Source organism: Neoarius graeffei, chromosome 5 (genome assembly GCF_027579695.1).
Source record: "Neoarius graeffei isolate fNeoGra1 chromosome 5, fNeoGra1.pri, whole genome shotgun sequence".
Lineage (NCBI taxonomy): Eukaryota > Metazoa > Chordata > Actinopteri > Siluriformes > Ariidae > Neoarius > Neoarius graeffei.
Genome location: NC_083573.1, coordinates 100,583,985 through 100,728,163, shown reverse-complemented (window position 1 = coordinate 100,728,163; position 144,179 = coordinate 100,583,985). Strand labels below are relative to the sequence as shown.

The 144,179-nt window shown below is 42.0% G+C and overlaps 2 protein-coding genes across 6 annotated transcripts in view; both read right to left on the bottom strand.

The window, feature by feature from the left end:
• Positions 1–20,356, bottom strand: part of LOC132887193 (NACHT, LRR and PYD domains-containing protein 12-like) — an 81,372-nt gene extending 61,016 nt beyond the window's left edge. The window contains exons 1-5 of the mRNA XM_060922664.1: positions 20,023–20,356; positions 13,465–13,537; positions 1,458–1,574; positions 642–696; positions 283–487 (exon numbers count right to left, since the gene is read on the bottom strand). Coding sequence (XP_060778647.1) covers positions 283–487; positions 642–696; positions 1,458–1,573 — 376 coding nt within the window. The 5' untranslated portion in view covers position 1,574; positions 13,465–13,537; positions 20,023–20,356. The remainder of the gene's footprint in view (positions 1–282; positions 488–641; positions 697–1,457; positions 1,575–13,464; positions 13,538–20,022) is intronic.
• An 8,707-nt stretch (positions 20,357–29,063) lies between these two features.
• LOC132887155 (NACHT, LRR and PYD domains-containing protein 12-like) lies at positions 29,064–101,454 on the bottom strand. 5 transcript variants are annotated; one of them, XM_060922612.1, is made up of 13 exons: positions 91,392–92,370; positions 90,869–90,985; positions 90,051–90,105; positions 89,692–89,896; positions 87,685–89,449; positions 79,616–79,789; positions 78,862–79,035; positions 71,571–71,744; positions 71,250–71,426; positions 65,726–65,899; positions 44,500–44,676; positions 29,375–29,548; positions 29,064–29,244 (listed from the first exon to the last, which is right to left on the bottom strand). In XM_060922612.1, exons 1-13 carry the CDS (start codon positions 91,424–91,426, stop codon positions 29,064–29,066), a joined length of 3,582 nt encoding a protein of 1,193 aa, XP_060778595.1. In that variant the 5' UTR covers positions 91,427–92,370. The 5 variants fall into 5 exon arrangements, with proteins under 5 accessions (XP_060778595.1, XP_060778592.1, XP_060778593.1 ...); XM_060922609.1 differs by lacking the exons at positions 29,064–29,244; positions 29,375–29,548; positions 91,392–92,370 and adding exons at positions 43,087–44,073; positions 101,373–101,454; XM_060922610.1 differs by lacking the exons at positions 29,064–29,244; positions 29,375–29,548; positions 91,392–92,370 and adding exons at positions 43,087–44,073; positions 94,299–94,420.
• Positions 101,455–144,179: the final 42,725 nt, after the last annotated feature.

The window sequence follows — 144,179 nt, the reverse complement described above, 5'->3', positions numbered from 1 at the left end:
TTAACGACATCACGTGACGTCCACCCACTTTCGCTAACTCCACCCAATGTGTCCACCCACTTCCAGCCAGCACGGTTCAGCGCGGTTGTAGTCGAAATGCAACTTCAATAGCCCCGCTCAGCCCGACTCAGCTCGACTCGGCACGGCACGGCTCAGCCGCGTTTGTAGTGGAAAAGCGGCATAATATCACTGACTTATTCAGCTTGATAAATTTAATATGACGTATTTAAATATGAACCAAACTGAAGGAGATAAAATAAAGTGATGACTCAGAGCTCTTACTGTAGTGCAGTGTGTGAGCGAGATCTGTGTGGTTCATGTTCTTCAGGAAGTGCAGTGTGATCTTCAGCACTCCCTCTCTGACACTGCTCTGATCCTCCTCATCCTCCACCTCCCTCTCAGAGCATGCTGGGGAATCTGGACTCAGGAGCTTCTTAAACCTCTTCAGCTCCTTCTGGATCACACTGATGACTTTGTGTTCCAGCTCCTGGTGAGAAACACACAGGAACAGATCCCAATATTATAATGTTACACAGTGAGAGAGGATTTATTTCAGGAAAAGAAGAAAAGTCAGTTACAACTGAAATTGTGTCTGATTACCCATAATGCTGCTGTATGTGGATAAAACTGTACACACACACCTTGAATATGGACTCCAGCTGCTTTCTGCTGATGTTTGATTTCTTCTTTTGTGGTCTGTGAACAAACAAAACACATGCTGGAATATGGACTATATGTATCATAGCTGTACAACACACACTCATAAATACAGAGACAGATATTTAACACTCTCCTCTTAACACAATACACTGAGTTCAGGATTTCCTCACTGACACACACACATTTAGAAACAAATGTTTGAATGAATGCAGACATCCCAAGTCTCCCGGAAGTTCCGGGAGTCTCCCGCAGACTGATAGTGGCTCCCTGATGCCTGCAAATTGGATAATATCTCCCAGAATCTAGAGCAAGGGAGCAAGAGCGTGCACGCGAAACATTAATGTCTGCATCGCGCATATGACGGAGTGTGCAAGGGAGAGCGAGAGAGACTGCATGTGTGCCTGTTCATGCAGCGCATGCTAGACAAAGAGCATCCTGATTGGTTTACAGACATCCCAACCTGCAGAACCCCCCGATGGGAAAAAAGTCATGCGGCATCTCCCTGAAATGAGTTTCTGCAGGTTGGGATGTCTGTGAATGAATGAAATAGTGATATAGTGATTAATGTCCCAGGTGTAAATGTTCTCGTGTAGCACCACAGACCCTCCAGCTCAGGGACTGCAGGCTGAACTGAACTCTTCCAGCAGTTTTCCTCACTGCCAGTCTGAGAGTTGCAGCACTGCACAGTTTAGTGTTTTACTGCTTCAACACCTGATAAAGCTCATGAAGGGCTTCACAATGACACCAGTGAGTTTGATCAGGTGGAACAGTGCTGTAAAACACCTCACTATACTGACCTCAGATCAGCAGGACTGTCTCTGTCTCTGAAGTTAGCTGGATGGTCCATTGACCAGTCACTCTTCATGGACACACAGCTGGGTTCTGGTGAGTCTGATCTCTTTCCCTCCATCATTCTACAACACAGATATTATTACAGATACAAATTAAGGGAAATGTACATGCTAATATAATATGGAGTGGATATGGATGACTGTATATCCAGTTTGAATTAACACAGAACCTCTTCAACAATCTTAGTCTAATAAGCAGAAAGTAACACAAGGCTTCTGTATAAAAATAAAACAAAGCCTTATAAAAGCCAGCAATTCAAAGCTGAGGAACATTTATGAAAAGTGACATTAAATGCCTTATTTGGTTTCAGATGATCCATCTGTCTCCACTGTGATTAGTTTTAATCTCATGTCCTCATGTCTCACGTATTTATACAGACCCCTCTGAAAGCGCTGGAACAGCAAGGGCACTTCTTCTGTTTTTCTCATTTACTTTAAGACTATATGTCCCAAAACTTTTGCTCACATAACCATTGGGTGGTCTGCCTCCAAAGGTGTCATGTTCTGTTGCTGAACACATCGAGATGTAAAGATCAGGAAATGAAGCTGAAATTCTGATCTATTGGCTCATATTCATCTTTTTGATCTCAAACCCAAATGTGTTCGGTGTAAAGCAGAAACAAAATAATTGTTCTTGCTGTTCCAATCGACCCCTTGGGCATGACATCACGCATCATGTGATAATTCCACCTGGGGGACAAACAGACAGCACCTTTCGTGTAAGCAAGGTTTAATCTGTTTTAAGAGAGAATGCACAGAAAAATCGAGCAAACGGCGGCCACAAGCCACAACATTCTCAATTTTGTGAAAAAAATCAAGAATTTTGATTTCATCATCACACGGGCTGAAAATAAGGTAAAATCCCAAAACTTGGCTCACAGAGTAAAATTCTGGCTTCCGATTCCTCACTCGACACCATATTTGTTTAAACCAGATATTAAACACTTCATCTCTTTAGATTTCCGGATTAAGAGGATGTTTGTGACAGCAATCAAGGACATTCTTTCAGGACCACTTGACAACAAGGCAATTTCCTGGCAAATGAAAAATCGAATTTTCTTCTCGAGCTCACTTTTCAAATGAGTTCAAATTAAGGTTATACCTTCTGGAGATGTCCTATTTTAGCAATATGCAAAAATTATGCTGGCTTTTTGACCGAGAGGTTAAAAAAGTTATACCTGAATCTGATGGAATTCAACGTAAATGAACGAGAACATGACCATTTGGTGACCCTGCTGTGTGATGCTGTCAACTCAAACTGACTTATTTCTAAAAAAAAAAAAACAGCTACAACTCAGAACGAATATCTCGCTTTTTAACATGTTTGAGGTCTGAATAAAAGCTTCCCGGTACTATTGAAATTCTGTGCAATCCAGTGGTTCTACAAACATATAAGTAGACGGTAGTTTAGTGAAGACTTTCTGCTCGTACCGAAATGTCAAAACACCCGCTTGAATACTTGTTGATATCAAACACTCATCAGAAACTGTCTTCAAAGCCGTAGATGAGAAATCTGCACTGGCATTCCTTAAATAATAAGTGGACAATAGTGTAAAACTCCATTCTTTGATTATGATTTGAGTCTTTGCTTGCAATCTGTGCAATCGGTGATTCTACAGGAGCTGTCAAGAATTCAGTGAACTGTAGCTGATAAAGGTAATAACACAGGTGGTGACTGCGTGACATTTGCCAACATTTGAGCCTTTAGATTTCATTGATAAAACTGAATATGTGTCACTCAGCTGAGATTTTTAGAGGGTCAATGATGTGACAACTTTTTTTGTGTTCCTATGGTTTAGTTACATTTAAAAAGGTTAAAATTTGAAAATAAACTCACAAATTACTTGAATACATTCTCTTTTTGAAGACCTAGTCTAAAATTTCTGGATTTGATCAATTTTTAGAGAATATTCAGGGGATAATGGTAAAAATGTCAATGTGGTGTAACCATAAAAACTTTGTACCAAATACTTAAACATGTTCAAAAAAGGTGAAATTATCAATAAAACGCATTATCAACTAGTTTGGCATAATCCTACATTTGTGTTGTTTAACAATGAATAAAATAAATGGAACACCATTGTACTGAATATTATAACTAATTTGGGGAATTGTGTCTGTCAAGTCAACTTCCTAAATTGTCAAGGCAGTGTAACCAACATTTGAGGAGCCATTTTGTTCATTTGTGTAAGAAGACCATGTGGCAGGAAATTATATCACAAAGAAGGACCCCTGATTAGCCTAACTGCTGCATGCCAAGGTTAGTAGCTCTCTTTGAAATCTTGATAATTTGACATTTTTAGGGTATGGTCAGGTGTACTCAGAGTTACATGTCAAATGGTATGACCTTAGGAAGCATTTATAATTCACAATAACTGTAAAAATAAGTATTCATTTAAAAAAAATGAGTTTACTGCAAGCAGGTTACAATCCACACAAGTGTGGTGTATACGACCTCATCATCCTTTTCCTATGCCACTTTCTCTGCTTCTCTCCACCATGATGAACATGCTGTATGGGCTCACATGGAGCCTGTACTGAAGGATGCCATAGGCAAATCTGACAAACCCACCACTTTACATATCATAAGTGATGGACCAGTGACCCAATACAGGAACAAGAAAAACTTTTTTCTTCTCAGCACAGTGCCTTTTCTGAGTGGGTTTCAAAGGGTCACTTGGAATTTCAGTGAGAAGTCGCATGGGAAAGGAGCTCCTGATGGAGTGGGAGGGGCTCTCAAGCGTACTGCAGACACAGCAGTCCAAAGAGGTACCGACTTACAGACAGCCGAGGAACTTTACAACTTCCTGAAGGATCAGCCCTCAAGCATCAAGTACTTTTGGATATCCGAGGAAGCCATTGTCAAGTACGATGAATCAGTCCCAACAAATGTCCCAGCCGTAAAAGGTACACTGAAAATCAATCAAATGACCTCTGAAGAGCCAGCTGTGATTCAGTGGAGGGAAATCTCATGTTTCTGTGCAAGACCGGATATCTGCAAGTGCTATGATCCGATCCCAGCAGATTTCCGCAACCTATCAGAAGATCTCCCTTCAACATCTACCAACTGTCAGCAGGATCTGAAAGGCAAGTTCATTCTGGTCAGATATGAAAGTAAGCCTTTCGTGGGACAGGTCATCCAGGTGGTGGGTGAAGAAGTGGAAGTGAGCTGCATTCAACAGTTGGGTGAGAAGAATGTCTTCACCTGGCCTCATCCACCTGACATCCTATTCTATTATGAGTCTGATGGGCTGCACAAAATCTCTGAGCCAGAACCTTTGAACTCACGTCATTCAAAACTCATGACAGATGACTGGAAACAACTCCAAGCACACACAGCCTGAAAATTCAGGTGTTCTGTCACACTGACACAGGCTGGACAGGAATAGGATATAACAAAACATTTCAAACCACACACACGGCCATAAACACCCGATTCTCCCTCTCTCTCTAGCCCATCCAGCCCCCCCTCATGACAACTTTGAACATGTTTTGACACAAATTCATTGCAGTCAGATGTTCTTCTTTTCACAATAGAAAACATGAGTTCACATGATTTTTGTATGTTTGTTTTTTAAATGATTTCATAAAAGAACAGAAGTTCACATGATTGTTGTTGCCATGTTTGTTTCCTAAACTAATTCTTAAATTAACTAACAACAGAAAACACCCAATTCTTGCTGTAGATGTTTTTTCTTCATTGAAAAGAATAAAAAACACAAGTTCAATGGACCTTGTTGACTGTGATGCTTGATTTTTAGTGCCAGTTTCTTCTGTAAAAGCAACATTGTCCGATGAAAAATACTGGTTACACCAATTGACACAAATCAGTTACAGGTTTGTGTCAATTGGTGTAACCAGTATTTTTCATAAAAATATTATAATTTACAGGAAAATTCATGGGGAATAAGATGTAATCCTCTACTGCAATGTACTAACATATTTTTTAACAGTTTATACATAATTTGTCAAATATTATTGAGAAAACGCCAAGGGTTTTTAGCATTTGTCCTGCTCTAAATTGCAAAAACGCATAAAATTATATTTTAGAATAATCCTAATAAAATCTATTTTCAAGTGATATATTAAAATTAAGTAACTGTTTTTATAAGTACACTTGCATACACTCTAGGTGGAAATAAATACTTAATATTTCTCCTTTTGTTGTGGTTACACCACTTGACATTTTCAGGGGCAATCAGTCTTTCCTTTTGTAAAAAATGGTTCAAAAGCTATTTGAAATTACATGAAACCAACAGAAATACAAAATATACATTTTTGCAAACCTGATGCAAGCTTTTAAAACAATTTATTAAAACATTTTTGAATTGCTCATAATGCAAACTCTTATTTGTCACTGACCCTAGAATGCAAAGAGTATGCTCCGAGCAGAAATATTCTTATTGATCTTTTTATTTATGAGTTATTTAGTTTTATATAAGCCCTCCTCCCCCACACACACCCAACCCCGAGGAAAAAAAGAAAAGTTAACGCTGTTCTCATCCCTAATGTCTCCCGCGCCTTGGGCCTGTTCGCTTATATTTTGTCGACTTCAAAGATTATAATCAAAAGACAGAATTAAATGTTATTAGTTCTTAAGTTAATCCAGGAGCCCAACAGATGGGGTCCTGGTTAATAGGTGTACAAAACAAACCCAGCAGATATTGCGTGGTTCATGATCTCAGCTAAGGATTCCAGTGGGCAACGCTTGTTCTCAAGTGACGAGTTTCTTACTGCGCAGCAGATTTCGAGCTTTTTCTCCTGTGTGGCTTCCAAGCGCACATTATCCATAACCAGTGGCGGAGAGGTGGAGAGCGACGAGGAAGCTGGTACAGACGCTGCCACTAAGGAATCAGCCTTCGAAGACATGCGTGAGGAAGTTATGTGCAGCTTGAGTTTGCAGCACCCTGTCTAGCACGATCGCTACAATCTGTGTGAGATGAGGGCAAGGTCAAAGCTGTCAACCTTTGTTGTGAGCATGCTTCGCGATATCTGCGAGAGGTTCGATATCGACACCTCTGATGTAAAGTCAAAAACGAAAGCGCCAGACCTTAGCAAGTTGGAGGAATTTCTGAGGCAGTGTAATTGTTATAAATAAATATTGTGTCTTGAACTGTTCTCTTGTGCTCAACTGATAAAACAAATTCGGGTTAATCCTCTCTAAAACCGGCAGACAGTAAAGGTGACTGTAGTAGTGTCCCAAGAAAAGGCTAGTGTTCACTTTGGCTTGACAGATTTTCACAAAACAATTTTTTTAATTTTTCTATCAATAATGTTTTAGCTGTGTGTGGTCCAGTTTGTGCGCGCCCGTCTAGTTAATCATAACACAATCAGCCAGAAGTCAAAATGTATATGATTTATTTCATTTCTTTCTTTTCAACGAAATTTAGTGACAGTTAATCACATGTGTTGATCGAATACTTGTTGCCTTTTCATAGTGTATACGCTGACACTTGTGTTCAGGTGTAATATAAAAAACATACAATAAAAACTGAGCCGTTTAACAAGTATAATTAATTTTATTCTGAATGATGGTGGGGGGTGTGAAAAAGGGTCAAACGAATGCTCATGCCGAGCCCATGATTTTGCGAATTTGCTCGATTTTTGTGTGCATCCTCTCTTAAATATGATTCATTTTTGTGCTGTATTTGGTTGTTCAAACAAATAAATATATAAAATGTATTACCGTCTCCCCGCTATCAAGAAAAATGTTAATAAAGAAGCAAATACATCAAGAACAATATGACGAGAGGAGGCAAGTCCGAGAACTCCAGAGAAATTCGTGATTGTATTTAAAATGTATTTTTTTAAAATAGAAAGTCGGATATGAGTATGGAAGCATTTGCTTAAAAATCTCGTTTCATTTCTGCTCACATTCGAGTGAGCTTCTTCATGAAAGTGTTCAAACAAAATCAAATGATTTTCTTACAGATGAACCAACTTCCTTATTCGACACGGAAAACTCAGACTGGACACCAGACAAACAACTCGGACAAAATTCAGTAAAAAACCCAACAAGGAGCGACATGTGCGATACAGTGGTGCTTGAAAGTTTGTGAACCCTTTAGAATTTTCTGTATTTCTGCATAAATATGACCTAAAACATCATCAGATTTTCACACAAGTCCTAAAAGTAGATAAAGAGAACCCAGTTAAACAAATGAGACAAAAATATTATACTTGGTCATTTATTTATTGAGGAAAATGATCCAATATTACATATCTGTGAGTGGCAAAAGTATGTGAACCTCTAGGATTAGCAGTTAATTTGAAGGTGAAATTAGAGTCAGGTGTTTTCAATCAATGGGATGACAATCAGATGTGAGTGGGCACCCTGTTTTATTTAAAGAACAGGGATCTATCAAAGTCTGATCTTCACAACACATGTTTGTGGAAGTGTATCATGGCACAAACAAAGGAGATTTCTGAGGACCTCAGATAGAGCATTGTTGATGCTCATCAGGCTGGAAAAGGTTACAAAACCATCTCTAAAGAGTTTGGACTCCACCAATCCACAGTCAGACAGATTGTGTACAAATGGGGAAAATTCAAGACCATTGTTACCCTCCCCAGGAGTGGTCAACCAACAAAGATCACTCCGACAGCAAGGTGTGTAATAGTCGGCGAGGTCACAAAGGACCCCAGGGGAACCTCTAAGCAACTGAAGGCCTCTCTCACACTGGCTAATGTTAATGTTCATGAGTCCACCATCAGGAGAACACTGAACAACAATGGTGTGCATGGCAGGGCTGCAAGGAGAAAGCCACTGCTCTCCAAAAAGAACACTGCTGCTCGTCTGCAGTTTGCTAAAGATCACGTGGACAAGCCAGAAGGCTATTGGAAAAATGTTTTGTGGACGGATGAGACCAAAATAGAACTTTTTGGTTTAAATGAGAAGCATTATGTTTGGAGAAAAGAAAACACTGCATTCCAGCATAAGAACCTTATCCCATCTGTGAAACATGGTGGTGGTAGTATCATGGTTTGGGCCTGTTTTGCTGCATCTGGGCCAGGACGGCTTGCCATCGGTGATGGAACAATGAATTCTGAATTATACCAGCGAATTCTAAAGGAAAATGTCAGGACATCTGTCCATGAACTGAATCTCAAGAGAAGGTGGGTCATGCAGCAAGACAACGACCCTAAGCACACAAGTTGTTCTACCATAGAATGGTTAAAGGAGAATAAAGTTAATGTTTTGGAATGGCCAAGTCAAAGTCCTGACCTTAATCCAATTGAAATGTTGTGGAAGGACTTGAAGCAAGCAGTTCATGTGAGGAAACCCACCAACATCCCAGAGTTGAAGCTGTTCTGTACGGAGGAATGGGCTAAAATTCCTCCAAGCCGGTGTCCAGGACTGATCAACAGTTACCGCAAACATTTAGTTGCAGTTATTGCTGCACAAGGGGGTGACACCAGATACTGAAAGCAAAGGTTCACATACTTTTTCCACTCACAGATATGTAATATTGGGTCATTTTCCTCAATAAATAAATGACCAAGTATAATATTTTTTGTCTCATTTGTTTAACTGGGTTCTCTTTATCTACTTTTAGGACTTGTGTGAAAATCTGATGATGTTTTAGGTCATATTTATGCAGAAATATAGAAAATTCTAAAGGGTTCACAAACTTTCAAGCACCACTGTATATCCTGAAAGAACAGAACAGATTAAGAGCAGAGAGCGCTGGAGCTTTGTTTCTGTAATCAGAGGAACCCAGTCCTGTGCAAAATGTCCCCATGGAGCCAGAGTGTAGTAATGAACCTACAGTTCGAGAGAGTTCTACACACACACACACTGAACTTTACACCAGCTGCATGCATGTGAAATGGAAATAAATCGACTAAGTCAGGAAAAACTCATCTCATCATCTCTAGCTGCTTTATCCTGTTCTACAGGGTCGCAGGCAAGCTGGAGTCTATCCCAGCTGACTACGGGCGAAAGGTGGGGTACACCCTGGACAAGTCGCCAGGTCATCACAGGGCTGACACATAGACACAGACAACCATTCACACTCACATTCACACCTACGGTCAATTTAGAGTCACCAGTTAACCTAACCTGCATGTCTTTGGACTGTGGGGGAAAACCGGAGCACCCGGAGGAAACCCACGTGGACACGAGGAGAACATGCAAACTCCGCACAGAAAGGCCCTCGCCGGCCACGGGGCTCGAACCCAGACCTTCTTGCAGTGAGGTGACAGCGCTAACCACTACACCACCGTGCCGCCCCTCAGGGAAAACTGTTTTGGATAAAATTGTTATTGTCCGTTACACACTGATCAACCTGTGTGACTCAATTGTGCCTTTTGAATCAAGAATAAATGAAGAGGGAACTGAACATTAACCGATTATTGAAATTATTATCACAAGGGTGATTATAGTTATTGTATGACTACAGCTACAGCTGGAATGTGCTGATTCTGTTAGTGTTTGTAATTATTGTTCCATCCACTATTAGATAAAATTAAAATAAAATCTTAAAATATTGTTTGAAAGTCTAAACCAAGATATTTTGTTAGTTTACAAATAATAACACTTCAGATATTGTTTTAACAATAATTAGTATCACTGTAGAAATGATTGAGTGTAAATATCTCTGTCCTTGAGGTTGTTGAGACATGGAGGGGTGGGGATAAGCTGACAAAATGACTTTGGATAAGAGCTGACATTAAAAGTTTCTTGATTGCCTTATCGAGGTTCCTGGCCTGCCTGTATAGAAACCTGAGTTTGGTGTTGGCCTTACATATAATATTGTCAGCTACATGGCTCCCACTAAGAGACTGGTCTAATCCCATGCCTAATTATTTCACAGAGGGTTTACTGGTAATTTTTTTTACCATAACATGTGACATCCGGAGACTTGTTACTATTAAGTCTAGGTTTGGAGCCAAAAAGTATGGGTTTTGTCTTGCCAAGGTGCAGAGACAACTTGTTTTCTACAAGCCACTCTTGGACTGATTGAAGCTCACAAGACAGATGCTGCTGAATATCCACAGTGTTTTTGCCCGACACCAGAAGGGCAGAATCGTCAACATACAGCAGTAGTTTACATTACACTGCTGAGAGCATATCATTAACATAAACCAAAAAGATGAAAAGACCTAATATTGATCCCTGGGGGACCCTACAGACCACATTTGCAGGTGAGGAGGTGACGCCACCAGCCTCAACACACTGCTGCCTATCAGAAGGGTCGGCTTTAAACCAGTTAATAGCAGGTTTCTGCAGAACAAAAGATTACAATTTAATTCACAAAATACTATGTTCCACAGAGTCAGAGGCCTTTTGCAAGTCCAATAAAACCATTCCTGTGAAACTGCCTTTGTTCTGTTCTGACTTCATATAGTCACAACAGTCTTTACTTTCCCCACAAGTATGGACTTGTCTGCAAAAAGTCTTTACACAAAGAAGGTTTTGTGGCTTTTGTAGTCTGTAAGTGTGACTGAGTGTCTAATGAGGTAGTAGAGGGATCCGCTGCGATTTCCGGTTTTGAGTGAACGCTGGCGCATTTGGCTGCCGCTACTCCTCGGTCCCACATTTGTTTGATTATTATTATTTTTAGCATTTTACTTTCACGCTATCTGTGTGTTTTTATTTTTCCCTAACCTTCTCTGGGAGATGGGTTTCTTCTCGCTCTTCCTTGAATGTCATCTGCAAATACTTGCTTAAACAGTAACATTACCTGTTGAGCAGATTCCAGGACCACCTGTGTCAGATATTTCCAATGCCCTCGGAAACCTGTTTGCTCTTGACATCCTAAGATAAGCCATCTGCTACTGCTGAAATCAGGATATAGACTGTGTACTGACTGGGGATTCATCTTATCTACCTGTCTGGACTTTAAAACAGGAGTTTACTGAACTGTTAGACAAACTGATGGACTAGGCTACTATGAACGCTGACTACCCTGTATTACCTTGCGTGAGCCCTCTTAGGTGTGTCCGCCTTAACTGTTCTTTTGGGTAAGTCTCTTACTTGCTATGTGGGTAAGTTTTTTGTTAGAATGAACTACTGCTCTCCCTAGGGCTGGCTATTTCTGTTGCCTGCCCTCTGGAGTGTCAAATGGAGTATCCTGTTGGCTAATGTGTTAAGGGCACAGGTGTCTGGCTAGCTGCTCTGTGTGTAGACTACGTTTGCTTGCTTGGATGGCGCGTGCAACAGTGATTCTACTCTGGCTCCTTGTTTTTGATCTAAGCCACCTACACTGGCTTTACAGTGAGCCAAAACTTTCGCATCGGCTTTCCTGGGACTTCTCCATGGCGCTTAAATATTCGTCTGCCTATCTCCACTATTTGGGGAATAAAACATATAAATTCCCTGACACTCTGCTTGCGCACAAACATCTTGGATTCCTGCGTCGGCCTAAATATACCGGTATACATAGGGGCTCTGGACGGACGTTTGCTCACCACCAACATCTAAACGACATTGATTCGTTTTGGAGCTGGAATCGTAACATCAAGCGGACTGTCGCTGAGAGGCGCTCTGTTGACTTTACGAACTTGTGTCCCATAAATTTCGTTAAAACTTCACAGAATTGCCCTTCCTCAAGAAATGCGCAGTTTGCTTTATTAAATATGCGATCTCTTAATAAAAAAGCACCCTACATTAATGACTTGATCACTGATGTTGGCATAGATATATTATGTTTAACTGAAACTTGGCAAATACCAAATGATTTTCTGGCCTTAAATAAAGCTACTCCTGTAGGATATGCGCATATGGAGAAGCCACATTTAACTGGGCGGGGGGGTGTCTTGCTGTGATCTATCGCTCTAGTTATAGGATTGTATCTATGCCCTTGCAGGATTTTTCATCATTTGAATGTCTTGCTCTGAAATTTACTGGTGGTCTACCTCTACTGCTTTTGCTCATTTACCGGCCTCCCAGAGTTTCCTCTGTTTTTATTCATGAATTGTCTGAGCTGCTTTCATCTGTCAGTGCTCTGTGTCCATCTATACTAGTGCTTGGTGATTTGAACATTCATGTTGACTCAGATAACTGTGATTTTGCTAAAAACTTTGTGGCTGTCCTTGATTGTTTTGATTTCACCCAACATGTAGATTTTCCCACCCACTCAAAGGGTCATATCTTAGATCTTGTTTGTACCTCTGGCATCACACCATCAAATTTATATTCCAGAGATTTCTGTGTTTCTGATCACATGGCTATTTTTTTAATATTGCTGTCCCTGAGCCTCTCCATCGCAGGTGTGCATTTCGCACCATCACATACAGGAACAGAAAAAACATAGTTACAGCTGATTTATTTGACACACTACATCCTATTCTGACCACTAAATCATTAAACTCATCCCCTGAGGAGTTAGTCATGCTCTACAACTCTCACCTTGCTGACTCTCTCAATTACCTTGCCCCCCTGAAGACGCATACTGTCTCTTTCTCTCACTCTGCTCTATGGTTTACACCTGAGCTTCGTAAAATGAAGGCTGCTGGTCGGCAGCTGGAGAGACTTAGTCGTAAAACTGGCCTGACAGTTCATGAGCTGGCATACAGTGACCATGTCTCTGACTACAAAGAGTCTCCAATTGATGCCAAGACCAGCTATTACACCACCATCATTACCAGAGGCCAAGGAAACCCTAGAGCCCTTTTTTCTATTGTAAACAAACTTCTTTTGCCTGCTAAAAACTTTCCTCTTACTTCTTCCACTGATCTTTGTTGTGAATTTCTTGATTTTTTCAAAATAAAATTAACTCTATATACAAGCAGATCAAATCCACTCCCATCACTCCCTCTAATGTCCCCTTTCCCTGTCCACCACCAGCTGGATCTTTCTCTGCTTTCTCATTAGTTGATGAGCAGTATGTCCTCAGCTTAGTATCTAAATCCAGGCCTACCACCTGTCTCCTCGACCCTATGCCCACCTGTTTGGTCAAGATTTGCCTGCCAGTTCTCTGTCCCCTGCTAGTTAAGATAATAAACTCACCCCTTTCAACTGGATTAGTCCCTCAGGCTCTCAAAACAGCAGTGTGGCAGCGGGGGCGTGGTCAAGCACCGGTCTGTGACAGGAGGGCAGAGTTGGTTGAAGGTAAGTGGCAGAATCGCTTCACCTGAGTGTAATTAACCTGTGTTTTGTGTGTGTTCTCCCCAGTAAACCACGCCCTATTTAAGGAGGGAGAGTGAGAGTGGAGGGGAGCTGGCCGAGAGGAGATTCACGAGTGTGCGTGTGTGTGAATCTCGGAGTGTTGCTTGGTGTGTGCCCGACTGAAAAGTGCGGCAATAAAGCTCGATATTTAATCCTGATCTCTCTCCTGCCGTCTTCTGTGCTCCACCCACACGTTAAACCCGCTACAGTGGTGCCGAAACCCGGGACGGTGGAGCACCTGTCCTGCAGCCCCATGGAATCCTCCCCATTCGCGGACTTGGTCCACGCCCTCACCACGGCTCAGCAGAGCCAGCACCAGGCACTCGTCACGCTCCGGAAGGAGCAGGAGCGCCACTTTGAAGCCCTGGTGCTGGCTCAACAGGAAGACCGAGAGGCGTTCCGGCGCCTCCTCGCGTCGGCGGGGTCCACCAGTGCCCCGGCCGCGGGCCCATCTCCCCTCACCTTGACCAAGATGGGCCCGCAGGACGACCCCGAGGCTTTCATCGCGTTGTTCGAGCAGGTCGCCGAAGCCTCGGGGTGGCCGATGGAGCAGCGTGCGGCACGCCTCCTCCCCCTCCTGACGGAAGAGGCGCCGTTAGCCGCACTACAGCTCCCCGCCGACCGCCGGCTGGCCTACGCCGACCTTCACCGGGCTGTCCTCCAGCGCGTGGGGCGAACGCCGGAGCAGCAGCGCCAGCGCTTCCGCGCGCTGCGAATGGAGGAAGTCGGCAACCCGTTCGCGTTCGGCCAGCAGCTCCGGGATGCCTGCTGGCGGTGGCTGAGGGCCGAAGATCGCGACGCCGAGGGAATCATCGACCAGGTGGTGCTGGAACAGTTCATCGCCCGCCTACCCGCCGGAACCGCGGAGTGGGTCCAGTGCCACCGCCCGGCGTCGCTGGATCAGGCCGTGGGACTGGCGGAGGATCATCTGGTGGCTGTCCCGGCGGCAGGACAACGGATGACGTCGTCTTCTCTCTCCTCTTCTCTCTCTTCCCCCTCCTCCCGTGTCCCGTCCTCGCCCCATTCCCCCACCACGGAGGCGGGGGCTGGCTCCACCCCAGCCGGCCCGCCGCACCCGTGGTGCCCTCCCGTTTCTCCCTTCTGTGTCTGTCTCTCCCCCCCCTCAGGTGAGTGACCCTCAAACCACAGCTGCAGAGGGGAGGCCCGGGCCGGTTTGCTGGCGCTGCGGGGAACCGGGCCACCTGCAGCATCAGTGTGCAGCAATGGAGGTGGGGGCGGTGGTGCGGATCCCCGACGCGCCAGAGGCTGCCCTCGATCAGGCCGGAGCGTATCGCATACCGGTAAGTGTACAAGGGGCGACATATCAGGCGTTGGTGGATTCGGGTTGCAATCAGACCTCAATCCGCCAAAGCCTGGTGCAAGACGAGGCATTGGGGGGAGCACAAGGGGTGAAGGTGTTGTGTGTGCACGGGGATATTCACAGCTACCCGTTGGCGTCGGTCCACATACATTTCAGAGGGGAAAAATCGATAGTGAAAGTGGCGGTTAATCCTCGCCTTACCCACTCTTTGATCTTGGGGACTGATTGGCCGGGATTTCGGGGGTTGATGGCACGCCTAGTAAAGAGTGGGTCCTGCCGGTTATCAGGGGAGGGTCCCGGTGTCGCTTTGGCTGGAGCTGCGGTCGCAGAGCCGTCTACGTCATCTCCGCGACAGAGTGAGGAGCCCCCGGCCCCTCCTCTTTCTATTGGGGAATCCCTCGCGGATTTCCCACTGGAACAATCGCGAGACGAGACTCTGCGACATGCGTTTGACCAAGTGAGAGTAATCGATGGTCAAACGCTCCAGCCGAACGCCACCCCGTCCTTCCCCTCTTTTTCCATTTTGAAGGATAGGTTATACCGAGTGACGCAGGACACTCAGACGAAGGAGCGAGTCACCCAGTTGTTAATTCCAAAGAGCCGCCGGGAATTGGTATTCCAGGCGGCTCACTTTAATCCCATGGCGGGACACCTCTGGCAGGATAAGACACTCGCCCAGATAATGGCCCGATTCTACTGGCCGGGGATTCGTGGCGACATCCGTAAGTGGTGTACGGCGTGCCGCAAATGCCAATTAGTAAATCCAGCGGCCATTCCAAAAGTGCCCTTGCGCCCCCTACCATTAATCAAGACCCCGTTTGAAAGAATTGGGATGGATCTCGTCGGGCCATTAGATCGGTCAACATGAGGGTACCGCTTTATATTGGTTCTGGTGGACTATGCAACGCGATACCCGGAAGCGGTGCCTCTCCGCAATATCTCCGCACATAGTATTGCAGAGGCCCTCTTCCACGTCATCTCCCGGGTTGGAATCCCGAAAGAGATTCTGACTGACCAAGGCACCTCATATTGATGAGCTGCTCGATCGACTAGGCACGGCTCGCTTTTACTCGACACTGGATTTGACGAAGGGATATTGGCAGATCCCCTTGACTCCATTATCCTGGGAAAAAACGGCCTTCTCCACACTGTTCGGCTTACACCAGTTCGTCACACTTCCGTTTGGGCTGTTTGGGGCGCTCGCTACGTTTCAGCGGCTGATGGACCAGGTCCTCTGGCCCCACGCCACCTATGCGGCCGCTTACTTAGATGACATCATCATTTATAGTAATGACTGGCAGAGGCACCTGCAACACCTGACGGCCGTCCTTAGGTCGCTGAGGCGGGCGGGGCTCACTGCCAACCCAAAGAAGTGTGCGATTGGAAGTACGGTATCTGGGCTTCCACTTGGGTAACGGGCAGGTGCGTCCCCAAATTAATAAGACAGCAGCGATTGCGGCCTGCCCGAGGCCCAAGACCAAAAAGGGGGTGAGACAGTTCCTGGGGCTGGCTGGCTATTATCGTAGGTTTATACCTAATTATTCGGACGTCACCAGCCCGCTGACTGACCTCACTAAAAAGGGGGCACCAGATCCGGTCCAGTGGACGGAGCAGTGCCAGCGGGCTTTCTCTGAGGTAAAGGCTGCACTGTGTGGGGGGCCACTTTTGCACTCCCCTGACTTCTCTCTTCCTTTTTTGTTACAGACGGATGCGTCGGACAGAGGGCTGGGGGCCGTTTTGTCCCAGCAGGTGGGGGGAGAGGACCGCCCAGTGTTATATATCAGCCGAAAGCTGTCAGTGCATGAAGGGCGCTACAGCACCATCGAGAAAGAGTGCCTGGTGATCAAGTAGGCGGTCCTCGCCCTCCGTTACTACCTGCTGGGGCGCTCTTTCACCCTCTGTTTGGACCACGCGCCCCTCCAGTGGCTCCACCGCATGAAGGATGCCAACGCGCAGATCACCCGTTGGTATCTGGTGCTCCAACCTTTCAACTTCAAGGTGGTCCACAGGCCGGGGGCGCAGATGGTCGTAGCGGACTTCCTCTCCCATCAAGGGGGGGGGGGGGGGGGAGTCGGCTGCGGGCCGGACGGGCGCCTGGCCTGAGTCGGGCGGTGGGGGTATGTGGCAGCGGGGGCGTGGTCAAGCGCCGGTCTGTGACAAGAGGGAGGAGTTGGGGAAGGTAAGTGGCAGAATCGCTTCACCTGAGTGTAATTAACCTGTGTTTTGTGTGTGTTCTCCCCAGTAAACCGTGCCCTATTTAAGGAGGGAGAGTGAGAGCGGAGGGGAGCTGGCCGAGAGGAGATTCACGAGTGTGCGTGTGTGTGAATCTCGGAGTGTTGCTTGGTGTGTGCCCGACTGAAAAGTGCGGCAATAAAGCACGATATTTAATCCTGATCTCTGTCCTGCCGTCTTCTGTGCTCCACCCACACGTTAAACCCGCTACAAGCAGCTATCACTCCTGTCTTGAAAAAACCTGGAGCAGCTATTGATGATTTAAAAATTATCGCCCCATTTTCAATCTTCCCTTCATTGCAAAAGTCCTAGAGCGTATTGTTGCCAATCAGCTCCAAGAGCATTTAACCCAATATAATCTTTGGGAGAAGTTTCAGTCTGGGTTTAGGGCCATGCACAGCACCAAGACTGCCCTGGTCAAGGTTATCAACGATTTGCTGTTAGCTGCTGACACTGGCCATGTCAGTATACTTGTTCTCCTTGACCTTACAGCAGCTTTTGACACTGTATGTCACAATCTTTTATTGAGCCGCTTAGAAACTCTGCTTGGCATCACTAGTTCTTCTTTAGCCTGGTTCAAATCTTATCTTACCATGAGAGAACATTTTGTGTCAATTGGAGACTTTAGATCCCCTAAATCACCCTTCCTTCATGGTGTCCCTCAGGGCTCTGTCCTGGGACCCTTATTATTTGTAATATACATCCTCCCTCTTGGCCACATAATACAGCATTATGGGCTCAACTTTCACTGTTATGCAGATGACACCCAAATTTACATTCAAACCAAACCCTCTTACCCACTCCCTCCATCCAATCTTGTCAACTGTCTAAATGCAGTTAACAATTGGATGGTGCAGAACTTTCTTAAATTAAATCAAGACAAAACAGAAGCCATCCTCATTTCCACCCCTTCTATCTTGAAAAAACTGGAGCACTCACAGCTATCTATTCCTGGTTATTTCACCTTCACTACTGTTGAAGTAAGAAATCTGGGTGTTATTCTGGACTCTACTCTCTCTTTTGACTCACACATTAAAAGTATTACTAAAACAGCTTTTTTCACCTGAAAAGTCTCTCCAAACTCCGTCCCTCTTTAACTTCATCTGCAGCTGAAATGCTTATACATGCTTTTGTCACCTCAAGACTGGACTACTGCAATGCCCTGCTCGATGGCATCCCAGCCAAGCGACTAAATAGGCTGCAATATGTCCAAAACTCAGCTGCTAGGGTACTCACTCACACCAGGCCCTGGGATCATGTCACTCCTATTCTATACAACCTGCACTGGGTCCCAGTTAAATACCGCATCCAGTACAAAATTATCTTACTTGTCTACAAATCCCTACATAACCTGGCCCCTCCCTATTTATCAAATCTCCTAACTCCATATCAGCTACCTCTAAATATTCGCTCCACAAATGTCCACCTGTTAGCAGTCCCTTACTCTCAGCTCTGCTCTATGGGTGACGGGGCTTTCAGTGTAAGGCTACGTTTACATTACGTCGAATCAGCGGATCATCAGATTAATGTTCTTTAAACGATTCGCGTTTACACTAAAACCGTTAACCGTGCACACAGCAACACCAATACGCGGATACGCTCAGCTCCGCAGGCATCCTGCGCTCCAAATCACTCCGCCCTGAACAGTGAGTGCCCTCTGGAGGGTGCGCACTCCGGCCCTGCGCAGCTCACACAGCGCGCGAGTGAAGTGAACAAGCAGTGATTCGGGACTGAGCCGCTGTGTGTGTGATCCCAGCGCACATCACTTACTACTTGCAAGTGGAAGGATGGCAAGCCTAAAGACAATCATAACTACACAATGGGCAGTATTTGCATCAGTATTTGCAGTATTTTCATACTTTTATACTCTTTAATGAAAGGTGATACAAGGCGGAAGTCCGCGCCGTTTTTCAGCAGTCGCGTCACATGACCAACGCCAGTGAATCAGGAAGGTGGATGTCACAGTGACGTTGTCCAATGAGACGCCAGCTAGAGCTCAGCACAGCGTATTCGCGTATTCTGAATGTTTACACAGCACCGGAGCTGACACGATCTGGATTGAATACGTGGATGCTGGCGGATTCCCGTTTCCTGGCTTTTCCATGGGGTTTAATGTAAACGGACAGTGCGTCCGCGAAGAAAACGAGACAGATACGGTCTAATGTAAACGTAGCCTAAATGGCCCTAAGCTGTGGAATGCCCGGCCACTAGCGTTGAGCACCAATGCTCAACACTGTCCTCTTTCAAAAAACAGCTAAAAACACATCTTTTTAGCTTGGCCTTTTCTCTTTGATTTTTAATAACGTTATTAATATTATTTATTTCTTATTTTATTATTGTTGTTATTCTATTGTTTTGCTTTTTATTGTTTGGTTTTTACTGTTCAGTGTCCTTGGGTACCTTGAAAGGCGCTTATAAAGAAAATGTATTATTATTATTATTATTATTATTGTAAGTGTTCTTCCGTGTGTTTCCTCTTCAGGAAAAAGAAGGTCTGTTCCAGCATGGCGCTAACGCTACCGCTCGCCCACAAATCTGCACCGCCACTCCAGTCGCTTCGAGGGATTTTGTTGGGATCATAACCGCTAATAAACTCTCATTTCCGCCGATATCTATCCTTCGCTTCTTTCTGACTAAGATTATCCAAGTAATCCAGTAGCAGAGCTTTTTTAGCTGCAGTTTTCTTCGGACAACAGCAACAGACGCCGGACATCTTCACTTGGCTTCAGTCTGGGAACAAAGTTCGCTTGTTCCCCAGGCGACGGGGGAGAACGGAAATGCGACGTCACGGCAAGGGGCCAATACTTTCAGAGGGTTCTATTAAAGCTTTAGATGGAGAAACTCACCGTGTTTTAGTCCTGAAAAGGTTCGTTTTCTCCTCGGCACTAAATGGAGCTGCTGACTTTCACTTTCACTTCCTGCTCTGGGCGGAGGGAGGGACACACACACTATGGATACACACTGGAGACAGACAGACGCAGACACACACTGGAGACAGACAGACGCGGACACACACACACACTGGAGACAGACAGACAGACGCGGACACACACACAGAGCCGGCCCGTGGCATAGGCAATATAGGCGAATGCTAAGCAGTGGTGTAGTCTACGTGATACGCAGGTATACGCCGTATGCCCACTGGAAAAGCTCAGCGATTTCCGTATACTCACTGAAGAGCTCAGTGATTTGCGCATGCGCGTACCGAAAAATATATTTGTTATTTGAACTGGCCAAACCAACGTCAACATTGTCAGATGAATGTTCCACAGTTCCATTCCTAAATGCCTGTGTCCACCAAACGCGCTTTAGCGCTACAAGCGCCTATTCAATTCAAATCCTATGGGCTTCATTGATTAGACGCTGACAGAGCCCGACTCAGCACTCAAGGCGTTGCGAGTTGATCCAAGAGCAGAGAATTGACCCTTCCGGGAGCTCCGCCCCCCTTAGCAACTGTTGCTACGTATGTCAGTCAAGCCAGCCGTCCCCCTTCGCAGTAAACGTCATTCATACGTAAGAGGAAATTGCGCGCGCAGCCTGGACCCAAAAAAGACTCAGCGACGGTAGAGACGAGAAGAAAGATTTGGAAGAAATGCCGAGTTGTTGTGTTGTCGGGTGTCAGAATCGTAGCAGTGATGGGGTTAAAATGTTCAGAATTCCAGCAGGATCTCACCCATTCCGAAAAAATCACCGACGTCTTTGGCTACAAGCCATCAAACGTGTAGACTGGGATGAAAGCACCATCAAAAATGCGCGGGTTGGCAGCGCCACTTCATCACAGGTAAGATCAGGCTATTTATTAAATCTTTCTTTTTTATTCTTTCTAGTCTTCGTTTATTGATGTAGCAAAATACTTTGGTAGCGTTTGTCTGATTAGCTGGTCATAGTTACACAATGTAATGAATATTGTTAGCATGTTAACTTAGCTTTGCATGCAATTGTGTTTGTAGGAGAGGTCTCGCTTGACTCAAGCAGACCAGATTTTGTGCCGTCATTATTTGTGTCTGCCGAAAATCACAATTTTAAAGCAAGGATGGAAAGGTAAAATCGTGTGCCCTCGCTCTAAATGCCAACTTACGTTGACTGCTCTAACCTAGCTCCCACCCCGTTCAGTTTCATTTCTGCTCTCTGCCTCTCGCTTTTTACGCAGCTCTGATTTCTCTTAGCTGCACTCTTTACACTATCATTGTGGATATGTTGGATGATGTAGGCACGAAGTTTTTCGTGGGTGTACACTGAAGTCTGGTCAATAAGGTACGAGTATATATCTGGCCATTGTATACCAGGGAACTTACTAACATCGTCCGTCCACTCTTTAATTAAATGCGGATCCGGTAGGCGATGTCCACTTGTTAGAGTTAACTTATTTATGTAGCATTCTCGATCTTGTCACGACAATTGTTTGGCATAATCTGACAGCTCATAATGCCGGTCTATGGGCAGCGCCATTGTTTCTGAGTCCAGGCTGCGCGCGCATCCTAGCAACAGTCAGTTTGTTTACAAACATGCGAAGGGGTCTGCCTTTGACTTGTTGCTAAGCAACAGTGCTTATTCAGTCATGACAGACCATGCGGCATTATCTAGCATTCAATCAAGCTTGCGAAATCATGAAATGAAAACAAACGACACTATTTCAGTGTTTTCAGAAGTGTCCTCAGCCATCACTCTGCAACACAACCAAGGAGCAATGCAGACCTCAAATGCCAGAATATAAAAACACCTGGAAAGTCCTGTAGACCTTTTTTGCAGGGCTTGTGGACTAACACACTGAAGGGCATTGCGTATTTGTTAATTAAATTAATTTTTTCTTCTCTGAAGCAAACATTTGTTTTAGCACATCTAGGATGTTTTCTTGTTCATTTAAGCTGATGTGCTGAATAGATAAGAAATAAGAAATGCATTTAATATGTTAAAAATATATTATTGTGTGATGTGTTTAATTTACATGTCAATATGTCAAATTTTCTTGATACATGAAAAATAAAAAAACAATGATGGAAAAGCCCACTTATCTTAAGTTGAACGGTGAATCAAAATTTTATAAATTTTGTACATTTAAACCACATTTGTTTTGCATACAGTAGATCTGTACACAAAACCAGTTTCAAGATGCATATTACTATGCATTAGGCAGTGATGGTGCTCATGAGGTGTTGCTTTCAGGTTATCGGACAGTTACAAGATGGATGAGTACAAGTATAACAGTATAGCCACAACACACGTGTGTGTGTGTGTGTGTGTGTGTATATATATATATATATATATATATATATATATATAATGTGTGTGTGTGTGTGAGTATAAATTTTTTACCGGGGGGGGGCGTTGCATGGCAAGCACTGAGTATACCCACTGCAAAAAAGTAGACTACACCACTGATGCTAAGGACGCTGCGTCCATCCAGGGGCGCAGAAACGGGGGGAGAAAAATTATGACTTCCACTATTCTGAAAATGAGTCAGCATTATAATGTCTTAGCCTAATTTAATTGTACAGCAAAGCATGTAGTCAGGGTGCGATTTGTCAAAAAAAGCGGGGTGGGGTGTGGTGGTGGTTGTTAATCATGAAACAATAAGCGCTCCACAGTGGTTCGCCCTGTCTATAGTGTGTCTTCGGGCGCGCAAGTGCGCATCCGCGGCTATTCTCTGTTTTGGCCATGTAATAGCCTAAGTGTTGTTGGCTAAAGAGTGTTTTTGCATAACGTAGATAACTGACATAGATCTGTTGCTTGTTTTGAATATGGCTGCACTTGGAGCAGTCTGTCGGTGTCGTTGAGCAGTCTGGGCTGAAGTAAAGGTCTTTTATGCACCGAACACGTTTCGCAGCAAGATATTCCAATGGTGCCTGGCACGTTTTTTTTTTTAATAAAACAAAGTTGCTTTGCTGATCTGTGTTCTCATTAAAATGACAGTTTAGCAGCTCATTCAAGCAACCATGTTGCGAAGAGCTTCCTGGAGGAAAATATAATAAACGCGTTGAAAACAAGAAGCAATCTCAGTGCGTCAAGACTGCAGGGAAACGAAACAAGCACTCAGATGTGTTCTCTTTACAAATAGCATAAATGGCACACTTTCTCTCCTGTAAAGGAAGAAGACACAAAAGCAACTCACCGAGCGGGTGGTGAGGAATTCAGTAAATAATAATTATTATTATTATTATTATTATTATCATTATTAATAGACCTGTTACTTTCCCAAGGCACCCCCTCTCGTCCGACCAGGCTTTACATATGCTAGACTACTACTTGGGGAGGATGGTCGTGCTTTAATGCAAGCTAAAAAATGTCAAAACGTCCAAAATTAATACACACATATATATATATATATAATACACATATAGTTACATATCAACAGTTTTTTTCCCCCGTTCTACATTTAGTTTTTCAATAGTTGAAGTTGAAGGCAGTACCAAAAAACACCACTAGAGGTCTTTTTAATATCACAATTTTATATTTTTTTATTTTTATTTAAATCCTTGTATTTTTCATGCACACTGGTTTCTTTAATATCTTATTTTGTGCAATGCCTTATTTATATTGCATTTACGAATTACAACACTTGTTTACATTTTTTATTTTGGGAGTACTGTAAATGTAATACTTTATGTAAGCCATTTATATTATGTTTCATATATTCAGTTCATATTTTGTATTTGTTTCTTTAATTCAGTATTAAATATTTTGAATGTGCAATTTCTTTATTTAATGCCTTTAATTAAGTATTTTGAACGTGCAATTTTTTTGTTTAAATAAAAGAATGTTTTAAGACAAAGCTATTCCATTTCTTGTTAGTATAGATACACTATCAGTGGCTTTAACTGGTGTTGGGGAGGGGGCGCCACCTAAAATCTTGCCTAGGGTGTCAAATTGGTAAGGGCCGGGCCTGCGCACACACACACACACACTGCAGACAGACAGACACACACACACACACACACACACACAGTTCTCTCTCTCTCTCTCTAAAAAGAGAAAAGGTTCGTTTTCTCCTCGGCACTAAATGGAGCTGCTGACTTTCACTTTCTGCTCTGGGGACGGAAGGAGGGACACACACACACTATGGACACACACTGGAGACAGACACACACACACTCACTCTCTCTCTCTCTCTCTCTCTCTCTCTATGGAGACACAGGACCTACTGATCTTGTCATAACAGATTTTACAATTTTTGCCCATTGCTTGAACACGTTTTGCAAAACTTGGCTCATTGTGTCAAAACTCTACACACAAGCAAATAAGACACAACACTGGGAAATAAACCATTCACATCTATGTCAAACTGAAACTCTGCTATCAAAACCTAACAATCCTTTGTCAAAATGTCACTCTGATAACAAAATAATACCCACTTGCATCATATGAATACACTTTCAGATCAGCAGCAACACACTAGTCTACTTTAGATAAAACACTGCAGTCTTTCGTTTTCACTGTTTTTATTCAGTTCCACAGAAGGCACGTTTTCACAACAACCCAAAAATGAAATACTCAATACTGTACATTACAGGAGTGTACTTTACAGTACAGTAAATTCAGTTAAAGCAAAAATAAAACAAAAATAAAACAAACAATACACTACTGTAAACACAGAAAAACACAATTGTGCGTAAGTGGGCTTATGGAGCCTGCCGTCTGTTGGGGTCTGGCCACAGGATCTCATCAACATCACAAGCAATGTCTTCTTTCGCTAAGCATCGGGGAAAATATCCCCTTGTGTGCCGAATCCATCCTTGGATTGACCTTACCTCAATGTCTCCGCAGGCCTGTTCCGTTGCCTGCAGAAGAAGCATGCGGGCATGTGGTTGGCGGTCATATACGTGCCATCTCCAAGCGGAAAAAATTCTTCTATAGGGTTTAGAAATGGTGAGTAAAGGGGCAAGTACACAACTTCAAATTGATCATGGTTGGTGAACCAATTCTGGACCAGAGCAGCCCGATGGAAACTAACATTATCCCAGACAACAACAAACCTGGGCTGCTCTGGTCTGTCCTGTACAACTGCATCATGAAGTGCATCTAGAAATGCGATTATGTGTTGCGCTTTATAGGAACCCAGTTTGGCATGATGGTGCAGTAGCTCTCGAAGGCTTATGGTGGCACACAATGTGATATTTCCCCCGCGCTGCCCCGGGATGTGCACGTTTGCCCTTTGGCCAATTATATTACATCCACATTGTCTATTTTTGCTAAGGTTGAATCCAGCTTCGTCAACGTAAATAAATTCATGAGGCTGTGCAGCTCCATCCATGTCCAAGATTCTTTGTAACAAAAAATACATATTGTGGATGGCATTACTCAAAGCACACAACTACAGTATTACACATACAGAACCGCCCCACCCCACCACACAGGTACTGTTAGATTTAAAGCTATGATTTAAGTTAGTTTTATAGCTACACGTGATTTAGGATTGTTAAGACTTTATGATTTAATATTTTAGAGCTTTTTAAGATCCTTTATTATAACAGTGATTTTAAACTATCCCTGTGTAACCTGACCTTCCTCCAGTGGAGAAGACACACACTTCTTTGCTAAGACTAAACATAGTAGAATTGTCGTAAAAATATCTCGCACGCTTTGACGTGCATAAATGCTGAAATTGCTGAATCGCTGATATGAATATTATTTTGCTTATGTTTGAAGGTTTCATTCACACACACATATTGTAAGGTTTTATTCCTTTGTAATGATAATTGTAAATATTTATTCTTGACCAAGAAGGCAGTAATACTTAATACTTATTCTTAATATTGTAGTTAGAATGCCAGCTAGAAGGCATTGAATTCTGTGTAACTTGTAAGTTACTGTGTGACCTTCTGTCTAAGCTAGACACATTGCTCGAGACGTGTTTTGGAACATTCTATCAGAACATGAGGTAAATGTTGATCTGTTAGAACATCTCAAATGTATACAGGATATATTTTCACTTACACACATACATATTAAGGAATTGGAATTAAGATGTGATTTGCTAACTTAGCACAAGATATCCACACACACACACACACACACACACACACACCTCTCTGAGGTCACACACAAACACACACACATTCGACAGACACAATAGCCGTTTAGAGAGATTATAATTTGTTATAAAAGGTGTTTGTAATATTTCATCTTTGGCGAGAAAACTGTGAATAAACAGCAGTGAAACCGATCTCTGGTTCTCTGTTTTTTTTTGCGGTGTTTTTTCGCCCCAGAATTCTGCAGGTGGCACGAGGGCATTGGTCTCGAGAAGTTGACCGTTCCAGCTGGGGGAACCCTAACAGGTACCTATGTGGTACTGATCCAATGGTCCATATTCAGCTGTTACTGGACTGCACCCATTCTGTATTGTAAATGTAAGGGACTGTAACACTTACCTGTACATATTCATGTCAAAGTCCTTTGACCCTGACACTGTTCCTCTGAAATGGGACCCTGTACAATTGCTTCATGGTCATGTTGTGCTTTACCAAGATGCGTCTGAAAGTGGTAATGCTTACTCGATTTATGTAGTTGAATACTTGCCTATCTGCAAGTATTTTTGCCATAGCTGGTGGATACGGATTGCATTGTTTGCTCTGACTAGGTCCACAATGGCAAGTTCCTGCTGTTGGGTGAACAGGCGTTAGCGTCCACCCCCAGTAGGTCTTCTAGCCATTCTGTAGAAAAATGCAACCACAAATTGTTATTGGTTTGCTTCTTTTTAACAGTACTGTATTTACTGTACTTTACTGTATATACCATACACAGTACTGAAACATCTCAACACGTTATCACGGTATGTTTCACAAAACTACCACTTTTGTCTGAAAAGGAGCATTAGCCACCCTGCAATACAGTACATGTGATACGGTAATGTGATATGGTACAGTACTGTAAATACTCTAGATACAGTCTGAGTAGAGTAGAGAGTTGAAGACGTACCTATTTTCCAGTCGGAATGTCCTTATTATGGATGAAACTGTGAAACGGCTTAGATTAGGGTGGACTCTCTGCCCAGCTTCCCTCAGTCAGGCCATGGTTTATGGCATAGTCCACCAAAGCTGCTCTTATGTCATCAGAAATAATGGTCCTTGCATGGACTCTTCGACCACATCCTCCTCCTCCTCCTCTCTCTCTCTCTGTCTTCCTCTGCCTCGAGCTCTCCCTGCCTCCATGCTTGCAAAGTTCTCAAAATGGCTTCACTGAGGCCTTTTTGTAGCTGGCTGATTGGTGTTCAGTTTTGTAAGGAAGTATTTTCAGGTGTGTGTCTAAGTATTTTCAATTACCCAATGTGTTTTGGGGCAGCACGGTGGTGTAGTGGTTAGCACTGTCGCCTCACAGTAAGAAGGTCCGGGTTCCGTGGCCGGCGAGGGCCTTTCTGTGTGGAGTTTGCATGTTCTCCCCGTGTCCGCATGGGTTTCCTCCGGGTGCTCCGGTTTCCCCCACAGTCCAAAGACATGCAGGTTAGGTTAACTGGTGACTCTAAATTGAGCGTAGGTGTGAATGTGAGTGTGAATGGTTGTCTGTGTCTATGTGTCAGCCCTGTGATGACCTGGCGACTTGTCCAGGGTGTACCCCGCCTTTCGCCCATAGTCAGCTGGGATAGGCTCCAGCTTGCCTGCGACCCTGTAGAACAGGATAAAGCGGCGAGAGATAATCAGATGAGATGAGATGAGGGTTGATGAAGAACAGTTCCATCTCCAGGATCTGTTCTGTTCCCCTCCTGTTGTCACCCAAAGCTATTATGCTTATAACGCAATATTAAATGCTAGTATAATAGTCGACAATGTGAAACAGCGATTTACAGCAAATTATTCATTTCAATGTAATTTTAAACCATCAGTGTCTCAAAGATGCTTCGAGAAAATAACATGCTGATCAATAATCAGGATATCGATGTGTATTGACACACACACACAGTACATATACACAGTGAAGTGTCTCCACACAAATATATCTAACATTCAATACAGAATTGATAATCATCTTCATTTTTATAAACACAGCATTTAAAAATCGATTAAAACATTAGTTATGTACAGAGTTAACCAAATTAAACCTCTCTCATCTGAATTGTATAATTTCAGGAGGAAAATAATTTACTTTACGCAGTTAAAACAGTGTGTAACTTTGTGCAATGACCAAATGACTGCAGTGAACTGATACTATAAGATATTTATGATGTTTTAAACATAAATGTGACCTTCTGCTGCATGTAAATGGAAAAACAGAAGCATACTGTACATACAAAACTATTAAATGATGTTCGATGTGCATTAACAGTTTCTGTTTTGCTGTAAAAGATATTAATAAGAAAATATTTATGAGTGTTGAGTTCATTAAAGTTTATTTATCTCAGCTGGTGTATTTTTACAAACAACTAGAGAAGTGGAAGTGCTGACATGTTGTACACATCTGATCATCACTAAATGATGATGATTTTCAAATCACTTTGTACTGTAAGGGTTTATCCTCATCATCCTCTGTGTGTGAGACTCAGATCAGATCAGGACGAAAACTACAATCTGTAAAGAAGGAGAAAAGGGCAGAACGATCAGATTTGAACACGTTTTTATCAGAATCAGTCATCAGGTTCATGACAAGAAAAATGTGTCGCAGAACACACAAAGCACAGATTCAAGTTTACAAAATACAAAACCATAAATTATCTCAAAATGTGTGTAAATGAAAGGGGAGGGGATCCATTCTTTCTCAGTGAAACACTGTTGCCTGATACAGCCACCAGGGGCAGGCTCTCTTCCACTCTTTTCAGAGAGAGAACACCAACCACACAACAGTGTTTTTATTTATTACTGTACCAACACATTCAGATACAGAATCTCCTCTGGAGTGGAGAAAGAGACATCAAACCACCAAATCACTCTTACTGTGTGTGTGTGTGTGTGTAGACAGTAACTCACTCTAGTTTCTTCAGTGTACAGTGTGGATCCTTCAGTAGATCAGAGAGCAGCTTCACTCCTGATTCTCCTGGATTATTCCAGTTCAGATTCAGTTCTCTCAGGTGTGATGAGGGATTTGACCTCAGAGCTGAAACCAGAGCAGCACAACCTTCACCTGTAATACTGCAGCCAGACAACCTGTAGAGAGAAACATCTCACAGTTACAGCATAAATCACTCAGCTTTACTACACAACACACAATTATTACATACAGTACACTTACTCTGTGTGTGTGTGTGTGTGTGTGTGTGTGTGTGTGTGTGTGTACCTCAGTGTCTCCAGTGTACAGTGTGGATTCTCCAGTCCAGCAGAGAGCAGCTTCACTCCTGAATCCTGCAGGTTATTGTTACTCAGGTCCAGTTCTCTCAGTCTGGAGGAGTTTGAGCTGAGAACTGAGGACAGAACTCTACAGCTTTCCTCTGTCAGATTACACCGACACAGACTGGAAGAGAAATGATGAAATCTGTGAATATCTGATGGATAAATGCAGTGTGTTCCATCAGTTGTGAAATAATGTGTCTCCCTGAACACAAGGTTCTGATGTCAGAATAAAAATATAAAATAAAGAGACTGTGTGTTTTTACTTGGACAGATCTACGTGTCTCAGCTCATATGAGACGATGGATTTAACTACAAGAAAGGGAAAGGGACGGATCGAGGTGGAGACACAAGATCTAAACAGCTAGAATTACAATTCACAAGTTCAATTTTTATTGATTGATGACATGGAATTAATGTAGAAAGTAAACTTGATTCTCATGGACACATTTCAGTTTCTTATAGAATAATACATTACACTTTAAACAACACACATCAGTTTAGTTCAGTGTTTCTCAAACTTTTTCAGAACAAGGACCACTTTATTCAGAAAAAAATTTTGCGGACCACCGAACCCCCTAATTATCCCGAACAAAAAACAATGAGCCGACTTCAACAGGATATTACAAATTACACACTAATGAAATGACAGTTTTACAAATAGTATCGTCATCTCACTCACTGTTGTCCTTATCTTAATGGGAAGAATGGTGCTGCTTATTCTGATCCATCAGTGAAGCAATGTCTGGCTCCAAAATGGACAGTTTTAATCTCATATTGGGGGCCACATTGATCCGGTTGCGCTGCTTTGTTTTCAGTCCAACCAGAGTGGAAAATCCAACTTCCCAGTTGTATGTGGTTGAAAATGGCATTAACAGTTTCAGAGCAGAGTCAGCCAGCTCAGGATGTTCAGGTTGGATGTGGAACCAAAAGTCTGTCAAGCATTTCTCTTTAAACGTCATCTTCAGTGTCCCATCTGATGCGACGTCCACAAGACCGTCAACCTCTCTTGGTGATAGCTTGGAACTGATGTGCTCAATGTGTTTTCTGTCTCCAAATGGATTTCTGATCCACTCAAAGCCCACATCTAATTCTGGGAAAGATCTCCACAATTCAGAGGTGGACAAAGTACCCAAGTTCATTACTCAAGTCAAAGTACAGATCCCACTGTTCAAATGTTACTCCAATCCAAGTGAAAGTTGAACAGTCTAAGCGTTATTGCCATAACACTTATCAAACCTAATGCCTCAGAAACAACCGACTGGATTTACTGACCAACTTGTAGAACCTGTAGAATAAACACCTGGGAGAATGTTACAAAATGAAACACAACTGAACTGAAAAAGAGCCATTGTCATTTATTTATTTATTTATTTTTAATCATAACGCTCCTCCCCACCCCACAGAGCAGCATGGTCGTGTTCTGACCCAGCTCTGGCAGTGTGTGCACACACGTATGTGTACGTTAATCAGGAAGACAGTGGAATAGCTGTAAACGCAGCTTCCTCAGAAAATAAAAATGACGATCCAACCTGATTAAAACCCAGATCCACACCTCGAGCTTAATAACTGTCTAACAGCAACACTGCTTTAAGCAAGACAAAAAAATGCAAGACCATCATCTGACATCAAAACAAAAAATTCCAACAATTTGTTGTGACTGACAAGTAAAATACTGTCCATCTCACATGTCGTGTGTGTGTGTGTGTGTGTGTGTGTACATGAGTAAGTGTATGTATTCATGCACATATGAATCTGCTTGTGGAATCATGGTGATTTAACAATAAGCTAGCTAGTCAGTGAAGCTCCACCTGACGCTAGCAAACTCTTTTCAAACTCAAAATCATATTGGGTCGCTAACATTACTAGAAAAGACAGATTTGTACATTCTGTTCATTGGCAAGATTATGCTAAAACATATTTCTGAAAGGACTTCAGATAAGTTAACGTTATTCATGTTAGCGTAACTCCTTTTTTTACATGCTGACTAACAGTGTCCAAGTTAACTAGCTACGTGTTAATGTTAGCTGTGGGCAAGACTATGGCAACTTGGCGGGAAAATCTATAGAAAGTCATTTGAATAAGCAGACTGCAGAGATATTGGAACGTTATCGCTAGCTCTAAAAGCACAGACAACTTTCTGATAAGCTTTTTCTTGGAATAAAACGTTTACATACTTTAATATCCTTCCGCAGGTCGGACAGCAAGTTTTTGTCGGCTATGATGTGCTTCAAACGGAGCAAACATTTAAAACAAAACCAATCATTATTCCTTTCAGAAAAGTGAAACATGGGTGTGTGTATTCCCCAGAAGAACTGCCTCCTTCCATTCTGCCATCAACTGGCACCAGGGGTCAATGGTAATATGGATAAGCAGGCCGAGAGGTAGCACGGAACGGGCCGCATAACAACAAACAACGCAATGCCCCCAAAGAGAGCTCCTACGGTCGAGGAAATTGACGACATTAAAAAATCCCTCGACTTTCTGGGTGAAGAAATCTCTGCTGTCAGGATGCAGCAGAAGACCATTCTGGACCTGGTGGAAGAGGTCAAAGCTCTGCGGCTGCAGAACACGGAGAAGGCAAAGAGGATCGCCTTTCTCGAGAACCGAGTGGAGGAGCTGGAGCAATACACCAGGATAAATGACATAATCGTGACCGGAATGCAGATTAAACCCCGGACATATGCTGGAGCAGTGGCGAGAGGAGACGGAGAGGAGCAGAATGAGGAGGATGCTAACTCTGTGGAGAAACAGGTGTTAGCATTCCTGCACTCCAAGGGTATAGAGGTAAAAAATACTAACATCAAAGCATTTCACCCTCTCCCACGGAGAAGCAACACAGGCAAACCGGCTGTAATAATAAGATTTGCCAACAGAAAGTATAAGATGCAACTATTAAAGCAAGGGAGGAAACTGAAAGGCTCAGACATTTTTTTTAAATGAGCACTTAACAAAAAAAAATGCAGACATTGCAAGAAAGGCGAGACTCCTGAGAAAACGGGAAAATCCAAAACACTTAGACACAAAACTGCAAGATATTTATAAAGCTGAAGGGATCTCCAGAAGAGGCCAAGATCCTGGTCATCCGAGATATTGGGGAACTGGACAAATTCTGAGGGAGCCAATCAAAGCAGCTTACAATCATGACACAAGGATTGGACACTGGACACAAGAACTGGACACTTTCCTGTATACTGAGCATAAAACACAAGATATGGAAAATAATATTGATCCGGAAAATAATCTTTTCAGCAACATCAGTATCAGCTGCCGGTATTACACTGAAAATCAATACAATGCAACAATTAGAGAAGTAAATAAGATATCAATTATTCATTTCAATACCAGAAGTCTGTATGCCAATTTCCATAAAATGAAGGAATATCTCAGTCAATTCAATACTCCATTCAATATAATAGCCATATCAGAAACTTGGATCAATGATGAGATGGGAGTAGATTTTGAGCTGAACGGGTATGAATTTAATTATATCAACAGAAAGAACAAAAGAGGAGGGGGAGTGGCAATATATGTTGATGATAGTTTGGAATATAAAATTAATAATAAATGACGGTAGCTGTTGATAATTGGATGGAGTGTATTACAGTAGAAATATGTTGTGAAAAAATGAAAAATATAACAGTGAGCTGTATATACAGATCTGGATCAAGCATAGAAGTTTTTATAGATTGGATGGAAAGTATGTTTATAAAATCAACAGAGAAGGTCATGTACATCTGTGGTGATTTTAACATCGACCTCTTAAATCATAAGAAACATAAAATGACAGAAGAGTTCATTAACTCAATGTTCGGTATGGGACTGCATCCAACTATTACCAGACCAAGCAGGATCACTTCTCACAGCACCACTTTAATAGATAATATATTTATTAATATCCTGGAAAATAATATAGAGAGTGGACTACTATTAACAGACATCAGTGACCACCTACCTATTTTTAATATATATTACTGTAATTATAGCAAGAAAAAGGATACTAAAAATTATAAATATATAAGAGTGAAAACTGAAGAAACCATGATTGCACTAAAAAATGACTTAATGATACAGGACTGGAATGTAGTTTATAAAGAAAAAGATGTTGATAAAGCATATGAGGAATTTTTAATAATATTCAATGAACTATATAATAAAAATTGTCCTATAAAGAAATACAGTAATATACATAAATATACAAATAGTCCGTGGGTCACCAAGGGGCTACAAAATGCCTGCAAAAAGAAAAATATATTATACAAACAATTCTTAAAGCATCGAACTATAGAGGCAGAGGAAAAATATAAAAAATATAAAAATAAATTAACTAATATTATGAGGATATGTAAGAAAGACTATTATAATAAATTAGTGGATAAAAATAAAAACAATATTAAAGGTATATGGACTGTACTAAATGGTATTGTGAGAAATGGATCCAAAACTACAAATTACCCGGAGTACTACACTGAAAATGATAAGATCATAAATAATATGGAGGATGTGGTGAATGGTTTTAACCAATTCTTTGTAAATGTGGGACCAGATTTAGCGGCAAAAATAAAGGAACCTGAGACAACACAATGTGGGGACATAGAAGATATGGGGGACAGAAATCCAAGTACAATTTTTCTAACTGCAACTGATGAGGAAGAAATTATCCAAATTGTAAGAAAATGTAAAAACAAAACCTCTGCAGACTGGAATGATATAGACATGTTAACAGTAAAGACAGTTATTGAGGGAATTGTGAAACCACTCACCCACATATGCAATTTATCTTTTCAATCAGGTACATTTCCAGACAAAATGAAAATTGCAAAAGTGATACCATTGTTTAAAACCGGAGATAGACACCATTTCACAAACTACAGGCCTGTTTCTTTACTCCCCCAATTCTCCAAAATACTCGAAAAACATTTTTCAGATAGACTGGACAAATTCATTGAAAAACACAACCTCCTTACAGACAGTCAATATGGATTCAGAACGGACAGATCAACATCGATGGCACTAATGGAACTCATCTCATCTCATTATCTCTAGCCGCTTTATCCTTCTACAGGGTCGCAGGCAAGCTGGAGCCTATCCCAGCTGACTACGGGCGAAAGGCGGGGTACACCCTGGACAAGTCGCCAGGTCATCACAGGGCTGGCACATAGACACACAACCATTCACACTCACATTCACACCTATGGTCAATTTAGAGTCACCAGTTAACCTAACCTGCATGTCTTTGGACTGTGGGGGAAACCGGAGCACCCGGAGGAAACCCACGCGGACACGGGGAGAACATGCAAACTCCACACAGAAAGGCCCTTGCCGGCCACGGGGCTCGAACCCGGACCTTCTTGCTGTGAGGCGACAGCGCTAACCACTACACCACCGTGCCGCCCCACTAATGGAACTAATAGAGGAAATCACAAACTGTATAGACAATAAAAAAATAGCAATTGGAGTATTTGTGGACCTAAAAAAGCATTTGATACCATTGATCACAGTATATTATTAAGTAAACTAGAAAAGTGTGGTGTTAGGGAAGTTGGGTGGAGCTGGCTGTCGAGCTATCTAAGAAACAGGCAACAGTTTGTGCAGATAGGTAACCATAAATCTGATTTCATGAACATTACATGTGGGGTACCACAGGGGTCAATATTAGGTCTGAAATTATTCATATTATATATCAATGACATTATGTAGAATTTCGCAAGTACTGAAATTTGTTTTGTTTGCAGACGACACCAATATTTTTTGTTCCGGTGAGAATTTGCAGCGGACTTTGGAGACAATCACAACTGAAATAAATAAACTAAAACTATGGTTTGACAAAAATAGATTATCATTAAATCTAAGTAAAACAAAGATCATGTTGTTTGGGAGACACAAAATAGATTGTAATGTAGAATTGATAATAGACAATACTAAGATAGAAATGGTACAGGAAATTAAATTTCTTGGTGTGATTTTGGATCATAAAGTCTGCTGGAAACCTCATGTAGGACACATACGAGCAAAACTGGCAAAGTGCTCGGCAATTCTGTGGAAAACAAAACATATTCTTGATTGCAAATCTTTGCGTACTCTATATTACTCGTTATTTTTGCCATATCTGACTTACTGTGTCGAAGTCTGGGGAAACACCTACAAAACCACTCTGCAGCCGATATGTACAATACAGAAAAGAGCAATAAGGACAATAAACAAAACAGGATACAGAGATCACACCAACTCACTATTCATAAAATCACACGTTGAAATTTATGGATCTGGTCAAATTCAGAACAGCACAAATAATGTACAAAGCAAGAAATAATCTATTGCCAAAAAATATACAAGGAATGTTTAGTGAGAGAGAGGGGGGATATAATCTAAGGGGAGACCTAAATTTTAAAAAACCAAAGGTTCGAACAAATATGAAAAGCATGTGCGTATCGAGCTGTGGGGTGACTTTATGGAACAGACTGGAGACAGAAATAAAACAAAGTGCAAATATTAATCTGTTTAAAAAAAGGTACAAAAAATATTTTTAAACAAGTATATAGAAGAGGAAGTATGTTAATGGAGGATGATGAGGGATAAATAGAATAGGGTTGATTGTTATATTAGAACTAACTTAGTATATGGTATATATGGTATATATTTATTTATGGGGATAGTTTATATATTCATATTTACAAGGATAGGTATGTAGTGTATATTTATTTTTGTAATTATATATTTATATAGATATTTATGAAGTGTATATATATGGTATGTAGTATATATTTATTTTTGTAATTATATATTTATATAGATATTCATGAAGTGTATATATGGTATATATTTTTATAGGTGTATTAATGTAGTTTGGATTTCGGGGTAGTTAAAAAGGGGTGGGAATTAAAAAAGTATTGTACTTCTTCCCACTCCTTTTTCGAACAATGTGCGGTGTTTTGTAATGTCTTAGCTCTTTGTTATTTTATTTATTTTTTTTAATTTCTCATTTTCTTTCTTTTGTATGTACAAATAGTTACATACATTTTTTATACATGTTCGAAATAAAAAATAAAAATAAATTATTATTATTATTATTATTATTATTATTATTGTTTACAATTCTACATAGATTTTAAATAAATTACAGATCTCTAGTTTTAATTTATTTTTTATTGAGTCAGTGTAATGTGCTATGATGTAATCTCCCTTTTAAAAGAAATAAAACATGACATAATACCTAAATATTTACATTTATTAATATGAAATATATCCATTATTGCTATAAGAGTCATCATTTACTCGTGTGGATATCTGTATCTGGTTTTAGGAGATAAAATATCTAAAATGTTCAATGTTTTCAGTAATAAAGGTTTATGATGACGCTTTTCTGATGTATTTAATTAAATAAATGTTAGCTGGGTGGATTATATTTTGTTCTTAGTCCAGTTTAGTCATTTTCAGTTTCAGACTGCCTCCCCCTCCACCTCTCCTCTCCCATCCCTGTCCCTTTCCCTCCGCTCTCTGCTTTTTCCCCTCTGAACAACTGACAGGAGTCTATAACCGTGGACTACCTCCCTGTAAACTGTCCTTGACTGTTTACATCTGTTTACATTTATTTGCACATTACTGCCCTTTTTGCTGCCGTTCCTTGACTGTTTACATCTGGTTAAATTGTTTGCACATATTTGCACATTACTGCCATTTTGCTGCTGTTTCCTTGACCGGTTACATTGCACATTCACACATTACTGCCCTTCTGTTGCTATACACTGTAAGCCCGGACTTTGTATTTAATTAAATGTTTTAATTACAATGTACGTAAAAATGGAAGTTTGATTGCATTACTAAAAAATATTAAGTATATTCTACTAATTTGTACACATAGTCAAAAGTGTTAAGTTTAAGTTGAATGGCCTTAAAATTCTAAGTTTTAGTCATGACCACGCCTCTTTTTTAATCTGCGCAGAGTTGTGAAGCCGCCATTTTAACTTTCACAGATCAGCAGCAGTTACGGGAGGTTTGGTAAAATTCAGAGTGAGCTTCAGCCAACGTTTGTTCTCTGAACTTAGTATTTTGGATCCTGACTGTCGGTGGGAATGTTTGTTTTAACTTTAAGAGCAGTGGAAATCGCGTGTTTTACAGTTACAGGTGGTATTTTACCAATTTCACGTCATTTTCATCTGTTGGCTAAGTTGCTTTTGTCACTGTGGAGAGCTCTCTGGATTTGGAATGGGACACTTTTTTTTTTAACTTTTCGGATAATGTAAGTACACAGCACAACCATATCATAGGTTTAATCATTATATATTGTACGATTAAGTAGCTAACGTTAGAATTGACGTTCTTCCTCTATTAGCTAAGTGCTCACTAGCTGTTAGCTGCATTGAACACCCGACCGACAGCACAGAAAACGCGCTCTTCCACGCTGCGCAGCACAAGGCAGAAGGAGAGAGAAAGGAAGGCGGCGGTCCGTTGGTGTATCACTGTTTGGATTTATTTGGACATGTTATTTGGTTAAGTAGGTTTTTGGTGTGTCAGTTCATCACTATTGCTTACCTTTTCCATCCTCTCTCTCTCTGCCCTCCTGTCTCTCTCTCTCTCCCTCTCTCTCTGAAAGTAAATATTTCTGCCAGTGAAAATCTTATATAGTATATGCATATTTTCTCAGTCCTGCCATTAACACACATGCAAACTCCTCACCTTTCGGCGAAATTCGCCGTTTTGGTCCCAAAATAGGTCACTTGTGTGAATCGTGTAGATCCGAAGAGATTTTTTTTGGGGGGGGTAGGCAGGCTACAACGTTATTGTTGCCAAACATTTCACTTACAAAGTTACAGCCAATCAAGATAAACAGTTACTAACACGCTTCTTTTCCATTGGAGTTCTGATCAGCTGGTGCACAACCCACTGCTGGTTGCCAGTCCTCGCTTACGAATATTCCACAGATTCAGACCGCAAAGTCACCTTTTTATAGAGAGATCTGGCAACCTCATCTCGCGACTGAATCTGAATACCAATGGAACAGTTTCCAGCGCGCTCGGGGGTGAATAACCATGGGTGTATCTACCGGGGTGGCATATGCCACTCTAAAAGAAAGCCTTGCCACCCCTGCTGCTACCCCAGTTGGCAGCGACGAATTCAAAGAAAAATTACGGCCAATTTGACATTTACGTGCGCGAATTTCCAATGTCCGACTGCGGCGAATGCAGCACGAGATACCGCCAGAGATCGGTTGTTTTGGAAAATTGAGAGGCGCGAAGCGAGGGAGCCAGGAGTCGCGAGGAAAGGAGACACGGGAGGAAAGGGGTAAAAGCTGATTAACTATCTATCAAAAAATGAAATTATAATGAATGAACAGTGCTAGTATAGTTGCGATGCTGATTTTGAGAGGATAAAAATCAGGTTGGAGAAGGTTATTTAGCTAACTATACATGTAAGGCAAAAAAAAAGTGTGTTTCCGGTAACCCGACCGATCGAGAATTTCCGCGTCGAAATTGCCGACCGTAAAGTTTTTATTACAAATTTCCCTCGATATTTTAGTGTAAGCAGCGTTAGTTTGTCATAATTTTTTTGTTTCAACGCATTCAAGTTGTGAAAGAAACGATAAAAAGTAAAATGTTTTGCCACTTCTATCAGCCCTCCTGGCTGTAATGCAAATTGCTTCCTCTTCAGTATACAAGTGCACTTCCATGGCAGGGAAAAACACTACATTTTGCCGCCTATGTAGTCCCCTATTTATACAAATAGGAGTCATTCAGGATTCAGCCATGTTTTTGCTCCGTGTTTTTGCTCGACCCAAGTTCTGCAGTAGGCTCGGCGAGGCCGTCTGCTTTTAATGGAAGTAGTCTAGCCTAGGACGTTAAACCATATTTTCACGTTATTTCTTGATAAGGTGTTTTCACATTATCACATGAAAATATCATGAAATTACGTGTTATGTTATTACATGATAAATATATTGTAAAAACGTGATAACTCTGTTAACAATATCTTTTCACGTAATTACTTGAGTCTAAGCCAATTTTTTTTTGAGTGTGGCAGCAATACGCTTCCGCAGATCATAACTCGAACTCTTGCGATATTTTTTTTATTCGTTTAAAGATTTAAAACACTTATTTTATTATGATGTGTGGTATAAAGGATTCTGTGCCAAAATACTATTTTGTAAGATGTTTACTTGTGTTAATTTTTTCGAACAAAATAAAACAAATTAAGAAAAAAAAATTTCCTACCTACCGACCTTATTTTAGTATTTCATGTTACCTGAAACACACTTTTTTTTTTTGGCCTAATGTTAGCTAGGTCTGACATTAGTTTTGTGTAAAGTCGGCCACAAAAGTTAATATTGATTCACCGTCTGTCAAGGAAAACATTGCTATTGGCTGAAGCTTATGATTCAAATATTGAGGATCTTAAACATGAGTTACATCAGACGAGGAGAGTACTAGACAGAAAAAAGGGGGAACAGGAGAGTCCTACCACTCTCATGGAGTTGTCTCATGGAGTTGTCTCATGGACATCATGTTGTTTTTTTTTTTTTGAGTTGTTCAGGTTGTGTAAAATAGCGGTTGTCTTGCCTGTGAGCAGTGCATCCTGTGAACGAAGTTTTTCATCTCTCAGGCTCATAAAGACTTATTTGCGGTTGACTATGACAGAAAAGAGACTATCAAGTTTGGCTGTACTCAGCATTGAATCAAAGCGCACAAAAGCATTAGATCTTGATAAATTTGTGAAGCGTTTTGCTGAGCAACATGGAAATCGCCGCATTCAGCTGTTGTAGGCATGACAAGTTCATGTTATGCTCACTGGTGAGCCTTTACAAAGCGTGAGGAAAAAAACTATAAAATGTGACACTGGTGTAAATGGTTTAAATCATGCTGAACTTGAAGCAGTGTTGTTATTGTTGTTTTTTAGTGTCTGTTCTTTTGCATATACAGTATAAAACTGTCCAGAAATGGTATAGACCTCATCTGAGAATGTGTGTTCTTCGTGAACAATAAAGGCATGAGATTAAGTTTATCTGTATGAGTTTGTAAATGGCAGTCTGTGCCCTTTTGTAGTGTGTACATACTATTTGTCGTCAAACTGTGATTAAATTCAGTATATATACATGTCTGTAATACGTTGCCACCCCTCAAAAATTCCTGCCCCCCTCTTGCCACCCCATAAATATTTTTCTAGATCCGCCCCTGATTTCACATAGGTGATGTCTTTAAGAAAATTGACAGACAGGGATTGGCCAGGTGTGTCCTCTGGGGTAGGTCTGTTAGATAGCACAGGCAGTAATATATACCTTTTTGTAAATAGCCCACTGTGTTGTACACAGGGGTGAAAATTAACTTCACAAAATATCAAACTTTACCGGCCACTGACAAATAAATGGTACAATTTACCGGCCACTCAACAGTAACTTATTAAGACATGTTTATGGAAAGTTATTTTGTACTGTATTAAATTCAAGATGTCACTGGTTGCAATTTTTTTTGTAACGTAGACTACGAAATGTACTTTTGCGCGCGTGCCATGTCCCCGTGCATCCTTCTCACCTTTTTCACCCCTGACCAGTTTGCATGCCTGCATTAAGAAAGATGAACACCATGCTGTCAGTCTTGTGAATCCAGGATTTGATTGTTTTTTTTTCTGCTCCTTTTTTTTTTTTGTAAATGTGCTATCTACAATAAAATAAGAGAATGTACATTTGTTTTCTTCTTTTGTTCATTAAAGTTAATATTGCTATTTATATTGCATTAAACCAACTTGGCATTTAGTGTAATGAACTTAATGTTACATTTAATGATTATACAAAGCAGTTGGTTTAGCAAAAAATTAAGTTAAATCAACTTGGTATTTAGTGTGTTGTACTTAAAATAGCAATTCCATTCCCATCAAGCATTTAAGTTTAATTCACTCAAGTTTTGATTATACATTACTTAATTTTTTTAAGGCAACCGGTTTCCTCAAATTTTTTAAGTAAACTCAACTTATCCGGGCTTTTTGTCCCAAGAGGATATTAAGATTTTAAATATTAAAGCAGTTAAGTGAATTAGACTTATCGTATTAAGTTCTGAGCATTCTAGTCTTAAGTAGACTGCACAGTTTTTGTTTAGTTCATTAATTAAGTCGTTCAAGTTGATTGTACTTGACAAATTCATTTTCTCTACTCTTCATAACTTAAACCACTTAAGGCAATCACTTTACTAAAGTCGTTCAAGTGTACTCAACTTATCCGGGTTTACAGTGTACGTCTGATCATTGCCTTATTTTTGTTTTACCCTACCTATTTTGCACTACATTTATCTTTATTTTTTTCTATACTGGGTGTTTTGTTTTTGTTGCTTTTTGCTTTCTTTGCTTTTATTTTTGCATTATATTGCCTTTTTCTTCTTCCACCTATTTATTTATTTGTATCTGGCATTCATGGTGGACAGCAGACTATCACTCCTTACATTCTCCCATTTATCAACTCCTCCTTGTCCTCCGGATAGTTTCCCTCCAGCTTCAAACAAACCCACATCACCCAACTGCTGAAAAACCCACCCTAGACCCCTCTGCCATCCAGAACTACCCCTCGGTTTCTCTTCTCCCTTCCTATCAATGACACTTGAGCATGCTGTTGTGAACCACCTCTCCCTGGGTGATGATGGCTAAGGCACCATACCATAAAATCCAGGGACCCAGGTTCGGTTCCGACCCGAGGTCATTTCCCGATCCCTCCCCATCTCTTTCTCCCACTCATTTCCTGTCTCTCTACACTGTCCTATCCAAAAAAAAAAAGTAAGAGCATGTCTGATTACATCGATCCAACAGACCTTCAAGCTGCTCTGTGTTTTAATGCAGTAGATGTGTTTTCCTGCTCACTCGCCCAGCTGGAGCTCCTCAGTTTGGTGTCGCCAAGTTACACGCGTGTGCGTGCACGCGCGCGCCGCCTATTCAAGCCGCTCGTGAAACCATAAACCCGAGACTGAAAACAAAACTAGCAGCCGAACGGGTTTATTTTGCTGAGATGGACACTGCCTTTTCTCTTCTTCACCGAAACAAGAGTGAGTGTTACTTAATAAAGGCAGATTAAAAGAGTTTCGGTTTGCTCCTGCTCCTCCCTTGAGCACTACAGTACCTCAGCCGGACCGGTGTTCTGTAAAGTTATCCTAGCTAGTTCTCATACAGACCGTTTTATTATTCAAAATAAGTCATTACAAATTATTTGACTCGGCCAAAGACTCGACCAATACGCACAAAACAAAAATCGGCAAATGCGTGAAATTCTCACCGATTTTCTATCAGCCCAGCTGATCGGTGGGACAAAACTACTGTTGAATTTTCCTACCCTCCTGGATTTCGCGCATGCGTAGTAGGCTTGGTAGGATAACTTGACAGAACAGCGGCGCAGATGTGCAGATCAGACAAGACAGAAGATGTTGCGCATGCGTGCAGACATAGCGGAGACATTTATGCATCACCGTATAGACGCAGATTTCCTCCTTGAAAACGGTCGTGTAGACGCGGAAAAAAGTGAGAACAAAAACGGACTTTTGCGTTTTTGTTTTATACCGTCCCCGTGTAAAGTGGGCCTGAGTTCTGATTGGTGACTCCAGTGTTTAGGAAAACTGAGACAATGAGAAGTACATAGTGGGTTGAGAAGTGTGTATAGAAGTTTGCAAAATGAATGCAGTATAACTGCAAACTGTGTTGAACAATAAGAATGTGTTTATTGTTGTGGTTCAGAGATTTGAGCAGAAGGAATCAGTTATTTGGTGAATTCATTCCGTTACAGTGTGTATCCGAATGAGAGAAACTGGAAGCCACTAGATGGAGCTGTATTATGTGTCACAGGGTTGATGGGGATCAGTTCCATCTCCAGGATCTGTTCTGTTCCCCTCCTGTGGTCACCCAAAGCTATTATGCTTATAACGCAATATTAAATGGTAGTATAATAGTCTACAATATGAAACAGCAATTTACAGCAAATTATTCATTTCAATATAATTTTAAACCATCAGTGTCTCAAAGATGCTTCGAGAAAATAACATGCTGATCAATAATCAGGATATCGATGTGTATTGACACACAGTACAAATACACAATGAAGTGTCTTCACACAAATATTTCTAACATTCAATACAGAATTGATAATCATCTTCATTTTTATAAACACAGCATTTAAAAATTGATTAAAACAGTTATGTACAGAGTCAACCAAATTAAACCTCTCTCATCTGAATTGTATAATTTCAGGAGGAAAATAATTTACTTTACGCAGTTATAAACAGTGTGTAACTTTGTGCAATGATCAAATGACTGCAGTGAACTGATACGATAAGATATTTATGATGTGTTTTAAACATAAATGTGACCTTCTGCTGCATGTAAATGGAAAAACAGAAGCATACTGTACATACAAAACTATTAAATGATGTTCGATGTGCATTAACAGTTTCTGTTTTGCTGTAAAAGATATTAATAAGAAAATATTTATGAGCGTTGAGTTCATTAAAGTTTATTTATCTCAGCTGGTGTATTTTTACAAACAACTAGAGAAGTGGAAGTGCTGACATGTTGTACACATCTGATTATCACTAAATGATGATGATTTTCAAATCACTTTGTACTGTAAGGGTTTATCCTCATCATCCTCTGTGTGTGAGACTCAGATCAGATCAGGATGAAAACTCCAACCTGTAAAGAAGGAGAAAAGGGCAGAACGATCAGATTTGAACACGTTTTTATCAGAATCAGTCATCAGGTTCATGACAAGAAAAATGTGTCGCAGAACACACAAAGCACAGATTCAAGTTTACAAAATACAAAACCATAAATTATCTCAAAATGTGTGTAAATGAAAGGGGAGGGGATCCATTCTTTCGCAGTGAAACACTGTTGCCTGATACAGCCACCAGGGGCAGGCTCTCTTCCACTCTTTTCAGAGAGAGAACACCAACCACACAACAGTGTTTTTATTTATTACTGTACCAACACATTCAGATACAGAATCTCCTCTGGAGTGGAGAAAGAGACATCAAACCACCAAATCACTCTTACTGTGTGTGTGTGTGTGTGTGTGTGTGTGTGTGTGTAGACAGTCAGTAACTGTCAGTAACTCACTCTAGTGTCTCCAGTGTACAGTGTGGATCCTTCAGTAGATCAGAGAGCAGCTTCACTCCTGATTCTCCTGGATTATTCCAGTCCAGATTCAGTTCTCTCAGGTGTGATGAGGGATTTGACCTCAGAGCTGAAACCAGAGCAGCACAACCTTCACCTGTAATACTGCAGCCAGACAACCTGTAGAGAGAAACATCTCACAGTTACAGCATCAATCACTCAGCTTTACTACACAACACGCACAATCTTTATATACAGTACACTTACTGTGTGTGTGTGTGTGTGTGTGTGTGTGTGTGTGTGTGTGTGTGTGTGTACCTCAGTATCTCCAGGGAACAGTGTGGATTCTCCAGTCCAGCTTTAAACTTTTAAACTTTAAACTTTAGCATGGAACAGAAATGTGAGTGTGTTTCTCTCTCACACAGAAATCAGAGGACAGGACGCCATATCAGCACATTTACAGGAGCAGCGACGTCTTTCTGCACTCCACAATCTCTCAGCTACAATTTATCATCACACCATTAGCTCATGGACAGAACACACACGTGTGAGAGCGAGCAGCCGACAAACACTCCACTCTGACCTGTGTTCAAGTTTCTACAAACTAAACACACAGTACTCTCTCTCTCTCTCTCTCTCTCTCACACACACACACACAGTACTCTCTCTCACAAACACACACACACTGTGTTACTGTCATTTGGTTTGGTTAATTTCACATTGAACTGACTTTCCAGAGCACCAAACTGTTTGGACAGTGTCTTGCAAAAGTATTCATCCCCCTTAATGTTTGTCCTGTTTTGTCGCATTACAAGCTGGAATTAAAATGGATTTTTGGAGGGTTAGCACCATTTGATTTACACAACATGCCAAACACTTTAAAGGTGCATTTTTTTTATCTGACACAAACAAGAATTAAAATGAAAAAAATAGAAATCTGGAATGTGCATAAGTATTCACCCCCTTTCATATGAAACCCCTAAATAAGAGCTGCTCCAACCAATTCACTTCATAAGTCACATAATTAGTTGATTAAGATCCACCTGTGTGCAATCAAAGTGTCACATGATCTGTCACATGATGTCTGTATAAATCAACCTGTTCTGGAAGGACCCTGACTCTGCAACACTACTAAGCAAGCTGTGGGTGGTAAAAGAGAGCAACTGGACTTGCTTGAAGATTCTTGAAGACGTTTCACCTCTCATCCGAAAGGCTTCTTCAGTTCTGTCTGACTAATAGGGAGTATCAGGTATTTATCCTCTCATGGATGAAAAGCTCATCTAAGGTGTCGTTGAGTCATCCTGTTGGTGTGGGTCACGGGGGCTGGGTGTGGACGGCCTCGAGAGTCGTTAGGGTGATCAATGGATTGCCCGTTAGGGTGATCAATGGAATGCTGATTCTCTCTGTCCTCCTGTGAGTCACTGAAAACAGCTGGGTTTTGGTGTGCATTCAGTTGTCTGGGAAGTGTGCCAAGGACTGCATTGTAGGTAGCTGATAAATGATGTCTTAGACCCCCACCTCTGTTCAGTGATGGCCGTTCCAGGTTGACAAAAATGGCTTCTTTAACTCCACGCTCATACCAACGATCCTCTCTGGCTAAAATGCATGCATTACAATCCTGAAATGAGTGTCCTTTGTTGTTAAGATGAAGGTAGACAGCAGAGTCCTGGCCTGAGGAACTGGCTTTCCTGTGTTGAGCCATGCGCCTGTGAAGCAGTTGTTTTGTTTCCCCAATATATGAGTCCGTGCATTCCTCACTGCACTGAATGGTATACACTATGTTGCCCTGTTTGTGTCTGGCTATTCTGTCCTGAGGGTGGACCAGTTTCTGCTTCAGGGTGTTACTGGGTCTGGACTGTTATGTTTGTAGAAGATCCTCCTGAGTTTCTCAGATAGACCAGAAATGTAGGGAATGACAATGTTCTTGCATTTGTTCCTGTTATCCTCCTTGTCCATTATGTTCCTTTTTCTGCTCTTGAAGAAAGACCAGTTGGGATACCCGCAGTCCTGAAGTGCTTTCTTGATGTGATTCTGCTCCTTCTCTTTTCCCTCTACCGTTGTAGGGATGTTCTGAGCCCTGTGTTGCAAGGTTCTAATGACCCCTAATTTGTGTTCCAGTGGGTGGTATGACCTGGATGACTGAGAATCTTCACAGACTACTAAGCAAGCAACATGAAAACCAAGGAGCCTCCAAACAGGTCAGAGACAAAGCTGTGGAGAAGTATAGATCAGTGTTGGGTTATAAAAAATATCCCAAACTTTGAATATCCCATGGAGCTACATTAAATCCATTATAGCAAAATGGAAAGAATATGGCACCACTACAACCCTGACAAGAGAAGGACCTGCCCACCAAAACTCACAGACTGGGCAAGGAGGGCATTAATCAGAGATGCAATAAAGACACCAAAGATAAGACTGAAGGAGCTGCAAAGATCCACAGTGGAGATGGGAGTATCTGTCCATTGGACCACTTTAAACTGTACACCCCACAGAGTGGGCAGGGCTTTATGGAAGAGTGGCCAGAAAAAAGCCACTGCTGAAGAAAAAACACGTTTGGAGTTTTCCCAACAGCATGTGGCAGACTCCCCAAACACATGGAAGATTCTCTAGTCAAATGAGACTAAAACAGAACTTTGTGGCCATCATGGGAAATGCCATGTGTGACGCAGACCCATCACCCTGAGAACAACATTCCGACAGTGAAGCATGGTGGTGGCAGCATCGTGCTGTGGGAATGTTTTTCATCCGCAGGGACAGGAAAGCTGGTCAGGACTGAAGGAAAGATGGATGGCACTAAATGAAGGGCAATTCTGGAGGAAAACCTGTTTGAGTCGGCCAGAGGTTTGAGACTGGGACGAAGGGTCACATTCCAGCAGGACAATGATCCTAAAGATACTGCTAAAGCTACACTGGAATAGTTTAAAGGGAAACATTTAAATGCCTTGGAATGATCTAATCAAAGCCCAGACCTCAATCCAATTGAGAATCTGTGGCATAACTTGATTGCTGTACACCAACACTCTATAAGTCACAACACTATATCCTCCATTCCAAATAAAAATCTAAAATTAGTTGAGCATGATCTAAAGCAGGTACAATGGAATGAAATTATTGGAAGTAAATCATGTGAACATTCATGCAACGACTTGGTAACAGCCTATAAAGATATATTACTAAAACACACTAAAACACTGACACAGAAACCAAAATCAAAACAAAATCTCCCCTGGTTTAACAATGACCTCTGGGACCTAATGAAGAAAAGAGATGCCACCATAAAAAAGTTTTTAAAATCAAGGTTGGTTACCAATAATTTAATTTTTAAAAGTTTAAGAAATAAAGTTGTAACACAGCTCAGAAAGGCAAAAGCAAATTTTTTCCTTGACATTATAAGAGATGCAAAAGGAAATAGCAAAAAACTATGGAAACACATTGACAAACTTCTTGGAAAGGAAAATCTCAAGTGTGGTAAATTAGAACTCAAAATAAACAGTAGTATTGTAGATGATAGCTTGGCTGTTGCAACTCATTTTAACGATTATTTTATAAACTCTGTGCAACAGCTAGGTCAGATATTTGGAAAAATAAGCACCTCACAAATACCCATTAGCGCTACAACCTCATTAACCTTGGCACCCACAAATGAGTCAACGGTTGCAAAGATTTTATCTACACTTACAAATAGTAAAGCAAAAGATATCTATGGAATGGACACTGCCTTGATAAAAAAAACAAAGAATGCATAATTACCCCTTTGACTAAATTGGTAAATCAATCTACTGATGAATGCATCTTCCCTAGTGTATTTAAAAATGCCATAGTGACACCTGTGTTTAAAGCAGGTAATGCACAAGAAGTATGCAACTATCGACCTATCAGTATTCTCCCAGCCCTTTCAAAAATATTTGAAAGGGTAGTTGTTGAACAATTAACAGACCATCTTGATTATAATAGCCTTTTACATCCAATGCAATTTGGCTTCAGGAAAAAGCACTCCACAGAAACTGCCTGTACTACCCCTCCTAGAACTGCCACCTTATTGTGGTGGAGGGGTTTGTGTGCTTGAATGATCCTAGGAGCTATGTTGTCGGGGGCATTATGCCCCTGTTAGGGTTTCCCAAGGCAGACAGGTCCTAGGTGACAGGCCAGACCAAGAGCAGTTCACTAAAAACCCCTATGGAGAAAAAATCCAGGACCGTGACGTCGCCCGGTATGACGCAGCCGGGGCCCCACCCTGGAGCCAGGCCCGGGGTTGGGGCTCGTAAGCGAGCATTTGGTGGCCGGGCCTTTGCCCATGGGGCCCGGCCCGGCTCAGCCCGAAGAGGTGACGTGGGCCTGACCTCCTGTGGGTTCACCACCCACAGAGGTAGCAGTAGGGGTTTGGTGCAGTGTGGATTGGGTGGCAGTCGAAGGCAGGGGCCTCGACGACCTGATCCCCGGACACAGCAGCTGGCTGTTGGGACATGGAATGTCACTTCGCTGGGGGGGAAAGAGCCTGAGCTTGTGCGGGAGGTTGAGAGGTACCGGCTAGAGATAGTCGGGCTCACCTCCACGCACAGCTTGGGCTCTGGAACCCAGCTCCTCGAGAGGGGCTGGACTTTCCACTTCTCTGGAGTCGCCCGTGGTGAGCGGCGGCGGGCTGGTGTGGGCTTGCTTATAGCTCCCCAGCTCAGCCGCCATGTGTTGAAGTTTACCCCAGTGAATGAGAGGGTCGCCTCTCTGCGCCTTCGGATTGGGGAGAGGGCTCTTGCTGTTGTTTGTGCCTATGGGCCAAATGGCAGTATAGAGTATCCGGCCTTCTTGGAGTCCCTGGGAGAGGTACTGAGGGGTGCTCAGACTGGGGAATCCATTGTGCTACTGGGGGACTTCAATGCTCACGTGGGCGACGACAGTGACACCTGGAGGGGCGTGGTTGGGAGGAACGGCCTCCCCGATCTTAACCTGAGTGGTGTTTTGTTATTGGACTTCTGTGCTAGTCACGGTTTGTCCATAATGAACACCATGTTCGAGCATAGGGGTGTCCATAAGTGCACGTGGCACCAGGACACCTTAGGTCGGAGGTCGATGATCGACTTTGTAGTCGTTTCATCTGATCTCCGGCCCTATGTCTTGGACACTCGGGTGAAGAGAGGGGCTGAGCTGTCAACTGATCACCACCTGGTGGTGAGTTGGATCCGCTGGCGGAGGAGGAAGCTGGACAGACCTGGCAGGCCCAAACGTATGGTGAGGGTCTGCTGGGAACGTCTGGCCAAGCACTCTGTTGGGGAGGTCTTTAACTCCCACCTCCGGGAGAGCTTTTCCCAGCTTCCGAGGGAGGTGGGGGACATTGAGTCTGAGTGGACCATGTTCTCTACCTCCATTGTGGATGCAGCTGTACGGAGCTGTGGCCGCAAGGTCTCCGGTGCCTGTCATGGCGGCAATGCCCAAACCCGGTGGTGGACACTGGAAGTAAGGGATGCCGTCAAGCTGAAGAAGGAGTCCTATCAGGCCATGTTGACCTCCGGGACTCCTGAGGCAGCCGACGGGTATCGGCAGGCCAGGCGTGCTGCAGATCGGGCAGTTGCGGAGGCAAAAACTCGGAACTGGGAGGAGTTCGGGGAGGCCATGGAGAAGGACTATCGGTCGGCCTCGAAGAAATTCTGGCAAACCGTCCGGCGCTTCAGGAGGGGGAAGCAGTACTCTGCCAACACTGTTTACAGTGCGGGTGGGGAGCTGTTGACCTCGACTGGGGACATTGTCGGGCGGTGGAAGGAATACTTTGAGGATCTCCTCAATCCCACCGTCATGTCTTCCACTGAGGAGACTGAGGCTGATGACTCAGAAGTGGACTCGTCCATTACCCAAGTCGAAGTCACTGAGGTGGTTTGCAAGCTCCTCGGTGGCAAAGCACCAGGGGTGGATGAGATCCGCCCTGAGTATCTCAAGTCTCTGGATGTTGTGGGGCTGTCTTGGTTGACACGCCTCTGCAACATCGCGTGGCGGTCGGGGACAGTGCCTCTGGAGTGGCAGACTGGGGTGGTAGTCCCTCTTTTTAAGAAAGGGGACCAGAGAGTGTGCTCCAATTATAGGGGAATCACACTTCTCAGCCTCCCAGGGAAAGTTTACTCCAGGGTACTGGAGAGGAGAATTCGACCAATAGTCGAACCTCGGATCCAGGAGGAACAATGCGGTTTTCGTCCTGGTCGCGGAACACTGGACCAGCTCTATACCCTTCATAGGGTGCTCGAGGGTTCATGCAGGGTCTCCGCGGATCCTTAAAAAGTCTTAAAAAGTCTTATTTTTAATATGTGTTTTTTAAGGTCTTAAAAAGCATTATATTTCGCTATTTTTTGAGCTATGGTATTAAATTTCACATGGGAGGTATTAAATTTCATCCGGGTAGCCTACGGTAAATGAAAAAAAAAACATATGTCTGGATTTTTTTTCCGCGCTAACGTTATTTATTCAACCAGCGTCGTTTGTTATCAAGATGCTGAACAAGTAGCACAAGAGCCGTTGTGTGTCTAGCACTAGTTCTAATAGCGCAGGAACCACGCCACTGGGGGCAGTGTGTTCTTTTATCCATGTAGTAGACAGTGATGGGAATAACGGCGTTAGAAATAAACGGCGTTACTTTTTTTTAGTAACGAGTAATCTAACTAATTACTTTTTACATCGTTATAACGCCGTTCCCGTTACTTACAATAAAATGCTATGCATTACTTTATTAAAGCTGTTCTCATCTGGCACGCTGCTCGTTCAGCCTTTCTTTACTCTGCTTTCGTGTGGGGCGGGGAGATGCGAGACAACGGCACAGTAAGCCAATCAGAGTAGATTTGGACAACATACGTAGGTAGGCCACGCCTACTGCACTACCGCGCGCTCTTTCAATCGGAAGAGCCAGCGATGGCGAGCGGTCAGCCCAGCACTGCGCTTTCACACTGGAAATACAGACAGGACTTTTCATTACTTGAAATAAAAGGCAAGAGTGTTTACGTGCAATGCACATTATGTCGAGGAACAAAGCGTTTGTCCTTGTCAGTGGCCAGTAATTAGTAACAATTTTAATAACTTCAGAAATATATTACATTTGATAGATGTCTTATCTCACATTGTCCCACAAAAATATTAATATAGTGTAGATAACGTTACTAATTGGTTCTGTTAAGTGTCCATTTCAGTCATTAAACACATTTAGCATTCACTTTTATTATGATTACACTAATTGAATTTGATTTTTTTTTTGAGGGGGAACAAAATGTAACGGAATAATTACTTTCCCTGGTAATTAGTTACTTTTATGACAAAGTAACTCCGTTACTAACTCAGTTACTTTTTGGGAAAAGTAACTAGTAACTATAACTAATTACTTTTTGAAAGTAACGTGCCCAACACTGGTAGTAGAACCATTGAGAGTAGAGCAGACGAGGAAGAAGTGGTTGAACTTGAACATGAACGGAGATGGGGAAGTGTAAGTTTAGTAACAAGTGGCTTGAGGAGCCAAAATACAAAAGTTGGCTAACAACAGCAACTTCAGAATATGAAGCGAGATGTAAGGTATGTCGGAAAGACATCAAGTTAACAACAATGGGCTGTAAAGCCCTTGACGCTCACTCGAAAGGGGAAAAGCATATGCGCTATGCTGCTAGTCGGGCAACAACAGTCCCCAGAGGCAGTTCGATCAGTAGTCAAACTTCCTTGCTTCCTCACTGTTTGTTCATGGCAGTACCCTACTATTAAAATATTGAGAAAGCAGTTAATGTTCTGTTTTGTTAACTGAAGATCAATTTGTTTCCTCACTGTTTGTTTACAGCAGTACCCTACTATTAAAATATCGAGAAGGCAGCTAATGTTCTGTTTTGTAAACTGAAGATGCACATTTTTTATAAAAAAAAAAATGCTTTGAACTTAACCTAGAGTGTGCTTTTTTTTTTTACTGTACGTATTTGTTCCGCGGTAGTGGTCTTATTTTTTTATACTCAGTGGTCTTAAAATGGTCTTAAAAAGTATTATTTTTGCTGGTCAGAAATGTGCAGAGACCCTGTCATGGGAGTTTGCCCAACCAGTCCACATGTGCTTTGTGGATCGGGAGAAGGCATTCGACTGTGTCCCCCGTGGTATTCTGTGGGGGGTGCTTCGGGAGTATGGGGTTCGGGGCTCTTTGCTAAGGGCTGTCCGGTCCCTGTACGAACGGAGCAGGAGTCTGGTTCGCATTGCCGGCAGTAAGTCAGACCTGTTCCCAGTGCATGTTGGACTCCAGCAGGGCTGTCCTTTGTCACCAGGTCTGTTCATAATTTTAATGGACAGAATTTCTAGGCGCAGCCAGGGGCCGGAAGGAATCCTGTTTGGGAACCACAGGATTTCATCTCTGCTTTTTGCGGATGATGTTGTCCTGTTGGCTTCTTCAAACCAGGACCTTCAGCATGCACTGGGGCAGTTTGCAGTCGAGTGTGAAGCGGCTGGGATGAGAATCAGCACCTCCAAGTCCGAGGCCATGGTTCTCGACCGGAAAAGGGTGGCTTGCCCTCTCCAGGTTGGTGGAGAAGTCCTGCCTCAAGTGGAGGAGTTTAAGTATCTCGGGATCTTGTTCACGAGTGCGGGAAGGATGGAGCGTGAGATCGACAGGCGGATCGGTGCAGCCTCCGCAGTGATGCGGTCGCTTTACCGGTCCGTCGTGGTGAAGAAGGAGCTGAGCCAAAAGGCGAAGCTCTCAATTTACCGGTCAATCTACGTTCCGACTCTCACCTATGGTCATGAGCTTTGGGTAATGACAGAAAGAACAAGATCGCGGATACAAGCGGCTGAAATGAGTTTCCTTCGCAGGGTGGCTGGGCGCTCCCTTAGAGATAGGTTGAGAAGCACAGTCACTCGGGAGGAGCTCGGAGTAGAGCCGCTTCTCCTCCACATCGAGAGGAACCAGCTGAGGTGGCTCGGGCATCTTTTTCGGATGCCTCCTGGACGCCTCCCTGGGGAGGTGTTCCAGGCATGTCCCCCCGGGAGGAGGCCCCGGGGAAGACCCAGGACACGCTGGAGGGACTATGTCTCTCGGCTGGCCTGGGAACGCCTCGGTGCTCTTCCCGAGGAGCTGGCCAAGGTGTCTGGGGAAAGGGAAGTTTGGGCTTCCATGCTTAGACTGCTGCCTCCGCGACCCAGTTCCGGATAAGCGGAAGAAGACGAGATGAGACGAGACGAGACGAGACGAGAAACTGCCTGTTGCTATTTCATTGAGAAAATAAAAAAATATCTTGATCAAGGAGGGGTGGTGGGAGCAGTCTTCCTTGATCTTCGCAAGGCTTTCGATACAGTCAACCACGAGAAACTAATAAATAAACAAGTTAATTACGATCTGTCTGTTGACACACAAAAATGGATTAAATCTTATCTTAGTGATCGTTACCAGTGTCTGCGGGTTAATAGTGCACTTTCCTCATCCAAGGCATGTGAAATGGGGGTGCCACAGGGGTCTATTTTGGGGCCATTGCTGTTTAGTATTTACATTACCGACCTCCCACTTGTATGTGACCGAGTTAATATTGTAATGTATGCAGATGATACTGTATTGTATGTGCACGGTAATAATGCATCTGAGGTTGCAACTATACTTTCAAATGAAATGAAAAGGGTTGTAGAATGGCTGCATAGCTCCTGTCTTGTCTTAAACACTGATAAAACGGTATCCATGTTCTTTACAAGCAAAACCAAAATCAGAAACTATCCTGAAATCACAATCAACGGGCAAGCCATAAAGAATGTAACTGAGTTTAAATACCTAGGCATCACTCTTGACCCAACTCTTAGTTTTAAATCTCATGTAAAAAAACTCAGTAACACACTGAAGTTCAATCTATCAAATTTCAGATACATACGCAACTCTCTCAAGTCTGATGCATCTAGTTTATACTTAAATGCAATGATTATGTCTCATTTTCTATACTGCATCACAAGTTGGTCACAAGCCTGCAAAACGGTATTAAGACCCCTCAGCTCAATTTACAAAAGTGCCATAAAGATCCATGCCAGGAGAAAACGTTCTTACCACCACTGCCTTGTTCTTCGTAAATATAACATATTGAGCCTTGAAAATCTAATTAGGCATGCAGATCTCTGCCTGCTTTTTAAAATTATACATAATGATGCACCACCACCTTTGAAACAATTTATTTCTTTATGCTCAGAGGTATCAACACGTACCACTAGATCAGTGTCGAGGGGGGAATGTAGTGTCCCACTACGAAAGACTGCATTTGGTAAATCATCTTTTTCTTCTGTAGCCACAAATCAGTGGAATAGCCTCCCAACAGAATTAATATCCTGTACAAATTTTAAGTCTTTTTCACATTTGATAAAGAAATGGATATTATCAACTCAATTATGCACACATGGATAGAAAAGGATAGGGCATTTTATTGAATGGTGTGTGTGTGGTGGGGGTGGGGGTATTGGGGGGGGTATATGTGTGTGGGGGGGGTATGCAGATCTTGCACTTTTTAGTGTGTTTGTGGGTGTGTGGGGATTGTGAGGGATGGGAGAGTCCTGTGTGTGTGTGGGGGGGATTTTTTTTATTTTATTTCTTTATTTTTTAAATTCTTATTTTATCTTATTATGCTTGCGTATGACTATTAGGTGTGGGAGGGTAAAACCTACTGAAATGTGAAGTTTTGGTGATTTGGAGAGCATGTCTTGCTCTCTCTCTCTCTCTCTCTCTCTCGAGGTTGGAGTGGTAAAACTTATACTCTATGTAAAAAGGGGGTAGTGGGATGGGATAATGCATATTTGCACTGGCTTGCACATTCCTTTGCACATTTCGTTTAACTTATGGTGTGTGTGTTTGTGAGTGCTTGCGTGTGTGATTGTGAAAAATGACACTGCTATGTATGCTTTATGAGGCTATCCACTTCTATTTTACTGGTCTAAATCACTACAAATTGCTCTAATGCCAGATTTGGTGACATTTCCTGTACATTTTATTTATCTTTTTTATTACATCCACCTGCCAAGGGACTACAGGTGGAAATTAGCATGTACTGCTATAACCTGGTACAGACATCTGTCCTTACCACAAGGATAATGTTTAATTTGTACACTGTCCCTTTTAAAAATAAAATAAACTCTGAAACTCTGAAAACACAACCCATCTAACTTGAAGGAGTTGGAGCAGTTTTGCCTTGAGGAATGGGCAAAAATCCCAGTGGCTAGATGTGCTAAGCCAGTGTTTCTCAACCACTGGGCTGCAGCCCATGAGTGGACCGTGAAGCGCCAGGTAGTGGGCTGCGAATTTTTTCCCCAAGTTTAAAGCCAAATACTAAATAGTTCAGGATGTCGTAGTGTCCCAAGTTCAGTAACTGGTTTGCCGTACACCTTTCAAGTAGAATAAATACATTTGTGGGTAAATTAAGAAGCCTTTATTTTTGTCACATTACTACTTTACATTTAACTTGCATGCGCACAGAGAGAGAGAGAGAGCAGAATAAATAAATATTATAAAAAGCGATTAGAAAGCGATTATACTGTCGCTTTCATTTTTGTACTTTTCACTTTCGCTTTCCTTTTTCCGGTTTTTTTTTCCGGTTTTTTCTCTTTCTTTTATCGGAAGAACGCCGAGACCGGAAGCTTTCTTTTTCTCTCCTCCTGTGTAAAGTCCACAAGCGGAGGCCATCTGATCTGCTTTAATATCAACAGATCTTCATTTAAGGTACGTGAATCTTTTCATCATGGCACACCTTCAGCCTGTTCAGTGTGCTGAGTGCAGGATGTTTAGTCATTCTTCCTCCGTCACTAGCGATAGCTCTATTAGCTTTACTTGTGATAAGTGCAGATTAGTTAGCTCTCTGACGGAGAAGATTTCAGTGCTAGAAGCGCGTGTCCAGGCTTTAGAGCAGGTTAGTGAGCGTGAGAACAGTGTAGTTTCTGTTAGGGAAAGTCTGGACGCCCTAGGTGGAGTTAGCAATCCCCCAACTCCGGCATTAGAGCCCTTACAGCGGGGCGAATGGGTGACGGCTCGGCGGCATAAGCGTAGAGCCAAAGCTACCGCTGAGGCTCACCCACGGGAGCACCACTCCTCTCCGCGTCACGTGTCGAACAGGTTTGCTCTCCTTAGTGATGCACCCACTGAGAAACCTGAAAGAGCTCTGGTTATAGGGGACTCTATCATACGGCACGTGAAATTAGCTCAGCCTTTAGGGGCACCAGCAGCTTTAGTCAGGTGTATACCGGGAGCCAGGGCGCCGGACATAGCAGGTAATCTTAGGGTCCTAGGCAAGCACAGGTTCTCAAAGATAGTTATCCATGCAGGAGCTAATGATATACGCCTTCGTCAGTCTGAGGTTACTAAGAGTAACTTTGTAGAGGTGTTTAAATTAGCGAAGGCGATGTCCGATGCTGTAGTATGCTCTGGCCCCATCCCAATGCGGCGTGGCGATGTAGCTTACAGCAGGTTATGGTCGCTGAACTGCTGGCTGTCCAGGTGGTGCTCTGAAAACAGTGTGGGTTTTATAGATAATTGGGCTAATTTTGAGGGCACTGCTGGCCTGTTAGGGCGGGACGGTATCCATCCCACTCGGGAAGGTGCTGCTCTCATTTCCTGCAGCATAGGTCATAGTCTCAGAACAGGCCTAGTTAATTTCTGACAATCCAGAGCCAAGGCCAGGGAGCAGACGAACAGGCTAAACCGACTGTCTGCTAGCTGCACAGAGTCGTCACTCAGGGCCCACTACATCAAGACTGTGTCTGTTCCCCGAGCTCAACAAAAAGGTAGAAATTTTCAGAGAGTTTGTTCCAGTAACCTAATCAATATAAAATTAGATCAGACTGACTGTACAGCTGCTGCCAGCACCTTTGATCTAAAGGTGGGGCTATTAAATATTAGATCTCTTACATCTAAAGCGCTAATGGTTAATGAACTCATTACTGATCAGGAGTTTAATGTACTGTGTTTAACAGAAACATGGATTAAGCCAAATGAATATATAGCATTAAATGAAGCGAGTCCTCCTGGATACAGTTATATACACCAGCCTCGTCTAACTGGCAGAGGAGGAGGTGTCGCGGTTATTTATAACGATTATCTAGGTGTAACACACAAACCTGGTTATAAATTTAATACATTTGAAGTTCTTCATACTCATATAATGTATGTAGCCTCGAAAAATAAGTCTACCCAATTAATTCCATTGCTTATTATTTACAGGCCCCCGGGGCCATATTCTGAGTTTCTTTCTGAATTTGCAGATTTTATCTCAGATTTGGTTATTTCCTTAGACAAAGCTTTAGTTGTCGGAGATTTTAATATTCACTTTGATAACCCAGAAGACCCTTTAAAAACAGCGTTTGTGTCCATCTTAGATTCAGTCGGGATTAAGCAGAATGTCATAGGACCGACCCATAATGGTGGTCACACCCTTGATCTAATACTAACATTCAGATTAAACGTAGACAATATAGTCATACTTCCACAGTCTGAAGTTATCTCAGATCATTGTCTCATCTCATTCAAAATATGTCTGAGTAATAATATATGCACCTCACCACGCTACTGTATTAAACGTACTTTCACGTCAACTACTGCACAGAGCTTTATAAATGATCTCCCAGAGCTGTCAACTTTGATTGGGTCACTGTCAGCCCCTGCAGAACTCGATCAGGCAACTGAATGCTTAGAGTCAACATTCCGCCATACTTTAGATAATGTAGCTCCTCTAAAAAGGAAAATGGTCAGAGACAAAAAATTAGCACCCTGGTATAATGATGACACTCGCACATTCAAACAGACCACTCGAAAATTGGAACGTAAATGGCGTCAAACAAAATTGGTAGTGTTCAAATTGGCGTGGAAGGAGAGCTTCCTGAAGTATAAAAAAGCTCTTAGTGCTGCGAGATCAACATATCTCTCCTCCCTAATAGAAGATAACAAAAATAATCCTAGATTCCTATTTAATACTGTCGCAAAATTAACCAGGAATAAGTCCACTATCAACACATGCACACCTGCAGTATGTAGTAGCAACGACTTCATGAATTTTTTTAATGACAAAATTGAGAATATCCGACAAAAAATTCAAACTACTAATTTAAGGTTAGACAATGAAAGTGACCTTGTAGTTAACAATATAACTGTATCAGATCATCAGTTAGAATGTTTTACTCCCCTAAAAGAAACTGAATTACTTTCATTAATCTCTACATCAAAAGCCTCAACTTGCGTACTAGATCCCTTACCGACACATCTATTCAAACAGATAATGCCTGGAGTAATTGAACCGCTTCTAAAAATAATAAATTCTTCTCTTATGATTGGCTATGTACCCAAATCCTTTAAACTAGCAGTTATCAAACCCCTGATTAAAAAACCTGACCTTGATCCCTGTCAGCTGTCCAATTATTGGCCAATATCAAACCTCCCCTTTATCTCCAAGATCCTTGAAAAAGCTGTGGCACAGCAGTTATGCTCATATTTACATAGGAATAACATCCATGAAATGTATCAGTCAGGATTTAGACCTCATCATAGCACAGAGACAGCACTGGTTAAAGTAGTAAACGACCTACTGTTGGCGTCTGATCAGGGCTGTGTCTCGCTACTTGTGTTGCTTGACCTTAGTGCAGCATTTGATACCATTGATCATTCCATTCTTCTGGATAGACTAGAAAATGTTGTGGGAGTTAAGGGAATGGCCCTCTCCTGGCTCAGGTCTTATCTAACTGATCGTTATCAGTATGTCGATATAAATGGTGATATTTCTAGACGTACCGAGGTAAAGTTTGGTGTTCCACAAGGTTCTATCTTGGGTCCACTGCTTTTTTCTCTATATATGTTACCTCTGGGCGATATTATTCGTAAACATTGTATTAGTTTCCACTGTTATGCTGATGACACACAGTTGTATGTCTCTGCAAAACCTGATGAGAGACACCAGCTTAATAAAATTGAGGAATGTGTTAAGGACATTAGACACTGGATGCTTATAAATTTCCTTCTGCTTAACTCTGACAAGACTGAAGTACTTGTGCTAGGACCACATACAGCTAGAAGTAAGTTTTCTGATTACACAGTAACTCTGGATGGCCTTTCTGTTTCTTCACGTGCAGCAGTAAAAGACCTCGGAGTGATTATTGACCCCAGTCTTTCATTCGAAACTCACATTGATAACATCACCCGGATAGCTTTCTTTCATCTCAGAAATATTGCAAAGATAAGAAATTTAATGTCATTGCATGATGCAGAAAAACTAGTCCATGCTTTCGTTACCTCCAGGTTGGATTATTGTAATACCTTACTGTCTGGATGTTACAATAAGTGCATAAACAAGCTCCAGTTAGTTCAAAATGCCGCAGCAAGAGTCCTTACTAGAACTAGAAAATATGACCACATCACGCCTGTCTTATCCACACTGCATTGGCTCCCAATCAAATTTCGTATTGATTATAAAATACTACTATTGACCTTTAAAGCACTAAATGGTCTCGCACCACAGTACCTGAGTGAACTTCTGCTCCTCTATGACCCGCCACGCCTACTTAGATCAAAAGGTGCAGGCTATCTGCTGGTACCTCGTATAGTGAAGGCTACATCAGGGGGCAGAGCCTTTTCTTACAAAGCCCCACTGTTATGGAACAGCCTTCCAAGTAATGTTCGGGAATCAGACACAGTCTCAGCATTTAAGTCTAGGCTGAAAACATATCTGTTTAGTCAAGCCTTTTGTTAATGGTGTTTATGAGGTAAAGGAGTAGATCTGGAGGGTCCTCAGACATAGAGTGTTTTGGTAAACTGGGATGTATGGATGCTGTCAGTCCCCACTCGCTTGCTCACTCGAGTTTGTTGATGGTGCAGTGGCTGGCTGCTTTATGTCCCGGGGCTCCCTCATGCCTGTGTTACCTTCTGGCTCTCTCCTTTTAGTTATGCTGTCATAGTTAGTTGCCGGAGTCCCTGCTTGTACTCGGTGCAATATGTATACTGTTCCTACTTATTCAGGTGACATTGGGCATACCTAACCACCTGTGTTTTCTTTCTCTCCCCCCCCCACCCCAAATCTGTCCCTCTGAGTTACATGGAGTCAACAGGAAATCTTTTGGTGGAGACGGTGGGGACCTCGACTGGCTATCGTAGCCTGCAGGGAATCAGCCGTCAGACTTTCTGTCGCATGTCCCAGACCCGGTGAAATGTAACTGAATTGTCTTGGCCAGGCCTAAGGGTCCCATCTGCATCTCATCATTGCTGAGGAGTGTGCTCCCATCACCCAATCAAGCATCCAGCCAGAGCAGGTCATGATATATTTTTTACCATATTAACATGCCATTGTGCGTCATGCCTGATGTAAAGACTCTCATCTCTGCGAGCCTACCACACAGATTTAATACTTGTCATTTTTAGGGCATACCTAACAACGTGTTTTCTTTCTCTCTCCCCCCCCCATCTGTCCCTCTGAGTTACATGTTGATCCTGGGATTGAGATGCTGGCCTCTTCTGCCCCTCGGACCTGCTTGATCCATCCTGGTGCCCTGTGTCTGGTCGGAGTTTTATCGCCCCACTCCTGTGAAGGACGGCCCCATGAGGACAGTTGAGGGTTATACCTGTTAAAACTGTTAATATTATAGTCAGGCTGTCTGTTGTTGCCCAAATGAGGATGGGTTCCCTTTTGAGTCTGGGTCCTCTCGAGGTTTCTTCCTCATGTCGTCTGAGGGAGTTTTTCCTTGCCACCGTCGCCACAGGCTTGCTCATTGGGGATAGATTAGGGATAAAATTAGCTCATGTTTTAAGTCGTTCAAATTCTGTAAAGCTGCTTTGCGACAATGTTTATTGTTAAAAGCGCTGTACAAATAAACTTGATTTGAAAAATAAATATGTTTGTGGGTAAATTATATGGATCTGTGATGCCTGCTGGAAGAGAAGAGCAGGGAGGTTTGAGAATCGAGCGGCTGTCATTTGTTTACACTCGATACTAAAACTTGTAGTGTCCTAGCAACCATCGCAAAGACGCCGACAAAAAGCCCAGAAATTTCTCCTTACCCGGGCAAAAACGAGACAGGATTTATCTTGTAGTGTCCTGATCCCCAGATCTTTAACTCAGCCACATATAAAAAGTTGTTGTCCTCCATCCTCTTCCAGGTTTTCATCTGTGTGTCTGTGTAGAACAGGGGTCCCCAACCTTTTCAGCCCCAAGGACCGGTTTGGTTCTCATTTTTTCCCCAGCGGACCGGGGGGGCACATACTGTATGTTCGCGTGCACATACTTTTACAAATGAGGATAGTCAGCAGGATACAATATGTGGGGGTGGGGGTATTTATTCACAAGTGACTTTAAGGTTGGTATGTTCCAACCATTGGGGGTCTTTGGGGGGGGGATACATGATCATTTATTATTAGGGGACAATTTTGGTGATATTCCATATGGTGTTGTGCATGCATATTAAGAAATAACCATTTCAGCCATGAACAGTAGGTAACAAACTCTTGAAAAAGAATGTGAACTTGAACAAGTGAAAATTGAACTATGAACAGGAAGTAAACGCGAAACAACATGCACAACACAATATGTACTGTACAAATTAATACAACGAATTAATAAATTTAGCGCGCGTTGAGGCCAAAATGCAATTTATTTTAATGGTTGCCCTGTGCTTGTTTCCCTGCAACAAGAAGATTCCATCTGGGGGTGATGGAAGACAGTGACACCATTAATGTGTTTGAAATGTCCAATCAATTGCACAGTTTTGTTTTGGTCACGGTCACTGCAGAAAACCCGGCCTCGCATAGGTATGTGGTTGGAAAAGGAAGCAATGTTTTGAGCGCTTTTGCGGCTATTTCCAGGTATTCCGCTTTGGCTTTGATCCAAAATGCAGGTAAAGCGGTTTGCTCGAACATAGTCTTAAGACCACCGTCATTTGCTAGTTCGAGAAGCTGTGCTTCCTCCTGAATGGGCAGGTGATTGGGGATGCTGGCAAACGGGTTGCGTATCCACTCATTCTTTTGACGCGGATCCGTGGAGGCTGGGAAGTGCCGTTCGAATTCTTTCGACAGCGCAAAAAGGTGACCACGAACCAGCTCCGACAGAGCTGGCGCTGCCTCAGTCTCTCCCAATATCCCCACTAATGTATGAAACATATCAAACACACCCCTGCCTACTCGACGTCCCCACTGAGCCAGCTTTGCTTTAAATGCAGCAACTTTATCTGCCACTTTAAAGACCGTTGTCATCCTCCCCTGGAGTGTCAGGTTGAGCTCATTAAGCAAGCTGAAAATGTCACAGAGGTACGCGAGTTTTGACACCCAATGGTCATCACTAAAATGCACGGCCAACTCAGATTTTTTTTCTGCCAGAAATTTCTGCAGAGGCTCTCGCAACTCAAACACTCTGGCCAGTGATCTCGCCCTCGACAGCCATCTGACCTCTGCATGTAAGAGAAGGCATTTGTGCTCTGCATCCATTTCTTCACAGAGCTGTTCAAGTAACCGGGTGTTGAGTGCGTGTGCTTTGATGTGGTTGACAATTTTAACTACATTATTTAGTACAGCATTCAACTCAGGTGACAATTTACGGCTGGCCAGCATTTCTCTGTGAATGACACAGTGTGTGTGTTCGCAGTCAGGTGCAACCTCTCTGAGCCTCGCAGTGAAACCGGACAGCCGCCCAGTCATCGCTGCAGCCCCATCAGTACAAACGCCGATGCAGAAGGACCAGTCTAACTTCCCGGACACATAACCATCCAAAGCTCGAAATAATTCTGCACCTGTGGTGTTTGTTGGGAGTGACAGTACACACAACAAATCCTCCTACACATCCTCCTCAAAAATGTACCGCACAAAAACAAGCAGAATTGCCCGGTTTTCCACATCAGTGGACTCATCAACCTGAATCGCAAACCATGGTGACCCTCTTACCCTCTCCATCAACTGTGTCTCAATATCCTCCGCTATGTCATCAATCCGCCTATGGACAGTACTGGCCGAAAGAGGTACCGCGCCTATCTTTTTTACTGCTGCCTCCCCAAAGACTTCATTGCACATGTCTTTTGCACATGGCAGAATTAGCTCTTCCCCAATAGTGAAAGGTTTCTTGCATTTAGCAATTCGATTAGCCACTAAGTATGAGGCTTTTAGCGCAGCCACATTCACAGATGCAGTTGTCTTGAGCACGAGTTTTTGTGAATCTTGTTCACGTTTTTTACACTCAAAGAATTCAAGGGGTTTGTGTTTAAGTGTCGGATGTTTGGATTCTAGGTGTCGAATGAGCATGGATGGCTTCATAGCCTCATTCGACAACTTATCGCCACATACCACACACAAGGGATTTGGTGCATGCGAGTCACTGGTCTGTGCAAACCCATATTTAAGATATGACTCGTCAGATTTGCGATTGAAAGATCCCTTCTTTTTCTTCGACGTTTCTGGTTCACCTGTATCATCAGTGGGCCTTTTTTCGCCCCTACCCACACCAAAGAAATTCGCTAATGACGTCTGCTTTTTGTTCATTTTAGTTAACGTGTAGCACTGACTGTACAGTACCGCTGACCATGAACTGAGCTGAACTGAGACTGCGCTGCGGGTTAAGTAGCCTACGTGTTGAGGGGCAGGACAGACAGACAGTCATCATGATTGAAAAAAAAAAAGCTGTTTAATATGCTGCTATGGGCCACCTATGCAATCTGTGCAGTCTCCACGTAGACGTTTGACATCTAAACGGGTGTGATGAGCACATTTCTGTTTTGTTTTTTTTTTTCCCCCTTGCATTTTTTTCGTGTCAAGGCCCGGTTTGGAATGTCCGCGAACCGGTGTTTGGGGACTGCCGGTGTAGAACGATGTCTGTCTGCAGCACCAGGGAGTCTGAAATGTCGGGGAACTCAATGGATGGATAATTTTCCAACTCATAATGAATGAATGAATGACTTTATTTAAAGACGATAAGTTGATCAGCGGAGCTGGCGGGGTCGTGTACAGATACAAATCATTCCAAATACAAAAGATTAAAAATATACACAATCTTTTAAAAAATCCTTAAAATCTGTTGATTATCTTCACATTAAGTTCATTAATATTATGCTTAACTATTGTCCTTGTATTTAGTTACGGCTACAAGAGGATCAAAATTTATTCTCCTAATATCAAATTTAGCGAGTAAACTTTTGTTTCACAAGAAAAATCCTTCTTTGTTAGTGAGTAAGGATCGAATCCCATTGTGGTTTCTATATCCACTTCTTGGGTTTAATAACTTGCTCATTTGCTGAACGCAAACATGGCAATAAGTTCCTGTGTTAATGGACCAGACTCCACTTTTGGATCATTAATCCCTTTTGGCTGAGAATGTCCTGCATGCATGGTTTGGCTTCTGGCACATCCATACAGTTTTAAATACAACACCTACAATTAAAAACAGTTTTTATCGGATTTATTTAATTCCTGGGCTCCCATCTGTAACAGGGAGTGATGTTGCACCCCATGAATACAATTTACAATAGATTATTAGATTCTAATAGAATAGATGAGCCAAAATAATTGGGGATCTTTTTTAATGGGCCCCGACTGGGTACAAGTATGAATAGGTGGGCCTCGAAGCAGAAAAGGTTGAGAACCCCTGTGCTAAGCTAATCGAGACATTCCCTAAGAGACTTGCAGCTGGAATTGCAGCAGAAGGTGGCTCTACAAGGTACTGGTTTTGGGGGTTGAATACCTATGCCCACTCCAGATTGCTGTTTTTTTCTTTTTCGGGGGGGAGGATCATCATATTTTTTGTTTGTGTCACAATAAAACTATTTTCAGCTTTAAAGTGGTCGGCATGTTGTGCAAATCAAATAGTGTTAACCCTCCAAACATCCATTTTAATTCCAGCTTGTAATGTGACAAAACAGGACAAACTCCAAGGGGGTGAATACTTTTGCAAGACACTGTCCATGAGGGAGCTCTCTGATTGGTCAGGAGTTTGTCAGGGTGGGGTTTGATGGACACTTCTTATTGGGGTTGTTTTACTGCTGGAGGTCAAGATTTTGGGGAAAATATGATGTAATTATTTGAACTGAACACAAAGTTGTGTGTTGAGTTTCAAACAGACAGTAAAACAGTTGGTGTGTATCATTCTCTGCTCACACACACACCTCTGATTTCTGGGGGTTTGGAGTGGACCTGAGTACAGGTGGTGTGTTCACGTGTGTCAAAAGGTTGGTTTAATAACCTGGTAGTGTAAAAAGTGAAACCATCTCCTGGAAAAGTGCCAGAGGTTTGTTTCTGTGTGTGTGTGTGTGTGTGTGTGTGTGTGTATACCTCAGAATCTCCAGTGTACAGTGTGGATTCTCCAGTCCAGCAGAGAGCAGCTTCACTCCTGAATCCCGCAGTTTATTGAGACTCAGGTCCAGTTCTCTCAGTCTGGAGGAGTTTGAGCTGAGAACTGAGGACAGAACTCTACAGCTTTCCTCTGTCAGATTACACCGATACAGACTGGAAGAGAAATGATGAAATCTGTGAATATCTGATGGATAAATGCAGTGTGTTCCATCAGTTGTGAAATAAAGTGTCTCCCTGAACACAAGGTTCTGATGTCAGAATAAAAATATAAAATAAAGAGACTGTGTGTTTGTACTTGGACAGATCCACGTGTCTCAGCTCATATGAGACGATGGATTTAACTACAAGAAAGGGAAAGGGACGGATAGAGGTGGAGACACAAGATCTAAACAGCTAGAATTACAATTCACAAGTTTAATTTTTATTGATTGATGATATGGAATTAATGTAGAAAGTAAATCTGATTCTCATAGACATGTTTCAGTTTCTTAGAGAATAATACATTAAACTTTAAACAACACACATCAGTTTTCAGTTTAGTTCAGTGTTTCTCAAACTTTTTCAGACCAAGGACCACTTTATTAATAAAAATATCTCGCGGACCACCAAACCCCCTAATTATCCCGAACAAAAAACAATGAGCCGACTTCAACAGGATATTACAAATTACACACTAATGAAATGACAGTTTTACAAATAGTACAGTCATCTCACTCATTGTTGTCCTTATCTTAATGGGAAGAATGGTGCTGCTTATTCTGATCCATCAGTGAAGCAATGTCTGGCTCCAAACTGGACAGTTTTAATCTCATATTGGAGGCCACATTGATCCAGTTGCGCTGCTTTGTTTTCAGTCCAACCAGAGTGGAAAATCCAACTTCCCAGTTGTACGTGGTTGAAAATGGCATTAAAGGTGTCATTGCATCGTTTTTTTCATTAATTGTGCGGTGGTCTCTAGTATGAATGAATGCCCTGTGAGCCAGTTTTGGTGAAAAAAATGCTGTGGTGCTCCTGTTTCACGCTGTTCTACTTTGGTGGAGGAGTGGGTGGGGAGAGAACGACAGGATTTCAGCTCTTACTCATGAATATTCATGCCATGTAAACATATCGCTTCTGATTGGCTAACAGCACTGTGACGCTCCCTCCAGTGGGTTATGGGCGAGACCATGACTACTAATTTTTGAAGTGACGTAAGTTCGTAGGGCTTTTTCTGATTCGCTCGTTTTTCCATTTATTTTCTTTCATAGGCTAATACAGGGAATGGGGTGAGAAGAATATTTTCACATGCAGCATGCATATGCAACTTGGAGTGACCTCTGGTATTTCAAAAAGAGCAAGTATTAAACGGTTTGTCGTGGAATGACACCTTTAACAGTTTCAGAGCAGAGTCAGCCAGCTCAGGAGGTTCAGGTTGGATGTGGACCCAAAAGTCTGTCAAGCATTTCTCTTTAAACGTCATCTTCAGTGTCCCATCTGATGCGACGTCCACAAGACCGTCAACCTCTCTTGGTGATAGCTTGGAACTGACGTGCTCAATTTGTTTTCTGTCTCCAAATGGATTTCTGATCCACTCAAAGCCCACATCTAATTCTGGGAAAGATCTCCACAATTCAGAGGTGGACAAAGAACCCAAGTTCATTACTCAAGTCAAAATACAGATCCCACTGATCAAATGTTACTCCAATGCAAGTGAAAGTTGAACAGTCAAATTTTTACTTAAGTTAAAGTACTGAAGTACTTGATTTTATAAATACTTAAGTATTTAAAATACATTTTCTGTCAACATATTGTTGTATTATTGCCACAACGCTTACAAAACCTAATGCCTCTGAAACAACCGACTGGATTTACTGACTAACTTGTAGAACCTGTAAAATAAACACCTGGTAGAATGTTACAAAATGAAACACAACTGAACTGAAAAAGAGCCGTTGCCATTTATTTATTTATTGTAACGCTCCTCCCCACCCCACTGACATGGTCATGTTCTGACCCAGCTCTGGCAGTGTGTGCACACATGTATGTGTACGTTAATCAGGAAGACAGTAGAATAGCTGTAAATGCAGCTTCCTCAGAAAATAAAAATGACGATCGAACCTGATTAAAACCCAGATCCACACCTCGAGCTTAATAACTGCCCAACAGCAACACTGCTTTAAGCAAGAAAAATAAATGCAAGACCATCATCTGACATCAAAACAAAACATTCTGAAAATTTGTTGTGACTGACGAGTAAAATACTGTCCATCTCACATGTCATGTGCGCGCGCGTGTGTGTGTGTATACATGAGTAAGTGTATGTATTCATGCACATATGAATCTGCCTGTGGAATCATGGTGATTTAACAATAAGCTAGCTAGTCAGTGAAGCGCCACCTGACGCTAGCAAACTCTTTTCAAACTCAAAATCATATTGGGTCGCTAACATTACTAGAAAAGAAAGATTTGTACATTCTGTTTACTTGTACAAGATTATGCTAAAACATATTTCTGAAAGGACTTCAGATAAGTTAACGTTATTCATGTTAGCGTAACTCCATTTTTACATGCTAGCTAACAGTGTCCAAGTTAACTCGCTATGTGTAAATGTTAGCTGTGGACAAGACTATGGCAACTTGGCAGGAAAATCCATAGAAAGTCGTTTGAATAAGCAGACTGCAGAGATATTGCAACGTTATCGCTAGCTCTAAAGCACAGTCAACTTTATGAAAAGCTTTTTCTTGGAATAAAACGTTTACATACCTTAATATCCTTCCGCAGGTCAGACAGCAAGTTTTTGTCGGCTATGACGTGCTTTGTTTTAGGCAAACGGAGCAAACATTTAAAACGAAATCAATTGTTATTCCTTTCAGAAAACTGAAACATGGGTGACTTTGGGTAAGCTTTCTCTTGGAATAAAACTTTTACAAACCTCAATATGCTTCCGCAGATCGGACAACGAGTTTTTGTAGGCTGTGATTTACTCCATTTTAGGCAAAAAAAAAAAAAAATCAAATGAAACGACTCGTTATTCCTTTCAGAAAACTGAAACATGGGTGTGTGCATTCCCCAGAAGGACCGCCTCCTTCCATTCTGCCATCAACTGATCGTGTTAAATAATTCTGCGGAGAAATCACTGAACTTGATTTTATAGTCTGTGGACGTGACGTGACCCGAGTGATTACTGATCAGCTGTCTCAGGGTCACTTGCGAAAAAAACACGTTTTAGAAAAGAAAAAACATCCACTTTCAAAGCTGCTTCAGAGTAACGAGTAACGAGGACCTTGATAGAAATGTAGTGGAGTAAAAAGTACGATATTTGTCTTTCAAATGGAGTGAAGTTAAAGTCATAAGTTGCCAAAAAAAATACTCAAGTAAAGTACGGATACTCAAAAAGTGTACTTAAGTACAGAACTCAAGTAAATGTACTTAATTTTTTGAATTTCCCTCCGGGGATTAATAAAGTAATTCCGATTCTGATTACTGTCCACCTCTGCCCAATTGTGAGTGAAGGCCTTGCAGATGTTCCTTAAAGGCTGCAACTGTGCCGCCATCCCGGACCTCCTCGGCAGTGAGAAGAAAATCTGCCAGCGTAGGGAAACTATCGAATTCTTGGCGATCGAGACGGGCACACCACAATTCCATCTTGAGGTGTGCGGCTTTAATTTTGTCCTGGACAGTAAAGACTGTGATGGCTTTTCCTTGCAGCGCTAAATTCAAGGTATTGAGAGTGCTGAACAGATCAGCAAGATAAACCAATTTTGCGAGCCATCGGAAATCATGCATTCTGTCATACAGTTCATCACTTTGATGCAGGAATAACTTGACCTCATCACGCAGTTCAAATAGACGGGTGAGAACTTTCCGACGCGATAACCAGCGAACTTCAGTCTGAAAAAGAAGTTTCGTGTGCTCGCTTCCCATTTCTTCACACTGAGCTTTAAAAAGACCTGTGCTCAGTGCTTTGCTTTTACTCAGATTAACTATTTTCACAGACTCGTCCAGGACTGGTTTAAGACACTGGGGCATTTTTTCACTGCCAGTTGCTCTCTGTGAATGCAGCAGTGTGTTGCTGTGGCAGATGGTGCTACTGTGCAGACACGCGCAGCGAGGCCCTTGTATTCTGCCGTCATCGCAGTCGCACTGTCTGTGCAAATGCCAACGCATCTTGTCCAGTCAGTGTTATTCTGCACAATGAAATCATTAAGTGAGTTAAAAAAAATCACTTCTCCTGTGGTGTTGGTCAGCAGGGAGTGACAAAAAAAGAAAATCATTATGCATAGCACCGTCATATATACACCTTACAAAACCACAGGAGATTTGCCTCGTTCTCAATATCAGTGGATTCGTTCATTTGCAGAGAGAAAAACTGACTTTGACGTAAACGTGTCACCAGCTGCTCTTGGACATTTTCAGCCATGGATGTTCTGCGCTGCTGAACAGTGTCATTGGACAGAGGTACCCTGTTCATTTCATCACTTGCTTTCCCCCCAAGCATTATGTTAGCCATAACCTTTGCAGCTGGCTGAACTAAAGTCTCGCCTATTGAATGAGGTTGGCCTGCTTTCGCGATCAGCAGGGAGACCCTGTATGAAGCTGCTGGAGCGTTCGCATTTTCCACAGGCACAAAAAACTGTGAGGCTCCCTTTCTCGTGTGATCCTGAAGCTCTTCACATTTTCTCTCAAAAATGCAGTCGGTTTGTTGACGTAATCCCTGTGTTTAGTTTCGAAGTGCCGCTTGAGCTTAGCAGGTTTCATTGCCTCGTTGGCCAATGTTTCGTAGCACAGAACACAATGTGGTTTCGGATCCTCCGCATTCCCAGTCCAAAAAAATCCAAATTTGATGTAGTCGCTGTGGTATTTTCCTTTCGCTTTAGCACTCGATTTTCCATGGTCATGTTGAGCTTCACTACTACTCTGAGGGAGCTCCTGCAGCAAACTATCCTGGGACTCCATATCAGTGCTCACTGAATCATCATATCTTTGCACTTTGTCCTTGCTCGTGTCAGACAGTTCTTGTGCGTTTCTTTTGACTGACCCGCTCTTCAGCCACCGATCCGTTATCTTTTTGACAGTTTGATGCTGAGTCTAACTTGGTTACTCGTAGTTTCTCCGCATTCCACATTCCCTCCACATTCAGAGGTGACGTTGATTATGAAAGTGTAACCTAAACTGACGGAGCTATAGGCAGTGTCACAAAACTGTTGCCTTGCTTAATGTCAGACAAATTCAAATAATAGGCGACTATTTGAATTTACAGAGGACTTTATTCAATATAGAAAACGACTCATCTGTGAGACTCAGAACTTTGCTTTTGGTCACATCGGCGATTTGAGAAACACTGATAAAACGTGATATTTTACATCATCTCGTGGAGCAGCAGGGGGGTCGCTCATGGAGCACATTTTGAGAAACAGTGATTGAGTTCACTGTGGAGAAGATGGAACATGAAACGTGTGTGTGTGTGTGTGTGTGTGTGTGTGTGTGTGTGTGTGTGTGTGTGTAGAGACGGTCAGTAACTCACTCTAGTTTCTCCAGTGTACAGTGTGGAATCTTCAGTAGATCAGAGAGCAGCTTCACTCCTGATTCTCCTGGATTATTCCAGTTCAGATTGAGTTCTCTCAGGTGTGATGAGGGATTTGACCTCAGAGCTGAAACCAGAGCAGCACAACCTTCACCTGTAATCCTGCAATCAGACAACCTGTAGAGAGAAACATCTCACAGTTACAGCATAAATCACTCAGCTTTACTACACAACACACACAATTATTATATACAGGACACTTACTGTGTGTCTCTGTGTGTGTGTGTGTGTGTGTGTGTGTGTGTGTGTGTGTGTGTGTACCTCAGTATCTCCAGTGTACAGTGTGGATTCTCCAGTCCAGCAGAGAGCAGCTTCACTCCTGAATCCTGCAGGTTATTGAGACTCAGGTTCAGTTCTCTCAGTCTGGAGGAGTTTGAGCTGAGAACTGAGGACAGAACTCTACAGCTTTCCTCTGTCAGATTACACCCACACAGACTGGAAGAGAAATGATGAAATATCAGAACACTGATCTCAAACACACAAACACAGCCATAATCCAGCTAAACTTTAGCATGGAACAGAAATGTGTGTTTCTCTCATACACAGAAATCAGAGGACAGGACGCCACATCAGCACAGTTACAGGAGCAGCGATGTCTTTCTGCACTCCACAATCTCTCAGCTACAATTTATTATCACACCATTAGCTCATGGACAGAACACACACGTGTGAGAGCGAGCAGCCGACAAACACTCCACTCTGACCTGTGTTCAAGTTTCTACAAACTAAACACACACACACTATTCTCTCTCCCTCTCTCTCACACACACACACACACACTCTCTGTTACTGTCATTTGGTTTGGTTAATTTCACATTGAACTGATTTTCCAGAGCACCAAACTGTTTGTGCAGTGTCTTGCAAAAGTATTCACCCCCCTGGGTGTTTGTCCTGTTTTGTCGCATTACAAGCTGTAATTAAAATGGATTTTTGGAGGGTTAGCACCATTTGATTTATACAACATGCCAAACACTTTAAAGGTGCAAATTGTTGGTTAATTAAGATGTAAAAACAGAAATCTGGAGTGTGCATAGGTATTCACCCCCTTTCATATGAAACCCCTAAATAAGAGCTGCTCCAACCAATTCACTTCATAAGTCACATAATTAGTTGATTAAGATCCACCTGTGTGCAAACTAAGTGTCACATGATCTGTCACATGATGTCTGTATAAGTCAACCTGTTCTGGAAGGACCCTGACTCTGCAACACTACTAAGCAAGCAACATGACAAGAGAAGGCCCCGCCCACCAGAAGGCCCCACCCACCAAAACTCACAGACCAGGCAAGGAGGGCATTAATCAGAGATGCAATAAAGACACCAAAGATAACACTGAAGGAGCTGCAAAGATCCACAGTGGAGATGGGAGTATCTGTCCATAGGACCACTTTAAGCTGTACACTCCACAGAGTGGGGCTTTATGGAAGAGTGGTCAGAAGAAAATACTAATACAAATACTAAATAGTTCAGGTAAATAGTAGTGTCCCAATTTCAGTAGCTGGTTTGCCGTACACTGTTCAAGTAGAATAAATACATTTGTGGGTAAATTAAGAAGCCTTTATTTTTGTCACATTACTACTCTACATTTAACTCGCGTGCATATATAGTGAGAACAGAATAAATAAATATGTTTGTGAGTAAATTATATGGATCTGTGATGCCTGCTGAAAGAGAAGAGCAGGGAGGTTTGAGAATCGAGCGGCTGTCATTTGTTTACACTCGATACTAAAACTTGTAGCGTCCTAGCAACCATCGCAAAGACTAGGCCTGTTGCGATATTTGATATACCGACTTATCGTACAGTAAATGAAAATGAATTCGGTAATTTTTTTTTTACTGGGATTTTGGCATTTACGCACTATACATCTACATAGGGAAGTCGCCAGAGTATTAGCTTGAACCACTGACTGAATAAAACACTGCGCTGTTTTCTGTTGTCTCGCGCGGCTCTCTGTCAGAGACAGGGCCTCCCAGCATGCAACAGTTATCCAGCCAGGGGATCCACTGAACGGGGAAAAGACAACACCACGGTGCTCCGTTGTACAGACCATAGGTGTAGAATTGGGTATGGATGGTATGGGCGTGTCCCTACCAATATTTCTGATTGAAGAAAAATAAAAATCCCGCTCCGTGAGCGGTACACAAAGGGTTACTGTAGGTTTCCACTGGGCGAAATGCCACGCCCAATTCACTCATGAATATTCGCTCTGGGGGCGTGGTCGTGAAAACAGCAAGCAGGTTCAGCTACCATGTCAATTAGCAAGTGCGGTTGCAGTGCAGTGACTGGCTGCTAGCAAGCAAACTGTCCTTGAGGAACGTAACATTAGATTACCTTGGAAAATGAATCAGTTAACAACAGTTCGTATTCAGTGTGTAAAAACGACAACATACGAATATGACTGTTTTCTAAGTTTGTGTGGCATGTAAATAACAATCCGACTTGATGCAGACAATAGCTGGTGTTCATTAAGGTCACAAAGACATTATTAAATCATATCAGATTGTGCTAATGTTGGCTAATATTGCACCGAGTCTTGCTTGTGAAGTGCCTGTAAACTTTAGCAGCCCGCTAACCCTGAATCTGAAGCGCTTCAGTTAAGACCTGCAGAGCCCTGACCGAGTTCGGGCAACATGACCCATGTAAACAACAACAACAACAACCCGATGGTGATGTGGACATTGTTCGAGGCCCAGACACCTTTTAATCAAATCAAACATTTTCACGTAATAAGCAGAACAGCCTCCGCCTTCTGGATCAGAAATTTTTGGTTACTCCGCCTCTCTTTTGAAAACGTCACATACCAAGTACTATTCCGCTGAACTGATTGGTTTTCGAGGCGGTTCATTTGAAAGTGGAGGCTAAAAACTTCTCTGTAGAACCCTGTCACTCCCTCCCTCCTCCCCTCTCTGCTCTGGGCTCAAGAAGACAACAAAAGGGCAATAATATAACAACAACCAATCAGAATTCAGATACAACAACCAATCAGAATTCAGATACATTCTGTTGCCAAGTAAAACTGTAACCTTTCAACGTGTCGAAAAAGTTCTCGAGCCCTTGTGCTGTTTTACCGTTAGATCAATCACATATCAGCTTAAACTAGCATTCTAAAACTCGTTACAGATCTCACAGAAGAGAGCCGACTCCCCCTGCCAGCCTCATGGAACGCAGTGTTTAAGGCTCCAGATGGGTTTTACTTCCATTTATGAGGGAAAGGAGCATACACCCTCCCGACAGTCAAGACGTTATTCGCTTGTAAAACGCATTTGCAAATTGGTAGAATGAGTTAATCATCACATGCAAGATTTGCAATTAATCAAATAAATGCATATTATTATTATTATTATTATTATTATTATTATTAATGAATTACTACAGTTCTGAACTTCAAATGTTAAAAGTCTGGCCTTTGGAGAGATGATGGAGACTCTTTTGGTGGAACACAACGGAGCAAAATATTGTGACCCTCTAATGTTGACCTGAAGTTGGCGCCACTGGGGGTTGGCACTGGGTTTATGTCCCCACCAATGTTAATACCAAACCTACACCCTTGCCTACATGTTATCTCATTCTAATTGCTGTTACTTTTATACAAATGACAGCTGGCAATACGTTGTTACTTTGCACTTTTTGTTTATCTGGGTACTAATCTTTGAGAAACTGGATTGGCAGAATGTTGCCTGTGAAGAAAAGAATGTCTTTTTATTACCCTGTGCCAAGTTAATATTCACTTAAGTGCAATTTGTAAGAGCCATAGATTGTATTTTATTTATTGTTTTTGTTGTGAGTGGTTTTGTTTGATTGTTGTTTTATTTCTTTAGGTTATTGATTTATATTTATATATTTTTAACATTCCACTGTTGAATTGAATAAGTTGACTTAATTAAAGTTTACTGTTCTTTGGAAGGGTGCATTTGCATGATCATTATTATTTTACTAGTGGCATAAAATTGTCTTGACAAAACGTCAACAATAATATCGTTTATCACAATAATTTCTGAGACAATATATCGTCCAACAAAATTTGTTATCGTGACAGGCTTAAAAAAGACACGGACAAAAAGCCCAGAAATTCCTCCTTACTCGGGCAAAAACGATACAGGATTTATCTTGTAGTGTCCTGATCCCCAAATCTTTAACCCAGCCACATATAAAAAGTTGTTCTCCTCCATGATCTTCCAGGTTTTCATCTGTGTGTCCATGTAGAACGATGTCTGCAGCACCAGGGAGTCTGAGATACTGGGGAACTCAACGGATGGATAATTTTCCAACTCATAATGAATGAATGACTTTATATAAAGATGATAAGTTGATTATTCTACGAATGTCAAATTTAGCAAGTAAACTTTTCTTTCAAAGTAAAATTCCTTCTTTGTTAGTGTGTAAGGATCTAATCCCACTGAGTGGTTTCTATGTCCAATTCTTGGGTTTAATAACTTGCTTGTCTGCTGAACACAAACATGGCAATAAGTTCCTGTGTTAATGGACCAGACTCCACTTTTGGATCATTAATCCCTTTTGGCTGAGAATGAACTGCATGCATGATTTGGCTTCTGGCACATCCATACAGTTTTAAATACAACAGCTACAATTAAAAACAGCTTTTATTGGACTGATTTAATTCCTGAGCTCCCATCTGTAACAGGGAGTGATGTTGCATCCCATGAATACACTTTACAGGAGATTATTAGATTCTAATAGAATAGATGAGCCCAAATAATTGGGGATCTTTTTGAATGGGCCCCGACTGGGTACAAGTATGAATAGGTGGGCCTCGAAGCAGAAAAGGTTGAGAACCACTGTGCTAAGCTAATCGAGACATCCCATAAGAGACTTGCAGCTGGAATTGCAGCAAAAGGTGGCTCTACAAGGTATTGATTTTTGTGTGTCTGTTTTTTTTTTCTTTCACCGTAATGTTTGTTTGTGTCACAATAAAACAACAATTTTCACCTTTAAAGTGGTCGGCATGTTGTGTAAATCAAATGGTGCTAACCCTCCAAAAAAAACATTTTAATTCCAGCTTTTAATGCGACAAAACAGGACAAACACCAAGGGCACTGGCGGCTCGTTAATAGGGGCGATTTGGGCGACGCACTCCCAAACAGGGAGGGATTTTTTTTTTTTTTATCTACTCCTACTACCAACAGTAATGTCATTGTCCAATCAGGCTAAGGTCGCGCCTGGTGTAGCCACGCCCTTTTGGGGCGATTTCTGTCAGGCTCAGATTTGCCCCAAAATCTCCCATTGACACTAATGGTACGTACGTTTTTTTCGAAAATCCTGCTCCCAGTGCATTTTCTATTAGGTTTTATGTGCTCGCACAAGCAGCGTGCTTATGTCATACGCCTGTTGCGCCGCGCAAGTGTTGCCAGATTGGTTTTAAGTGCATTTTGGCGGGTTTTGAACATAATTTCAGGCTGGAAAACGCAACTTGCGCGGGAAATGTGTGAACATTCTATGAAGATGGTGGCGAGTGTTGAGTGCAACAATACGATAGCGTCTCTGAAAGAAGTTCCCTTTAGTCGTCGTACCAATGAGGAGAAAACGGCAGTCAAACAGCTAGGACCTCCTAGACCGAATTTAAACATCAAGCAAGTGTCTACGAAGGGGGAGAAGACCTACTCAAGAGGTTTTAACAAGAACTGGTACCACCGCAAAACTTGGCTAGCTGGCTGTGATGTAGTCAGTGCTCTTTTTTGCTACCCTTGCGTTCTCTTCCACCCTGGAAGTAGCACAGCAGACGGTACAGTGATATCTGATATTTGAATTTACTAGGCAAAAGTTGTTTTTGTGTGTGTGTGTTACCAATGGCAGTTTAACATTGCCATGTTTTTGTTTTACCAATGGCAGTTTAACATTGCCATGCTTGGAATATTTCAGTAGCCTCAAGTTCTCTCTGACTTGGTGTAAATTAAGCATATTTTCAGTTTTTATATATTGTACAGTATGTGTTCATTGGAGCCAGCAGCACCTTACCTTTTTTCCAACTTGTTAAGCCAAGTTGCACTGACTACAAAACCTCGTGTAACCTTGTGTGTATATATCTAAATAACTAAAGCCTTTTGTGTTCATTGACATGCTTGTAATACTTTAAATTTCCTTTTAAGGCATGGCTTTCTGGAGGAATTCTTGTGAAAAAAAACTGCAGAATTTATTTAGAATTATTTGTTGTTAAAATGGTGCAATTCCATATAAAAAAAACACATAATTAAGCTGCACATGTTTGTTTGATGGTTATGCTTTTCTTCATCTTTTTCAAAACTTTAAATAAACACTTTTGGATTTATATCCTGCCGCTTTAATTGCATTCTTTAGAATTGAAGAAATTAGAATATGTTTATAATTAAGAATTTGTGTCTACTTATTATAGAATACTGGAATAATATGAGAAAATAAATGAGTAATGTAATATTAATTGATTGTGATGCCAAATGTTTTGCTTTGAAGGCTTCACAATGAATCTTCCTTAGTTTTAGCCTGGCAAGCCAGACTAAATGTGAATATTTGCCACTCGTAGGCAAAAATATTTTTGGCCGCTAGGCGGGTGGGTCTAGTTTACTAGGCTACCTTAGTTTGCCACCTTTAACTTGTTTAGTGTTGCCACCTAGTGGAGAGAAGAGATATTGTCTATATTGATATCTGAATTTACCAGGCAAAAACAAGTTCGGCCAATTGATTTGCTACCTAGGTCAATTTACTTCAGTCCTGTGGACATTTACGGTCCGTGTAGACATCTCATCTCATCTCATTATCTCTAGCCGCTTTATCCTTCTACAGGGTCGCAGGCAAGCTGGAGCCTATCCCAGCTGACTATGGGCGAAAGGCGGGGTACACCCTGGACAAGTCGCCAGGTCATCACAGGGCTGACACAGACAACCATTCACACTCACATTCATACCTACGGTCAATTTAGAGTCACCAGTTAACCTAACCTGCATGTCTTTGGACTGTGGGGGAAACCGGAGCACCCGGAGGAAACCCACGCGGACACGGGGAGAACATGCAAACTCCACACAGAAAGGCCCTCGCCGGCCCTGGGGCTCGAACCCAGGACCTTCTTGCTGTGAGGCGACAGCGCTAACCACTACACCACCGTGCCGCCCCGTGTAGACATAATGGGGGAAAATTGCCCCCCCTGAAAAAAAATTCAGGAGCCGCCACTGACCAAGGGGGATGAATACTTTTGCAAGACACTGTCCATGAGGGAGTTCTCTGATTGGTCAGGAGTTTGTCAGGGTGGGGTTTGATGGACACTTCTTATTGGGGTTGTTTTACTGCTGGAGGTCAAGATTTTGGGAAAAATATGATGTAATTATTTGAACTGAACACAAAGTTGTGTGTTGAGTTTCAAACAGACAGTAAAACAGTTGGTGTGTATCATTCTCTGCTCACACACACACCTCTGATTTCTGGGGGTTTGGAGTGGACCTGAGTACAGGTGGTGTGTTCACGTGTGTCAAAAGGTTGGTTTAATAACCTGTTAGTGTAAAAAGTGAAACCATCTCCTGTAAAAGTACCAGAGGTTTGTTTCGGGGTGTGTGTGTGTGTGTGTACCTCAGTGTCTCCAGTGTACAGTGTGGATTCTCCAGTCCAGCAGAGAGCAGCTTCACTCCTGAATCCTGCAGGTGATTGTTACTCAGGTTCAGTTCTCTCAGTCTGGAGGAGTTTGAGCTGAGAACTGAGGACAGAACTCTACAGCTTTCCTCTGTCAGATTACACACACACAGACTGGAAGAGAAATGATGAAATATCAGAACACTGATCTCAAACACACAAACACAGCCATAATCCAGCTAAACTTTACCATGGAACAGAAATGTGAGTGTGTTTCTCTCACACACAGAAATCAGAGGACAGGACACCACATCAGCACATTTACAGGAGCAGCGACGTCTTTCTGCACTCCACAATCTCTCAGCTACAATTTATTATCACACCATTAGCTCATGGACAGAACACACACGTGTGAGAGCGAGCAGCCGACAAACACTCCACTCTGATCTGTGTTCAAGTTTCTACAAACTAAACACACACAGTACTCTCTCTCTCTCTCTCTCTCTCACACACACACACACACACACACACACACACACACACAGTACTCTCACACACACACACAGTACTCTCACACATACACGCAGTACTCTCACACATACACACAGTACTCTCTCTCTCACACACACACACACACACACACACACACACACACACACACACACACACACACACAATCTTTATATACAGTACACTTACTCTGTGTGTGTGTGTGTGTGTGTGTGTGTGTGTGTGTGTGTGTGTGTGTGTGTACCTCAGTATCTCCAGTGTACAGTGTGGATTCTCCAGTCCAGCAGAGAGCAGCTTCACTCCTGAATCCTGCAGGTTATTGAGACTCAGGTTCAGTTCTCTCAGACTGGAGGAGTTTGAGCTGAGAACTGAGGACAGAACTCTACAGCTTTCCTCTGTCAGATTACACTCACACAGACTGGAAGAGAAATGATGAAATATCAGAACACTGATCTCAAACACACAAACACAGCCATAATCCAGCTAAACTTTACCATGGAACAGAAATGTGAGTGTGTTTCTCTCACACACAGAAATCAGAGGACAGGACGCCACATCAGCACATTTACAGGAGCAGCGACGTCTTTCTGCACTCCACAATCTCTCAGCCACAATTTATTATCACACCATTAGCTCATGGACAGAACACACACGTGTGAGAGCGAGCAGCCGACAAACACTCCACTCTGACCTGTGTTCAAGTTTCTACAAACTAAACACACACACAGAACTCTCTCTCTCTCACACACACACACACACACACACACAGTACTCTCTCTCTCTCTCTCTCTCTCTCTCTCACACACACACACACACACACTACTCTCTCACCCACACTCTCTCTCTCTCTCTCACTCACACACACTGAAAAAAGGGAAATATCGGGTCTTTAAATTTCCAAAAATGAAGTTAGTAAATGCAACACAATTTATATTCTGCTTGTGAACATGGATTAATCAAGTAGACTTCAGTTGTTTATAGAGAATGCTGAATGTAATAATTTCTTTCTTGTTGATTGAAATTTATTGAATTAAAAAAACTAACTCGGAATATGTTCAAATGTCGCCAGAAAGTGTCATTAACCACTCCGGAGCAGAAGGTGGCGCTAATGCGCTGATAAGTTGGAGGCCAAATAAGTCAAGAAGACCTGCAAGCCCGCGAAAATTATGGACAAGTCTCCATTTTCTTCAGCAACAAGTCACCGTGGAGAGAAACCCAATCACTGAAAAAGTAAGTTCTTCAAATTTATATATGTTTGTGTTCATGTAAGTTGGGCGATAGTCCACTCGAGTGCTGTTTTCAAACAGTAATGTTACGGAACAATTACAACAGCCTGTTAACTTTTTCTGGTGTGTGTACACACACACACACACATACATACAGTTGTGCTCATAAGTTTACATACCCTGGCAGAATTTTTGCTTTCTTGGCCTTTTTTCAGAGAATATGAATGATAACACAAAAACTTTTTTCCCCACTCATGGTTAGGTGAAGCCATTTATTGATAAACAACTGTGTTTTCTATTTTTAAATCATAATGACAACAAAAAACATCCAAATGACCCTGATCAAAAGTTTACATACCCCAGTTCTTAATACCGTGTATTGCCCCCTCTAACATCAATGACAGCCTGAAGTCTTTTGTGGTAGTTGTGGATGAGGCTCTTTATTTTCTCAGATGGTAAAGCTGCCCATTCTTCTTGGCAAAAAGCCTCCAGTTCCTGTAAATTCCTGGGCTGTCTTGCATGAACTGCGCGTTTGAGATCTCCCCAGAGTGGCTCAATGATATTGAGGTCAGGGGACTGAGATGGCCACTCCAGAACCTTCACTTTGTTCTGCTGTAGCCAATGACAGGTTGACTTTGCCTTGTGTTTTGGATTGCTGTCATGTTGGAATGTCCAAGTACGTCCCATGCGCAGCTTCCGGGCTGATGAGTGCAAATTTGCCTCCGGTATTTGCTGATAACGTGCTGCATTCATCTTTCCTTCAACTGTGACCAAGTTTCCTGTGCCTTTGTAGCTCACACATCCCCAAAACATCAGCGATCCACCTCCGTGCTTTACAGTAGGAATGGTGTTCCTTTCATCATAGGCCTTGTTGACACCTCTCCAAATGTAACGTTTATGGTTGTGGCCAAAAAGTTCAATTTTGGTCTCATCACTCCAAATTACCTTGTTCCAGAAGTTTTGAGGCTTGTCTCTGTGCTGTTTGGCATAAATGTTTGTTGGTCTACCTGACCGTGGTTTGGTTTTAACAGAGCCCCTGATTTTCCATTTGTTAATCACAGTTTGAACACTGCTGACTGGCATTATCAATTCCGTGGATATCTTTTGGTATCCCTTTCCTGTTTTATACAGTTCAACTACCTTTTCCCGTAGATCCGCTGACAATTTTTTGCTTTCCCCATGACTCAGAATCCAGAAACATCAGTGGTTGGATGAAAGATGCAAGAGTCTGTCTGGATCCCAGAAACTCACTCAGCTTTTATGCGCACACACTGATTACAAGCAAACAGATCACAGGTGAGGATGCTACCTTTAGTAGCCATTCAAACCCATTTGTGTCAACTTCTGTGCATGTTATCAGGCCAAAATCACCAGGGTATGTGAACTTTTGATCAGGGTCATTTGGGTAGTTTCTGTTGTCATTATGATTTAAAAAGAGAAAACACAGTCGTTTGACAATAAATGGTTTCACCCAACCACTAAGCATGAGTGGAAAAGATGTTTTTGTGTTATCATTCATATTCTCTGAAAAATGGTCAAAGAATCATAGATTCTGCCAGGGTATGTAAACTTATGAGCACAACTGTATATATATGCATTGCATGTTTGTGAACGTTAGCTAACACCTGCTAGTTAATTTACAGTTGATAGTTAACGTCAATAATCGTGTTTCTCCGCTGAGCCCCAGCTCCCGGTCCTGCTTCTGACGACGGTGCTTCGTTAAACTCGCAGCCGGTGTTGTTGTTCTTGGTTATCCTGTGCGAGGGCGGGATGACACCGTGGTCATACTTGGGTGCCCAGGCAATCTGTATAATCAGTCAACTAATCAAATTATTCCTATTCGTATCCTATTCTTATTTCTCTTATTATTATCCTACATAAAGATAATAATACTAATTTCTTTTGGAACCCTCCTTCTTTGCGATGTAGCCTCCATCTCCCCGGTCTAACAGTAAGTCAGTACTACTCCATATATATATATATATATATATATATATATACACACACACACGGACGGACGGACATCTCCATATACACATTATTCCTCACTGTTGATTTTGGTTTTTCACTCAATTTTAAATTCGCTGTTGTGTTTGATTTTTGTTTTTTTTTGTGTAGTTGTATTGTGATTGTTTGTTTTGTATAATAGTACGGTATACGAATAAATAAATTAAAAAAAGTCGCAGCTGGTGGAGAGCAGCCATTTATTTAGTAATGACATGTTTAGGACAGTGTGTGTGTGTGTGTGTGTGTGTGTGTGTGTGTGTGTGTGTGTGTGTGTGTGTGTGTGTGAATAAACATGTCAAATAAATGCTGGTGTGGCTATGAATATGTTGGTGCAAGTGTCAGTAAAATGCGGGCTCATGTCAATGTTAAAGGAGAACTGAAGTCATTTTTAAACTTGCTTTATTTCTTAATTAACGTGTTATTCAATTACGTTTTCAGTTTTAGTAACCTTATATTGTGACTCGTATTGTCAACTAATTGCAATTAAATATTATACTTATTTTTAGCCATGTTGAGTTTAGTTCGTTTGGTCCACGGCAGGCGTTGCTTATCCGCGCGATCTTCACGAGACTTGTGCGAGACTTCGAAACGTGAAGCGTCAGCCAGGTGTCAGTGCCGCCATTTTGAAAACTGTTTTCCAAACGAAATATCGCACAAAAACGAGTTTGAATGACGATTACTGCCTACTTTTTTCAAACTTTCCTGATTGCTATCAAAACAAACAAATCTTCCGGCTTGATTACATCAGCGTTCGAAAGAGGGCGCGCGCGTCTTTTTTTGCGGTCGCACTGAAAGAAATCAAATTAAAAGTCTGCAAAGAAGAAAGATTTAAAAGAACTGAAAGCTGCAGGCACTCTGTATTGATTAATGTGGGAAATGCGCTCAGTATAATATGGATTTATCACAAACACACGCATGTATTTATTATTTTGAAACCCACCAGCCGACTGGTGAGCTTTGGGTCGATGGTTGCCACTCTTAATGATGTTCGCGTAGTAAGAGGATCAGGCAGCATTAAGAGCATCCTTATACTTTGCGATGCGTTCAGAGAAGAGTGAAAGATGAATAGTAAGGCCGGTTTTCTTATAAAGGCGCTCTAGCCACCTTCCCTTGGCCTTCATGGCCCTAAGTTCAGAGGTGAACCAAGGAGAGGCGCAATTTTAATGTTATACTTCCGTCCTACGATGTCTTGCACAGGTCTCAGCGAATCTCGTTTACGGACATTGCTTTGACATATGGACTGATATATTACAGAGCATATTTCAAACACTCATAACTTGCTATAGCAGCGACAAAATAGCGATCAAAAATGCATTCCTATATTTAATAAAATGACATAAATAGTATTTTGATGATTAAAAAAATTTTGCCTTCAGTTCTCCTTTAAAGCTACAGCGCGCAACTTCTGTTGACCCCTAGAGGAATTCTACATAATTACAAAAACCCTACCGGCGCTTCCACGTCGTGTCTGGCAGTATAGGCTGCGGTCACACACACACGTAGACGAATTAACTTAAAGGTAGAATAAATGGTTCTCAAGAACAATTGTGCAACACACTTTTTGTCAAACTCAGTAAATATCTCCTCATGGTCCGCCAGCTGTCTAATCTGTGTGTGCACTGAAAAAGAATCCAGTGTTCATACACAACCATGGTTCTGTAACTGGGCAACAAAGTGGCTCGGACCGAGCCTCAGAACATTATTTCAGCCAATCAGCAGGTGCGTTCACAGTGTGTTCTCATGGAACAGATAATGCTTCCATTTTATTAAACGTTTATATAATGTTCTGCTGTAGTTACTTGTTCTTGTCTTTAAATTTACCTTCATTCTAACTTTCACCTTACCTAGATCTATAGTGTCACTATTTTATGTTTATCCTTTTCTTGATAGGGCTTGGTGAAAAGGTTTGATTTGCCTAACTTTGGTTTACCAACCTTTTGTCTGTTTTGTACAGAGCATGGATCAAAACACCATCAGTGAGGCCATTGAAGACACCACCATTGGGATTTATGTTCTTAAAGAACATGCTTCAAGTGATGAAGCAGAGGACATTGGCATTGTTCTGGAAGGCATCAAGGTGTAACAAGATCTTGATAATGTAGCATTAGCTGTTGCTATGCTGTTTGGACTGATGTATGCACTGAACCTCAGCTACCCTGATGACCTTCGCTACACTTCTGAGGTCATCCAAAAGATTAGGATGGAACTGGATGGAGGTAAACTTTCCAACAAAGCACTTGCTCTGAAAAACAGGCTCTCAGTCAACGGGTCAGACTGATTTCTGTTGTTTATCCACTTGTGTGTGCGTGTGTGTGTTTATTTCTCAGTGATGAGTTTATGCACAGTTGATTACTTTTTGTTTGTAAATCCACTTTGATTTGTCAAAATTGTCAGCTGTGTAAAATGGTGTTCACAGGGTTAACCCTCATGGTAAAGTGTTTATTTTTTATGAAGCACTAGAGCTTATTTTCCTTTTTCAGTTTGTGGCATGTTTGGCTTATGTCAATAAAATACTGTTATTGTTTTGTATTCACTCTTGAGGATGCACTGTTGCGCTGTACTAACAGTTCACAGTATTTTTTAATGTACTATGATAAGTTTATACTGTATCTGCTGTGTGTTTTTATGCTGAATTTACTGTATGGCAACTGCACTGAGTCCTTCTGTTCAGGTAAAATGTGTGATCTGTAAAGTTTATGGATCAATACAGTTAACGTTTAATCCAGAACCCTGAATCTTTGTTTTTTGTCAATGCAATTTTTTTTTTTTTTAAATATATTTGATTTTTGTATTTGCACAAACTTTAAATACAAAACAATTTGGCTGGCTTTAACAAATAAAGTTAAATTTAGAGACCTAACTTGGGTTGTAAGGACATTATAAAATTGCTTTTAAGTTACATAATACCTTTAAATAATATTAGCATTTACAAATCAAGTTAGTTACATTTAAAAATCTGGTATCCTGAACATTATGTTATCACCTTAACATTACTCCATGAATTGGCATTGCAATAGTTAAAAAAAAAAGTTAAATCAACTTGATTCTTTTAAATAGTCGAACATGACTGAAATATTTTGGTTTAACAAGTAATAATTACATCCATCCATCCATCCATTATCTGTAGCCGCTTATCCTGTCCTACAGGGTCACAGGCGAGCTGGTGCCTATCCCAGTTAACTATGAGTGACAGGCGGGGTACACCCTGGACAAGTCGCCAGGTCATCGCAGGGCTGACACACATGGACACTGACAACCATTCACACTCACATTCACACCTACGGTCAATTTAGAGCCACCAATTAACCTAACCAGCATGTCTTTGGACTGTGGGGGAAACCGGAGCACCCGGAGGAAACCCACACAGACACGGGTAGAACATGCAAACTCCACACAGAAAGGCCCTTGTCAGCTGCTGGGCTCGAACCCAGGACCTTCTTGCTGTGAGGTGACAGTGCTAACCACTACACCACCGTGCCGCCCCAAAAGTAATAATTCATTGAGAAAAAGAAGGAAATTATGTCAGTCATGCACATTCTGATCATGTGGGACCGATGTACACATTAAAATCAAGTAAGTCACATCACATCACATCACATTATCTCTAGCCGCTTTATCCTTCTACAGGGTCGCAGGCAAGCTGGAGCCTATCCCAGCTGACTACGGGCGAAAGGCGGGGTACACCCTGGACAAGTCGCCAGGTCATCACAGGGCTGACACATAGACACAGACAACCATTCACACTCACATTCACACCTACGGTCAATTTAGAGTCACCAGTTAACCTAACCTGCATGTCTTTGGACTGTGGGGGAAACCGGAGCACCCGGAGGAAACCCACGCGGACACGGGGAGAACATGCAAACTCCGCACAGAAAGGCCCTCGCCGGCCCCGGGGCTCGAACCCAGGACCTTCTTGCTGTGAGGTGACAGTGCTAACCACTACACCACCGTGCCGCCCCAAAAGTAATAATTCATTGAGAAAAAGAAGGAAATTATGTCAGTCATGCACATTCTGATCATGTGGGACCGATGTACACATTAAAATCAAGTAAGTCACATCACATCACATCACATTATCTCTAGCCGCTTTATCCTTCTACAGGGTCGCAGGCAAGCTGGAGCCTATCCCAGCTGACTACGGGCGAAAGGCGGGGTACACCCTGGACAAGTCGCCAGGTCATCACAGGGCTGACACATAGACACAGACAACCATTCACACTCACATTCACACCTACGGTCAATTTAGAGTCACCAGTTAACCTAACCTGCATGTCTTTGGACTGTGGGGGAAACCGGAGCACCCGGAGGAAACCCACGCGGACACGGGGAGAACATGCAAACTCCGCACAGAAAGGCCCTCGCCGGCCCCGGGGCTCGAACCCAGGACCTTCTTGCTGTGAGGTGACAGTGCTAACCACTACACCACCGTGCCGCCCCAAAAGTAATAATTCATTGAGAAAAAGAAGGAAATTATGTCAGTCATGCACATTCTGATCATGTGGGACCGATGTACACATTAAAATCAAGTAAGTGCAAAGGATTTTTTTTTTTCAGTGCACAGTGTGTTACTGTCATTTGGTTTGGTTAGTTTCACACTGCACTGATTTTCCAGAGCACCAAACTGTTTGTCCATGAGGGAGTTCTCTGATTGGTCAGGAGTTTGTCAGGGTGGGGTTTGATGGACACTTCTTATCGGGGTTGTTTTACTGCTGGAGGTCAAGATTTTGGGGAAAATATGATGTAATTATTTGAACTGAACACAAAGTTGTGTGTTGAGTTTCAAACAGACAGTAAAACAGTCGGTGTGTATCATTCTCTGCTCACACACACACCTCTGATTTCTGGGGGTTTGGAGTGGACCTGAGTACAGGTGGTGTGTTCACGTGTGTCAAAAGGTTGGTTTAATAACCTGTTAGTGTAAAAAGTGAAACCATCTCCTGGAAAAGTACCAGAGGTTTGTTTAAAGAAGATTAGAGTCACTATTAACAAGCATTAATCTAAACACTGCAGTTCAGCGTGACATTAAAATAACAAACCATGCAGTAATACATTTATAAATAAAAATAAAAACACTCACTTAGCTTTTCTGGAGGCTTTGACCACTGGCAGCAGCTTCAGAAGACATTCATCTGATGGGTCATATTTCTTCAAATTAAACACATCCAGCTCCTGTTCTGAGTTCAGTAACACAAACACCAGAGCTGACCACTGAGCAGGAGAGAGACTGACTCCACTGAGATGCCTGAAATCTCCTCTGTTCAGGTAACGTTGTACTTCCTGCACTAGAGAATGATCATTCAGTTCATTCAGACAGTGGAAGAGATTGATGGATTTCTCTGGAGATGGATTCTCCCTGATCTTCTCCTTGATGTATTCGACTGTTTCCTGTTTGCTGTGAGATCTACTTCCTGTCTGGGGCAGTAGGTCTCGTAAGAGAGTCTGATTGGACTCCAGTGAGAGACCCAGAAGGAAGCGGAGGAACAGGTCCAGGTGTCCATTCTCACTCTGTAAGGCCTTGTCCACTGCACTCCTGAGGAAATCAGACATGTCTGATCTTTGAAAAAGTACAGACCAGATATTTTGGTTTCTAATACTTTTCTCTATGAAAGAGATAAACGTGTATAAAGCAGCCAGAAACTCCTGAACACTCAGATGTACGAAGCTGAAGACCTTCCCCAGGTGAAGCCCAAACTCCTCTCTGAAGATTTGGGTACACACTCCTGAGTACACTGACACTTCTCTCACATCAATGCCACACTCTCTCAGGTCTTCCTCATAGAAGATCAGGTTTCCTTTCTCCAGCTGTTGGAAAGCCAGTTTTCCCAGTGCCAGGATACTCGCTCTGGTCTGCTGAGGATCAGGCTCACATTTCTGATGGTACTTTTGGTCCTTGTGTTTGATCTGAAAGATCAGGAAGTGTGTGAACATTTGAGTCAGAGTCTTGGGGATCTCTCCACTCTCTGCTTCACCCAACATTCTCTCGAGAACAGTGGCTGAGATCCAGCAGAAGACTGGGATGTGGCACATGATGTAGAGGCTTCTTGAAGACTTCATGTGTGTGATGATTTTATTGGCCAGGCTCTGATCACTGATCCTCTTCCTGAAGTACTCCTCTTTCTGAGGATCACTGAACCCTCGTACCTCTGTTACCTGGTCTACACACTCAGGAGGAATCTGATTGGCTGCTCCTGGTCGAGAGGTTATCCAGAGGAAAGCAGAGGGAAGCAGATTCCCCTTGATGAGGTTTGTCAGCAGCACATCCACTGAGGCCGACTCTGTCACATCACACAATCTCTCATTGTTCTGGAAATTTAGAGGAAGTCGACACTCATCCAGACCATCAAAGATCAACAGGAATTTGTTCACATCACAGTCTATGAATCGTAATTCTTTCATTTCTGGGAAAAAGTGATGAAGAAGAGTCATCAGACTGAGATTTCTCTCCTTCATCAGATTCAGCTCTCTAAAGGGAAGTGGGAACATGAAGGTGACGTCCTGATTCGCTTCTCCTTCAGTCCAGTCCAGAATGAACTTCTGCACAGAGACTGTTTTTCCAATTCCAGCAACTCCTTTAGTCAGCACGCTTCTGATGGATGTGTCTTTAAAGAGATCATTACATTTGATGGGTGTCTCCTGTGTTGCTGGTCTCCTGGACGCCGTCTCAATCTGTCTCACCTCATGTTCTTTATTGACGTCTCCACTCCAACCCTCTGTGATGTAGAGCTCTGTGTAGATCTCATTCAGAAGAGCTGAGCTTCCATGCTGTGAGATTCCTTCATTAACTCTTTGAAACTTCTCTCTCAGGTTAGATTTCAGCTTTTGCTGATACACAGAGACGTGTTCTGAGAAACAAAGTAATAACATCTTTTCATGCAAAATCACTGAGAACAATATAAATTAAATATTGATGTGCGTTCCTGATTAATGTATAGAATTTAGAAGGAAAATATATACATTGTAAAATAAAACAAATTTCAGAGTTCTATTCTCACTGACTTATTCAGCTTGATAAATTTTATATGATGTATTTAAATATGAACCAAACTGAAGTAGATAAAATAAAGTGATGACTCAGAGCTCTTACTGTTGCGCAGTGTGTGAGCGAGATCTGTGTGGTTCATGTTCTTCAGGAAGTGCAGTGTGATCTTCAGCACTCCCTCTCTGACACTGTTCTGATCCTCCTCATCCTCCACCTCCCTCTCAGAGCATGCTGGGGAATCTGGACTCAGGAGCTTCTGAAACCTCTTCAGCTCCTTCTGGATCACACTGATGACTTTGTGTTCCAGCTCCTGGTGAGAAACACACAGGAACAGATCCCAATATTATAATGTTACACAGTGAGAGAGGATTTATTTCAGGAAAAGAAGAAAAGTCAGTTACAACTGAAATTGTGTCTGATTACCCATAATGCTGCTGTATGTGGATAAAACTGTACACACACACCTTGAATATGGACTCCAGCTGATTTCTGCTGATGTTTGATTTCTTCTTTTGTGGTCTGTGAACAAACAAAACACAGGCTGGAATATGGACTATATGTATCATAACTGTACAACACACTCATAAATACAGAGACAGATATTTAACACTCTCCTCTTAACACAATACACTGAGTTCAGGATTTCCTCACTGACACACACACATTTAGAAACAAATGTTTGAATGAATGCAGACATCCCAAGTCTCCCGGAAGTTCCGGGAGTCTCCCGCAGACTGATAGTGGCTCCCTGATGCCTGCAAATTGGATAATATCTCCCAGAATCTAGAGCAAGGGAGCAAGAGCGTGCACGCGAAACATTAATGTCTGCATTGCGCATATGACGGAGTGTGCGAGGGAGAGCGAGAGAGACTGCGTATGTGCCTGTTCATGTAGCGCATGCTAAACAAAGAGCATCCTGATTGGTTTACAGACATCCCAACCTGCAGAACCCCCTGATGGGAAAAAAGTCATGCGGCATCTCCCTGAAATGAGTTTCTGCAGGTTGGGTTGTCTGTGAATGAATGAATGAAATAGTGATATAGTGATTAATGTCCCAGGTGTAAATGTTCTCGTGTCGCCCCACAGACCCTCCAGCTCAGGGACTGCAGGCTGAACTGAACTCTTCCAGCAGTTTTCCTCACTGCCAGTCCGAGAGCTGCAGCACTGCACGGTTTAGTGTTTTACTGCTTCAACACCTGATAAAGCTCATGAAGGGCTTCACAATGACACCAGTGAGTTTGATCAGGTGGAACAGTGCTGTAAAACACCTCACTATACTGACCTCAGATCAGCAGGACTGTCTCTGTCTCTGAAGAGAATTGGGAGTCCCATTGACTGGTCACTCTTCATGGACACACAGCTGGGGTCTGGTGAGTCTGATCTCTTTCCCTCCATCATTCTACAACACAGATATTATTACAGACACAAATTAAGGGAAGTGTACATGCTAATATAATATGGAGTGGATATGGATGACTGTATATCCAGTTTGAATTAACACAGAACCTCTTCAACAATCTTAGTCTAATAAGCAGAAAGTAACACAAGGCTTCTGTATGAAAATAAAACAAAGCCTTTTAAAAGCCAGCAATTCAAAGCTGAGGAACATTTATGAAAAGTGACATTAAATGCCTTGTTATTTGGTTTCAGATGATCCATCTGTCTCCACTGTGATTAGTTTTAATCTCATGTCATCATGTCTCACGTATTTATACAGACCCCTCTGAAAGCGCTGGAACAGCAAGGGCACTTCTTCTGTTTTTCTCATTTACTTTAAGACTATCTATCCCAATACTTTTGCCCACCTAACCATTGGGTGGTCTGCCTCCAAAGGTGTCATGTTCTGTTGCTGAACACATCGAGATGTAAAGATCAGGAGATGAAGCTGAAATTCTGATCTATCGGCTCATATTCATCTTTTTGATCTCAAACCCAAATCTGTTCGGTGTAAAGCAGAAACAAAATAATTGTTCTTGCTGTTCCAATCGGCCCCTTGGGCATGACATCTCGCATCACGTGATAATTCCACCTGGGGGACAAACAGACAGCGTCTTTTGTGTAAGCAAGGCTTAATCTGTTTTAAGACAGAATGCACAGAAAAATTGAGCAAACGGTGGCCACAAGCCACAAAATTCTCAATTTTGTGAAAAAAATCAAGAATTTTGATTTCATCACGCGGGCTGAAAATAAGGTAAAATACGCAGGTCCCAAAACTTGGCTCACAGAGTAAAATTCTGGCTTCCGATTCCTCACTCGACACCATATTTGTTTAAACCAGATATCAAACACTTCATCTCTTTAAATTTCCGGATTAAGAGGATGTTTGTGACAGCAATCAAGGACATTCTTTCAGGACCACTTGACAACAAGGCAATTTCCTGGCAAACGAAAAATCGAATTTTCTTCTTTAGCTCACTTTTCAAATGAGTTCAAATTAAGGTTATACCTTCTGGAGATGTCCTATTTTAGCAATATGCAAAAGTTATGCTGGCTTTTTGACCAAGAGATTAAAAAAAATTATACCTGAATCTGAGGGAATTCAACGTAAATGAACGAGAACGTGACCATTTGGTGACCCCGCTGTGTGATGCTGTAAACTCAAACTGACTTATTTAAAAAAAAAAAAAAACAGCTACAACTCAGAACGAATATCATGCTTTTTAACGTGTTTGAGGTCTGAATAAAAGCTTCCCGGTACTAGTTATTGAAATTCTGTGCAATCCAGTGGTTCTACAAACATATAAGTAGAAGGTAGTTTAGTGAAGACTTTCTGCTCGTACTGAAATGTCAAAACACCCACTTGAATACTTGCTGATATCAAACACTCGTCAGAAACTGTCTTCAAAGCCGTAGATGAGAAATCTGCACTGGCATTCCTTAAATAATAAGTGGACAATAATGTTAAACTCCATTCTTTGATTATGATTTGAGTCTTTGCTTGCAATCTGTGCAATTGGTGATTCTACAGGAGCTGTCAAGAATTCAGTGAACTGTAGCTGATAAAGGTAATAACACAGGTGGTGACTGCATGACATTTGCCAACGTTTGAGCCTTTAGATTTCATTGATAAAACTGAATATGTGTCACTCAGCTGAGATTTTTAGAGGGTCAATGATGTGACAACTTTTTTTGTGTTCCTATGGTTTAGTTACATTTAAAAAGGTTAAAATTTGAAAATAAACTCACAAATTACTTGAATACATTCTCTTTTTGAAGACCTAGTCTAAAATTTCTGGATTTGATCAATTTTTAGAGAATATTCAGGGGATAATGGTAAAAATGTCAATGTGATGTAACCATAAAAACCTTGTACCAAATACTTAAACATGTTCAAAAAAGGTGAAATTCTCAATAAAACGCATTATCAACTAGTTTGGCATAATCTTACATTTGTGTTGTTTAACAATGAATAAAATAAATGGAACACCATTGTTCTGAATATTATAACTAATTTGGGGAATTGTGTCTGTCAAGTCAACTTCCTAAATTGTCAAGGCGGTGTAACCAACATTTGAGGAGCCATTTTGTTCATTTGTGTAAGAAGACCATGTGGCAGGAAATTATATCACAAAGAAGGACCCCTGATTAGCCTAACTGCTGCATGCCAAGGTTAGTAGCTCTCTTTGAAATCTTGATAATTTGACATTTTTAGGGTATGGTCAGGTGTGCTCAGAGTTACATGTCAAATGGAAACCATTTATAATTCACAATAACTGTAAAAATAAGTATTCATTTAAAAAAAAATGTGTTTACTGCAAGCAGGTTACACTCCACACAAGTTTGGTGTATACGACCTCATCATCCTTTTCCTATGACACTCTCTCTGCTTCTCCCCGCCATGATGAACATGCTGTATGGGCTCACATGGAGCCTGTACTGAAGGATGCCATAGGCAAATCTGACAAACCCACCACTTTACATATCATAAGTGATGGACCAGTGACCCAATACAGGAACAAGAAAAACTTTTTTCTTCTCAGCACAGTGCCTTTTCTGAGTGGGTTTCAAAGGGTCACTTGGAATTTCAGTGAGAAGTCGCATGGGAAAGGAGCTCCTGATGGAGTGGGAGGGGCTCTCAAGCGTACTGCAGACATAGCAGTCCAAAGAGGTACCGACTTACAGACAGCCGAGGAACTTTACAACTTCCTGAAGGATCAGCCCTCAAGCATCAAGTACTTTTGGATATCCGAGGAAGCCATTGTCAAGTACAATGAATCAGTCCCAACAAATGTCCCAGCCGTAAAAGGTACACTGAAAATCCATCAAGTGACCTCTGAAGAGCCAGCTGTGATTCAGTGGAGGGAAATCTCATGTTTCTGTGCAAGACCTGATATCTGCAAGTGCTATGATCCGATCCCAGCATATTTCCGCAACCTATCAGAAGACCTCCCTTCAACATCTACCAACTGTCAGCAGGATCAAATCAAATCAAATCAAATCAAGTTTATTTGTATAGCGCTTTTAACAATAAACATTGTCGCAAAGCAGCTTTACAGAATTTGAACGACTTAAAACATGAGCTAATTTTATCCCTAATCTATCCCCAATGAGCAAGCCTGTGGCGACAGTGGCAAGGAAAAACTCCCTCAGACGACATGAGGAAGAAACCTCGAGAGGAACCAGACTCAAAAGGGAACCCATCCTCATTTGGGCAACAACAGACAGCCTGACTATAATATTAACAGTTTTAACAGGTATAACCCTCAACTGGCCTCATGGGGCTGTCCTTCACAGGAGCGGTGCGATAAAACTCCGACCAGACACAGGGCACCAGGATGGATCAAGCAGGTCCGAGGGGCAGAAGAGGCCAGCATCTCAATCCCAGGATCAACATGCAACTCAGAGGGACAGATGGGGGGGGGGGGGGGGGGGGGGAAGAAAACACGTTGTTAGGTATGCCCTAAAAATGACAAGTATTAAATCTGTGTGGTAGGCTCGCAGAGACGAGAGTCTTTACATCAGGCATAACACACAACAATGGCATGTTAATATGGTAAAATATATCATGACCTGCTCTGGCTGGATGCTTGATTGGGTGATGGGAGCACACTCCTCAGCAATGAAGAGATGCAGATGGGACCCTTAGGGCTGGCCAAGACAATTCAGTTACATTTCACCGGGTCTGGGACATGCGACAGAATGTTTGACGGCCAATTCCCTGCAGGCTACGATAGCCAGTCGAGGTCTCCACCCTCTCCACCAAAAGATTTCCTGTTGACTCCATGTAACTCAGAGGGACAGATCTCGGGTGGGGGGGAGGGAAAGAAAACACAGGTGGTTAGGTATGCCCAATGTCACCTGAATAAGTAGGAACAGTATACATATTGCACCGAGTACAAGCAGGGACTCCGGCAACTAACTATGACAGCATAACTAAAAGGAGAGAGCCAGAAGGTAACACAGGCATGAGGGAGCCCCGGGACATAAAGCAGCCAGCCACTACACCGTCAACAAACTCGAGTGAGCAAGCGAGTGGGGACTGACAGCATCCATACATCCCAGTTTACCAAAACACTCTATGTCTGAGGACCCTCCAGATCTACTCCTTTACCTCATAAACACCATTAACAAAAGGCTTGACTAAACAGATATGTTTTCAGCCTAGACTTAAATGCTGAGACTGTGTCTGATTCCCGAACATTACTTGGAAGGCTGTTCCATAACAGTGGGGCTTTGTAAGAAAAGGCTCTGCCCCCTGATGTAGCCTTCACTATACGAGGTACCAGCAGATAGCCTGCACCTTTTGATCTAAGTAGGCGTGGCGGGTCATAAAGGAGCAGAAGTTCACTCAGGTACTGTGGTGCGAGACCATTTAGTGCTTTAAAGGTCAAAAGTAGTATTTTATAATCAATACGAAATTTGATTGGGAGCCAATGTAGTGTGGATAAGACAGGCGTGATGTGGTCATATTTTCTAGTTCTAGTAAGGACTCTTGCTGCTGCATTTTGAACTAACTGGAGCTTGTTTATGCACTTATTGGAACATCCAGACAGTAAGGGATTACAATAATCCAACCTGGAGGTAACGAAAGCATGGACTAGTTTTTCTGCATCATGCAATGACATTAAATTTCTTATCTTTGCAATATTTCTGAGATGAAAGAAAGCTATCCGGGTGATGTTATCAATGTGAGTTTCGAATGAAAGACTGGGGTCAATAATCACTCCGAGGTCTTTTACTGCTGCACGTGAAGAAACAGAAAGGCCATCCTTTCAGGATCTGAAAGGCAAGTTCATTCTGGTCAGATATGAAAGTAAGCCTTTCATGGGACAGGTCATCCAGGTGGTGGGTGAAGAAGTGGAAGTGAGCTGCATTCAACAGTTGGGTGAGAAGAATGTCTTCACCTGGCCTCATCCACCTGACATCCTATTCTATTATGAGTCTGATGTGCTGCACAAAATCTCTGAGCCAGAACCTTTGAACTCACGTCATTCAAAACTCATGACAGATGACTGGAAACAACTCCAAGCACACACAGCCTGAAAATTCAGGTGGTCTGTCACACTGACACAGACTGGACGGGAATAGGATATAACAAAACATTTCAAACCACACACACAGCCATAAACACCCGATTCTCCTTCTCTCTCTAGCCCATCCAGCCCCCCTCACGACAACTTTGAACATTTTGACACAAATTCATTGTAGTCAGATGTTCTTCTTTTCACAGTAGAAAACATGAGTTCACATGATTTTTGTATGTTTGTTTTTTAAATGATTTCATAAAAGAACAGAAGTGCACATGATTGTTGTTGCCATGTTTGTTTCCTAAACTAATTCTTAAATTAACTAACAACAGAAAACACCCAATTCTTGTTGTAGATGTTTTTTCTTCATTGAAAATAATAAAAAACACAAGTTCAATGGACCTTGTTGACTGTCATGCTTGATTTTTAGTGCCAGTTTCTTCTGTAAAAGCAACATTGTCCGATGAAAAATACTGGTTACACCAATTGACACAAATCAGTTCCAGGTTTGTGTCAATTGGTGTAACCAGTACTTTTCATAAAAATAGTATAATTTACAGGAAAATTCATGGGGAATAAGATGTAATCCTCTATTGCAATGTACTAACATATTTTTTAACAGTTTATACATAATTTGTCAAATATTATTGAGAAAACGCCAAGGGTTTTTAGCATTTGTCCTGCTCTAAATTGCAAAAACGCATAAAATTATATTTTAGAATAATCCTAATAAAATCTATTTTCAAGTGATATATTAAAATTAAGTAACTGTTTTTATAAGTACACTTGCATACACTCTAGGTGGAAATAAATACTTAATATTTCTCCTTTTGTTGTGGTTACACCACTTGACATTTTCAGGGGCAATCAGTCTTTCCTTTTGTAAAAAATGGTTCAAAAGCTATTTTAAATTACATGAAACCAACAGAAATACAAAATATACATTTTTGCAAGGGGCGGCACGGTGGTGTAGTGGTTAGCGCTGTCGCCTCACAGCAAGAAGGTCCTGGGTTCGAGCCCCGGGGCCGGCGAGGGCCTTTCTGTGTGGAGTTTGCATGTTCTCCCCGTGTCCGCGTGGGTTTCCTCCGGGTGCTCCGGTTTCCCCCACAGTCCAAAGACATGCAGGTTAGGTTAACTGGTGACTCTAAATTGACCGTAGGTGTGAATGTGAGTGTGAATGGTTGTCTGTGTCTATGTGTCAGCCCTGTGATGACCTGGCGACTTGTCCAGGGTGTACCCCGCCTTTCGCCCGTAGTCAGCTGGGATAGGCTCCAGCTTGCCTGCGACCCTGTAGAAGGATAAAGCGGCTAGAGATAATGAGATGAGATGAGACATTTTTGCAAACCTGATGCAAGCTTTTAAAACAATTTATTAAAACATTTCTGAATTGCTCATAATGCAAACTCTTATTTGTCACTGACCCTAGAATGCAAAGAGTATGCTCCGAGCAGAAATATTCTTATTGATCTTTTTATTTATTAGTTATTTATTTTTATATCAGCCCTCCTCCCCCACACACACCCAACCCCGAGAAAAAAAAGAAAAGTTAACGCTGTTCTCATCCCTAATGTCTCCCGCGCCTTGGGCCTGTTCGCTTATATTTTGTCGACTTCAAAGATTATAATCAAAAGACAGAATTAAATGTTATTAGTTCTTAAGTTAATCCAGGAGCCCAACAGATGGGCTCCTGGTTAATAGGTGTACAAAACAAACCCAGCAGATATTGCGTGGTCCATGATCTCAGCTAAGGATTCCAGTGGGCAACGCTTGTTCTCGAGTGACGAGTTTCTTACTGCGCAGCAGATTTCGAGCTTTTTCTCCTTTCTGGCTTCCAAGCGCACATTATCCATAACCAGTGGTGGGGAGGTGGAGAGCGACGAGGAAGCTGGTACAGACGCTGCCACTAAGGAATCAGCCTTCGAAGACATGCGTGAGGAAGTTATGTGCAGCTTGAGTTTGCAGCACCGTCTAGCACGATCGCTACAATCTGTGTGAGATGAGGGCAAAGTCAAAGCTGTCAACCTTTGTTGTGAGCATGCATCGCGATATCTGCGAGAGGTTCGATATCGACACCTCCGATGTAAAGTCAAAAACGAAAGCGCCATACCCTAGCAAGTTGGAGGAATTTCTGAGGCAGTGTAATTGTTATAAATAAATATTGTGTCTTGAACGGTTCTCTTGTGCTCAACTGATAAAACAAATTCGGGTTAACCCTCTCTCAAACCGGCAGACAGTAAAGGTGACTGTAGTAGTGTCCCAAGAAAAGGTTAGTGTTCACTTTGGCTTGACAGATTTTCACAAAATAAATTTTTTTATTTTTCTATCAATAATTTTTTACTGTGTGTGGTCCAGTTTGTGCGCGCCCGTCTAGTTAATCAGAACACAATCAGCCAGAAGTCAAAATGTACATGATTTATTTCATTTCTTTCTTTTCAACGAAATTTAGTGACAGTTAATCACATGCGTTGATCGAATACTTGTTGCCTTTTCGTAGTGTATACGCTGACACTTGTGTTCAGGTGTAATATAAAAAAAATACAATAAAAACTGAGCCGTTTAATGAGTATAATTAATTTTATTCTTAATGATGGCAGGGGGTGTGAAAAAGGGTCAAACGAATGCTCATGCCGAGCCCATGATTTTGAGAATTTGCTCGATTTTTGTGTGCATCCTCTCCTAAATATGGTTCATTTTTGTGCTGTATTTGGTTGTTCAAACAAAGAAATATATAAAATGTATTACCGTCTCCCCGCTATCAAGAAAAATGTTAATAAAGAAGCAAATACATCAAGAACAACAAAGAAATGAGTGATTAAAGAGAATATGACGAGAGGAGGCAAGTCCGAGAACTCCAGAGAAATTCGTGATTGTATTTAAAATGTATATTTTTTTAAATAGAAAGTTGGATATGAGTATGGAAGAGTTTGCTTAAGAATCTTGTTTCATTTCTGCTCACATTCAAGTGAGCTTCTTCATGAAAGTGTTCAAACAAAATCAAATAATTTTCTTACAGATGAACCAACTTCCTTATTCGACACAGAAAACTCAGACTGGACACCAGACAAACAACTCGGACAAAATTTAGTAAAAAACCCAACAAGGAGCGACATGTGCGATATATCCTGAAAGAACAGAACAGATTAAGAGCAGAGAGCGCTGGAGCTTTGTTTCTGTTATCAGAGGAACCCAGTCCTGTGCAAAATGTCCCCATGCAAAATGTCCCCAGAGTGTAGTAATGAACCTACAGTTCAAGAGAGTTCTACACACACACACTGAACTTTACACCAGCTGCATGCATGTGAAATGGAAATAAATCGACTAAGTCAGGAAAAACTCATCTCATCTCATTATCTCTAGCCGCTTTATCCTGTTCTACAGGGTCGCAGGCAAGCTGGAGCCTATCCCAGCTGACTATGGGCGAAAGGCGGGGTACACCCTGGACAAGTTGCCAGGTCATCACAGGGCTGACACATAGACACAGACAACCATTCACACTCACATTCACACCTACAGTCAATTTAGAGTCACCAGTTAACCTAACCTGCATGTCTTTGGACTGTGGGGGAAACCGGAGCACCCGGAGGAAACCCACGCAGACACGGGGAGAACATGCAAAGTCCGCACAGAAAGGCCCTCGCCGGCCACGGGGCTCGAACCCGGACCTTCTTGCAGTGAGGTGACAGCGCTAACCACTACACCACCGTGCCGCCCCTCAGGGAAAACTGTTTTGGATAAAATTGTGATTGTCCATTACACACTGATCAACCTGTGTGACTCAATTGTGCCTTTTGAATCGAGAATAAATGAAGAGGGAACTGAACATTAACCGATTATTGAAATTATTATCACAAGGGTGATTATAGTTACTGTATAACTACAGCTACAGCTGGAATGTGCTGATTCTGTTAGCGTTTGTAATTATTGTTCCATCCACTATTAGATAAAATTAAAATAAAATCTTAAAATATTGTTTGAAAGTCTAAACCAAGATATTTTGTTATTTTACAAATAATAACACTTCAGATATTGTTTTAACAATAATAAGTATCACTGTAGAAATGATTGAGTGTAAATAGCTCTGTAACTACATGTCCTTGAGGTTGTTGAGACATGGAGGGGTGGGGATAAGCTGACAAAATGACTGTGGATAAGAGCTGACGTTAAAAGTTTCTTGATTGCCTTATCGAGGTTCCTGGCCTGCCTGTATAGAAACCTGAGTTTGGTGTTGGCCTTACGTATAATATTGTCAGCTACATGGCTCCCACTAAGAGACTGGTCTAATCCCATGCCTAATTATTTCACAGAGGATTTACTGGTAATTTTTTTACCATAACATGTGACATCCAGAGACTTGTTACTATTAAGTCTACGTTTGGAGCCAAAAAAGTATGGGTTCTATCTTGCCAACGTGCAGAGACAACTTGTTTTCTACAAGCCACTCTTGGACTGATTGAAGCTCACAAGACAGACGCTGCTGAATATCCACAGTGTTTTTGCCCGACACCAGAAGGGCAGAATCGTCAGCATACAGCAGTAGTTTACATTACACTGCTGAGAGCATATCATTAACATCAATCAAAAAGACGAAGAGACCTAATATTGATCCCTGGGGGACCCTACAGACCACATTTGGAGGTGAGGAGGTGACGCCACCAGCCTCAACACACTGCTGCCTATCAGAAAGGTCGGCTTTAAACCAGTTAACAGCAGGTTTCTGCAGAACAAAAGATTACAATTTAATTCACAAAATACTATGTTCCACAGAGTCAAAGGCCTTTTGCAGGTCCAATAAAACCATTCCTGTGAAACTGCCTTTGTCCTGTTCTGACTTCACATAGTCACAACAGTCTTTACTTTCCCCACAAGTATGGACTTGTCTGGAAAAAGTCTTTACACAAAGAAGGGTTTGTGGCTTTTGTAGTGTGTAAGTGTTCTTCCGTGTGTTTCCTCTTCAGGAAAAAGAAGGTCTGTTCCAACATGGCGCTAACGCTAACGCTCGCCCACAAATCTGCACCGCCACTCCAGTCGCTTCGAGGGATTTTGTTGGGATCATAACCGCCAATAAACTCTCATTTCCGCCGATATCTATCCTTCGCTTCTTTCTGACTAAGATTATCCAAGTAATCCGGTAGCAGAGCTTTTTTAGCTGCAGTTTTCTTCGGACAACAGCAACAGACGCCGGACATCTTCACTTGGCTTCAGTCTGGGAACAAAGTTCGCTTGTTCCCCAGGCGACGGGGGAGAACGGAAATGTGACGTCACTGCAAGGGGCCAATACTTTCAGAGAGCTCTATTAAAGCTTTAGATGGAGAAACTCACCGTGTTATAGTCCTGAAAAGGTTCATTTTCTCCTCGGCACTAAATGGAGCTGCTGACTTTCACTTTCACTTTCTGCTCTGGGGGCGGAGGGAGGACACACACACACACACACACACACACACACACTATGGACACACTGGAGACAGACGCTCTCTCTCTCTATGGAGACACAGGACCTACTGATCTTGTCATAAAAGATTTTACAGTTTTTGCCCATTGCTTGAACACGTTTTGCAAAACTTGGCTCATTGTCAAAACTCTGCACACAAGCAAATAAGACACAACACTGGGAAATAAACCATTCACATCTATGTCAAACTGAAACTCTGCTATCAAAACCTAACAATCCTTTGTCAAAATGTCACTCTGATGACAAAATGATACCCACTTGCATCATATGAATACACTTTCAGATCAGCAGCAACACACTAGTCTACTTTAGATAAAACACTGCAGTCTTTCGTTTTCACTGTTTTTATTCAGTTCCACAGAAGGCACGTTTTCACAACAACCAAAAAACGAAATACTCAATACTGTACATTACAGGAGTGTACTTTACAGTAAAGTAAATTCAGTTAAAGCAAAAATAAAACAAAAATAAAATAAACAATACACTACTGTAAACACAGAAAAACACAATTGTGCGTAAGTGGGCTTATGGATCCTGCCGTCTGTTGGGGTCTGGCCACAGGATCTCATCAACATCACAAGCAATGTCTTCTCTCACTAAGCATCGGGGAAAATATCCCCTTGTGTGCCGAATCCATCCTTGGATTGACCTTACCTCAATGTCTCCGCAGGCCTGTTCCGTTGCCTGCAGAAGAAGCATGCGGGCATGTGGTTGGCGGTCATATACGTGCCATCTCCAAGCGGAAAAAAATTCTTCTATAGGGTTTAGAAATGGTGAGTAAAGGGGCAAGTACACAACTTCAAATTGATCATGGTTGGTGAACCAGTTCTGGACCAGAGCAGCCCGATGGAAACTAACATTATCCCAGACAACAACAAACCTGTGCTGCTCTGGTTTGTCCTGTACAACTGCATCATGAAGTGCATCTAGAAATGTGATTATGTGTTGCGCTTTATAGGAACCCAGTTTGGCATGATGGTGCAGTAGCTCTCGAAGGCTTATGGTGGCACACAATGTGATATTTCCCCCACACTGCCCCGGGACGTGCACATTTGCCCTTTGGCCAATTATATTACATCCCCATCGTCTATTTTTGCTAAGGTTGAATCCAGCTTCGTCAACGTAAATAAATTCATGAGGCTGTGCAGCTCCATCCATGTCCAAGATTCTTTGTAACAAAAAATACATATTGTGGATGGCATTACTCAAAGCACACAACTACAGTACTACACATACAGAACCGCCCCACCCCACCACACAGGTACCTATGTGGTACTGATCCAATGGTACATATTCAGCTGTTACTGGACTGCACCCATTCTGTATTGTAAATGTAAGGGACTGTAACACTTACCTGTACATATTCATGTCAAAGTCCTTTGACCCTGACACTGTTCCTCTGAAATGGGACCCTGTACAATTGCTTCATGGTCATGTTGTGCTTTACCAAGATCCGTCTGATAGTGGTAATGCTTACTCGATTTATGTAGTTGAATACCTGCCTATCTGCAAGTATTTTTGCCATAGCTGGTGGAGACGGATTGCATTGTTTGCTCTGACTAGGTTCACAATGGCAAGTTCCTGCTGTTGGGTGAACAGGCGTTAGCGTCCACCCCCAGTAGGTCTTCTAGCCATTCTGTAGAAAAATGCAACCACAAATTGTTATTGGTTTGCTTCTTTTTAACAGTACTGTATTTACTGTACTTTACTGTATATACCATACACAGTACTGAAACATCTCAACCATGGCCGTAACTACCATTGAGGACACTGAGGTCATGTCCTCAGTATTTTTTTCAGAAATTTAAAATTGGTCTACGCTGAATTCGAGCAGTGATCAATGTAAAACGCAGCATCCACATCCACATGTCATCTGTATTTCCCTCCCAATAAAATTCACATTTGTCTAATGTCATCTGAAATCTCTCAGCCTCTATCTCTATCGTTGCCATGTCTAACGCAGCGTCACGCGACGTAGCCTATACTAGTGTCGGCAGGGGAAGTTGGGTTTTGGATAAAACAGGCAGGGTGTAGTCTACGCTCTATCACATATGCCTACCTAACCTAACGTAGGCTAATAGTCACATCGCATTATAGAGCTTTACCTGAGTGCAAAATGAAAACATTGCAACAAACTAAATTAAGGTTTGGACAGCCAACAGAAGAGCAGGGAAAGAGAAGGAGGGAAGGTGAGAAAATATTGTCAGTGCAGTGGCAGACCGTTCAGCGGTGTCATGCCAACTTTCCAAGGGGAAACGTTTCATTGTCATTGCCTATTACATTTTAGTTAGCATTTCGAGAAACATTCAAAACTACGTGGTCACAGGCAGCCCTGTGCAGGGCTGACTAAACGGGCTTGTTTGAGTAACTCTCTCGCTTTCTCTCATAACTCTCTCTTTCTCTCTCACTCACTCACACAGACACACACACACAAATAATACACTCTCACACTCTCTCTAATACATAGTCTTCACACAGAACTAACAGCCCTACATTCTAATGTAATTTAAGATAATGAAATGTAAATAATGCCAATACTTCAGGTAGCTGAGCAATACACTCAGTTCAGTTCAGTTTTGACTTTTATGTCAGACAAAACTCCACAGTTATGATGGCACAGTTTTAGAATTGTTGAAGTAAATGTGTTATGAGCCAAACTTACATTACAGGCAATGGTGAGAACACTCTGTTTCAGAGAATGCATGCAAATGGATCTCAATTCAAGACAGCCAGATAGACTGATGCCTTTACATTACTGCTCAGAATGTCTCTACACATACAGACACCCACAAATAACACACAAACTCTCAGTCTCTCTCTCTCTCTCTCTCTCTCTCTCACACACACACACACACACACACACACACACACACACACACACACACACACACACACACTATTATTATAAGGTGTAATACTAAAGCTTACAATTCAGCAGTTCGCACCCTTTTTGTCATGTGTATGCTGCAATGTAAATAATGCCAATACTTTAGGTAACTGGTACTTTAGGTATGGATACTTAGTTCAAGAGTTCACTACCTTTCTACTTTTATGTCAGATAAAACACCACAGTTATGGTGCCACAGTTGTAGAATTGTTAAAATAAATGTGTCCACCACCAAATCTATCCTTGGTTTGTTATTTATTTATTTAAGTTGTGCCGGGGGGGGGGGGCCTTTGGTGCTGTCAGCCATGCTTGACCTTGGTATTTGAAAAATCCTGGTTACGGCCCTGCTTAGACCCCCACCTCTGTTCAGTGATGGCCATTCCAGGTTGACAAAAATATTATTATTATTGTAATGCCTTACTGTCTGGATGTTCCAATAAGTGCATAAACAAGCTCCAGTTAGTTCAAAATGCCGCAGCAAGAGTCCTTACTAGAACTAGAAAATATGACCACATCACGCCTGTCTTATCCACACTGCATTGGCTCCCAATCAAATTTCGTATTGATTATAAAATACTACTATTGACCTTTAAAGCACTAAATGGTCTCGCACCACAGTACCTGAGTGAACTTCTGCTCCTCTATGACCCGCCACGCCTACTTAGATCAAAAGGTGCAGGCTATCTGCTGGTACCTCGTATAGTGAAGGCTACATCAGGGGGCAGAGCCTTTTCTTACAAAGCCCCACTGTTATGGAACAGCCTTCCAAGTAATGTTCGGGAATCAGACACAGTCTCAGCATTTAAGTCTAGGCTGAAAACATATCTGTTTAGTCAAGCCTTTTGTTAATGGTGTTTATGAGGTAAAGGAGTAGATCTGGATGGTCCTCAGACATAGAGTGTTTTGGTAAACTGGGATGTATGGATGCTGTCAGTCCCCACTCGCTTGCTCACTCGAGTTTGTTGACGGTGCAGTGGCTGGCTGCTTTATGTCCCGGGGCTCCCTCATGCCTGTGTTACCTTCTGGCTCTCTCCTTTTAGTTATGCTGTCATAGTTAGTTGCCGGAGTCCCTGCTTGTACTCGGTGCAATATGTATACTGTTCCTACTTATTCAGGTGACATTGGGCATACCTAACCACCTGTGTTTTCTTTCTCTCTCCCCCCCCCACCCCAAATCTGTCCCTCTGAGTTACATGGAGTCAACAGGAAATCTTTTGGTGGAGACGGTGGGGACCTCGACTGGCTATCGTAGCCTGCAGGGAATCGGCCGTCAGACATTCTGTCGCATGTCCCAGACCCGGTGAAATGTAACTGAATTGTCTTGGCCAGGCCTAAGGGTCCCATCTGCATCTCATCATTGCTGAGGAGTGTGCTCCCATCACCCAATCAAGCATCCAGCCAGAGCAGGTCATGATATATTTTTTACCATATTAACATGCCATTGTGCGTTATGCCTGATGTAAAGACTCTCGTCTCTGCGAGCCTACCACACAGATTTAATACTTGTCATTTTTAGGGCATACCTAACAACGTGTTTTCTTTCTCTCTCTCTCTCTCTCCCCCCCCATCTGTCCCTCTGAGTTACATGTTGATCCTGGGATTGAGATGCTGGCCTCTTCTGCCCCTCGGACCTGCTTGATCCATCCTGGTGCCCTGTGTCTGGTCGGAGTTTTATCGCCCCACTCCTGTGAAGGACGGCCCCATGAGGACAGTTGAGGGTTATACCTGTTAAAACTGTTAATATTATAGTCAGGCTGTCTGTTGTTGCCCAAATGAGGATGGGTTCCCTTTTGAGTCTGGTTCCTCTCGAGGTTTCTTCCTCATGTCGTCTGAGGGAGTTTTTCCTTGCCACCGTCGCCACAGGCTTGCTCATTGGGGATAGATTAGGGATAAAATTAGCTCATGTTTTAAGTCGTTCAAATTCTGTAAAGCTGCTTTGCGACAATGTTTATTGTTAAAAGCGCTGTACAAATAAACTTGATTTGATTTGACAAAAATGGCTTCTTTAACTCCTCGCCCATACCAACGATCCTCTCTGGCTAAAATGCGTACGTTGCAATCCTGAAATGAGTGTCCTTTGTTGTTAAGATGAAGGTAGACAGCAGAGTCCTGGCCTGAGGAACTGGCTCTCCTGTGTTGAGCCATGCGCCTGTGAAGCGGTTGCTTTGTCTCCCCAATATAGGAGTCCGTGCATTCCTCACTGTACTGAATGGCATACACTACGTTGTCCTGTTTGTGTCTGGGTATTCTGTCCTTAGGGTGGACCAGTTTCTGCTTCAGAGTGTTGCTGGGTCTGAAATGTACCGGAATGTTGTGTTTGTAGAAGATCCTCCTGAGTTTCTCAGATAGACCAGAAATGTAGGGAATGACAATGTTCTTGCGTTTGTTCCTGTTATCCTCCTTGTCCGTTCTGTTCCTTTTTCTGCTCTTGAGGAAAGACCAGTTAAGATACCAGCAGTTCTGAAGTGCTTTCTTGATGTGATTCTGCTCCTTCTCTTTTCCCTCTATCATTGTAGGGATATTCTGAGCCCTGTGTTGCAAGGTCCTAATGACCCCCAATTTGTGTTCCAGTGGGTGGTGAGAGTCAAAGAGTAGGTACTGGTCTGTGTGTGTGGGTTTCCGGTAGACCTCGATGCTCAGGCTTCTGTCTTGTCTAATGTGTACATCACAATCCAAGAAGGCTAGATTATTCCCACTGACGTCCTCACGAGTGAAGTTGATGTTAATATCCACTGCATTGATGTGCTTAGAGAAGGCTTCCACAGGCATGCAAACTGGTCAGGGGTGAAAAAGGTGAGAAGGGTGCACGGACACACGGCACGCGTGCAAAAGTACATTTCGTAGTCTACGTTACAAAAAAAAATTGCAACCAGTGACATCTTGAATTTAATACAGTACAAAATAACTTTCCATAAGCATGTCTTAATAAGTTACTGTTGAGTGGCCGGTAAATTGTACCATTTATTTGTCAGTGGCCGCTAAAGTTTGATATTTTGTGAAGTTAATTTTCACCCCTGTGTACAACACGGTGGGCTATTTACAAAAAGATATATATTGCTGCCTGTGCTATCTAACAGACCTACCCCAGAGGACACACCTGGCCAATCCCTGTCTGTCAATTTTCTTAAAGACATCACCTATGTGAAATCAGGGGCGGATCTAGAAAAATATTTATGGGGTGGCAAGAGGGGGGCAGGAATTTTTGAGGGGTGGCAACGTATTACAGACGTGTATATATACTGAATTTAATAACAGTTATCACAGTTTGACGACAAATAGTGTGTACACACTACAAAAGGGCACGGGCTGCCATTTACAAACTCATACAGACAAACTTAATCTCATGCTTTTATTGTTCACGAAGAACACACATTCTCAGATGAGGTCTATACCGTTTCTGGACAGTTTTATACTGTATATGCAAAAGAACAGACACTAAAAAACAACAATAACAACACTGCTTCAAGTTCAGCATGATTTAAACCATTTACACCAGTGTCACATTTTATAGTTTTATTTTCTCACGCTTTGTAAAGGCTCACCAGTGAGCATAACATGAACTTGTCATGCCTACAACAGCTGAATGCGGCGATTTCCATGTTGCTCAGCAAAACTCTTCACAAATTTATCAAGATCTAATGCTTTTGTGCGCTTTGATTCAATGCTGAGTACAGCCAAACTTGATAGTCTCTTTTCTGTCATAGTCGACCGCAAATAAGTCTTTATGAGCCTGAGAGATGAAAAACTTCGTTCACAGGATGCACTGCTCACAGGCAAGACAACCGCTATTTTACACAACCTGAACAACTCAAAAAAAAAAAACATCTTGGTGTGGGTCCAAAAACTGAGTGAACTCCATGAGAGTGGTAGGACTCTCCTGTTCCCCCTTTTTTCTGTCTAGTACTCTCCTCGTCTGATGTAACTCATGTTTAAGATCCTCAATATTTGAATCATAAGCTTAAGCCAATAGCAGAACAGCCTCCTCTCTCAAAAAAGTTGGACTTGATGGATTTAGTGCCTGGACACCCTGCATAATGTTACAATTCGTGTTAGAAAATATTTCTCCAATCATGTTATCCAGAACTGGATAGTACACAGAGACACAAAAAGTGTGTTTGCTATCTGAAGGCATGTTTGGCTACTTCTTTTATTTTTGCTTGAACACCTGCAATAACGTTGTAGCCTGCCTACCCCCCCCCAAAAAAAAAAAAAAAAAAACCTCTTCTGATCTACACGATTCACACAAGTGACCTATTTTGGGACCAAAACGGCGAATTTCGCCGAAAGGTGAGGAGTTTGCATGTGTGCTTCCACCTCATGGGTTAACTTAACTAATGTGTGTGTGTGTGTGTGTGTGTGTGTGTGTGTGTGTGTGTGTGTGTGTGTGTGTGTGCCGTTATATGATTACTGTAACTGTGTATGGTCAGAAAAAACAATAGACAAGTGTAACCGTTGCACAATAACGCTACAAACAATCTGCGTGTGCACCAAAAAGTGATTTAGCTGCTGGCGAGCTGCAGCTTGTAGCTTCCAGCATTACTATGTGTCAGTATAGTGTAATGTGGTGTGGTGTAGTGTAACGCAGGGAAAGACCTCAATCTGCAGAGGTCTGGCCGGCTGGATGGTTTTCTATTGCAATCGCATGGCCACTTCAGGTAGCCCCGTATGCATTCGTTTAATGGTCTTCTGCATGTTAAATAGTTACAAAATTATAATAAAGTGAATACTTTATGATTTACTTGGTATATACTGATGAAGTTGCTTTTTTTTTTTTTTTTGGCCAAGGGAAGGGCGGCAGGCCAGAATTATAACGTGATGGTGCACCACTTTAAATGCGCCCGTGGAGAACACTGTCTATTCTATTAGAATCTAATAATCTCCTGCAGAAAGTGTACTGTATTAATGGGATGTAACATCACTCCCTGTTACAGATGGGAACCCAGGAATTAAATTAATCCAATAAAAAAGTGTTTTTAATTGTAGGTGTTATATTTAAAACTGGGTGGGTCATTGTCCTGCTGGAATGTGAACCTTTGTCCCAGTCTCAAACCTCTGGCCGACTGAAATGGGTTTTCCTCCAGAATTGCCCTGTATTTAGTGCCATCCATCTTTCCTTCAGTCCTGACCAGCTTTCCTGTCCCTGCAGATGAAAAATATCCCCACAGCATGATACTGCCACCACCATGCTTCACTGATTAATGGTGTTCTCAGGGTGTTAGGTTTGTACCACACATGGCATTTCCCATGATGGCCACAAACTTCAGTTTTAGTCTCATCTGACCAGAGAATCTTTTTCCATGTGTTTGGGGAGTCTGGCACATGCTGTTTGGCAAACTCCAAATGAGTTTTCTTCAGTAATGACTTTTTTTCTGGCCTCTCTTCCATAAAACCCCACTCTCTGGAGTGCACGGCTTAAAGTGGTCCTATGGACAGATACTCCCATCTCCACTGTGGATCTTTGCAGCTCCTTCAGTGTTATCTTTGGTGTCTTTGTTGCATCTCTGATTAATGCCCTCCTTGCCCAGTCTGTGAGTTTTGGTGGGCGGGGCCTTCTCTTGTCAGGTTTGTAGTGGTGCCATATTCTTTCCATTTTGCGATAATGGATTTAATGGAGCTCCGTGGGATATTCAAATTTTGGGATATTTTTTATAACCCAACCCTGATCTATACTTCTCCACAGCTTTGTCTCTGACCTATTTGGAGGCTCCTTGTTTTTCATGTTGCTTGCTTAGTAGTGTTGCAGAGTCAGGGTCTTTCCAGAACAGGTTGAGTTAAACAGAAATCAAGTGACAGATCATGTGACACTTTGATTGCAAACAGGTGGATCTTAATCAACTAATTATGTGACTTATGAAGTGAATTGGTTGGACCAGCTCTTATTAAGGGGTTTCATACAAATGGGGGTGAATACTTATGCACACTCCAGACTTCTGTGTTTTCATGTGAATTATTGTTTGTGTCACAATTAAACAACAATTTGCACCTTTAAAGTGGTAGGCATGTTGTGTAAATCAAATGGTGTTAACCCTCCAAAAATCCATTTTAATTCCAGCTTGTAATGCGACAAAACAGGGCAAACACCCAGGGGGGTGAATACTTTTGCAAGACACTGTACAAACAGTTTGGTGCTCTGGAAAATCAGTTCAACGTGAAATTAACCAAACCAAATGACAATAACACTGTGTGTGTGTGTGTGTGTGTGTGTGTGTGTGTGTGTGTGTGTGTGTGTGTGTGTGAGAGAGAGAGTGAGTGAGAGAGTACTGTGTGTGTGTCTGAGAGAGAGAGAGAGAGTACTGTGTGTGTTTAGTTTGTACGTAGAAATTTGAACACAGATCAGAGTGGAGTGTTTGTCGGCTGCTCGCTCTCACACGTGTGTGTTCTGTCCATGAGCTAATGGTGTGATGATAAATTGTAGCTGAGAGATTGTGGAGTGCAGAAAGACGTCGCTGCTCCTGTAAATGTGCTGATGTGGCGTCCTGTCCTCTGATTTCTGTGTGAGAGAAACACACTCACATTTCTGTTCCATGCTAAAGTTTAGCTGGATTATGGCTGTGTTTGTGTGTTTGAGATCAGTGTTCTGATATTTCATCATTTCTCTTCCAGTCTGTGTTTGTGTAATCTGACAGAGGAAAGCTGTAGAGTTCTGTCCTCAGTTCTCAGCTCAAACTCCTCCAGACTGAGAGAACTGAACCTGAGTCACAATAACCTGCAGGATTCAGGAGTGAAGCTGCTCTCTGCTGGACTGGAGAATCCACACTGTGCACTGGAGACACTGAGGTACACACACACACACACACACACACACACACACACACACACACACACACACACACACACACACACAGAGTAAGTGTACTGTATATAAAGATTGTGTGTGTTGTGTAGTAAAGCTGAGTGATTTATGCTGTAACTGTGAGATGTTTCTCTCTACAGGTTGTCTTACTGCAGTATTACAGGTGAAGGTTGTGCTGCTCTGGTTTCAGCTCTGAGGTCAAATCCCTCATCACACCTGAGAGAACTGGATCTGAACTGGAATAATCCAGGAGAATCAGGAGTGAAGCTGCTCTCTGATCTACTGAAGGATCCACACTGTACACTGAAGAAACTACAGTGAGTTACTGACTGTCTCTACACACCTACACACACACACACACACACACACACACACACACACACACACACGTTTCATGTTCCATCTTCTCCACAGTGAACTAAACCACTGTTTCTCAAAGTGTGCTCCATGATAATGAGATGAGAAATAATTTAAATATCTTTATTTATTAATGTCTGTGAAACCTCTGTCAGCTCTGTTACGAACAGAACTCCCCCATGAACTCAAACATGGTTTGTCCCAATACCATGTGACCACCATCACATTATGTCATTTCCATTCTCTGTAGCAGACATGTTGAACACACTGTGGACAGAGTCCTCTCATTTTCCCCACAGTAGTTTCTCTGTAATTGTCTCTCATCTCATTATCTCTAGCCGGTTTATCCTGTTCTACAGGGTCGCAGGCAAGCTGGAGCCTATCCCAGCTGACTACGGGCAAAAGGTGGGGTACACCCTGGACAAGTCGCCAGGTCATCACAGGGCTGACACATAGACACAGACAACCATTCACACTCACATTCACACCTACGGTCAATTTAGAGTCACCAGTTAACCTAACCTGCATGTCTTTGGACTGTGGGGGAAACCGGAGCACTCGGAGGAAACCCACGCGGACACGGGGAGAACATGCAAACTCCGCACAGAAAGGCCCTCGCCGGCCACGGGGCTCGAACCTGGACCTTCTTGCTGTGAGGCGACAGCGCTAACCACTACACTACCGTGCCCCCCGGCAGGCAAAACTATTTTGGATAAACTTGTTATTGTCTGTTACACACTGATCAACCTGTGTGACTCAGTTGTGTGTTTTGAATCGAGTATAAATGAAGAGGGAACTGAACATTAACCGTTTATTGAGATTATTATTACAAGGGTGATTATAGTTACTGTATGACTACAACTACAACTGGAATGTGCTGATTCTTTTCACGTTTGTAATTATTGTTCCATCCACTATTAGATAAAATTAAAATAAAATCTTACAATATTGTTTGAAAGTCTAGAGCAAGATATTGCTATTTTACAAATAACACTTCAGATATTGTTTTAACAATAATAAGTATCACTGTATAAATGATAGAGTGTAAATAGCTCTGTAACTACATGTCCTTGGGGTTGTTGAGACATGCAGGGATGGGGATAAGATCTAGCCCACAGTTCAGGTCGGAGTCCTTTGAGAGTAAATGCTTTGGCTTTCGCAGCATTCTGGTCTCAAAAGCTGGTGGTGATGAATTTATTTAGTAAAATAATGTACAAAATTCAAGTATAGTGCACATTAAAATACATGGATAGCACAATAAAGTGTAAACACTTATTTCCATTGTGGTCCAAGTACATCAAGGGGCAAAAAAGGGGGTGTAAAAAAAAAAAGGGGGGGAGTGATGTACAGCAGGTAAACAAAATAAAACATAGCATGGACTACAAGGTAAACTCAGACATAATAAAAGGATTTAGTGATTGCTGATAAAATTGATCAGATCAAAAAATTATTGACATTGGATTTAAAACTATGTAAAACATTTCTGGACTGTAACTGACTTGGTAGTTGGTTCCAGGCAGTGATGGCGGTAAACCTAAATGAAGAACGGACAAATGACTTTACAGAAGGAACAAAAAGGGACATGGGACCTGAACAGGTATTATGGTGAGTATTCTGAACACTTCTAGATGAGAGATATCTCGGAGCATTACCATATAACATGTTGTGGATGTGATTGAGTTGTAACTGTTTGACTCGGAGATGGACTGGCAACTAGAGGTCTGCGCGGGACAGAATTTTCAGTCCCGCTCCCGCATTGTGCAGTCCCGCTCCCGCAAAGAATTATGATTTTCAGTCCCGCTCCCGCCCGCGCCTGCCATATTTTGTCCCGCTCCCGCCCGCAAATCCTGCATGATGCAGACGTTCGCGTTATTTCTCACGAAAGTTCTTGTCATTGGCTTGGGGAATTAAACATGCTGAGCTTAGCTGAGCTCTCCACTGACCGATCCTTCACCTAGCGCACATAGCGAGGGTGCGCGTTGCCAGGCGGCATGCGCAGCTGAGGCTTTACAGAGATACCCAACACACTTACCAAAATCTACAGTGGATATTAAGAATATTGTAGATTGCACATAGCTTATATGTCACTCCTCACATTTACATTCTAGGAAATACAAGTAGGCCTATAAGAAATTAATATAATTTAAAGACACAGCGTGATGGTGCCCCGCCCCCTACTTTGAGTGGATTTGAGCATAAATATCTACAGCTCACGTTCAGGGGTGCGTTTCCCAAACAACCAACCAAGTTAGCATTAAACCAATATGGTACGATGCAAGTTTGAACTAACTAACATCCAAAAAACGACCGTTTCCCAAAGCTGTAGTACCAACTTGGTCTGAACCAAGTTGATTTGAACCAACACAGGAAATGTGGTGTCACTGCAAGGGGCCAATACTTTCAGAGGGTTCTATTAAAGCTTTAGAGAATGATGGAGATGGAGAAACTCACCGGGTTTTAGTCCTGAAAAGGTTCGTTTTCTCCTCGGCACTAAATGGAGCTGCTGACTTTCACTTTCACTTCCTGCTCTGGGGGCGGAGGGAGGATACACACACACACTATGGAGACCCAGGGCCTCCTGATCCTCTTCTTCTTTATTGTTTTATGATAAACAGCTTTTAGGTTCTTTACCGCCGCCTTCTGTACTGAAGTGTGAACCAGAATGTTTTCTTCACTATTGTGCTAAATTCTCCTCATAATTCCTGTATCATTTAAAAACCTAAAAATAGCCCTATATCCTACTTTATCTGACCTCAAGTGCAACATCTCTCTGATTCCTAGTGTCATATAATTCCTTTGAAGCGTCTCTTTAAGTGTCTGTCTCTCTTGTTGATATCTCGGACAATCCAACATCACATGCTCCACCGTTTCCTGAAGTCCACAATGTTCACATTTTCCATTAACATGCTCATCCATTATGTTTAATGTACTGTTCAGAGCAGTGTGACCAAACCTCATCCTTGATATAATGTCTTCCTCCTTTCTATTTCTATCGCTTCCTCTCATTTCTCTGACTTTCTTTTGAATGCTGTAGTAATATCAACCCTTATTTCCTCTATCCCACTCTTCCTGCCATTTCTTTCTTATTTCTGTCTTTATACTTTTAACCTCAGCCTTACTATATTTTACATCCATATTTATTTCTCTTTTTCTTGTTGCTCCTTTTGCATATCTGTCTGCCACCTCATTTCCCTCCACACCACTATGTGCAGGAATCCACATGAATTTAACTTCCACTCCTGCTCTTTTAATTCTGAATATTGTTAGAGTTATGTCTAGTACTATGTCTTGTCTTGAACTGCATGTATTTAATACTTTTTAGTGCACTACTGGAATCAGAACCTATCAAAACTTTGACTGGTTTTACTTCCTCCACCCAGCTGAGAGCGAAAACAGCAGCAAACAGTTCCCCTGTAAATACTGCTAAATTATCACTAACCCTTTTGTTGAACATGACATTAACTTCTGGAATGATAAACGCTATTCCTACTCTATTGTCCAGTGTTTTAGATGCATCTGTAAATATTTTAACATATTCTGGATAACTTTCTTTGATGTATTTACCAACTTCATTTTTGCTTATATTTTCCCCTTTCTCCTTCTTTATCAGATTTAAATTGACTCTTGTTTCTTCTAGAATCCATGGTGGGACAACACAGAGTGGCACAGTGGGGCTTACCATTTTATCAGCTATTCCAAACTCACTGATCTTATTCTCTATCGTCCAACCAAAACTCTTTGTATGTTCTTTTTCCTTTTCCTGGCCTGGTTTTAATACACTCTGAGCCAGATGACTTTCGTTATGACCCCTTAAATTTGCCCAATACGTTAGTGCTATCTGAGTTCTTCACTTTTCCAAAGACATTTCACCCATTTCTACCTGTAGAGCTGGTATCAGAGTCGTCTTTATGGCCCCACAGCACAGTCTCAAAACTTGACTCTGGATTGTGTCCAATTTTTTTAAGTAAAGTCTTTGATGCCGATTCATATGTTATACATCCATAATCAAGAACTGACCTGATTAGACCGCTATAGATAGCTTTCAAGGCCGATCTATTTGCTCCCCACTCTCTACTCCTCAAACATCTAATAACATTCACTGTCTTTTTACATTTTCCTATTATTCTTTCAACATGTGTTTTCCAAGTGAGCTTCTTGTCAAACCAAATTCCTAAATATTTGAAACAGTCTACTCTTTCTAGGTTTTCTCCATATAGTTTAAGACTAATTTGATTATCTACTTTCTTTTTAGTAAAAAAAAGTACCTTTGTCTTTACAACCACAAATCTAAACCCCCATTCTTGTGCCCATGCCTCTACTTTCTCTATAGCTTGTTGTAGTTTCTTCACTATAAACTCTATATTTCATCCCCTTTTCCACATTGCCCCATCATCAGCAAACAGTGAGACCCCAATAGACCTACATTACGAAATATTTAATTTATCATCATTGAAAACAATATTGGACTTCCTATACTACCTTGTGGGGTTCCATTTTCTTCTAAATAATTCCTACTATATTCTTTTCCTATTCCTATTGAGATCATCCTATCAGTTAAAAAACTTTTAACCCATCTATACATTCTCCCTCTTATCCCCAGTTGATGTAACCTAATTATTAACCCCTCTTTCCACATCATATCATATGCTTTTTCAACACCAAAAAATACAGCCACGACACTGTCTTTATAAACCTGAGCTTTCTGAAGTTCATGTTCTAGATAAAGAGCGGGATCTACAGTGCTTCTTCCTTTCCTAAATCCACTTTGATAACATTTTATTACACCTTTGATTTCTAAATAACTAACCTTTCTTAAATCATTCTTTCCATTATTTTTTCCTGCATGCGATGTTAGGGCTATCGGTCGATAACTCGATGCCAAGCCCAGATCTTTACCCGGTTTACAAATAGGAACAATTATGGATTCCTTCCATTGATTGGGCAACGTTCCTTCTTCCCATATCTTATTATACATTTTTAGTAGTATTACCTTACTTCTATCACTAAGATTTTTTTTAACATTAAGGAGCTTATTTGGTCTCTCCCTGGAGTTGTCTTTCCGGATATCTTCAGTGCTTTATTCAACTCTGTCACTGAAAACATCATATGAATTGTATTTCCATATTCCTTTTCATCCTGAAGTGCTTCTATGTTTTTAGCTATTGTCCCTTCCCTCCCTCTTTTTTTCTGCATCTCTCAAATTACCTGTACTATGTACTCTAACAAAGGTTCTTGCTAATAATTCTGCTTTGTTCTTATTGTCTATTATTATATCTCTACCCTCTTTCATTATCAGATACCCATACTCTTTCCAATTCCCTGACATTTTTTTAATCATACCCCATACTCTCTCTAATGGTGTATTTCTACCTAGAGATTCACAATATTTTGTCCAATTCTCTCTTTTAGTCCGCTTTATTATACTCCTCACGGCCGCCTGCTTTCTCTTGTAGTCAATCAAATTTTGAAAACTCAGTGGGGTTTTTTTCCAAAACTTTGAAAGCCTTATTTCGACTTTGTATTGTCTTAGTGCATTCTTGTGTCCACCACTGAACTAACTTTTCCTTTCTATTACCACTTCTTTTTGGGATAGACTCTTTTGCTGCTTCTATTATATTTCCACTAATTTCAGAATTTAAGTCATTAACTGGTTAATTTATTTTTGCAACATTCAACTTCTCCTCACATAATCCTTTGAACTTACTCCAATCAGCTTCCTCAAATTTCCATCTTCCTTCTCTTTCATCCCATTTTATGTCATATTCTATTCCTATATTAACAAATATTGTGTAGTGATCACTTCCTAGAGTACTTCCTTTCAGTGTCTTCCGTCTGCTTTTTCCAGACAGCGATTGTGAAACCAGTGTGATATCGATTGCTGATTCTGTTCCTCTCACCACATTCACCCTTGTGCCTGAACCATCATTTAAACACACCAATTCCTTTTCATCCATTATTTCTTCTATAATGTCTCCATTTGGGTCTTCTTGGTTCCCCCATGCTCTAAATTGACCGTAGGTGTGAATGTGAGTGTGAATGGTTGTCTGTGTCTATGTGTCAGCCCTGTGATAACCTGTTGACTTGTCCAGGGTGTACCCCCCCCATAGTCAGCTGGGATAGGCTCCAGCTTGCCTGTGACCCTGTAGGACAGGATAAGCAGCTACAAATAATGGATGGATGGATGGTTCCCCCAAATTGTGCTGTGTGCATTGAAGTTTCCACACCAGACTACTTTCCCTCTCCAGTGCTGCAAAATTGATTCTAATTTTCCTTTCTCAAACTGTTTACATGGGTTATAGAAGTTTAAAATTTTCATACTTCCTTCTCTAGTCCATACTTCAATCACTACTATTTCTAACTCTTGTAATGTCATTAGCTGTCTGCATTTCATACCTTGTCTGATAAATGTTGTGCATCCTCCACCATTTCCATTGACCCTATCTTTGTGTATGCTATGATATCCTTTAATACTAAAGTCTAGAACTGGTTTGAGCCATGTTTCCTGTATGCATATAACATCTGGTATTGTTTTTAATGAATTGATGTAGCCTTTACACTCTTGCCCATTTGCTATCAGACTTCAAGCATTCCATTGAAGAATAAGCATTATGGTATGATTTGATGACTTCCCTCTGCTGTCCCTTCCCCCGACTAAGATCTGCACATATTTTTTTTTCCCAAGATAAGTCCTTTGTGTTCAGGAACTTTGCTGCTGCCTTCACTATAATTTTGATTTTTTTCAGTTTTAGTCTTTGCTTGTTCTGAGCAATTAATAACACAGACTAGAAACAGAACCAATCTGTCCGTTGTGATTCCTGTTTGTAGTTATCTGACAACCCTCTGTCTTTGCTTGCCTGTTTATTTTGGATTATACTTTAATTTTTTCCCTACATTCACAATCTTCACTGCCTCTGCATAAGTTACTCTCTGTTCTATTCTTACTTGCTGAATCTCAACTGCCTGTTTCCTCACTGTGCATCCTCCATATCCTGCTGTGATTTCCTCCACAGTTACAACATTTTACTTCACTATTCCTCCCACATTCTCCATATGCATGCTGCTCTCCACATCATCCACATCTCTGCTTTCCCTTACACACACTAGCAATGTGGCCATACCTCTGACACTGATAGCATCTAAGGGGAGGAGGAACATATGCTCTTAGACTGAAGCTCATATATCCACCCATCACCCTTCCTGGAAGAACTTCATCTTTGAACTCCTAATTGCTTGTGGCCATCTAATTCCTGTTATTGTTCCTCCTTTAAGCATTTCCTTCAGTTCATCCAGATTTTCTCCTCGGGGGATTCCTGATATCACTCCCCTAATGCTGTTTTTCTCACCAATCACTCTTCTTTCTGCTATTTCTTTCTTACACGCTGTTTGTAGTTTAAACGCTTTATTTCTCTGTTCAGCATTTTTGCATTTCAACAGCATCTCTTAACACTTCAGCCATCTCTAGATCCCCAATGGCTTTTCTCAGTCCATTTGTCAAGGCAGTCGGACTTACAGACGATACTTCATCTCCTGCTTTAAACTTAAGAATAATCTTAAACTCTTCCTTCATTATTTTTTTCCATGGTTCACTTCTTTCCTCATCCTTTTCAAGTGCTCATTTGCCTGGTGTTGTCACTGTGTTATTTTTCCTTTCCTTCCTTCCTCCTTCTTCCTATTTTTTACTACTCTTGTACATTCAAGGTCCATATCTTCCTCCTCAGAAAGTCCTCCACTACTACTAGCCATTCTGATTGTCACAATCCAGATTATGCCAAAACCACCTTTTCCACCGTCCAGCAGTTGCATCAAAATTTCTTCTTAAAACACAACTGCACAGTCTCACAGACACTGCTCCAAAAACACGCGCTCAGTCCCCCTATTGTGCGTTCCCGCTCAACACCTCGGCAAGCCTCGAAATGTCCCCGCTCCGTTGGGGCCTACTGATCTTGTGCTCCTGCTCAACACCTCCGCAAGCCTGGAAACCTCCCTGCTCCGTTGGGACCTACAGATCTTGTGCTCCGGCTCAACACCTCGGCAATCCTGGAAACCTTGTAGGCCTACTAAACACGATGTCTGAGTACTTTATTAAGTTTACAGTACACACCTTTGCTTATCCTTGTGTAGGTACATTTAGTAATTATTAATATTAAGTGATCACTCTTATTAAATCAGTCTCATTAAATTTGAAGGTTCATAATTAAAATGAGGCGGCACGGTGGTGTAGTGGTTAGCGCTGTCGCCTCACAGCAAGAAGGTCCTGGGTTCGAGCCCCGGGGCCGGCGAGGGCCTTTCTGTGTGGAGTTTGCATGTTCTCCCCGTGTCCGCGTGGGTTTCCTCCGGGTGCTCCGGTTTCCCCCACAGTCCAAAGACATGCAGGTTAGGTTAACTGGTGACTCTAAATTGACCGTAGGTGTGAATGTGAGTGTGAATGGTTGTCTGTGTCTATGTGTCAGCCCTGTGATGACCTGGCGACTTGTCCAGGGTGTACCCCGCCTTTCGCCCGTAGTCAGCTGGGATAGGCTCCAGCTTGCCTGCGACCCTGTAGAAGGATAAAGCGTCTAGAGATAATGAGATGAGATGAGATAATTAAAATGAATCAGTCTCATTTGAATCGTTCAAGTGAATCAAATCAGTGAATCATTCAAAGTGAATCAGTGAATCATTCAAAGTAGTGAATCATTCAAAGTGACTCAGTAAATCATTCAAAGTAGAATCATTCAAATTGAATCATACCATTAATCCTGGTGCTTAATAATAAATTACCAAACAGCTAAATTATGGTATATTTCCAAATTATTATGATCACTTACCACATTACATAACTTATATGCACCTTTTTGAATTCTTTGGGAGATTGGGTGACTTCAAAGATATTTATTGGAACACAAATAAATAAATACACACAGCTTAAACCATAAATGAATTTATTATAACAAAGATAAAATATATACAGTGAGGTGTGTGTGTATATGTGTGAGAGAGACCTAGCTTGGTTGCTACCTGAGACAAGGAATGTTATCTAAATAGAACAAAGGATTAGCACTGTTCCTAATGTGTGCTTTTGTGTGTGTGTGTGTGTGTGTGTGTGTGTGTGTGTGTGTGTGTGTGTGTGTGTGAGGGGGCTGTAAAGTTTGGAATGTTATCTGAGGTGTTGGGGGGAGGTGAATCACCTCATGGTTTGCCTTGAGACAAAGGAATTCCACCTACTCATAACATTATCAAACCCCCTGAAATCTTGATAAGGTCAAAATGTGTGTTAAGGAGATTGAGGATATTAGTAAAAAAGAAGCATGCACAGCCTATCAATTGAAAGAACATAGAGCAATTAATCAATTCAACATGCTATGTGTTTAACAGTGTACACAATTAACCTGGGTTTAAATTCACACTATTTTAAATCAAAGAAAATTCCTAAGACTAGCTTAATTATTATGCCCAAAATACGTTAAGTCTTACTCAATATTCTTTAGCAAGATATGAAGAGATATTCGCCGTTGTAGAGCTTCGCCATTGTAGAGCTTCTGTAGAAGGTGCAGAGAAACTTTCTGGTCCAGCAGAACACTTGGGTCGTTTCCGTGATGGAGGCGCAGGGGATTCTTGGTCCGAACTTCAGCGTTCGTGAGGAAAAGTCTCTGATCAGAATAATATGCACAGGGCTTTGTCAGAAGGAATCCGGTCGCTTCCAACTTTTAATTAAAAAACTGCATTCGAGCAGCAGTCGTGACGTCACTTCTAATACGAATAAACCAGCTGTAACTCAGGTTGAGTTTAAAGATCGCGCTATTCTGGATTTTTACTGTGGCCAGTGGTAAACAAAGAAATTGCGCTGAATGGTGGATCTTGCAAGAAAGAGGTGTTTTCAGGTTTGCCCTCAACTCGAGCAGTTTCTTTATGTCTGCACGACTCGAGGTCCACAGCGCCAAAGAGGAAGATGGAAGCATTGTTCCGTTGTTTTATGCTTTCCTGTATGAAGCGATGGTGATCCCGCCCCAGCGTGACGCAGGTCAACACGGAAGTGGGCTGATGGGAAATGTAGTTTCTGAAGGGACTGTACCTACACTTGGTTTCATTCAAATAAGCATTTGAAAATCCCAGAACGTAACCTGAAATATGTAGAATGCACCAGACTATGAACATAAATGTCTGAGTGAACAACACAGAGGGTCAAGGCAGTTTCAACACTTCTGAGAGAAAGTGGCTGTGTAAGCTAATGTAGTTTGGTATAAAATGTGAATGGCTTACATAAGAACATAGCCTAATAAAACAACCTACTTTGGTATGAAATGAATTTCAATTAGCCTAATAACTGACAATGTCACAAAGGTCTTCAAATGAATAAATAGCACATTCACATGTAGCCCAAAAGGAGAAAAGGAAAAAGGCAGTACAGGCAGTCACATCAAGAAAACATGACCGTGTATAGGCCTAATCTTAGTGCTTTGTTAAGTAGCCTAACTGAAAATGGGTCACGATCAGTGACAAAGGTGCAACAAGACTGATGAAAACATTTGCAGGTAAAAAAAAAAAATTGCAATGTCATTCAGTGGGAGCAGCTGAGTCTTGGACTGAAGAATAGCTGGCAGGTCAGGAGTAAGCCTTGATGTTGCGATGCGAAGAACATCGCAGAGATGTCTGTCGGTCAGCCTCGTTCTTAGTCGGCTTTTGTTCAGAGTCATAAGAGAAAATGTCTGCTCGCATATGTACGTAGACCCAAACAGACTAATTATTCTTGCAGCATGGTGCTTCATGAGAGGAAACCTGGTCTTATCCAGATTCTGATAAAACTCTGGTAGGGGGAGAAGCTGATGCTGACTTTTCAGTGAATCGTCACACTGGATCTCAATAACTTCCATCTGCATATGCTCATCAACATCTGTCACGTCAGCCGAGAATGGTGTTGTAAATAGTTTCATGTCTTTCTCAGTGACCGAAAAATCCTGAAAGTGCTTACGAAATTTTGCCAGAAGAGATGTGATCACCGATACATATTTATTTTTTTGGGCAGAGATGTTGGCATTCGGGAAAGCTGTCTTCAGCTCCAACATTGTGGGGAAGTGAACTACATTGAAGTCGCATAGTTGTGCCTCTAAAAGTTTGAGCTTGACACAGAACACTTTCAGGTGTGCGTACAGGTGAGAGACAAGTTGATCTTTGCCTTGAAGGCTCTTGTTCAGTGCATTAAGATGGCTGGTCAGATCTACCAAAAAAGCCAGGTCTGCCAACCATAGGGGATCATCCAGTTCATGAAGAGGCTTGCCTTTCTCTTTCAAAAACTGGTAAATTTCCGACCTCAGTGAGTAAAACCTATGCAGAACGGTGCTGCAACTGAGCCAGCGCACATCTGAGTGGTAGATGACGTCTCCATATTCAGCTTCAACTTCAGACAAAAATGTTTGGAACTGTCTGTGATTGAGTGCCTTTGTACGAATGAGATTGATTGTTTTAACCACCGTGTCCATCACATCATTCACCTGAACAGTCTTAGCACAGAGTGCTTCCTGGTGGATAATGCAGTGCATTTTTACAGCCTCACCTCTGCTTTCGCGAACTTTTCTGCACACCATAGAGGCCATCCTATTACGTTTGCCAGTCATTGCTGGAGCCCCATCTGTGGTAACTCCACACAGCTTGTCCCAGGGCAGGTTAATGTCATTAATCGCAGCCGATACAGCCTCAAAAATGTCCCTACCCATTGTGGTACCTTTTAGACTCCTAAGATCAAGTAACTCCTCAGTAATGCCAAAGTTAATGTCGACGCCTCGTAAAAAAATCAGCAGCTGCACTGTGCCTGTAGCATCGGTACTCTCATCACACGTAATTGAGTAAAACTCAAATGCTCTTGCTTTGTCTGATACTTGCTGATTCAAGTTAGCTGAGAGGTCTTCGATTCGTCTGGCAACTGTTTGTCTGGACAAACTCACATTTCTGAAGTCCTGAATCTTCTCTGGACACATTATCCCGGCAACTTTAGTGAGGCAGTGTTTAACAAATTCACCATCCGAGAAAGGTTTTCCATGCTCAGCGGTCAGTTGCGATACCTCATAGCTAGCTCTGGTGCTGTTTTCTTGAAGTTTGTTGGCACGAAAAAAATGCTGCTGTTGCGCTAACAGGCTAGCTGTCATCTGTTTGACTTTTCTCTCCCTCTCCAGGCCAGTGTATGAAGTGTATGACTGATGTTTAGTTTCATAGTGTCTTCGAACATTATAGTCTTTCATCACTGCTACAGACTCCTTGCAAATCAAACAAACACATTTTCCCTTAATCTCTACGAAAAAGTATTAATTTTCCCATCTAGTCTGAAATTTTCTACACTCACTCTCTATTTTTCATCTTTTCACTTCTATCTTTTGTCAGTTACTGTGGTAGTGCATGTAATCGCTCATCTGAGTGCTTTGCTTGTCTCCAAGGCAACAACCAGACCCTCCAGGATTTCGCGATGTTGCAATTTGCAACTTCAATGCAAATTCAACCAATCCCCGCGAATTCAGGGCGTTGTTGCAATTATATCCAATCACCGGAACTTTCCCACAAATTTGACCAATCGTTGGCGCCGTCTTGAGGTGACGTCGACAAACTACCTTCCGCTTTACTTCCATTGTTGCCAGATTGGGCGGTTTCCTGCTCAATTGGGCAGTTTCAAGTGCATTTTGGTGGGTTTTGAACATATTTTGGGCTGGAAAACGTCAGCAGTATCTGGCAACACTGCATGTGCAAGTCAGTGTTTATATAGGCTTAAATTCTGTTACTGAAAGTGTGTTATGTTTACAGTGAAGGACTGTGTTCACTTTATTTTTTTTACTTAATACAAGAAATTAATGGATGCCAACATTTTTGCCAAAATGGTATTTTATTTTCCATTGTTTAGGCAGCTTCAGCATCATACTGTGAGATTCTGTTCAAATTGTTTTTTTTTCTTCTATGAAGCCTGAGCCATTTATTTAATTAGTTTATAATTATTGTTTAATTTAGTCTTCAGGAGAGACTGCTTGCACACAGTACTAGTATTAATAGTTTTTTTTTCTTACATGAAAGCTGAGGCATTTATATTATATTTTAAGGTGACTTCATGTTGTGCTGTGAGGTTCTATGCACTTTAACTTTTGAACCAACAGGTGCATTTGGATAAGTAAAGCCTATTTTTCTGCATTTTTGTATACCTGGTAATCTTTTATATTGGTAAAGTTGTTTATAGGACCATTTCTCAGTGTCTTTGCTTTTTTAATCAATAGTTTTTCAGTAATAACTTAATATGTAACATATCACTGAATTTTAATCACAAAAAGAGAAAATCGCAACAATTTCTCACAACTTTCACTTCCTCCCACAATGTAATCGCAACAAAAACCTAAAAAACACCACAATTTTCATCACAATTTTTTGGAAACCCCCCCGCAACATCAGACATTTTAGCCCGCAACAATCACAAAAAAGGCCCGCGAAATCCTGGGGGGACTGAACAACCAATAAAAAGTAAACAACAGTAACATGAGCAAATGTGAGTAACTCAACCAAAGCGTCTAGAGCGGAGCCAAATCTTGCTCAAAATTGCAGCGCCACCCAGTGTTGAAACTAAAAAATGCAATGTACTCAGACTGACATTACAACGGGCCAAATTACAGTTTAATTTTTATAATTCATGGCGGGCCACATAAAAGAGAGCAGTGGGCCGCAGTTGGCCCACGGGCCGTAGTTTGGCCACCCCTACACCATCTGGTAAGCAATATTTGTCAGCTGCCTCTGAAACACAGACATACAACATTGACAGAAAACAGGGAGCAAACATAGCGTCACAATCACTAAGCCCAGGACCAGTATGGTGGATAGAATCAGAGTCTTCCATCCACTAAACCAACCCCACAAGCTGTCTTCGACTCCTCCATGTTCATCTGCTCGGAATTGTTCAGCAACCTTGTTCAGTGCCTCAGTGATGTTACTGAGTTAACCCTTGCCCTTCTTGACATGTATTGGTGCTCAGAGGGTGGGCACGCCCTATCAACCCTCATCCCACCTCACCAGGACTTGGAGGAAACTCGAAACCCTAAGACTTATCTATCAGCTATACACTGAAATGCTCTTCCCTATTGAGACTGCATGTGTGATTGATGTGATACTCGTACTATTCCATGCAGTGGTGCCTTTCTTCCTCATGCACTCATGATGTTAGGCATATCAAGTATGACAGTGTTATACTTTAACCATCTCTGTGCTGACAAATGTGACGTCTTTTTCTCCAACAGAAGCAGGGAGACAGCATGTGGGACCAAAAGGGTGAGGTTAGAATACCCCACAATATTTCTGGAAGCAGTTACTGCCTTTTCAGCTGCAGCAACTGCACGCAGGCAAACAGGAAGTCCAGCCACCACTGGGTCCAGTTTGCTGGAGAAGTAGGCTACAGGTCTTAATCTATCTCTGTGCTTCTGCAAAAGAACAGAGGTCATGAAACTCTTCTTTTCATCTACAGTTTGAACAAATGGTTTATTGGGGCCAGGCAATCTCAGCATGGGTGTGGTCTGCAGGGCACCCTTTAGGGCCAGGAATGCTTCTTCAGCCTCTGGTGTCCATATGACAGGTGAGGAAGCGGTGAGGGACAAACCGTGCATGAGCTCTCTCACTGGGCTTTCCAGGATGGAATAATTTGGAATGAATGCTCTGCAATAGGAACACATAACCAAAAATGACAAAACTTGTTTCACAGTGATCAGCTTGGGAATTTTCTGAATAGCTGAGACTCTGTCTGCAGACAGCATTTTCCCCTCCCCTGTGATGTCATGCCCTAAGAAATGCACCTTCTGTTTTGCAAACTGTAATTTTGTGAGGCTAGCCTTATGACCCTCCTTAGCGAGGTGTTGCAGTAGCGTTATGTTGTCATCTTCACATTGAGCTTTAGTTGGGGCACAAATCATTAAATCGTCAACATACTGCAGCAAAACTGATCCTGGTGACAGTTAATGAAGCGAGGCTGTCTCTGAGGCACTGGTTGTATATGGTTGGGGACTTGCAGTAACCCTGGCACAAACGAGTGAAAGTGCATGGACGACCATCATACATAAAGGCAAACCAGTACTGGCTATTTTTATGTAGAGGAATAGAAAAGAACACATTTGCTAGGTCTACCACTGAAAACCACTTACTGTCAGTGGGCACCTGGCCCAAAATGGTGTATGGGTTAGGGACATCAGGCGCGCGCAGAACAACCGCAGCATTGACTGCTCGCAGATCTTGGACAAACCTCCACTCATTGGGCTGGGATGGTTTTCTTGCCTTCTTAACTGGAAAAATAGGAGTGCATATTGGAGAGTCCTGGCAAGGGACAATTACACCTGCCTTCAGCAACGAATCAAAGACTGGTCTTATACCTGTGATTGCTTCTGGTTTGAGTGGGTACTGGGTCTGTTTAGGCCTGAAATCTGATTTGGGGGTGATCACCACTGGTTCAGCATTCTTTATTAGGCCTACATCATGTTTACCCTTCACCCAAATGGAATTTGGAACTCCCACCAATTTGGGGTGCACCTCTGCTGGAGTTATGCCTGTGGAAACAGAGACAAACAGGCCACTATGGCCGGGGTCCCCAGGACCCTGGTCATCAGTGGCTAATATTACACTGCGTTTAACATGCACACACATAGCATGACTTTGTTTGTAGACCCCAAGCTTTTGGCAAAACAACACACTAGCTTCCTCTGTTTGGGACCATTCATTGCCATTGACTGCGCACTTCTTGACCCATTTCCCCATGTCTTTCCAATGGGCGGCTCGTGGCTTTGCTAATGAGACATGGGGTATAGACTTAACCATGTCAAAGAAATCATGCTGGCAGCAGCCGACCTCAGAGTCCTCTGACATGAGGCTGCACATTACATGTTTGAAAACACTGCAATGAACATTGATGCAGCTGTTCAGCCAACAAGTAAAATGGACCTGCACAGCACAATAATGTTTAGACCAATATGTAGTTTTGAGGGTCAATCTTTCACGTGCATGGGGGTCTGCAAACCAAGTCTTTTCAAACTCTACATCTTGCCCTTGGTGAACATGTGCTGTGCAATGCAAATCTTCCTTTCATATAATCTGTGTCAACTGATGAGGTGTTCAAGTGTGCGAGCTATACAAGGTGTTTGGGAGTTTGTGTAAGTTGATCTGAGCAGAGCCACCAGACATACACATACAAGGGCTTCCAAAACCATACTGCACACCGCACATTTCAGTTACTGCAATAGTTAGTCCATCTGGAGTGGACGTGAGATTTGCTCCTAATCTGCACATTAAATCACGTGCTAACAAATTTACTGGACATGTACGTGAGATGAGGAATGAGTGGGATGTAACTATTCCTCCCTCGCTTTTACATGGGAGGTTGACTGAGAAAGTTTTGGTTACAGGTCGTCCTGAGATGCGCATCATCTGAATTGAATTTGAGCTGAGCGGTGGGTCTACTGGAAGTACCCCATGTTGTATCACTGAGTGTCCCACTCCAGAATCTACTAAAAAGGTTAACACATGCCCACATGCCATGAGGGGCATACAATGGAGTTTAGAAAAGGGAGTAGTTGTGTATTTTAACAAACTTAATGCAACTTCAGGTGTATCTATCTGGACTGGTGTATCAGGCGTTTCTGTGTAGTCTTGCTGTTGCATGCAGGTGCTGCTACTAATGTGTTGAAAGATCCCCTTGCATCATTTTTTTTATTAATTGTGCGGTGGTCTCTAGGATGAATGAATGCCCTGTGAGCCGGTTTTGGTGAAAAAAATGCTGTGGTTCTCCTGTTTCAGGCTGTTCTAGTTTGGTGGAGGAGTGGGTGGCGGGAGAACGACAGGATTTCAACTCTTACTCATTAATATTCATGACATGTAAACATGTTACCTCTGATTGGCTAACAGCACTGTGGGTGTCTTACTACGGCGAGAGAGAAGGAACAAACCGCAAAGGGAAAAATACCGTGTGCTGACGTCATTGATGTGCGACGCGAGAAAATAAGAACATATATTCAACAAATGTTTGGGTTTTTACTGAACAAACAAACGAATAAAATGAACGAGTGACTTAAAAAAGGATGTGGGTGTCTTTGTAAAAACTTTTGATTGGCTATTATGGTCTCGACATTGATGTTTTGACCAATAACAATGTAGATAACACAAATTTTACATCATATTCAACAAGACTTAAACGAGACTAAAGATGGCGACTTACAAATAATGTGTAAACATCGTTGGAAATAATAAAGTTTGAGCAGCATGAAGGAACATACCCCAACCCCCCGAAATTAATAAAAAAAATTCTCAACGGATTTGGTATAATATAAAAAGGTCGTTTTTTACTCAGAAAAAGCGGAAAACTCTCATCCCTGCCGAGCTTGTGACCATGTCATGCATGCTAACGTGGAGAATATGAACATGCTATTTTGTAACAAAAACCTTTGAAAAAAAAGTTCATGTTTTACTTACAGCTTGTGAGCTGGCCGGGTTTTTGTGCCTCTAAAGTTGTTCATGTTTGTTTCTCTAGTGTTTTTCTTGTCTCGTTTTTTGTTCCTTTTTTTTTTTTTTTACCTGGACTATTTTTGCTATTGTGTCTTCATCTAGTTTGTTCACCTTTTTCCCATGCCTGTTTTGGATTAAACCCACTTCACTTATTTGGATTACTGTCTGTACATGTTCTGCTTTTGGGTTCAACTTCACCACACCTCCACCACCCTTAACAGTACATTCTGTCCAGCATGGACCCAGCAGAACTCACCCATCTGAGAACGGCCATCCAGCAACAAGGGACTCTCCTTGGGACCCATCAATGAGACCTATAACAGATTACTCAGAACCTTGCCACCCTGTCCGACTCACTCAACCTCCTCACCACACAGATGCAGCGCTATCAAGCCGTGCCTACCCCTGCCCAGCTGTCTCCTACTTCAGCTCCTGCCACCGCCTTTCTCCGTGAATCAAGACTCCCAGCGCCTCAACCCTACAATGGAGAACCAGGTACTTGCAGATGATTTTTGTCTCAATGCTCATTGATCCTAGAGCTGCAACCTCTGGCCTTTCCCACAGAACGCTCGCGGGTAGCATATACCATCACGCTCTTCACCAGCAAGGCCAGAGAGTGGGGAACAGCTGTCTGGGATGCCGATGCACACTTCTGTTCCAATTTCAAAGATTTTTCCGAGGAGATGAGGCGAACTTTCGACTGCTCTCTGTCTGGCCAGGAGGCAGCTAGAGAACTCATGGAGCTGTGGCAGGGGTCCTGGTCTACCTTGGACTATGCCATCGAGTTCCGGACATTGGTAGCATCATGCGGTTGAAACGAGAGCGCCCAGGTTGATGCATTCCTGCACGGTTTGTCCGACACCATTAAGGATGAATTGGTATCGCGGGAACTGCCGTCGGACCTCTCCAGCCTCATGGACCTTGCCAACTGTATTGATGCCCGCATCCAGCAACGGAGGAGAGAGAAGACCCACCCCAGCTTCACCTCCTCTCCACCTCCCGCCTCGTCCGTTGAACCAATGCAGGTAGACCGGGTTCGGGTGCCAGCTGAGGAACAACAGTGCCGGTGGAGCACAGGGGCCTGCTTCTACTGTGGTCAGCTAGGACACATCTGCCGAGCTTGTCCGCTAAAAGGATGAGCCCATCAGTAAATCGAGGGGCCCTGGTGGGCAACACTCAGAACCAGCCCCCCACTGATTGACTGTTACTCCCTGTCATCATCATCCAAGATAACCAGCATCACCACCTCCAGGCCCTCATCGACTCAGGGACAGACAGGAACCTGATCTGCTCTGCCACCGCCAAGTGTTACTCAATGGCACCGGCTTGACCACCGTCACCCACCTTATCGCCCCACTCACCCTGAGGATTTCCAGTAATCATTCAGAAACCATCCAACTTCACGCCATGAACAACCCCCACGTACCCATCGTTCTAGGATTACCCTGGTTAATGTAGCACAACCCCCACCTAAACTGGGCCGATAACACCATCTTAGGCTGGAGCCAGTCCTACCTAGCTTCCTGCCTGAACTCCGCTCTGCCTCCCGCCAAACCACCACAGCCTTCAGCCAGCGAGTTTCCCGACCTCTATCATGTGCCTCCGGAATACCTGGATTTAAAACTCGTCTTCGGTAAGACCTGAGCAGTGTCCCTCCCTTCTCATAGACCCTATGACTGTGGAATCAACCTCCTGCCTGGGACAGCGCCACCCAAAGGACAACTCTACTCTCTCTCCCCCGTCGAAAGGCAAGCCATGGAGAAGTATATCTCTGAGTCCTTGGCAGCTGGGATCATCCACCCTTCCTCCTCTCCAGCGGGGGTGGGATTCTTCATTGAGAAGAAAGAAGTCGCTCCGCCCCTGCATTGATTATTGAGGACTCCACGCCATCACGGTCAAGAATCGCTACCCACTACCGCTCATGACCACGGCCTTTGCATTACTCCAGGGAGCCAAGTTATTTACCAAGCTGGATCTACATAATGCCTACCATCTCGTCAGGATCAGGGAGGGAGACGAGTCACCGGTCACTATGAGTACCTCGTAGTCCCTTTTGGCCTGACCAATGCACCAGCAGTCTTCCAGGCACATGTTAACGACGTCTTAAGGGACTTCCTCAACATCTTTGTTGACCAGTGGAGTCAGACTCTCTCCTGCTCAGTGGTCAGCTCTGGTGTTTGTGTTACTGGACTCAGAACAGAAGCTGGATGAGTTTTGATTTGAGTAAATATGACCGATGAGAGAAATGTCTTCTGAAGCTGCTGCCGGTGGTCAAAGCCTCCAGAAAAGCTGAGTGAGTGTTTTTATTTTTATTTATACATGTATTACTGCATGGTTTGTTATTTTAATGTCACACTGAACTGCACTGTTTAGATTCATGCTTGTTCATAGTGACTCTAATCTTCTTTAAACAAACCTCTGGTACTTTTACAGGAGATGGTTTCACTTTTTACACTGACAGGTTATTAAACCAACCTTTTGACGCACGTGAACACACCACCTGTACTCAGGTCCACTCCAAACCCCCAGAAATCAGAGGTGTGTGTGTGTGTGTGTGAGCAGAGAATGATACACACCAACTGTTTTACTGTCTGTTTGAAACTCAACACACGACTTTGTGTTCAGTTCAAATAATTACATCAAATTTTTCCCAAAATCTTGACCTCCAGCAGTAAAACAACCCCAATAAAAAGTGTCCATCAAACCCCACCCTGACAAACTCCTGACCAATCAGAGAACTCCCTCATGGTCAAACAGTTTGGTGCTCTGGAAAATCAGTGCAGTGTGAAACTAACCAAACCAAATGACACTAACACACTGTGTGTGTGTGTGTGTGTGTGTGAGAGAGAGAGAGAGAGAGAGAGTACTGTGTGTGTTTAGTTTGTAGAAACTTGAACACAGATCAGAGTGGAGTGTTTGTTGGTTGCTCGCTCTCACACGTGTGTTGTGTCCATGAGCTAATGGTGTGATAATAAATTGTAGCTGAGAGATTGTGGAGTGCAGAAAGACGTCGCTGCTCCTGTAAATGTGCTGATGTGACGTCCTGTCCTCTGATTTCTGTGTGTGAGAGAAACACACTCACATTTCTGTTCCAAGCCCTAAACGGACTTGGAATGCCTTTTTTTTATCAGTGGTCCATTACCAGGATCTGTGATCAGCAATTACGGGTTTTCCCGACTGCTCAGTCTCAACACTTGGCTTGCAAAGACATGTTTTTCCTCTGGCATTAATTTTATTGACAACTTTAACCTTTTCTGGAAACGCAAAGCCTTTTTCAGCCCAAATAGCACAGAACTCAGCTGGACTGGTGCCAAAGTCTTGGCAGACCATTATCAACACTCTGTCCACCATTCCATGCCGACCTTGGGTACACTCTCTGATAAGCGCTCTGTAGCTGCACTGAAAGGAGCTAACAACACTGATACGAACTCTGTTTGGGTACAAACTGAACCTCCCAGGAACATCAACAAAGGCTCAAAAACAGTACGGAAACACACTGTTGAGGTTCAAACTCAAGCAGTGAATCTGCAGGCAGAAAGAAGCAGGACTAACGCTCACTCTGATGGATTCAAGCAAAACTCCTTGTCACCAACGAAGGCAACTAAGCCCCCAGCAACTACAGAGGATCATGCTGACTCATCTGCCCCCAGTACAGTTCAGGAAAATGATCAGAGAGTGGATCTATCACCACACACATCCCCGTCACTTTCCAAGGCTAGCAACATGATATCTGAGCTAACGGGTAAGCTGGCAGAACTATCAGAAAGACAATCAGATAAACAAGCATCACCACAACCTCCTGAGACTGGCAATAGGCAATCATCAACAACAGCAGTGGATGTAACCCCAAGCCCCTCTGTATCTCCTTCACCCCCCAGACTGCGTTTTCCTGAGAAAATGGAGAGACTATTGTCTTTAAGCCGAGTGTCTTTGGCAAGCCCAAGAGGACACTCAAATCAAGTACCGTACACAGAGCTGTCTCATGGTCAGGCCTTGTGTACCCCAAAATCTCTAATGATATATCCAACTGCCACAGCACCCAAGAAACAGAGGGCACCACCTCCCACTGTGATTACAGATAAGACTCAAGGACCATGTGCACAGCTACAGTTCACCAGCAGCAGTGAAGACCTTCATGTTGGAACGAACTGATATAATCTGGGTCCAGATGGTAGTTTTGAAAATAAGCTGGGACCCACGACGTACTTTTCTATTCCTGTGCTAACAAGAAGGAGAGGTGTTCTTATTCATCCTATCAATGGGGTAAACTCGTCAAATCTCCTTCCAGTTCCAAAACAACCACAGAACGCTTCTGTGGAAATTATCCCCACATTCACTGTAAAACTAGCTCTTCAGAATGTAAGATCACTTAATAAGCCTTTTTTAATTAATGACTTCATCGGTACACACAAACTGGATTTTATGCTTCTTACTGAAACTTGGCTTGAACAATCAAGTAGCTCTATTACTCTTATTGAAGCAACTCCCCCACTCTTTGATTTCATGAGTGTTGGAAGAGCCAATAAACGGGGAGGAGGAATAGCAAATATATACAAGGCATGTTTTCAGTACAAACAGACAACTCTTGGTGATTTTACATCTTTTGAATACCTAAGTGCAATCCTAAAATGTTCTTCTAACATATTAGTGTTGACTATTTACAGACCACCAAGACTTTCTGCACCACTGTTCCTAGAGGAGTTTGGGGAACTGTTGTCAAATATTTGTTTAGAGTTTGACAATCTTATTATTTCTGGGGATTTTAATTTCCATGTTGATAATCCAGATAACACATATGCAAATGAATTTCTTACACTGATTGATGCCTTCAACCTAACACAACATGTACAAGGGCCAACACACTCCCATGGCCACACCCTCGACCTTGTCATCACTAAGGGTCTTAATGTATCTACTAGTGTCATGGACCTGGGTATATCTGATCATTTCTGTGTTTTCTTTGATGTTTCCATTTCCCCTCACTTTCAAAACAAGTCTGTGACTGTAAAAAAGAGGGTAATTACCAATGGCACAGCAGCTCTTTTTGAGCAGGCACTCTCAGAACTCCCATGTCAATCTTGAGATTGTGCAGATGATCTAATGGAATTTTTTAAATTCAAGAATGAATCATATTATGGATGCTATTGCTCCTTTTAAAACCAAAAGAGTCATAGACAAAGGAAAAGCACCCTGGAAACTAAATCGAGCAGTTAAAATGTTAAAGAGGGAATGTAGAAAGTCTGAAAGAAAATGGCGTAAATCTAAACTCCAGATTCATTATCAAATCTACAAAGGGATGTTATGTAAATACAGCTTAGAAATTTCTAAAGCAAGACAGTCTTTTTTTGCTGACATTATTAATAGGAATATCAACAATGTCCGTGTGCTATTTTCTACAGTTGAAAAGCTAACAAACCCATCAAAACAAATGCCTTCTGAATTTCTCTCAGTTAATACATGCAACGACTTTGCATCTTTTTTCAAAGGAAAGATTGATAAAATACGTATGAATATAGCCACACAGGTGCAAACACTTCAAAATCTGGAACCATTGGATAAAGAGAGAGGGGGTCATAATACAATGTCAACATTTAGTTTAATTGATGTTGAGACTCTGAGAAAAACAGTACAAAGTCTCAGCTCCTCCACATCTGAACTGGACATTTTACCTACAGTCTTTTTCAAATCTGTTCTTCACCTAATCTCAGACGAGGTACTTCAGATTATCAACACCTCCTTACGAACTGGCATGTTTCCCTCATCTCTGAAAAAAGCGGTTGTAAAACCCCTACTGAAAAAGAATAACCTGGATGTCTCAGTACTCAACAACTACAGGCCCATATCCAATTTGCCATTCGTTGGTAAAATAATTGAAAAAATTTGTTTTTAATCAATTAACTGCCTTCCTGATATTAAACGGATGTTTTGATAAGTTTCAGTCAGGTTTTCGTGCCAATCATAGCACTGAAACAGCTCTTACTAAAGTCATGAATGACACGTCTTAATTCTGATGCTGGTAAAACATCAGTCTTGGTGCTTTTAGACTTAAGTGCTGCATTTGACACGGTAGATCATTCCATACTGTTACATCGACTGGAGCATTGGGTTGGATTTACTGGTATAGTAATCAACTGGTTAAAATCTTACCTACAACAAAGATTTTTTTATGTGGCCATTGGAGGCCACAGTTCATCACCAGTGTCCTTGAACTGTGGGGTTCCCCAGGGCTCAATCCTGGGACCATTACTATTCAACCTTTATATGCTCCCACTTGGACAAATTATTAAGAATAACTCAATAAACTTCCATAGCTATGCAGATGACACTCAGCTTTACTTAGCTATGTCACCTAATGACTATGCCCCTCTTGAGTCTCTTCATAGATGCATTGACCAAATTAACAAATGGATGTCTCACAATTTTCTTCAGCTGAATGCAGATAAAACTGAAGCAATTATATTTGGCAAAAAGGAGGAAAGGCTTAGGATTGCCACTGTTCTTGAAACTAAGGGGCTTAAAGCAAAGGATACTGTCAAAAACCTTGGTGTCCTTATTGACAGCGAACTTAACTTCAACAGTCATATGAAAGTGGTAAAAAAGTCTGCATTCTATCACCTAAAAAACATTTCTAAACTCAGGGGTCTCATGTCAAAACATGATCTAGAAAAACTTATTCATGCTTTGATCTCCAGTAGGGTTGATTACTGCAATAGCCTTTTCACAGGTCTTCCAAAAAAGACCATCAAAGAGCTTCAACTAATCCAAAATGCAGCAGCAAGGGTTCTTACAAGAACAAAAAGGGTAGTCCATATCACTCCAATCCTAAGGTCTCTGCACTGGCTCCCAGTGAGCTATAGAATTGACTTTAAAGCACTACTTCTTCTATTTAAAACATTAAATGGGATGGGACCCAGCTACCTACTGGATATGTTTCAATTATATGCACCAACTAGGTCTCTAAGATCACAAGAGAAAAACTTGCTAGTAATACCAGCTGTCAAAACGAAGTGTGGTGAAGCAGCCTTTAGTTGCTATGCTGCTAAGCTTTGGAACCAACTTCCAGATGATATCAAAAATGCTCCTACTGCTGTTAGTTTTAAATCCAGGCTCAAGACAAAGCTGTTTTCAGATGCTTTCACTTGATTAATTTTTACCGAAGTAATTAATTTCCTTTAACATAATTTCTTTTAATTTTGATTTTAATTATTTTACTTTCTTTATTTTAATTTCTTTTTAATCTTGGATTTTAATAATTTTACTTTTACTTTAATTCTTTGTTAACTTTATTTCATTTTATTATTTTATTTCTACTATTGTTATTTTTCTTCCCCAATTATTTTATGTAATTTTATTTTCTATTGTTTACTGTTCTGCTTTTAGTTCTGTAAAGCACATTGAACTGGCACTGTGTATGAAATGTGCTATATAAATAAACTTGCCTTGCCAAGCTAAAGTTTAGCTGGATTATGGCTGTGTTTGTGTGTTTGAGATCAGTGTTCTGATATTTCATCATTTCTCTTCCAGTCTGTGTGGGTGTAATCTGACAGAGGAAAGCTGTAGAGTTCTGTCCTCAGTTCTCAGCTCAAACTCCTCCAGACTGAGAGAACTGAACCTGATTCACAATAACCTGCAAGATTAGTGTGTGTGTGTGTGTGTGTGCGCGTGTTCGTGTTCACAAGTGCGCTTTTGCAGCATGTTTCATTGATTCAGTTCCAGTAATTTTTCAGTGAGGTAAAGAGAATTTCAGAATAAAATGCTAAGGTAGTTTAAAAAATGTTGAATTGATTAATTTGCTGTTTCATCAATAAAAATCAAATTGTTCTGGTCCTAAGGTTTTTATGAGGCTCCAGAGGACGTCAGGCTGAAGTTAGTAAAGTTTATATGGTAAATGAAAGTCTGTTGAGCCCATGTGCTGGTAAGGCACCAGAAACACTGGGTTTTACAGAAACATCGTGTGTGTTTCAGCAGTTGTAAATTGCTTTAGGACAGATAAGGAGACAACAGGAATCTATCACTCCTTCACCAGCACCACAATCACTGCAGACTTGCACTCACAGTCGAAGACAGCTTAAAAAAAAAATATTATACTGTATATTCTACTCGAACTTTTCATCTTGTTTGAGCCAATAAATATCATGAACAACCACAGAGGTTTAGGTTTTGATTATAATTTGGTGTTCGAGACATGGGAGTCTGTGGAGCTTAATTTAAGCACCGACTGAAATGGAGATAAACATGCTCATCTGCTGTTAGGAGCAAAAGTCATGGCGGCTCAATCACCAATCAAAGTCACACTTTCCTCTTGAAAGCTGAAGGATATATTTATGTCTACTTCATACAATATTTGTTAGGGGCGGCACGGTGGTGTAGTGGTTAGCGCTGTGGCCTCACAGCAAGAAGGTCTGGGTTTGAGCCCCGCGGCCGACAAGGGCCTTTCTGTGTGGAGTTTGCATGTTCTCCCTGCGTCCGCGTGGGTTTCCTCCGGGTGCTCTGGTTTCCCCCACAGTCCAAAGACATGCAGGTTAGGCTAACCGGTGACTCTAAATTGACCGTAGGGGTGAATGGTTGTCTGTGTCTATGTGTCAGCCCTGTGATGACCTGGTGACTTGTCCAGGGTGTACCCCATCTTTCGCCCATAGTCAGCTGGGATAGGCTCCAGCTTGCTTGAGGATCAACCTTCTGTGTGGAGTTTGCATGTTCTCCCCGTGTCTATGTGGGTTCCCTTGGGTGTTCCAGTTTCCCCCCACAGTCCAAAGGCATACAGTTAGGCTAACTGGCTACTCTAAATTGTCCATTGATGAAGCTTGGAGAGGGAAAGGCTCCACCAAGTTTAAACACCCTAGAGTAAAGCGGCCAGAGATAATGAGATGAGATGAGACAATATTTGTTCGTGTCAGGATTTGGGACTTTTCTCATTTTGCTATACCTCTCTTCCAACACTAGATGGACTCATTTTGCCCTTTTGTGTTTATTTTGCTCTTGCTTACACTTGTCTTGTTAGCATGGAGGTATATATTGTGTGTCTAGCCTGGTGCTCTTTGCTGAATTCTATATTCTGCTGTGCTCTTGAGAATAGAAGCTTTGAGTTTGTGGCCTTTTGTCTGCTCTCAGTCCCCCCGTCTGTGTTTTTGCTCTGTTTTTTCTTTTCTTTTTGGACTGTTTTATGTGCTGCCTGTTTGGACTTCCTTTTGTGAACTCTGTTACGGAGACCTTGCATGGAACCTGTTTGGTGCAAAACTTTCATCATTTGGAATTTGCCAGCTCTAAAGTTCTGCAACTATTTTCGTGTGATTTTTTTCCCCCTCTCTTGACACTTGCAGACAGTTCATCCATTGTGGTGACTCAGGGGTTCTTGCACTGTCTCTCAAGCCAGTAAACTGGGTTCAAATCCCTGTCCACCTGATGGTGACATGTGCACACAGTTCTCACAACACACTGCTAATATGATTTTTACATGACAGATCCTGAATCATGCACCTTAAGATTCTGGATACTTTAGAGCCTCTTCAAGCCATGATTTTGCTATCAAGAAGGTTCAGCACTTGTCTTTTGGCATTTGAATCCTTAGTGATAAGCAATCTTTTTCAACAATTGACACCAGGTTAAGCGCACGTTCATGCTCTGGATGTGTTTGTGTGCTTTTGTGTTTCTAATATTTTTACGGTTTTTAACGTAATTTTCCTACTTATGGCTAGCAAATCTGTTTCATGTCCAAGACAAACTTCAGATACAACACCTAGGAACATTATCGTCGCATCAAATTTTCGCTGCCCGTCATTTAATGCTCAGAGTCTTCGCAGCCTAAATAAGTCATCTGATGGGACTCAAATCAGCAATCTGAAAGCCTTTCAAGACCTGGTTTATGCAGAAGAGCTGGACATCATCGCCATCACTGAATCATGGCTTAACGACAGTATCTCTGACATTGAAATCATTCCAATTGGATATAACATAATTCGAAAAGATCGCCCGGCTGATGAGCGAGGAGGTACTTTTAGCCCTAAAGGATACCTTAACTTTCAATAGAATCGTTTTAGGGGACTGGTCTAACCACTTGGAGATCATTGTTATTGAACTTGAATGTTTTAAATCTAAAAACTGTCTTCTCTGCGTTTGCTACCGGCCTCCGAATTGTGATCTTAATGAATGGCTGTCACTGTTTACTTCGCTACTCGAACTCACTTTAAAGTACGATAAAATACTGATCACTGGTGACTTTAATTTTCCTGATTTAACTTGGAACTCTGATTTTACTTCAAAATCTATTGGAAGGAATTCTAGTTCTTTGGATTTTCATGAACTGATTTTTGACTTTTTTTTTTTACAGCAATTAAATATGCATCCAACAAGACAAGATAACATTTTAGATCTCATTTTTGTCAACTCTCCAGAAATGGTTTCAAATATAACATGCATTTGTTGCCGGGAAGTAATGCACACGAACAAACAAATACATCTCAAGGGTTTTATCTGATAGAAAGCAAATTTGGGTTTTATTCGTATAATGAATGAAAAAGTGGAAAATAAAGGTTATCACGCTTGTGACTTAAAAGATCCACAAGGAATAAAAATAAAAAGGAATAAATTGTACAGCGTTGCTCTTTGCCTGAGTACAATACAAAAGTTCGTGTTACAGTGAAAGTGCCTCAAAACCCCTCAGGAGGCGGATCTTACTTTACAAAATCCTCAAGTACTAGGAAATAAAGTCAGACAAGCTAATAAAACATCGAACATGCACCCAATAAAGTCAGTACAAACGGTAGTGGTGATACTGGAGATGAGAAATACACATAACAACATTAGTACACCACAAACACAGTTCACACTCCAAATATGCGTAACGATTTTTAAGAAACCATTTTCACTTACACAATATACACGGCGCCACACCAGCGCGTGATCACTGATCATCACCGGACACCGAGTCTCTCTCTGTGTTGGGTGACACAGTATACAATCCATGTTTCAGTACTCGTCACCATGCAATACATGGAAACATCCTAATATTGTGACTAAAGTAGATAACAACCAACATTTACATGCACACTTGCGTAGGCTCACAATTTTAAATCTATATCCTCTTTGGGAGGCACTACATTGAGTCACGGTATACCATGCTACAGTCGGCAGCAAATCTGAATGTAAATCTACATCCATCTATTACTTGGCTAACTCTTTTACATCATCTTCAGCTTAATTCACCATCTTAATTAAATATAGCAATATATTTTAACTGAATTGGTGAACTTACAACGTTCTTTCATGAAGATAATTCCGTGTCACGCTTGGGTTTTCAGTCAGGTTTCATGAACCGCTTCCCCAACTGGAAACTCCAATACCCAGAATGCTCTACAAGCCATATCCCGACTACCACATTAAGTCATCTCCTGTTTTGAGTCAGATTCAAACCCAGGGTATTTAAACACAAAATAAAATCATTAAAAAAACCCTCAATATGACCCGGTTACACATTGAACCTGGAACAATGGGTATCTTTACTGATCATTCCCTATTGTTCTTCGACCTCACAACACACGTGATGATTTCTTCACGCGATTCAAGAACTCTTTTTGACTATAAAAACGCTGACTGGGACAGTCTCTTTGCTTCTTTAACATTCACTGATCTTTCACCATCATCGACATCTAATATCGACATCGACTCAGATTGGCAATGCTGGAGTGATATCTTTTTAGCTGCTGCTTCAGAATACATTCCATTGAAGATGATCAAAAGGTGCTGCTCTCCCCTGTGGATTGACAGTGAAGTTAAGCATCTATTAAAGAAGAAAGAGACTGCTAGGAGAAAATCCAAAGCTAAAACTACTTCAATTAATTTATGTGAAAGATTTTGCACACTACGCCAACAATCTAAGGTACTTATCACCCTTAAGCGTAAGGAATTCTTTAAGGACTAAGAAGTTTTGGTCGATCTTTAAATCAACATCTAAACAGTCAAGTGTACCTTGCAAAATGGTCTTGAAAAGCAATGATGGAACAATCAAAGAAGCTGCTAATAATTCTATTGAAGTGGCTAATTTGTTAAACAACTACTTCTATTCTACACTGAAGTCTCTGCTGAATCCTGAAGATTATCAAAGCCATATACCATCTGAAGCTGTAAAAACTCCTTTGGTTGACACCACAGATGATCTACAACTTTCTTCAAATGATGTAAAAGACGCCCTACTATCACTAAACGTAACAAAAGCTACTGGTCCTGACAAGATACCAGCTCGATTGTTGAGGAGTTGTGCACTATACATATGGACATCACTATGTCCCCTCTTCAATAAATGTCTAACATTAGGCAAGGTACCAGCCGAATGGAAACTTTCAAACATCGTCCCGATATTAAAGAATGGCCCAGCTAATGAAGTCTCTAACTACAGGCCAATTTCCTTACTACCGCTTGTCTCAAAGGTAATGGAATGCTGTGTTTACAATAAAATCATTGACCATATTTCTTTTAAGCTACATCAACTCCAATATGGATTTTTAAAAGGGAAATCCACAACTCAGCTTCTTTCAGTTCTGCATGAAATTGGCAAATTGCTTGACAAAAGAGTGCAGACTGATGCCATCTATCTCGACTTTGCCAAGGCCTTTGACAGGGTAGACCACCAACTTCTTTGGAAACTCCAACATTTTGGGATCCATGGTAATCTTCTGAAATGGTTTGAGAACTATGGCTACGTTTACACTAGACCGTATCTGTCTCGTTTTCTTCGCGGATGCACTGTCCGTTTACATTAAACCGCCTGGAAACGCCTGGAAACGGGAATCCGCCAGCGTCCACGTATTCAATCCAGATCGTGTCAGCTCCGGTGCTGTGTAAACATTCAAAATACATGGATACGCTGTGCTGAGCTCTAGCTGGCGTCTCATTGGACAACGTCACTGTGACATCCACCTTCCTGATTCGCTGGCGTTGGTCATGTGACGCGACTGCTGAAAAACGGCGCGGACTTCCGCGTTGTATCACCTTTCATTAAAGAGTATAAAAGTATGAAAATACTGCAAATACTGATGCAAATACTGCCCATTGTGTAGTTATGATTGTCTTTAGGCTTGCCATCCTTCCACTTGCAAGTAGTAAGTGATATGCGCTGGGATCACACACACAGCGGCTCAGTCCCGAATCGTGGCTTGTGCACTTCACTCGCGCGCTGTGTGAGCTGTGCAGGGCCGGAGTGCGCACCCTCCAGAGGGCACTCGCTGTTCAGGGCGGAGTGATTTGGAGCGCAGGATGCCTGCGGAGCCGAGCGTATCCGCGTATTGGCGTTGCTGTGTGCACGGCTAACGGTTTTAGTGTAAACGCGAATCGTTTTAAGAACGTTAATCTGATGATCCGCTGATTCGACGTAATGTAAACATAGCCTATCTTTCAGATCGTTACCAAAGGGTTACAGTTCTTGGTGTTACATCTCCACCACTTAAAGTCGTACCTGGAGTTCCTCAAGGCTCAATACTTGGGCCTCTTCTCTTCCTCGTTTATGTTAATGACCTTCCTCAAGTTGTCTCCTCAACATCTGTTGCATTGTTTGCCAATGACACCAAGTGCTATCGGGCTATTAAGACCTTAGAACATGAAGTGATTCTTCAGCAGGACCTCAATTGTATATGTGAGTGGTGCAAACAGTGGCGTATGGATTTAAATATCTCTAAGTGTTGCCTTCTTTCCATTACAAGGAACACTGAGTCTGTCAATTCATCTTATCATCTAAATGATGACCAGGTAAAATCTACAAATGCTCATAAGGACCTTGGGATCCTTGTGCCATCTGACCTCAAGTGGACAACCCATGTATGCACAGTAACAGGCAAAGCAAATAAAACGCTCGGGTTTGTAAGAAGATCATCAATTGGTATCCACGACACTTTTGTTCGTCTTATTCTGAATACCACTCTGATCTGGAGCATATTTGCTTATTGTTCTCAAGTCTGGGCCCCTCAAACTGTCTCGCTCATCACCACCATGGAAAGAGTTCAATGAGGGGCAACTAAATACATCCTATCTCTGCCTTTCAGAACGGAGGTCAGTTATAAAGATCGACTCCTTAAGCTTGGATTACTTCCAATAACTTATTGGCTCGAGTATTTGGATTTAGTTGATCTTTTCAAATGTCTAACAGTTGATAGCGACCCTAACATCTCCATTAACATCTCTAGAAGGACAACAAGGAAAACTGCCAAAGGTCCTTTGTTAAAGGTTCCTACATCATGAACTGTAACGTTTCAAAACAGTTACTACATCAGAGTTGCAAGATTATGGAACATCTTACCTGCACATATCAGAACTATAACCAAATTAAGCCAGTTCAAGAAGGAACTATACAAGTACTATATGAATATTACTGAACAATTTTATAATGTAAACGTTCCTCAGTCCTTTAAATCTATATGCATTAAGTGTCACACGTGTCATCAAATTAGTGATCGCCTTTGTTATTACTATCGTCTTTGTTAATATTATCATTTTTGTTGTTAATTACAATTATAATCATTTTTGTTAATTATTTTTATCATTTTTGTTAATTAGTATTAATATTGCTTTGTTGTATTTTTTTTTTACTTTTGTTGTAAATTATCATCGTCACTGTTGTCAATTACTATTTATTTTTTTTTTTAGATTGGGTCCCCGTAGTGGAGCTATGCTCTGTGGGGGTTGCCCTGCCTTTGTGGCGAAGCTTATAAATAAATAAAATAAATAAAAACAATCTCTCTAGATAAAATAACACCCTGTTGAAATTAGAATAGCTGAACAGGTATGTGAAAGAAATGTCCTTTTCTGTTTTCGATGTGTCCATTTGCAGGCAACATAGCATGACCAATTTGTTGATGTAAAATGCATTATTGTGTTAAAAGAAAAAAAGGTTACCCTCTGTTGCACAACAAATCCCATAAGTGACCTTTAAAACTGTATGGAGCGTGTACAGTGAATATCGAGCGCATTTGGGGCTGTTGAACATTGAGATACTAAATATTTGAGGTTGAGGGATTTATTCTCTGCCATTTGACCTCTTTCTATGTTTAGGTGTTTTGCCATTGATCACATTCATTTGTTCTTGGTCAAGTCTTTTATTTAATAAGTTGAATGTTGAGTTTCTCACTGGATTGCTGATTACTGTATTTACTGTTGACTGTATTTAAAAAAAAAAAAACC

What these genes read in the sequence shown, in the direction of transcription:
- LOC132887155 (XM_060922612.1), bottom strand. Translation starts at nt 91,426, where the DNA reads ATGACACCTTTGGAGGCAGACCACCCAATGGTTAG. An exon ending in AGCTGGAGTCCATATTCAAG is followed by an intron (nt 89,897 to 90,050) that starts GTGTGTGTGTAC and finishes GTTTCTCACCAG; the next exon opens with GAGCTGGAACACAAAGTCAT. An exon ending in TGTACACTGGAGACACTAGA is followed by an intron (nt 29,549 to 44,499) that starts GTGAGTTACTGA and finishes TTTCTCTTCCAG; the next exon opens with TCTGTGTCGGTGTAATCTGA.